Source organism: Arvicanthis niloticus, chromosome 4, assembly GCF_011762505.2.
Source record: "Arvicanthis niloticus isolate mArvNil1 chromosome 4, mArvNil1.pat.X, whole genome shotgun sequence".
In the NCBI taxonomy this organism is placed as follows: domain Eukaryota; kingdom Metazoa; phylum Chordata; class Mammalia; order Rodentia; family Muridae; genus Arvicanthis; species Arvicanthis niloticus.
The window spans coordinates 30,565,691-30,709,869 of NC_047661.1; the positions used below are offsets into that span (position 1 = coordinate 30,565,691).

Here is a 144,179-nt window from a genome sequence, read left to right on the forward strand (position 1 = left end):
TGACAGGGAAGCTACAGGTTACAACAGATTTGTGAACTAAGCCAAGCACAGTGGTGGCAGGGCCTAGCTCCTACAAAGAAGACATGTTTTAGACCATACTCATGTGTGTGGGCAAAAACTGCAGGACTGTATTTATGACTAATTGTATAACAGGTTATTTTAGTTTCTGTTCTGTGGAAAGTGTAAAGCATTCCGACAAAAGGTTTTACTGTAGACCTTTTTCACCCATGCTGTTGATTGCTAAATGTAATAGTCTGATCATGACGCTGAATAAATGTGTCTTTTTTTAAAAAATGTGCTGTGTAAAGTTAGTCTACTCTTGAAGCCATCTTGGTAAACTTCCCCAACAGTGTGAAGTTAGGATTCCTTCAGGGTGGTGCCAAGTTCCACTTGGAATTTATTTACAGTTGCTTGGGTGGAGAAGCCATTGTCTTCAAAAACCTTGGTGTTGTTAAACTGCCAGTTACTGTTGTAACTTTTAATGAGTTTTACCATTGAAAGGGTCATCCAAGCAAGGTCACAATTTGGTTATAAAATGGTTGTTGGCACACCCTATGCAATATCAAAATTGAATAATGGTATCAGATAAAATAACAGATGGGAATGAAGCTTGTATATCATCCATTATCATGTGTACTCAATAAACGAATTTAATTCTCTTGAAAAAAAAAGAAATTATAACTTCATCTTAATAACAATTATACTTATTTCTACCAATAGGTTATGGCTATGCAATAAATCCTAACTAATCCTTCCTGTTCTTACAAAACCACAACTTTTCCCTAGAAGACAGCCCAATATTAACCACCTCAGTCCCTAAGCCAAGGAAATAGGGGCGCTGACTCTTTATTAACTTCTTCAAGCTGATTATGGGCATTGAGATATTAGAAGAGGGACTGGGGGAAGAGTAAACTGATAAGCCTCTGATGCTTTGTCTTCACTGTATCGAGCTGAAATAGCAGGACATCAGAGGTTCAAGCAGGTCTGCTCAGCTTGCTTGATGAGTAGATACACCAAGGCTGTGTATTCTGCAATATACAATTCTCAAAACAAATTTTAGTATTAAGATAATTTTTTGTTTGAATTCTGGAATGTAGTCTGGTGGCCTGCCTCTGTCATGTCTAATCCATATAATTCTCGGAGTTTCTATGAGGCTGTGCTCCCACCATCCTCCCATTCCCACCTCCATGCTCTCAAATTCCCCAAAACTAGGGAATCCAAACTTTCAGGCACCAAGTCCATCTACTTCCACTGATGCTTAACCCCTTACCCAATCCCCTCTCTTCCAATTAATATGAAGGTGTGCTCCCACCATCCTCCCATTCCTGCCTCCCTGCTCTTGATATTCCCCAACACCAGGGAATCCAAACTTTTAGGCACCAAGGTCCTCCACTTCCACTGATGCCTGGCAAGACCACCCTCAACTTCCTATACAGGTGGACCCTGAGTCCCTCCCTTTGTGTTCTCAGGCTGGAGAGTTTAGAATGGCTACTCCATCTTGTTTCTTAGGACCATTTGCTTGAAAAATTGTTTTCCAGCCTTTAACTCTCAGGTAAAATCTGTCTTTGTCACTGAGGTGGGTTTCCTGTATGCAGCAAAATGCTGGGTCCTGTTTACATATCCAGTCAATTAGTCTATGTCTTTTAATTGAGGAATTGAGTTCATTAATGTTAAGAGATATTAAGGAACAGTGATTGTTGCTTCCTGTTATTTTTGTTATTAGAGGTGGAATTGTCTTTGTGTGGCTATCTTCTTTTGGATTTCTTGGAAGAGAATTACTTTCTTGCTCTTTCTAGAGTATAATTTCCCTCCTTGTATTGGAGCTTTCCAGCTATTATCCTTTGTAATGCAGGGTTTGTGGAAAGGTATTGTGAATATTTGGTTTTGTCGTGGAATATCTTGGTTTCTCCATCTATGGCAATTGAGAGTTTTGCTGGGTATAGTAGCCTGGGCTGGCATTTGTGATCTCTTAGGGTCTGTACGATATCTGCCCATATCTGGTGAGAAGTCTGGTGTAATTCTGATAGGTCTGCCTTTATATGTTACTTGGCCTTTTTCCCTTACTGCATTTAATATAATTTCTTTGTTTTGTTCATTTGGTGTTTTGATTATTATGTGACAGGAGGTATTTCTTTTTTGGTCTAGTCTATTTGGCGTTCTATAGGCTTCGTGTATGTTTATGGGCATCTCGTTGTTTAGATTAGCGAAGTTTTCTTCTATAATTTTGTTGAAGATATTTATTGGCCCTTTAATTTGGGAATCTTCACTCTCATCTATACCTATTATCCTTAGGTTTGGTTTTCTCATTGTGTCCTTGATTTTCTGGATGTTTTGTGTTAAGAACTTTTTGCATTTTACATTTTCATTGACAGTTGTGTCAATATTTTCTATGGTATCTTCTGCACCTGAGATTCTCTCTTCTATCTCTTGTATTCTGTTGGTGGTACGTGCATCTATGACTCCTGATTTATTTCCTAGGTTTTCTATCTCCAGGGTAGTCTCCCTTTGTGGTTTCCTTATTGTTTCTACTTCCATTTTTATGTCCTGGATGGTTTTGTTCAATTTTTTCCCCTGTTTGGTTGTGTTCTCTTGTAATTCTTTAAGGGAGTTTTGTGTTTCCTCTTTAAGGGCTTCTACCTGTTTACCTGTGTTCTTCTCAATTTCTTTGAGAGTGTTATCTATATCCTTCTTAAAGTCCTCTATCATCATCATCAGAAGTGATTTTAAATCTGAATCTCACTTTCCTAGTGAAATGGGGATTTCAGGACTTTCTTGTGTGGGAGAACTAGGTTCTAATGATGCCAAGTACCCTGGGTTGCTGATGCTTATGATCTTGTGCTTGCCTTTTGCCATCTGGATCTCCTTAGTGCTACCTGCCCTGTCTCTGACTGGAGCCTGTCTATCCTATTACTTTGGTTGTATCAGAACTGTGTGGGGTGGGTGTTGCTAATATGGTTAGAGCTGGGGCCCAAGATCTGCTCAGTTCTTGGGCCCAGATGGGAAGGAGCCAGTGCTCCAGGCCAGGAGTGACTTCCTGGGTCCTAGTGGGTCTCAGCTACTTCCTGTTTTGGGCTGGTGTTGCTTTCTCCTTACCTAAGATACTACCCGGGTTAGAGTTCCCGATTCCTCTGAGTTCTATGAAATTGGTGGCAGAGCTGCAGCTTGGGATCTGCTCAGTGCTCGGGCCCAGACCTCAATTCATGGTAAGTGGGGGCATAGGCTTACATATGGTTTCTCGTGACAGCCAACAGGGCAAGCATAGGCCCTGGCAACAGATGGACCACTGACTCCCATGATATCCTCAGTGGTAGCCTGGACCACACATATGAACATGGTCTCAGGTAGAAGCACAGTCTCCTTACAATAGTATGGCCCCCAGTGACAGCAAGGCACATGGACATCAAAAAGAAATTGTAGAAGAGAACTCTGCAAGTTTGATGAGTATGCTGAAATGTACCTCTTCATAATTGATGATTTGGTACAGGGATGTGGGAAGAGAAAGACTCTTCAATTTTATTTCAGGAGCAGGACAGTGAGAGTTTGATCTTACCCCATCGAGTATATAGATTACTCAAATTGGATTTTTTTTTTTTTTTTTTTTTTTTTTGGGATGGGAAGAGGTCACAATTTCAAGTATGCGGGGGAATGAAAGGAGTCATGATTGGAGTGTATCATGTGAAATTTCCAAAGAGTCAATAAAAATATTGTGTTGAAACAAACAAAAAAGCATTGCTTAATAGAAAAAGATCATAGAAAAACAAAACAAACAAACAACAAAAATCCCCAATCAAATAAACAAATAAAGCCTTTCAAAAAGATATTTGAAAGTGTTTTTAAAATATGATAGCTTTATGTTCAGAAAGAAAGAGACAAAGGGATTTTAAGACTTACATTATTGGTGTTATGGTTGCTGATAATGTTTTCAGTGGTACATTTAGGTCTACACTTTTGTAACTGAAACAGAAATAACAGAAAATTATTGACAAATTAAGCTATGTTTACATAAGATTTAAAATGAACATAAATCTGTTTTTCTAAGCAACTAGGGTATATAGAGAAGGAAATGGCCTTATGTTTCTGAAGAATTGTGAAAATTTAAAGATTCTTTATTGAATTACATATTCATATAATATTTTCAGAGAAATGTCACGAACATTTTATTATGGTTAATGCATTTTGGTATCAGTATTTCTATCTTTCAAATGCCATGTAGAATCATATTACAGACTTACTGCTTATTCCATTTTCTACTCAAGAATATTTCACTTTTTGGAAAAGGGAATTAAAGTCAATATATCTCTAACAGATCAGTCTACATGTTTTTTTTTCCTACATGTTCTTAATACATTTTCCTGGTTTAGGATTAGGTATTAGTTTGGGAGGTGCTATCTCCATTTGGCGGGCCTGGAGTATATAGGAGAGGTAGATGAGACTTTCAGAAAAAGCAAGCCTGTAAATGATGCTTCTCTTTCATTTTTGTCTCAAGTTTCTGCTTTGAATTTCTTTTGCTTTGGTAGATGATGGGCTATGAAATAAACCTTTCCTCCCAAGTTTATTTTAGTCAAATGGTTTATATCATGACGAAAAATAAATTAAAACATGTGTAAAGAAATATTCTAATAGAGAGGTCATTATTTCTCAGAAAATTATTCAGAACTTCTGTCTCTCATATTCTCTCTCTCTCTCTCTCTCTCTCTCTCTCTCTCTCTCGTTCTTTTGTTCTTTCCTTTTCTGTTTGTTTTTGATACAGGTTTTCTCTGTATAACAGGTTTCCCTGGATGTATTGGAACTCACTTTGTAGACCAGGCTGGCCTCGAATTCACCTCCTGAGAGTTAGGATTAAAGACATGTGACATCATACCCAACAAAGATATATTTCTTAAGGTAGAACTAATACATGTTTGTCTTCATAAGAAACTGGTGAAGCTTTATAATGATTCTCCCATTTGTATATTGCAATAATAGCATTGCAGTTGTACATAATAGCTTTTCTTTCCATACTCAGAGACATACTGTTTCCACAAGTTTACTATAGCCCAGAAGCTGACAGCAACATCTTATAATGCCATATCAAGATTCACATTCACTTGGGAGTTTGCTCACTCAGGGACTCCTCCTTACAAGAGAGAATGGGAAATAAGTTCTCCCCTACCTCTTGGGGTAGAAAATAAATGCTATAGAACACAGAAAGTTATTAAGATCCTTTCAAGAAGCTGTGTGATTCCTCCTGAGATTAATGAGGATTATTACTGTATGTCTTCTGATACTTTTCTAAAATATGTAATTTTTAAATCTTTTTTAACTTCACACATTAGATAAATACAGAAATTATTCTTCAGATGCAAAGTTAATATAAGATATATTCAGACTTGAGAGACTTTTGATTACTACCATGGAAGAGAATAAACACATACTGTTTAAATAGATTGTGGACTTTGAGCAGGATGTGGTAGATACATAGAATGGACTTCTCTAATTTGTAAGGATGATATCTAATGACTGGTAGGGGCTAAACTGGAATATTTGGTGCTGTGCAGAAAGCATTTAAGATGTTCCTTCAATATTTGTAACATTCTTATTCCTTTATAGGTTTGCTCTTTGGTTTGTTATGTGGGTTAGACACCTGTGAAACCCATGAGTTATGAAATGAAGTGACTTGAGTCACATCTGTGCTGTCCTTTCTTAACTAGTAACAATATTGCTGAAGGCCACTACTCCATTCACTTGTGCTCCTGAGTGGATGTATGTGCAGAGAGCTCTACTGAACCATAATGTGCACATAAGATGAGAAGAAAATAATCTCCAGCTATTTTAAGATATTAAGGCTGACAGCTACTTTGTCTTTTACCCTGTTCTAGCAGACATTCTGACATCTAGTCGGATATTTATTTCTGTGTTTGCAGTAATGAATATTTTATAAAGCAGGATTGCTTTGATTACAAATTATTAAAATCTTTTTTCTTGGTCTCTATTTTTATTATCTTCTGATTTTTTAAAAACCCATGTGATCAGCAGTTGCCCACTGGGCTTTCTGGAGTCAGTCTGTTAACACAGACCTTCAGATCTTCACAACTCCATAGACATCTTTAATGTTGTAATCCAAACATAGCATTCAGGCCTTTCTAAATAAGGGGGTGTTGGCATTACTCAAAATGTAAGTGGTTTCCATCTTACTGTTTTTATTGAAACAGCATTGAACCTATTAGTTGCCAAAGAGGCTACACAGTGTGGTAACATCGAGAGAAATACATGTGTTCCAAAAAATAGTTGAACAGCAAGGGATCATTTCATTTATATTTCTGAGATAGGCTCAAGCAGTATTATTGTGAACCAAAGACAAAGCCCAACAAACACCTTACAAACTAACATTTACCTTAAAAATAGTAACTTGAATAATTGAGATAAAAGTATCACTATCAGGACAACATCAAATTCTACTAAAGATTTCCTTAAAGAACTTATTCCTCTTCCAGTCCACAGCCATAACAAGCACTATGCACTTCTTTGCCACTAGGAAAGGATGTAGTTACTTCAGGCAAGACTAGTTTCTCACCAACTCTCTTCATAATATCTCCTGTCTTTTCACTTTCGTATACACTATTTCTCCTATGTAATGTGTACACCTCTTACTTAATTTTAAGTCCTTTCGGTTTTTCTATTTGAAATCTTCACACTTGACTATTTTGAACTTCTAGTAAGACACAGAGTTGTTTGTTATTTAACACACATTGCATATTTGAACAGAATTGTTACAACTTTCAACTTTTTAGTTTCTTGTGCTAGAGCATTTAAAGGAATAATCATTATGACCATCCCTAAGATAAAAGTAATTCTAAGACTCACATGGTATAAGAGAATTCAATTCTTCTAGTAAGTTATAGCCACAGAGAGATTTTTATTAGCACAAACCACCTTGATTAGTGCTACTTTTCAGTAGTGCCTTTTCTAATTCTGTTTAACTGTTTCCTTGATTTTCTCATTTGGTTAGCTGTATAATCACATTTGGCTGGGGAAATTCTATTTACTTCTTTCTCTAGAACCATTGCCCATGAGATGATCACTCTACCTGTTTTTATTATTAAATCATGAGTTTAATAGTAGCTCCTAGAAAATCTGCCTGAATCTCTAATGCTGTTTGCAGTCACCTCTAGTTTATCTCATCTTTCTCAAATGCTTTTGTCTGTGCACACTGCCTTATGGCCCAATGCATCTGCCATGATGATTACAAAACTTTGATTTGTAGTAATACATTTTATAAAACATATAACTGTCATTTTTTGAAAAAAAAATCCTTGCTAGAAAAGATGATAGCATTGATGCATTTTCCAAAGTCTACATTATTTAAACTAGATTGATGTTATATAGAAAATACAGTATAAAAGTCCAAAAAAAAACCAATTTGACATTGGAAGTTTGGTCAACTCCGCTCTGCCCAAATAATATGACTTCAAAATGTATTTCATTTCCTATGTGTCTGCTCCTACTCTACCAGAGAGAACACAATTGCACCTAATAACAATTTACACAGGAGCAAAGTACAAATCCATATGGAAAGGAAAATCTATGGAAGGCAATCACATTAAAAAAAAAATGTTACCCATTGCCAGGCACACAATAAAGAAGTCTTTTTGTATTCTGATGTAGAGCAGTCAGCATCTATTGAACACTCCTGAATAGGACCTTGATTTTCACTTTGAACAGAGGAAGACCATTGAAATATTTGATTCAACAAGGAATACTTTACTCTAAAGGTGAATCAAAAAAGTATAGGAAAGATGATGCTTTTCCCACACTTTCTCTTTTCTTTTTTGAAGAAATCTTTTTCTTTAAAACAATTTCTAAAGGTAGAAAGATTTCAAATCTCTAAGCTCCTCTAGCTGTACTACCTTTGATTATGAACTAAACTTGTACCTTTCTCAATAAATACACAGTCTTTCATTCAAAACAAAAGTTGATGGATGTTTCAGAACCTAATCAATATCCAAATATGAAAAAAAAAACCTCAATGAAGAACTGTAAGTTCTAATTTACAAGTTTATTCCCCCAAAGTCATTTGCATAAAAATAAATAACCTCAACAAGCCATTCAGAAGCATAGAAAGCTTTGAGTACACATAGACCTTAAAGTTCATATCTGGAATGTTTAAGTTGGGTTAAATATCTGTGAAATATAATACAGAGTGAATATATATCTAAACTTAAGCAATTGACAACTTCAATAAACACTAAATGCCTGATGGCATTAAGTTTCAAATTGTTACATTCTAATTCTTTTGAATTCACAAAGTTGGTGGTCTTCATTCATTCAGTGTAGTAGTAAAAATTGCGGGATCAAAAGGTTCAATGTAAAAGATGTGTTAATTTTCCAGGAGCAGTCAGGACACCAAACTAATACAGACAGTCATCAGTCAAAAGAGTCAGAGGCTGTTTTTCCATAAAATCCAGGATGCAAAACACTAACACCTCATCCATCTTCTCTTCATGGCTGATACTGTCTTCTTATTTTAGGAACATTCAGAAAAGGCAAATATATTCTTTCACTAATCACTAAGATTATCTTGTTTCTGTTTAAACCACAGTGGTTTTTGCATGTATCTGTAGATGTCACTAATCTTGTGATAGATATTTTTTTTTTATAAATTCTCTACTTGTTCTTCAATTTTTCAGACACAAGATTTCCCAAAATGCATTTTCAAGGTAAGTTTCATTGGGAATGGTGTGCAAAGGTCTGTGTTTATTCTCATGAAAACACTATATGTTTGTGCTTCGAAAACATATATATTCTTTATTTATATAATGATTCCATTTATTTACTGGATTATACTTAATTATTTATTGGGAGGTGGTATATATGTACAACATTCTGGATTTGAAGATCAGAAGACAATTTGCAAAGCGAGTTAGCCATCTCTTTCCACAGTGTTTAAGGGATCAAATGTAGGCCTTTAAGCTTGAAAGCAAGAGCCTTTACCTTCTAAGTCAGTGGTTCTCAACCTTCCTTATGCTTTGACTCGTTAATAGAGTTCCTCATGTTGTGGCGTCCTCAACCATAAAACTATTTTTGTTGCTGCATCATGACTTTGATTTTGCTACTTTTATGAATTATAATGCAAGCATCTGTGCTTCTGACTGTATTAGGCAACCATTGTGAAAGGGTTGTACCACCCACCCAACGGGTTGCAACCCACAAGATGAGAACTGAAAATCACATGTATTCTTAAGCCAGAGATCTTTGATTAAATTTTAAAGAAAACTAGAACAATAAATTGTAAATTACTGGTTTTTTTTTATGTATTTTTTCCAAGATTATAGATACAGGCTGTCTGTTCATTTTTTGGCACAGGCCTGTTTAGGAAGGAACTTCAACGATTACATTTTACTTCATTTATTGTGTGTGCATCTCTGACCTATAGCATTTTTAAAATTTTTTCTTTCCTCTACTCATAGCTACCACCTCTCAAAGATGATCCATATTTATCTAAAAAATCAAATTTGTAAACTTATCCATCATATCCATATTACTTACCTGAAAACGTGGCCATGTTATACTTTGTGAAAACAGTCAGCAGTTTTTCTAGTTGCATCAATTGGAACAGTGGCCTTGTTTTGTATGACCACTTAACACTGGTCACTGCTGTTGCTTGGACAGTGCATTGACCTTACAGTAGATAAAACTAGTCCCTTTATTCAAAGTGTTTTAGTAATATAACCTTTCTAAAATCATTAATTTCCACTTTAGTGACCACTGATTATTTTCCATCAAAGTTTACATTATGAGAATGAATATTGTGTGTAAAAGTTCACATATGCATCATAGAAGTACAGTGACCATGGAGGCCAGAAGTAAATGTTGATTCATGTGAAATTAGAGTAGCAAATTGTTGTGATTCACCACTAGGTTCTATCTTCTCAAACAGATCCTCTGAAAAATTAGTAAGTGCTTTTAATTGCTGAGCCATCTCTGTTTGCCTAGTGACTATTAGGTAATCAAATTTTGTTGAAAATGTGCATTTTTACCTAGATTTTTCCAATCCAAAACTCTGTGACTTGGGCTTCCATACTATTTAGGTTCCATCTGCCATTCACTTAAGATAGAAATCTGTTACCTCCCAGAGCTGTCCAGTGACAGGTACTTTTAACCTTTACTCCTTCAACATAATAATTTCAGTAATTGTCACAATTCAGCTGATAGAATTTTTCTTACTTGACAATATAATCATACAACAAATCTGAGGGTTGCAGGTTAATGTGTACAATCAGCTTGACAAATTCTGTTGTCAGTAAGCAATAATGCATGGAAGAGAAATATACTTTGGGAATAAGAAGGCAAGTTACTATTTTTCTCATTGACTCAATGCATTCATCTTGTAAAAGTGTCTCTATTATAAATGCCTTAAATATATTATTAAAATGAACATGAATTTTCATTATAGATGTATGTATATACTTGAAGCAAGTATACTTAACTATTACTTCTCAAATAGACTAGAATATCAAGTTGTGCACCCAGATCAGCCAGCAAATCAAACTTTATCATATCTTCAAACATGATTTTAAGCCTTTTAGCATGAGACTGTGAAAACATAGCAACTCTTTATGAGATAGCACAGAAGCCTTTTCTGATAGTTGGGTTTATGCATTTCAAGCTGGTACAGAAAAAGTTGGCACAGTCATCAATGAAACCACTTTCTTTTAAAGACATTGCAGTTAGCTAATATAAAAACATTCTAAAAAAAAAAAAAAACCCTCATCTTAATAGCAGTTACTGAAGGAATTAACTAAGAAATTTATACTTATTTAAAAAGGGGGGAAACAAATTTTTAACATCAAATGTCATCCAATATTTAAAAGATCAAACAATTATGACATAATCAATTTCAGGAAAGACAAAGATATATTTACATCAATATAAAACAAAATACATGCAAAGTGCTTAGTAGAATTTTTAAAATTTAAACTATAATCAGTAAACAACTTACCATAGTTGTAAGTGTAGTTACTATCAAACTACAGAGAAAATGAATATATTAGAAGTTCTAGTGTACATACACTATTTCATCTTACACTTCCTGTTCACAGTTCATCAATAAAAAAAATTGCAATGGGCTCAAGAGAAAAAAATTGAAATGTCTTGGAGTTACCCTGCTTATTTGATTGATCTCCTAGATTTTTGGTTAAAACTATTTTGCTTAAGGAGTCATGGCCCATTTGCTAGGTATATATAGCTAGTCCATTGTTCTATATAAATTTGCAATTAAAAAGCTGTTCACAGGTTTGTCTGCAAGTCAGTTTGATGTGGGCAAGTCCTCAGTTGAGAATTTTTCTTTCCAGGTGACACTAGTTTGTGTCAAGTTGACAATGAAAATTGATAATCAAGATAATGGACAATTAGCTCAAAGAGCTAGATTGTAACAGAAAACAGTAGAGGGAGATTATGAACATAAATATCCATAGTAGAACTATGAAATCAATCCAAGGTGTACATAATCTGAGTTTCAGATGCATAAAAGCTAGAGATGTGAAAGCAATACAGTATGAAGCTGTGTTGATTGTTGAGATAAAGTTGTTATCATAAAATTCTATGAAAATAAACATATAGCTTGATAAGTAAAGGAAAATATTGGTCCCTGGCTAGATGTTTCAAAGGAATCCTGATAGAAAACTAAAGATGCCTGAAAGAAGTGAAGATTAAAGGACATAATGCAGATAAATCATGGTTTTATAAACTTACAGTTCAAAATAATATTTTGTGTGTTGTAATAAAAAAAAGTCAGATAGGTAAGTCAGTAGCTTGTTCAGGATAATCATTTCTGAATGTATAAGTGTATCAAACATAAACCCAGCAAAGGCATTGCAATATACATATATATTTCTATTGTTTAAGATTTATTGATTTTATTTAAATGTATGAGTGTTTTTCTGGCAAATGTTCATGTATATAACACGTATGCCTGCTTCCTAAAGGGATTGAAAAGGTGTATTTTATTCCTTAGAACTGGAGTTCAAGACTATTGTAAGACTTGATGTGGATGCTAGGAGCTGAAATTCAATCTCCTGCAGATATAACAGATATTCCTAAGTGTTAAACCATTCTAGACCCTGAAAAATATGTATATATACATATACTTGAAAACTATATTGCTTTCTTTAGAAGATAATTCAGTATAACTGGGTCATACCAGTGAGTTAAAAAGACCATTTCAGAAAAACAAACTCTTCTTGTGACCCAAAACTCTACTGAAATTAGGATCTGCACTCTACTACCCTAGGAAACAGCTCATCCAGCTTCCCTGGAGGAGTGCTGACACCCCAAACAACCAGAGCACTGTTGCTATTAGGATCTACCAGTTTAACCTGAAGTACCCGAAGTCTGCTACCTCCCAGGACTACCAGGCCAGTGAACACCAGAGACAATCAGATGGTTAAAGACCAGTACAATATCATCATCAACAAAAGGCAGGACAACGTTGCACTATTAGAACCCAGCTTTCCTACTACAGTAAACACTGGATATCCTAACATACCTGAAAACCAAGACATTGACCTTGGACCACATCTTATGAAGATTATGGAGGCCATTGAAAGAGGAAAATTAAATTTCTTAAAGAAATACAGAAAATACAAACAAGTGAAGGAAATGAATAAAATTGTTCATGACATGAAAAATGAAAAAGAAACAATAAAGAAAGCATAAATGAAAAGAACCCTAGAGTTGGAAAATCTAGGAAAGAGAACAGGAAATACAGACATAAGCATCACCAACAGAATATGAGATGAATGTGAGACTCTCAGGCATAGATAATACGATAGAAGAAATTGATACATCAATCAAAGAAAATGAAAAATCTAAAACATTTCTAACAAAAAACATACATGAAATTGGGGACATTATGAAAAAAATTCTAAGAATAACAGAAATAGAAGAAGAAGATTTTCAGATTAAAGGCCCAGATATTCAATAATATCATAGGAGGAAGTTTTCCTAACCTAAAGAAAGAGATGGGTATAAACATACATGAAGCATACAGAACATCAAATCGATTGGACCAGAAAATAAAGTACTCCCGCCACATAATATTCAAAATATTAAATGTACAAAACTAATAAATAATATTAAAAACTGCAAGGGAAAGAGGCCAAGTAGCATATAAAGGGAGATCTTTTGAAATTACACAGGGCTTTTCAACAGAGAATCTAAAAACCAGGACTGGCCTAGAGGAACTGCTCTCAAGAGTGCCGGCTCTGACCCAGCTTGACCCCCATGGGTCAGGTCTTTTCCACAGCTTTTCATCCCTTCTGGCTCTGACTGTCTTATCAAGCCTCTATGCTTTTTCCTTTAAGCTTTTAAGAGTTGTGGGGTGGTGGGTTATGAGAGGCAGCTAGGTACCTGGTAGAGCACAGGCCTCAAACCCTGGATAATACCCTAATGGGACGGTAGGTATTTGGCCTTGTGCCTGGGCCCTGATTTCTTTCACTTATCCACAGCCCCTCCCAAAGAAAGGTTTGTGGCCTTAGGTCACATAGCACAGGTAGCACAGGTAGAGGGCATGACTACAGGCCACAGAACCTCAAAAGATCTCCATAGTAATGAGATACCTAAAGGCCAGAGGGAGTAGCCAATTAAGCAACCTTCCCAGACCCTTCTCCTTGCACAAGGTATTTAATCTCAGGCCTACACTGAGGACACAGGGTACAGCTTCATCCACTTTCCACCATGACAATAAACATGTTAAAATCATGGACTTCCTCTCTGGACCTGCAGTGGAGAGCCATAGAGGAGGCCCTCAACCAATGAGCTGCCGCCTATTCTCCCACCTGGGACCTCTCTGCATTCCAGCCACAGAGCCTGATCAACCCAAGCAAGCTAGCCTAGCCAGCCTGACCCAGACAAGCAAGTCACCTCGACCAAGAGTCTCATCCACCCTACTGGGCACCACCAGAGCTTCTCTCTCTAGCCCCTTTCAACTGCAGGCCAGTCCAGCCCATATGACCCCCATCTCAGTCCCTCTGCGGCCTCCCAACAGTACCTGGGAGCCCAAGGGTTGAGAACAGCCAGTCTCTGGTCAGCCGTGTAGGTTCAGAGACCCCCCAACCCAGGAGTTCTTCCCCTGGAGGACATCAGACTGGGATCTCCCTATGCCTGGCATGAAACTCCGTCGCTTTCCCTAGCCCAGTATCTGCCTAGTGGAGTGAACTCTGTCAAATTCTGTGCCTCTGTCCCCTGAGCTGTGGTTTCAGCTGCCTGGGGTGACAGACATGCTACAACTCAGCCCAATAGAACCCACACCCACACACAAGCTACAGCCCCACAGTACAGTACTTTAAGTTCCAGTTAAAGCAATGAAACTACTAAAGGATATCAAAAAATACAAATTGTAAAGGAAGAAATTGAAGTATAGCTATTTGCAGATGATATGACAATATACATAATTTACCCCCAAAACCTCTACCAACACAATCCTATAAACAACTTCAGTATAGTAGCTGGATAGAAAATTAACTCAAAAAATAAAATGAAATCCCCATCCAAATCTAACTCAATTCCTCACAGAGATAGACAGAACATTTTCAAATTCATCTGGAATAACAAAAAACCCAGGATAGGAAAAACTTTTCCCAACAATAAGAGAACTTGTGGAGGAATCACCATCTCTGACCGGACTTTTCCTTTCTGCATGACTACATGCTATGTTAGGAAGTTAAAATACATTTTGAATTCATATAAACATTTCCATTTTCTCATTGATACCTGTAAGTGAAGCCAGAGGCTTTTTTTGTGGATTATAGATACTGTGATTTTTTTTTTGTTGTTCTTATCTTCTTCTATTTTATACTATACCTTTAACTTAAATAGCCAGGCTTATAATGTATATTTTGAAAATCTGTATTATTGTATACTTAAATCCACACTATTAAGTAAATTAATACCTTTTCTTTGCTTTGGATGGAGATTTGCAGACTATCAATTAAACATTTTGCTATCTTGAGAGCCTCAATATGTGGATTGGACTTGGTAGTTCAGGATATTCTAAAGGCTAAGTTTAACACTGGTTGTTGTATAGTGAATCTCAATCCAGCTCAGACTACTGAATGAGCCATTATCTCAATGGGAGAAAAAAACCCAACAAACAAATGCAAAAGAAATAAAAGAAAACCCATGTGTTTGTAAGATATGCAACCAGTAGCTTTTTCACTGAAAAATATTACAACCTGTTCATATTCCATTATCCTTTTCTAAGAAGATACTCCTGGAACTTTTTCTTGTATATATGCTTTTAAGGTGACATTAATTATTTTTCCTTTTTAAGCTTCAAACATATGTCATTAATTCTAATTGAAGTTAGGTTTTAAGTGTCTCATATTAATGTATTGATTTTAGATGTTATCCTATTATCTTGCCAGATGGCATGCCAGAGTGAAATCTCATCTTGGGAGTTTACAAAACGAAATAACCTATTTTCCAAAAATAGAAGATGGTTGCATAAATGTTTAATTGCTAACGATGTGAAAAACAGATAGCAAAATAAATTTATAACATTGAAAATAAAGTACGACAGACATAGTCCCGTGGAAGTTACATGATGGTGTTAGATGAAATTACAACTATTCTTAGCAGGAGTCTTAAAACATAACTAGCTTTCCTTTAACATGAAGAAAGAAATCAATCACTGTGTAAGATTAAAGTGGGCTTTGGCTTGCTACTTTTTCTGTGATATATGTAGTTTCATAACTTTTTCATAAGTACACAAAAATAAATACACAAATAATACCTAGTCTAGAAAAAAATTGAAACTAGAAACTGGTAATGAATTTTTTTTTTTACTGGAAGATAAATATCATTCAAATAAAAAAAAGAGAAGTGAACAGACATATCAGAAGAAGGGGATTCAAAAGAGCAAAATTCCTTAGATATTTGTAGTCACACTATCTAAAAGCAGATATTGTGTATTATTGTTTAAATCAAGTAGGAGAGGACATGACAATACACCCTAGCTAGAATACAACAGAAACTAGCAGCTTTGGTTAAATTAACACCATCATTCCTCACAGAGATTATGTGATTTACACAAAATCTCATTACTCCTATGCGTTCTTGGCTAATATTATGATTAAATGTTTGCACATAGATCTAATTGCTCTTGTGCTACAAAGCTATTGCACAAGTATAGCCAGTCTCAAAGTGGCAGAAAAAAAAATGCAGTTACAGTGAATCTCTATGAAATAAGTATTTGTAAAATTACAAATGTGAAATAGAAAGGGGCAATGATGAGAATGTTTTCATTATAAATATTTTACAGCAAAAACTGTATCTAGAAATGTAGACAACAGAGGATACTTCTCTAACTTCATAGCATTTAAACTGAGGCCTCTGAAAAATATACAGATGATCATGTGAAAAATCAAAAAGTTAAAAGCAATAAGTGTTTGACAAAGATATAAATCAACTTTATAACGCTATTTATATTGATATTATAATCAACTGGAGTGTTTAAATGCTTTCTAAAATGCAATTATAAGAATTCCACTTCTGAACTTCCCACAGTCTTGCATTTATAATAATTGCTTTGCTTATGGTTGAGACAAAATTCTTGACAAAGAAAATTAAGACAGAAAGTGTTTATTTGAGCTCATGTTTAAAAGGACACAGGCTACTGTGGAGGGAAAGACATGATGGCTATACCTGTGATGTCAGGAATATAAGGCAGTTAATCTCATTGTATTCAGTGTCAGGAGTCAAAAAGAGATGAATGCTGAGTTCAGAGTACCTGATCATTATTTTTTATCCAGTCCTGAACGTTGGACTATGGGATTGTGATAACAGCTTAGGTGGGTCTTACTTTCACAGCTAAACCTCTATGGAAACACCCAAACAGTCAAGAATAGGCATTTCTCTCTCTCTCTCTCTCTCTCTCTCTCTCTCTCTCTCTCTCTCTCTCTCTCTCTCTCTCTCTTTTTTGTCCAGTCAAGTAGACAATGAAAATTAACTATTATGCTATCATTCAGAATATTAGTCTCTTGAGAATTTTCTTCTTTGTAAAAAATATACATTTTCTTATAAAGAATTCTTGTTTTACTTGAGAGTTTTATACATGAGGAAACAGCATTTTCATTGACATCCTTTCAACTCCTTGCCTCTCCAATGTGCATCTCAAAATCATAATATCCTTTCTTAATAACTATTATTGTTATATGTACAAACAGATACCAGAAAGACTCCATTTCTCTTGATGTCATTTCAGATTTTATCCTGTACCCAAATGGATTATGCTGGTGGCCAAGGATTAAAAAAACTTGGATGTGTTTCTCATGTGTATGAGCTAGATATTCTGCTTTTTTCTTTCTTATCTTTTTTTTTTTTTGCCTGTTCTTCTAAATTCAAAATTTATGGAGTTTTGAACCAGAATGGGCCCCTTAGGCTCAAATATTTGAATGACTGGTCCACAGATAGGAGACGTGGCTTTGTTGGAGTGGGTGTTATCTTGAAGGAGGAGGTGACTTTCTGGTGTTGGGTTTTAAGGTATCAAATGCATAATATGTCAGGCCCAGACTCTCTTTCACTTTCTGCTTTTGGATTGGGTTGTAGCTCTTAGATAATGCATTAGCACCACACTCTCCGTCATGTTGTTTACTAAATAACCCTATAAAATTTCCTTTTTAAAGTTACTTATTCCTTTTGCTTTTTTTTCTCTCAGCAATAAAGCAGTAACAAAAACACACATTTTCTGAAGATTTAAAATGACTCTCACCCAACCCCTCAATACAGTCTCTTAGGAGCTATGCTGTTTTCTGTAACTTCAGGCTTTCTGAAAAATGACCTGCATGTGGTCTATGTCTACCAGTGTATACAGATGCTACATTCTTAAACTTTACACTATAGTTATCCACTGAAATGATGTTCACAAACCAAACAATAGGAGACCACTCATGGTAGGTGAGTTTGGAGGTGTAGCTTCTTGTTATCTTGCCCCAGCCTACTGTGGTTGTTGAATATTATAGCATTCAACCACACTTACAGAGAAATCCAAAAGGTTACACAAAAGACATTTCTCATCTCTAAAATATGACTACTATTTGCAATCACTGGTTTCCAATAGCTATCAAACAATTCTGTGGAAATATTTGCCTTTTGCCAGTTAGTTTTCTGTTTCTATATTTAAAAAAAAAAATAACCAGAAAACAAAACTGTGACTGATGGTGAATGATACATTGATGATGAGGCTTTAGGAGATCACAGCCCATGGTCACTTATCTTTACTGCTGTATGTACTATGATAAATATATTATGACAAGACATATTGGAAGAATCTTCTCAGATTGTTGTCTTTGAAGCAAAAGAAGCAGTTAAAATAAGGGTGATTTCCAGGAGCCCTTTCCAAATCATTTCTCCATCAACACAACTTTTTCATGCTAGTCTTCACATAGTAAAATCTTAATGCTTTCCACTGTCCAATGACCAGTTAATTGGCAAAAACAAGCCTTTGGCCAACATGAAAACCATCACATTAGTACTGCAGGGGAGTTACATTGATTCTCTCTCTCTCTCTCTCTCTCTCTCTCTCTCTCTCTCTCTCTCTCTCTCTCTCCAATTGGGAATACTTCAGAAGATTTGTGGATTCTTCAGAGTACTGCAGCCAAAAGGAATTTTATTTCGAGAAAAATCAGTCTTCCCACAGGATTTCATTGCTCTTTATAAAATCTTCTTACTCAAGATAAGAACTGTCAAATGTACCCAACTCCTATATTAAAGCAATATGTGAATAAAATAGGTTTAATAATTCATGCAAGTTAATATTTACACTAAGTCAGAATTCAAGGGAACAAACCGTAATGGTTTAACAGTATTTGTTGTCATATTTTTAAATCTCAGTCACAGGGTTCTACCCTATGTTTCATCATTCAGTTCCCAGAAAATAGACACAAAACTTTTATATTTATAATCAACCTTAATCAGGAATAGAGCTGGGCAGATATTATTTACCCTCTATGCTAATTCCCTGGCAATTACCCATAGATATAACTTGCCATATTTCATTCAGGCTGCTCTTACTCAGTCTGGCCAGCCCTCATGGCCAATTCTCACAATCATTTACCTCATTGCATCTACTCTTCTCTCCACCTTTGCTTTTTTCCTTCATGGTCCTGCTCAGATTCCAAGCCTGAGAATTGAAACCCTACCAACCTCTCTTCTGTCCAGCTATAGGCTGTTAGCATCTTGGTTCAACAAATAGTTTCAAGGAGCTAGGTCATAAAGAATTACTTGTATGCGAGGATTCTCTGTGCATGATGGCAACCAGACCTTGGGGGACAATATTTAGCATTACAATACATAGGAATAGGCCAAATCCCAACAAGTGTTTTCTCATGCTAGTATATGTATGGTATGTCTTTATACTTGTTTCATATACATGGATTCACATATGTGTATTTATCTGGAGACTGGATTTGATGCAAAGGATCTGCTCAACTTCTGCTCTCTGTAGTCATTCAGGCATAGCTTGTAGATATGGATAGTCTTGGTAGCTATCTTGCACAAGGATCTCCTGCCTCCACTTATACAATGCTGACATTACAGGCACCTTCCCAAACATGTATATCAGACAGATGAAGACACGTAGGAGATTTGATCTCAAGTGCTTCTGTATTGACAGCAAGTGCTTTAACTGCTGAGTAATCTCATTCCAGAATTATTACTGCTTACATGACAACTAATATGAAATCTCCTTTAACGCTTAAAAACTACAAAGGGTTAGTCTGTTTTTGTTTTTGTTTTGTTTTTTTTTTTTTAGTTTGTTTGTTTTGCACAAGGAAAATTGTAGCTTTGAATGGGTAAGGAATTAAGGCTCATATTCCAGCACACTGATGTTAGATTTTTTTTTTTTAATCTGACAGTGTCCTTTATCTGGAGTGTATGCCTTTATTTTTTTCATAATTGGTTAACTGAGAATTTTACTAAGAAAAAAGGTAAATCTGCAAAAAGTGTTTGTATATATAAAACACAATTTCCTTTTGTGTTATTAAAGAAGAAATTATTTTAAATAGAATGTAGAACACAAAAAGTCACAGAATAAATTATAAAGCAAGGTGGGTTCTGGATTCAGCAGAGAATGAAAGACTAATTCAAACACACACACACACACACACACACACACACACATACACACACACAGAGAGAAACAGAGAGAGAGAAAGAGAGAGACAGAGAGAGAATCTTCATTTAATTTATTTGAACTAGCATCCTCCCTAAACTCCCTCTTGAAAATGAATGAGAGATAATAGTGCAATCGTGTAATGTGGTAAAGTGGTGCCTTGTTTCACACAAATCATTGAAAAAGATAAACAGTTTACTCTTTCAGCATTCCCCCTCTTTTATAACTCATTCAAGAAGCTAATTCTCTCTCACTAGTATGCATAATAGACAGTTCTTCTTCCCAAGTCAGATTCTCTGGTAGGTGATTCAATTGCATGGTAATGTTTTCTTTTATGTATTAACAAGAAGTGTAACAGAATAATAATTTAATTTAAAAAATCTTAATGTAGCCACATATTTCAGAAATTCTCTCTATAGATTACACTTGGAAGAGATTGGAAGAGATAACAGGATAACTATATGTTTCTTGAGACAAAACATACAACGTCAAATATTTGATTTTATCTCAGTGGGTACAGATGTAAATAAATAAGTATATATTTATTTTATTTTATTTATTTTATGGATTTTTTTACCCCAATGCCTGACATGTTTTACAATCAAAAACATTCTTTTTTTCCTTTGAGACAGGGTGTCTCTGTATAGTCTTGGCTGTCCTGGAACTCACTCTGTAGACCAGGCTGGCCTTGAACTCAGAAATCTTCCTGCCTTTGCCTATCAAGTGCTGGGATTAAATGCAAATGCTACCACTGCCTGGCGAAAATTCTTTAGTAAGTAAAGGTAATATAGCACACAGTCAGAATAAATTCAATCTAAGTATAAAACTGAACATAATCAAGTGAAACATGAAAAATATTAATCAGGAATATTTCCTTCAGTTTATGATGCAAAGAGTTAGATGTGCTCATTACATTGAAAGCACCCTATGCTGAAAAACACATTTAATACACATTAATATAGATTATTGAGTTTAAAAAAAACTTCCTTAAATATTCTTAGAACATTTACAGTATCTGCACTAAAAAACTGAAATATCTATATAGCTGATTGAGAATTATAAACTCATGCCCATTCCCAATTCTGAGAATATCATTTTAAATATCACTGTATGTGAAAACACAGTATCTAAAACATGATTTATGATTATTATATGACTTTATCAGCATTGTAAAATTTAAAAACAATCCTAAACTATTGGAAGTCATTTTTATATATTTATATATACATATTTGTAAGTTATCAGAGACCCAAAGATTTTGAGTCACAAACTTTGATGATCTTTGTAAGCTATCAGAGACCCTGACCTGAGTTTACAGTGTGTTGTTTAGCTCAACATTTGGAAATCTGTTTTCCACACACGCTTTTATTAAAATAATATTTTTATTCTTTAAAAATTGAATACTAACATATCTTCATGTCAGTTGGGATGAGTGTAGATTGACTGTGTCCAGATTAACTTCTGAGTTTCAAGCTTCATTTTCCTGCTCAGACTCACAATCCTAGTGTCTTTCACTCACTTCATGCTTTCACAGAGGCTCTAGTGACTAACACTCAGACAACAATGAAACTCCTCCAACATTCAAGGCATGATTACGTGAGTGGATGGAAGTCCCTTTTCAGCATCAGTTTTATTAGTTTCTCCTTACCTGTAGTCATTTAACACCCAGTGAAATTTTTTTTTCCTCATTCTTACCGTGGCTTTGTCAGAAGCCCTATTCATTCTCACCTTGGCTTTCTCACCTGTCCTGTTTAGGAGTTATCACCAGAGTGCTTCCTGTTCTGTCTTCTCAGCTCTCTCCTTCACTACACATTCTTCTTCAGTTACATAATCAAAAGAACCACACAATGAACACTCCTGGAATTCTTGTACCTGGGATACATTAAGTCCATGCTGGGTAATATTTACATAGGCTATCTGAGGTTAATTCAGCAAAAGAGAGACTAATTCAGCAACCAGACATCATAAAGAAAGAGGTTAGGTATTCTGCCTTGATTGATCTTCACCTATCACCAAAGAAGTTGGCTGATTAAGTACTTCTCTGCTGCATCCATTAGGAAGAAACATTTAATGACTAAGGAGGACCTGAACTCAGACCTCTAATACTTAGGCATTAACTTTTGTTTTATATTTAATCTTTCACAAAATATGGGATGTATTAGGAATTAATTTGAACTATAATGCATTGTTTTAGTGTAAATATTTAAAATAGTTTCTAAGATGCTCAGAAAGCCAAGTCTACCCACCACCTTGCTTTAACCTGAGAGTTTTCTACAGAACGACAAGGTTGCAATGGGAGTTTATCTCTGATGTAAAATAAAAAAAAAAGCATCCCATAATCAATTGATTATGTTTATATATACATATGTGTGTATTTATGAAATTTGTTACATTTAAGAAATGCTATAGTTTTTTTCATTCACAACCTAGTCTCAGTAAAAGTATACAATCAGAAAATAATATATGAACATTAATCTACTTTTTACCAAAAGAGAAAGTAGCCAAGTGACTCTAATAATAAGAGATTGTCTCAAAAGCCTGGAGCTATCACCCCCAAAAGAGGGTGCTGCAGGTTTAGTGAATTAAGTGGATCAAAGAAGGTCTGATCTAGGCCTGTCTCCAATTTCTGAAGTTGTTTCAGCCTTGTTTTGTTTTCTTGTTAAGTTCATTGGTTCCATCTCTGTGTTATTTCTCCTGTACTCATTGTGTCTGTTGCTTTATGATATTGATTTTAACAGAAATGGAACATACTAGAATATGACTTCATGCCAGCTTAAATAATTGCATTCAAAAATACCTTGTAAAATTTATACAGTTATCTTAGGTACTTGGAAATGAGAAGATAACATAAAATTTGAAGAGCACAAAATCTATCCCATATCATCATCTTTTCAAGAAACAGTTTTTTTTTTCTCATCATTGAATCAGTAATAGAACCTCACTTCTCAATCTGTGGGAAGTAATCAATCATCTTCTGCAAGAAATATTTGAAATATGGTTACTAATAAAATAATAGAAAAACTTACTAATACCTTATCATTTACTAAATTTGCTGCTTATGTAGGATAGTTAATTTTTTTAAAAAATCTTTCATATTATTAGTTAAAAGTTTCTTTGTAAATATACTATTGCAATAATTTTTGATATACCAGCTACATATATAGAATGTTTTTCATGCATTTTTAAATGAAATAAAACATACATTACATAACATATTACTATATGTGTATATGTGTGTTAGTGTATCTAAAGTATAAGAAAATAGAGAATGATTATATTTTTTCAAAATTTTTGGACAACTTCAGAAATAGTATGTTTTTCTATATTGGAATTTTTATAACTACTTATTGTTATTAAAAAATAGAGCTCATGGTTATTTTTTTATTCAATGTTAAATAAACGAATTAAAAAAACATTTACAAATTGTAACCAATTTGAACTTCAAATACATTCATATATTGTGACATAAAGTATTGTGAAGACATTTATGAAAATTTTTTAGAGATTCTAAAATTGTGTGGCCAATTCTTTTGTGATTTTATAAGTTACTTAAGTTTAATTTTGATTAGGACTTAAAAGCTGATGCTATTTAAGTCCACCCCTCTGTGCAATCTTTGAATGAACAACATGTGCTCTCATAATAAGCAGCATATTGCAATATAAATGTGTAAGAGAACAGGTCAGTATTACACAGAAAACCGTCTCAAAGTAAACGGGGATAGGTAATTTAATTTCCAAGGTGACAAATTATCTTATCATGAGTGAACAGACAATTTCTTCCCTGAAATAAACTAAGTAGGCCAGGACAGCTTTAACTAGATGAAATCATTATCCTTTTAAAAGACACAAGTGTTGAATAAAGTTAATTTTCTTGACTTTCCTGGCCTGGTGAAAAGTGGCATACAAAAATGCTGCTGCCTTAAGTTAATATTAAATTGTCAAATTTTCAGTAGGGAGTAAAACTAGTATTGCTTTAGGAAAAATATCAGTATTCATGTACATAAATAGGAGGCTGTATTTTTAATGGATCAGACTGTGAACTATTAAGGCAAATAGCAGGATGTGCAGATGGCCCTGTATCTCAATTGCCTGCTATATGAGTGTCTGAGCTCAGATCTATACCAGACCTGTAAAGTCCAAGTATGTCAGCAATAGGCAACAACCCCAGCCATGGGCAGTTAAAGACCTGGGGATTCCAGGTACTGGATAAAAAGTCAATCTAGACAAAAGAGAGTTCAGGGCTTAGTTGACAACTGACAAAAGTAAAATAATAATAATAATAACATGGAAACTAGGAGAGAAAGACATCCAATTGTGACTTCTCAATTCCATAGGCTTATGCCTCTACTTGTGCACCAATACACACACACACACACACACACACACACACACCTATAGACTTATGGCTCAGTGTTTGAAATTTTGTCTAAGTTGTTTAAGGCCCAAGGTAGGTCAGCACAGCTACATAAGTGAAGGAACACAGATCCTGAAGGATAGATATCGTTGTTTCTTAATCTTTCTAAATAGGATCTGTGAAAGGGTATCCTTGTACACCTTTCTTCTAGTTTTATACCATAATTTATTTAAAATCTGTAGACTAATCAATTTCTAATCAATGCCTCTTATATACACTATAAAGATGTTCTAGAAGTATCAGAAACTTTCCTCCTTGTCCTTTTCTTATTTGTCTTATCCTTATCCTTATCCTTATCCTTATCCTTATCCTTATCCTTATCCTTATCCTTATCCTTATCCTTATCCTTATCCTTATCCTTATTCTTCTCTTCTTCTTCTTCCTTCTTCTCTTCCTCCTCCATTGACTACTTCTGAAAGAATGGGACTTGCAGGATGTTGTTCTTGAGAATGAGTTTAGCATAGCTATTCCTGATGATTGTGATTCTACAATATTATCTGAGAGAAGAAATCACAGATCAAGAATTGCTTCTTTTCTGAGCTTTGTTTTGGCTTCTTTGAATATTTAAGAATCTTGTGCTGATTCTGTGAAGGGTATCATTAGGTAATTGCAAAGTTACAGTAACCTTGGAGATAGCTTTTGGTTTGTAGGTACTTTCTATTTACTTTCTGACAATCTATATACATAGAAGATTCTGTGGGGTTTTTGTTTGTTTGTTTGTTTGTTTTGTTTTGTTTTTCCTGAAGAAGGGTTATTTGGGAGCAGTGAAAGAATGACTGGAGGTTAATTGTGGATAAAAACAAACAGCTCTGTTACCACACAGCTCTCTGCTAGAGACAGCTCTTTGCATGCCTCCCCCCACCCAAAAAAAAATTCTAAAAGCTCTCTAGATAGCTCATGTGTTTTTCTGACTAATGTGTGAAAAGCTGCTACACAGAGTTCTTGGGTTTTCTAACCGAAGACAGAAAGCCCTCCAGAGAAATTCTAAAAAAAGAATTGCAATAGCTCTAGATGGCTCACCTCTTGTAGACAAAAAGCCAAGTCTTTTATTTACATGTCATTCAATCATTTGCCCTGGTTACCTTTTGACTATTCCATGAGTCAATATGTTATGATCTTAGCCCCTTGATTCTTAGAAGAAGAGAGCAAGTACATTTTTCTTAACATGGCAAATTAATTGAGAGATCTGCCTGCTTTTTGTTCCTGCAGACAATAAGCTAGGTATGTGGGATGTCAATCTGAGATCACCATTACCACCATACCTGGGCCTAAACTTGATCTATCCCAGGCTAACCTTAAAATTAGAAATCAGCCTGCCTTCCTATGCACAAACAATATATTTTGTTGGGTTGGGATCTTGATCTTCGATCACCACTCTCTAGATCTCTTTATCTCCCTACTTTACTGCTTTTCTGACAAACTGGCTCATAGTGCAGCTGTTTCTTTTCTTTTAGGTCCATGAAGCCCCCCATATAATTCATAGTGCATCTTTATATTTTGCACAGCTAAGAAATCCTGTTTATATATTTTTGAACTCATGTTTTCACAGTTGTTTCCCACAGCCTTAAGAACTGTCCTAAAGTTCTCAGCATCACAAAGACACATTCTAATTTCTGGAGTCATGCTCTTTCTACTTATCATGGAGTCATTAGCCTTCACAGAGAGAGCATTCTCTGGAGGATAAACATGAAAATATGTACATTATTGTACAAACAAACTTTATGTCTAGCAACAGTCAACATTTATGGAGGTCCATGCTTTCTTAGCTCTAGTCCCTTCCACATGGTCATACAGCAATAGCCACTCTGTGATGGCATGTGTGCATGTGAATTCTATGTGTGCCTCTTTGTTGATGTGATTCAATTATATTTCCTAAAAGCTAGAAATCTTTTTAGTTTTATTTTATTTTTTATTTTTTCTGTTCATATGCATATGTTATTTGTATGAAATTCATAACTATGTGTAGCTGCCTGTACATAATCTTGGAAATAGGCTCTTTGTGGGGAGTTCAAAGAAGGCGGCTATCATCCTTGCAGCCATCTTGAGCCATATACCCTGACCAGAGACTTGATTGCATTAGACTACAACAGCTGAGCACACTCTGATAACATCTTTCTTTAGATACCCAGGATTTTCCCTTGGGTGTGTGAGACTTAAATGTGTGTGACTTAAGGGCATGACTTAGAGATCAGATTTAGAGACAAGACCTAAGGGCATGATTAAAGGCGTGACTTCGAGGTATGGCTTAGAAGTGAGACATATAAAAGGCAAGAGGCAGACAGAAGAGAGATAAGAGAATCAGACAATTCAGAGAGTACAACTTGGAGTAGGAATTAGGCATTAAGACAGAACAACTTAGAATACAACTTGGGAGTAGTTATTAGACATTAGAGAGAACAATTTGGAGTAGGAACAGAGAATCAGACACTTCAGAGTGTACAACTTGGAGTACAACTTGGAACTAGGAATTAGGTTAGAGAGTACAACTTGGAGTAGGAATTAGGCATTGAGGAAGAAGACACTTGAACTAGAGAACTCAGAAGAAATGATTATTAAGTATTAGGCACTTGGAAGGGAGCTTGGAAAGAAGCATGGAACTTGGAGGCACTAGGGACTAGGAACTAGGGACTAGGAACTCAAGACTTGGGACTTGGAGAAAAGAAGACTGAAGAATAAATGGGATTGAATCACACTCTGTCTGGTCTCCATTCTTCACATCCATCCTCACTCTCTCTTGCTGAACCCTGACCCACAGACCGGAGCTGCTTGGGGCAGTGCAGGCTAACAGTTTATCCCCCAAGGCTTTTGGCAGTGTGGGTTCCAACATTGACAGAATGGTCTGAGACATTTTGTCCCCCAAATGTGGGGTAGTGCAGTTCTCAACATTTCTGGCCCCAAAGTGTGGGGCAGCTTGGGCTGCAACAGCTCTTCTGAACTTGGAATGCACTGTCTTGTGTAAAATGACTTGACAGCAATAAACAGGCCCTCCTGTTCCCAACTTCTTATCTTGTCATTTTTCCCCCATGAGTACTAAAGGTTGAACACAGGTCCTTACACTGCCTGACCTTCACTAACTGAGTCAAGTCTCTGCAGCCCCAATAAATATTTATTTTAACTAAATAAAATCTGTATACATAAATGAACCCTGTGTATCATTTATCTGACATGCCTAGGACCACAAATTTCTCTTATTTTAGATACTTGTTAGATTATAGGGTACTTTCAAACACATTATTAGATATTTTTGGGTAAGGGTTAAAGCCCTATTCATATGTGTTTCATAAATCCTTATGTATGTAAACTGGGGGTTGTATTTGAAGTAATTTTAGTGAATCTACATGAAACCTTGAATCTATCACAACTCAAAATTGTGAAATTTTCCACTTTGGTTGCCTTGGTAATTATGTAGATGAATGAGGCTGAGTGTATGCAGTCACAGATTAAGGATGCTAATCTCCAGTGAGTGAATAGACAGAAATTTGACTCATAGAAATAGTATATTTCGGCTTTAGAACCAGTACCCAGAATTCATATAACAGACATAATAAAAGAATTACTAGAATTATCATCATCCTTGATCTTACAAATTGTACTACAGAACTATAATACAAATAACATAATATGGATAAAAAAATCAAACATGTAAATAAGTACCATCAGACTGAAGATCCAGACAAATGTCAACAAATCTATAGACATCTAAGTGTTGATAAAGAAGCCAGAAACAAACCAGGTGGTGGTGGCGCACGCCTTTAATCCCAGCACTTGGGAGGCAGAGGCAGGTGGATTTCTGAGTTCAAGGCCAGCCTGGTCTACAGAGTGAGTTCCAGGACAGCCAGGACTACACAGAGAAATCCTGTCTTGAAAAAAAAAAAAAAGCCAGAAATACACATCAAATAAAGTATCTTCAGCAAACAACACAGATCAAACTGGATGTTTGAATGCAGAAGAATGCAAACAAGATCCATCTGTTATTATCTTGTAGAATACTCATGTTCAACTGTATCAAAGGGACTCAGGGCTGGACAGTAGTTGAGAGCAACAAATCTTGGGATATTGAATCCAGTGGATTGTCGACATCAAATCCTTTTCAGTGCTCAAGCAATCAAGTGCAAAAGAGAAGATAGAAATATTGTGAAGTCAGACCCAATGTATATGGAAAATACTAGGGAAAGAAGGCCTTTCGAAACTCATCATGGCAGACATTCACAGACACTGTGGCAGCATGGATCATCACTGCATGAATCTATGCCAGATGGGTTACCATCACTGAGAATAGTAGTGGGCATGCATCCCCATCCTTAACCCAGACACTTTCTCCAATTGATAATCATGTACAGTTAAATATTTAATTCTCTACAATTAAACCTCACCTAGGATACTAACCACTCTTAAAGATATTCTCAATGTCCTACAGTAGAAGAGAAACACAAATTGAAATTACAGGCATCTTCCCTTCACAAGGTTTTGTCAGGGCATTTTAATTTTTAATCTTCTAGGTCCTGCGATTATGTCATTATGATGGCTTCTAGTTTTATGTGGCTATAAAATGTCTCTGTGTCTACATGTGATTTTTTTAGCTAGTTTTTTCTTCTCTTTATATGTTTGATTTGCGCTATACTTTTTTGCCTGTTTTTATTTAATGTTCATTTATTTTTTATTTTTATGACTTTTTTTCTACAGTTCTCCTCCATGTATGTCTTCCCAAAGTTCCACATCCCATTCCTCCTCCTCACCTCCAAGAGGATGTCCCCACGCCCCATTCCACCTGCTGCCAAGCCTCCCTACTCCTTGGGTTCTAAAATCTTTACAGGGTTAGGCACATCATTCATTGAGGCCAGACCAGGCAGTCCTCTGTTGTATATATGTCAGGGGCCTTGGAACAACAGCCTGGTTGGTAGCTCAATATCTGAGAGATTGTGGGTGTCCAGATTAGTTGAGACTGTGCTGGTCTTCCTATGAGGTTGCCCTCCACCTCAGTTTCTTCCAGCTTTCCCCTATTGAACCACAGGTGTCCCTGACTTCACTCAGTTGGTTGGATATAAGTATCTGCATCTGTCTCAGTTGGCTGCTCATTGGTCCTCTCAGAGGACAGCCATGCTAGGCTCCTGTCTGTAAGCACACCATAGCATCAGTAATAGTGTCAGGCCTTGGAGCTTCCCCTTGAGATAGATCCCAAATTGGGCAGGTCACTGGACTGTCTTTTCTTCAGTCTCATCTCCATTGTTGTCCCTGCAGTTCTTTTAGAAAGAAACAATACTGGTTTAGAATGTTTTACTGGGTCATCACAACCCTATCCATTCACTTGATTCTGTTTTTCTACTAGAGGTGGACTGTAGAAGTTCCCTCTTCCCCCAACTGGGCATTTTATCTAAGATCCATGCCTTTGAGTCTTGAGAATCTCTCACCTTCCAGTTTTCTGGTATATTCTATAGGGTCTCCCCTCATCCTAGGCCCTGAGGTTACATATTTTCATTCATTCTGCTGGTCCTCATGTCTTCTTTCTTGTTTCCCCCAACACACACACAATATCTAATCATGTTGCCTTTGCCCTCTCCTTCCTCTCTTCCACCCATATCCCTCCCTACCTCCCTCTGCCTCCCACTCTTGATTTCTTCTTCTTCCCAAGTGGGATTTAAGCATCCTCACTTGGGCCCTTCACCTTATTAACCTTCTTGATTTCTATGAATTTTATCCTGGGTATTGTGTAGGTTTTTGTTTGCTAATAACCACTTATAATTGAGTACATACCATGCATTTCCTTTTGGGTCTGAGTTACCCCATCCAGGATGATATTTTCTAGTTCCATCCATTTGCCTGCAAAACTCATGAAGTTCTCAGTTGGTTTTTGTTGTTGTTTATTAATCCTTTGTTTATTAATCATTTTATTCATGTATAGATGCATATTTTCCCCTAAGGAGAAGCAGAAAGAATGTGGATTTAGATGGGATGGGAGTCATTGAGGATTACAAGAAGTTGAGGGATCAGATAATCAGATTATATACTATGAAAAGAAACCTATTTTCATAAAAAAAATTCTTAAAACACATAAAGCCAGTGTCATTGAAAAAAGTGCTGTATATTAATAACAAGCAATAGTTTAAGCAGGTTCTTGTTAGTTTTCAAACCGGTAACCTGCTTCTACACACTGGCCATGATTTGTTTAACAATCCATATAGGGCCTTATTACCCATATCAATTAAGATAAAATTTAATATTTTGTGCTTTCAACTGAAATATTTTTTTAAACTTACAGAAACATTCTGTCATCGAATCACATATTTGTTAGTGAGTCTTCTTTTTTTATTGATCATTACATTCATTTACGTTTCCAATTATATCCCACTACCCTGTTAACATCCCCCCACTAACCCTCTATCCCATAATATCCCACTTCCTGTTTACCCCTCCACTAACCCCCATACCAAATATTCCCTTTCCCCTCCACTTTGCCTGATGAAAATGCTCCCCCACTCACTCAGAGTCTTCCACCCCATCACTCCAGCATCCCCCTACTCTGGGACATCAAACGTCTCATGGAACAAGGGCCTCCCCTCCAGTTGCTATCAGGCAAGAGTATCCTCTGCTTAATATGCATCTGGAACCATGGCTCTCTCCAAATACAATACTTGACTGGTGGTCTAAACTTTGTGAGAATTAGGTGGTCAGGCCAGACTATGTTGTTGTTCAAATGGGGTTAAAATCCTCCTCTGCTCCTCAACTAGCACCCACACAGTAAGGGGCCACTCACCCAACTCAAAATTTTAACCCAGAAAAGTTTCTGTCCAAAGGAAGAACAGGGACAAAAAATGGAACAGAGACAGAAGAAAAGACCAACCAGGGACTGCCCCACCTGAGGATCCATCCTAACTGCAGACACCAAACTCAACACTGTCACCATAGTCAAGAGGCCCTTGTTGACAGGAACCTAGTGTGGCAGTTACTGGGGAGGTCTTGCCAGCAACTGACCAGTGAAAATGTAGATGCTCAGAACCAGCCATCAGATTGTTTGTGATTCTTGATTCTACAACAACCTACTTAGATTTTAGGGAAGGCACTTAACTTTATGTTTCTGGTTTTCTTAGCTAATTTCTAATTTCTAGTTTTGTCACCTCTGATGTTAGTCATCTGTGTAGAAGACATTGAAACAATACATGAGATATAGAAATGCAAAGATGAGTTGAGGCATTAACCTATGCAATATTGTAATTAGTTAAAATCGTGTGTGTGTGTCTATGTGTGTGTGTGTGTGTGTGTGTGTGTGTGTGTGTGTGTGAGCAATGGTGAGAGAAGGTGAAGTTTAGAAGTCTTCAGGGATGGCAAGATAAAGGTGTTTTCTAGTGGAAGGACTATCTAAATTAAGGATTATGGAGAATGTATTGAGATGGTTGTACAGAATGGGAGAATGGAGAATTGTATGTTATTGCTTGTAGGAGGACAATGCTGCTAAATACATACTGTTATTGTTAGGAACGTGAAGTCCTTTTCAGGTGAATGAAGCTAAGAGGGGGCAAAATATATAAACCAAAGCTAGAGAGTTTAGTCTCAGAAAATTCTATAACTGAGCATGCATACCCATCCTTGTGCATATTAAGATAAAAGAAATTAAATTGGCAGGCTAATTGCACACATGTGTATACTTTTATGATTAATAGAAATACAGCTCATAAAATTAACAATTCTTCCAAATGAAATATTTGCATAAATATCTATATTTTCTGATTACTTATGAAAAGCATGTTAGTTTGTGAGAAAATATTATTATAGATAACTGTTATTAAGATTCTATTATCTAATATTAGATAATATCTAATATCTAATCTAATACTAATTATGTTAAATTAGTATTTTGCATTTTAGGTAACTTTTATTTTTCATAGATGGATATATATATATATATATTAGAAAAATTAAAACAAGGTCTTCTAAAACATTATTTAGGAGATATCCAGGTTGCATTATTATATATTTTATTACTTTTCTTATCAAAAACATTGTAGAGTGTTAAAAATCTGTACTTTTTTTCTTCATAATACTTCATAATATCTTTTTGCTGATACTGCTGTATTTAATTTTCAGTTCATTTTCTGACAACTATAAAGAGAAAGTAAACAGTTTTGTCTAAAGAATATTTCTACGGTGTTTAGACACAAAACAAATGTACAATTTCCTATATTAAGTTCAACTTCTAGCTTTGATAAGAAAGAAAAATGTGTTATAGGGATCACAAGAAGATGCAAAACACGTCAAATGACATTGCTACCTACTATTCTGGGCAGAGCATAGTTCAGTAATATTCTAACTTAGGGACATATTACTTCTTTCCCATTAGAATTCTATTTCCTGTGTAAAAAATACTGACTCTGAAGGTCGGAGCTATAGAATTTGTTCTTTCCTTTGGTATTTTTTGCCATTTTTCAACTTTGCTTGCATACTTTGATATGTATGTCACATACATACATATATGTACATATTTATGACAAATTGCTGTGTTGATGAGCTCTGCAGAAAAATAACCTCTAAGTGTTTTACATAAAAATATTGAGCTATGCATTCTCTTTTCTAAGCTGCTAAGCACGGACTCATGGCATTGATTGATGTATCATTTTGAAATCCACAATGGCCTTTATGGTTTTAGTTATGAATATGTATGAAAAATCAGTTTTAGTAACTGTGCTATTAGGGAGATGGTCTGGGACTATAATTCAATAGTAATTTTCTTAAAAGACAAAGGAATTTGAATTACAATAGTATAAGTGTTGATAATGGAATGTCTTCTTGAAAAATAGCTTTTCATATTCAGGCACTCTTTCAAATGGTGGCAGGAGGCATTCTCTGGGCTATGTCAACTGTAGCCAAATACAGAACAAGGGACACATTAACATTTTGTCCAGCTACATAGAGTGTTTGAAAAAAATTAAAACATCAATACTATGAAAGAATTATATTTGATTATTGATCCTAATTTATCTTGGAAATTCTCACATCTAGTTTACATACACATACATATGCAATCTTGTGCAGCCACTAAAGTCTTAGGCTTCATGTCACACTCTGAACTGAAGATTATTTTGAACTGAAGATCAAAATAATCCAAAGAGAAATTCTTCTGACAAGGCTGATAACAGGTTATGTTATAGAAATGTTATAGAAATGCATGTAAATATTGAGAAGGCAACTTGATATCAAAACTATTTACTCAAATCCTATTATCAGATTCTATCCCAAGGTCTATAAACTCTACATTCAATGAACTTTTGATCAGGATTAAAGTACCCCAGAGAATTCCCTCAGTGTATCTGACTTAAAACCAAGCAGGAACTCATTAATTACCTCATACCAATTATGCCACTATTACTCCAGGAAGCATCTCTTGCTTGTCAGGTCAGTAGTACAGCAAGCAGGATCCAGTGTTGGGTAAGAACACTGATTTATCACCCTACAGACTCCATCCAGGGCCCTGTTTTGCATTTTCTTGAACTATAAAGGTTAGGCTAGAAGAAAGACTATTTGTTCTTTAATATGAGATTGATTTCCCTGTGTCCTGAAGCTAGCTGAATGTGTGACATCTTCAGCATAGTTTTTTATTATGCTATCATTTTTGACAACCAAAGACAATGGCAATGGCCTGTGTAAGGAGGTGCCTCATGCCTTATACTGAAACTTTAATATAATCACTCATGACATCTAAAAGTGACACTATAAGCTTATGTATAGAAATTCCATTTAAGCTCATTTTAGTGATGCAGTTTGAAACTATCTTGCTAACTAAGGGTTTCCTTTTCTAAGTTTTATTATCTTTAGTTTCAGCTGGCTCAACTAATGTCTTATTTCCTTCCCTGTTCCCTGGTCCTGTCCCTGTTTATTCCTTTAACTCTTAGAATCTGCTGCTCACCTTTCTTCAAATATGTTCTCCCATTCTTTCTCTTTAAAAAAAATGTTGCATTATGATATAATAAGTTTCCACATAGCTTTCCTCACACAATTCCTGTCAGCTAGCCCAGGAGTTTTCCTCGGAATGATTGGATTTGTAGATACTCTTGCTAGGATGGTTGTTCTGACACCACAAACTCTTTCAATTGATGACTCTTAGATTTCTTTCCATTTGCAGTCTTTCTTAATCTGTTTCTATAGTGTTCTATTCTTAAAATTTATCTCTTTTATATTTGAAATAATATAATTACATTATGTTTTCCTTCTTACCCTTTTATCCCTCCAAACCAAACTCTCCTATAAATCATTCTTCATTTTCTTTCAAATTTGTGACCTCTCTTTTCCACTAATTCTTGTTACATACACACACATACATACACACACATATATAATTGATATATGTATATAATTTTACAAAATACATATTTATTGTCAAAATACATAAATACAACATTCTTATGCTATATAGATTAGGTTATGTAGTATTTCAATTTAATAAATTCTCTGAAATGCTTTTATTGGTTTTTTTTAGTGACTCACTCATCATTTCATAGTGCCTTTGTTTAGTTCCCATGAGTTTATATTTATTCTACATGTTGCTACCTTGCTTTCAATGTTATTAGATAAAATACAAGACTTTCTTTCAATATTTTTTCACTTGTGACTTTCTGTGGTCTTCCTTGTCTCTTTTTCTAATTTTTTAAATTCTATTTTGTTTAATAGTCATACAGGCTTGTTTCTAGAAATATGTTGTAGCCTTCACCCTATAATAGTGTATATTATTAATGTTACAGTATATTTTTTTGAAGCAGGAAGGTGAATTCTGTCTTAACCATTCTGAGAGTTTATGTCTTATTATTTTGGAATTAACACCATTAATATTCAGAGTTATTAGTGAGAGATGCTTCTTGCCATTGCCATTTCCCCATGGTTTCTTAATATTTTACATCACCATAGTAACAATGATAGATATTCTGTTGTCAAATCTGTCTTACATTTAGGACTAATTCAGGAAAACAGACTTTAAGTTGAGGAACAAAAAGACATTGTGTTTAGCTGTCTGTATATGGTACTTTTCATTGTATTACTCTTAAACTAAAGTTATTTACCTCTTAATGTATTTTCCATTTTATTCTGTTTTTCTTTTTATTTATTTTTGTTTGGTCTAGATAAATTAAAAAGGTTTCCAGTATAGACAGTTACACATTATATGACTTTCTCAACTTAATCCATGCATAGTGTTGAATTAAAATTTCTGAAGTGAATCCTTTTATCTACAGTTAATCTATAGAAAGAAAAGAATATTATCTATGCTTTAAAAATAACTGGTGTTTATTGCTTATGTTTTTTATGTTAATGCCTTGTTTTCTAAAATTGACTCTGCAAAATTGTCATATCTGATATGTCAACATAGTACTTATGCACTGATAATATGAGAAAATAAGAACTTTCCAATCTTTGAAATTGGAATACTCCTCTAAGTACATGGTCAAAGGGGAAAAGTGAAGAAAACAAAGAAAACAAAAGGTCCTTCCTCAGGGTAGCCCAGGTGAAGAACATTGTTACACAGCCACTGGGAGCCAAGCAGTATTTTCAACATGTCTGGGCTGGCTGTAGTGCATCTATTATTTAGGAAACAACATAAAATGTTAGAGCTACATAATGGAAAACTGTAAATGAGTCAACCTTCTTGACTCTCAGACTCTCAGGCACCAGGTTAATGTCACAGAGGCAAACTGGTCAGCATCCAGGGCAGCATGCCAGATGTAGTATCTAAAATACACTCTGTGAAAGAGCATAACTTAAAGAGAAATTGAAGCACTTTCGGGAGGCCCAGAGAATGTTATCTGTAGTGAAATGACTGTGCTGCAGTCGGGGAAAGAAACAAGTTATAGAGAATTTATTTCTCACCAATGCAACTGACAATTAAATTATAGAATATATCTTCTGTGAGTTAATAACAATTATTATTTTTCTGCTAAAGCAATTCTCATTAATTACTCAATGCTGCTATTTTGTGTCTTATGCCCATATGTCACTTGTATCCCATTCTTCAGAGACATATAACCTTTCTTTTTTAAGTAAAGTGCTAACATATGTTGTAATTTTCTTATACCTGAACAGTTTAAATTATTAATTTAGGAGGCATTTACAGACAATCTGATGAAAAATTATAACTTCTTTTAAAAGTGTTAACTACAGTCAGTTTAGTTTAATAAAGTTAAATATAAAAGTATTTGCTTTCTGTTATAAACACTAAAGAGACAAAACAAAATTAAGGCAAAATTACTGTAAAAATTCTATAGTCAATCCAGACTCCATGGAACTCTATTGATAATGACATATTAACTTAATACATAAAACAATCTATTTGCCTGCCTCTAAGAAACTTAAAATATGTGTGTTCTAATTTTTTTCAAAGATTATGACCACATAATTACTTATGCTCTATTGTCTAATGACATTATTTTGTAATTAATATTGAGAATTAATTTATTTAAATTAATGTGAAAATTTTTTAGGTAGTATATAAACCTTAAGAGAAAATTTGACTATTAGGGAAAAAAAGGTGCTGTTGTTTTCATTAGGGGCAATATAAATGAAGGATTCATTAATTAAGCTTTTATCTCAACACCAAGATATAACTTATGTAATTGAAACCATTTTAATTCATTAATAGCACCTTTTAATTTCAATATTCTCAAAATTAGATTTATATTTAAAATTAAAAGATAATTGGGCATGCTGTCTTATTATGGCCTTCCTGCTCCTTAACTTTCTTTACCCTAAATTTCTTTGAAATATATATACAAAATATACAGAAGTGTTAATAATTATTAATATCAATGTTTCCTTTTCATGTTAGTGCATATATCCACTAAAACATATATAATTTTCTAGCCATTCATATAAATGAACTTCCTATTAATGTCCCATGATTTATAGAATAAATATGACTCATATTTCAATTTAAAATATCAATACATTAGACACATGCAAAGCAGTACATTTTAACTGAAACTCAGAAACTATTGTATTATTTCACCACATTTCTAAAGTCACTACATTAGGAGAAGCTAAAAAATCCCGCATTTTTCACAAAACTTAGAGAATTCTGTGTTTTTAATAATAAAAGGTGTCCTTTCAACTTTTATTTTTTTAATGTATATAATACTGTGTTAATAAGATTTAGGAAGTAATTTTCAGTTTTAGCTATCTTCAAATCTCATATATATTTTCAACCATAAATTTAATTAAAGCATTTTTTCTTAAGTTCCTTGACATAAAACATGCTACCTATATTTAACAGATGCTATGTGGGTTCCAGGCAAAGCTGATATCTCTAATAGAATTTCTAGAAGAGCATAGCCCATCTGATCAGCTGTCCATGCTTTGCTGTAATTCCTTCTTTGGTTTATTTTGTTTTATCTTTATTTCATTGTGCTGGGAACAAACACCTTTTTCTTATTTTAATTTTCCCCATAATCTTTTAAAATACACAGTGCTTGACTCATGTCTTGTTTCTGATTCTAATATTTAGGTCTGAGTGTGGATAATCTTCCCTCCCCATATTCTATATTCTCCCATTTACCCACCAGTTCCATTTCACCCTCCATTTGATACATTTATTCTAATTCCCTTTAGTAGAGCGTATTCTACTTCACCTTCCATGGTAAATCCCCTTCTGCTAACTGCCTCCTTACTAGCTACCTAAACTCTGTGGTTATTCTAATTGATAGATAGATAGATGATAAATAGAAATATATCTCAATATAAAGTTTACCGTTAATATTAGCAAAATAGGGAGCATCCAATGCTTGTCTTTTCAGGTGTAACCTTACTCAAGATGATTGCTCCATCCATTTAGATACCAAATTCACTTTTTAAGTCGGCTAAATATTAGTCCATTGTGTAAATGTTTCATACGATTCGATTGTGTAAATCTTTCATATCTTCATTGCCCATTCATCAGTAAATGGACATTTAGATGTTTCTAATTTCTGGCTATTTTTAATAGAGCAACAATGAACATGGATGAGTTAGTGTCTCTAGTGTCCTTGGTATTTAAACAACAGTAGTGTAGGTGGATCTTGAGGTACTCCGATTCTTAGGTTCCTAAGGAACCACCACCTGAACTTACATATTAACTATATCAGGTTTTCATCATGCACACAATGAATAACTATCCCCATTTTACCATAGTGTCACAAGACCCTACTGTCTTTGTTTTATTAATCCTGGGCATTGTTCACTTTCTGGATGTAATTTTTTTAAGCTGATGGATCCATCTTAATGTTTATTAGTAATAGTTGTATTTATTAATGAAAGTATTGTGATATTATTCAATATGTATTATGTTTATGAGCAGCCATCCAGATAATACCATAGTAGTGAAAAGCTTTGAAGACAACTTTTTTCTGCAATGTGAAAATGTATGTGACATTGTGATTTATACTCTACAGCTACAATTGCTGTGCTTATCTGTGCAGCTGTATAATCTGTTCTTCCTAAGAATTTAACTAAAGTTTGTTTTTCTTTGACTAACTTAACTCTTCACCTCTTGAGTTTATCCCAGCCAGCCTCTGGTGATCATCACTCCACTCCTGAATTATGGCACTGGACTTTGTCTCTATTTCACATAACAGGAGATTGTATCATATTGGTCCTTCAATGCCTAAATTATATCCTTTAACTAATTGTTCACTACATTCAATTATGTTTTCATTTTAATTTGTCATACAGGTGACTAACAGTTTTAAATTTAGGCTATAAGAAAGAAAGCACTATGATTGAATAACTTTTGCTGGTCTTTACAACTCATATACTTAGTATTAATTTGTAATAAAATAAATTCAATTATGTGTTTATAATTTCAATGTTGGTGAAGACATAGATCTTGGAGGACAACTTACAACCACTTATATAGTAAATTAGCATAATACAGAAAAATGTCTAAACACAGACCGAGTGATGCAGAATTATTAAGGGCTGATTACTCTGTCTTGGCAGATATAATCAGTCAACTATTCCACAAGGGTGTCCTTCTCTGGACAGTAATTTGTCTGTAGATGAAAAGAGGCAATTCTTGCCTAGTGGCTGTCTCACCACAACTGAAGTAACTCCAAAGATGCTCAATTTCTTCTTAGAATCCAAGACAGGAAGCTGTCAAGAGCAGACAGACCTCTAATCAAAATGGACATTAATACAGAAATGTTTGTAACGCCAATTCTGTGGACTTCTGATTTTTTGAAAACCAACTATCCATGTACGAATGTAAGGCAATCTAGACTATTGTTTGTTAACTCTTCTCAGCTAAATAAAATATAGAAAACACCCTAATAATAAACTCAGAGCCATGAATTTGCTATAGGCCCTTAACTCACAGGCTAACCATCTCAAATCAGTTAGAAAAGTTAAAGAAGGACTGGGTCGAAGCCTTGTATTTCTAAATGTGTTATATAGGCATAATGCCTATGAGAGATGATCCTGGGCCAGAAGGCTGAAGATCAAAAGCTCCAACTTATTGTAGTATAGGGACTGTCCAGGTGCTCAGCGGTCTCTATAATTTGGCTAAGAATTAGAAGCTATGCTTTGTGCTTCCCATAATTTCAGTTAACTCAGTCATTCTGGATTTCTGACAGGGCTGAAGACTTATAGTCTCATAGCCAAACCCAGCTATTTACTTTGAGAGAAAAGGTTTGAGAGGATGGTTTTCAGCTGGCATTCATTCTAAAGCCAAGAAAAAAGCCAGGTTCAGAATTAAGTCTTTTAGTTAGGAGGGATGACAGAGGTTCCGTTTAGTCAACAATATGATGGACTGGGTATTAGGTCTATCTTGTATCTTACTGACACAAATTGGTATACTTAATGCTTTAATTGTATTCTAAGAGAAAAGTTTTATTTTAACAGGAAGGGTGATATGTAGGAGGAGCTAAAAAGAGTAAGGAGATAAAGATAAGGAGTAAGGAGAGGAAAAGAAGGAGAGGAGGAGCTAGGTGACAAGAAGGGGGGGCATGGAGGTGGATGTTTGTGTGTCCCCACCAGTCAAAGATAGTTGATATATATATATATATATATATATATGTTGGATATTGGGTTACACTTTTGATTTATATTGAGCATTACCAAACTTATAAAGCCTTTGATTAACCTTAAAAAATAGTATAAAAGCAAAAAGGAGAAATGGGGATGGGTTAGGGGTTTTCTAGTGAGGGTAAGTAGGGAAAGGGGATGGCAACTGTAATGTAAATAAAATATCCAATAAATATTTTCACATAAAAAAATCTAAACACTTGTCCTTAGAGCCACAATCTTCGCTTTTGTACCTATCAAGAAAATGTACATAAATGGAACACTTTTATTTTTCAGGGCAACTTTATAAATATAGATTAAGTCATTCAAACATAGTTGACCATGAAAAGAGATAATTTCATACATGTTTTCTGCTACACATTTCTGATATGTCCAAGATAATGAACATAGTCTCTCCATTTAATTGCTATTTTATTGTAGCACAGTTTACTAATCCATTTTCTCACTAAAAACTTATTTCATTTTCTGATTTGTCATACATATACATGCTTATAACCATAGTCATTTTTTTGAACCAGTATTTAGTATGGCATCTAAAAATATTGTCAATATTTGCTGTTATAAAACATTTTTCTTTCTACTTATCTCCAATTTTTTTTTAAAGTACAAGTAAGTTTGATCCAATATTTAATGCACTCTTGTTGAACTTTGGTTTTGATTTTCTCTTTAGAACTTCGAACATATATTTGTTTTTATTGTTGAGTAGCATGGCCATTATAGTTTATGGTGATAGCTGTATCAATCATCATAGAGACTCATATTTATATCAACCTAGACTATAACAAATGTTGTAAAGGTTTCCTTTCCATCAGATATTTGTCCTTTAACATTTCAAGCTATGTCTTCATTTTAAATAACGTTTGATGAAGTTTTTAATATTGAAGCAATGAAATTCAAAAACAATTTTCTTGATCTTCTCTGCTCATACTGCAACAGGATTTTTCTCTGAGTAGATTTTAAAATACTCTTTAATACTTTCTGTAATAAGTTTAAAGTTTACTTTAAGTATGCATATTTCAACCATCTGGAATGATTTTGCCAGGATGTTTTGGAACTGAAATTTTATGTTCGCACCATTATTTTAGAACAAGCCTTTCTTTGCTGTCCCTCTTTTTACATTTCCACATCTGTCAAATCTAAATAGCCACATGGTCTTGAGGTTCTTTCTTGATGCTGATCTCTCTCATTTTTTGCGCTTCTAAATCACACCGTTTAAATTACTATATATTTTAACATGTCTCGATATTTAGTATGATAATTTTCCACCCATGCTTCTATTTTCCATTTCTAGAACTACACATTAAAATTATATATATATATATATATATATATATATATATATATATATATATAGTGTGGGTTTTTTTTCATGAATAATCACTCTGAGTTTCTGATTGGGCTGGTGTAGAATGTCTATATTCAGTTTTAGAAAGATGTGAAATATTTGCAAAATAATGAAGATCTTGTGCCGCCTCGAAATTAATGGCCTTTATAAAGTTTTCAGGGCTAAGGCACAGCTTGATATGTGTCAGTTTCTCTTTTAGATACAAGCAATGTACAGCATTAAGGTAGAAAAATCAAGAAGAAACTAATAAACACAAGAGAAGCATCTCAACTGTTATTACTAATTCTAACAGTAACACAAAAGCAAGAAAGAAACAACCAGGTAAATATATTATATGTGATAATTTTAAGAAGTCTGAAAAAGACCGAGTCACCAACCAGGAGCATACAAGGACCACTTAGAGGCCTCTGGCACAAATATGGCAGAGGTCTGCCTGTTCAGGCCTCAGTGGGAGAATATGCACTTAATCTTGGATAGACTTGAGGCCTCAGGGAAGGGGGAGGTCCAGTGGAGGAAGCAACCTCTCAGAGTCAAGGGGTAGGAAAAATAAGATGAGAAATTGTGGGAGGGGGAGACCGAGAGGAGGCTAATGACTGGAATGTAAATAAAAGAATAATAATAATTTTAAAAATGCGAAAAAGATGTCTGGGAGAAATATGGAACACAGCGAATGTAAGGTGCAGGCTTGGGATTGCAATTGCATTAGGGCAGCAATAGAGATCTATAATAATGTGTGAGTAGGGACCAAAAAAAAATGCAAGCACATTATACAGGTGGCATAGGGACAGTATTTATAGCAAAAAGGAAAGACCATGTACAGCCTCTGAGGAGGAACATAGTGCTTGATGAAAGCAGCATGGAACTCTTGTGAGTATAGGGTTCAGAGAAAGAGGAAAGATACATGAGTCTGAGGAGAATGACTTCTTCAAATTCTTTAGAAAGTTCTAGAAAGTTTTATAGATTTTAAGCATTTTGAATGAAACAGGTAATCCAGCTTTATCTCAGTGAGAAACACTGTACAGAATAAAATAAAAGGGTGGAAAGTTCCTGGAATTAAAGCTTAAGGATATTGTGACAGGAGAGTTGCATGCTGTGAGACATCTTGGGCATCATAAAACAAGTAAACAAATCTATTATTGATAGACAGGTAGATAATACTCATGAAGGCTGTAGAAGAAATGCTTTATAATGCTTTCTAACATCGGAATGATGTGAAGGTAGTGAAGAGTTAACATCTCATTGTTTAATTATTAAAGGACTGAGGTAAAAAAAAGAAGCTTCAGGTACAGTGGATTAAGACTAGTATGGTGATATCAGTGGGAAATTAACAGAAAGATTAAGCTAGTGATGCACTGATATAAGCTGGTATATTTGTTCCTTAGAAATTAAGAAAATATTATAATATATATATATATATAAATTTATATATATGTGATAAATTTATTTAATTTAGAATTTATAAATTCTAAAATAACTCCCTACATTATTCCCAAGTTTTAGGAGTTCTCAGGTTGTTCTGATGACATATGAATTCCCAAGAAACACAAAAGCATTCATAAAATTACTAATGTTTTTTTTCATTTGAGACGGAATCCTATTTCATGTAAACATTTATTTTCTTCCTCTTCAAAAATGAGCTTTCCACAAGAGTTGTATTTATTTGTATGCTTATTGCCAAGTATATGATTGTCTTAGGATGTCACCTGATTTCAGTCTTACTATCCATACATAGTACACAGTTATTCAAGGTTGACTTTTTAACATGAACACTTCTGTTATAGAAAAACAGAGCAATCACTAAGGATTTTAAAATTTGAGCTGCAAACAGCATAAACCTCTTACATGTTTTTTTAATTTCTTTTCTTTCCTTTTCTTTTCTGTTCTTTCTTTATTGACTTATATATTTTTTCTTTCATTCTCAGATTTCTCTTTTTGAAAAATAAAGAAGCTCTTTTTATCTGGGCTCAGGAAATTAGTAAAGCGTCATGCTATATTTGATATGCAAAGATTCTGCACTAACCCAACTCACTGCTTGATGGTGACCGCCCTGTCTTCCCAGGGGCTGATGGTCACCAGCCAGAGAGGACAAAGGGAGCAGATATGGGGGAGACAGGACAGGGTTCCAAAGGCTTGAGTACCACTGGATTGACCTCAAGTATCAGCTTCAGCAAGACACCTCAAATTTATTGGAGAGTGGGTATGGATCTCTAAGATGGATATTGCCTAGGGTGGGAACACTTTATTTACATGAAGAAGTTCTGACCAGGAGAGAGGAAGTTAAACCGGCTATGACTTTTCTTAGAGGTTTTTGATGTTACAATATTACAGGTGGGAAGGGCTGATTGGTCATATTGTAGTACCTAATTATCATACTTTAGAGGCATATGCTAAGCAGGACTTATGAGCTGAACCTTGCAGTGCTTGCAGGAAGCTTTCTGTAGGGTCATGCTCTAGATAAGGTCATGCACCTGTCCTTAGTGCATAAAGACATTCTCAGGACAAAATCAGGCAGAAAAGAGAAAGGGAATCCCCTATTTTGCACCAAGCTTGAAGAGTTTATCTGAATATGGCTGTTGACTGAGACCTTAATAGAAGTCTCTTCCCACACAGGACTGGCTATATGTGCTTTATATAAAGCTAATCATATATATATCCTGAAAAAAAAAACAGACACATAAATCTTCAATAAAGTGTTTAATACTTTCTTCCATTTTTCCCTGAATCTGTAAATGGTGGTTTATGTACATTATATCAATTTTGGCCCTTGCTGGAGCCTGACTTTTCTGTCTGTTAATAATAAACAACTTTGTTTTTTTCCATGCCAGAGAGAAAAGAGACAGTGAGAACAAAACAGAGAGAGAGAGAGAGAGAGAGAGAGAGAGAGAGAGAGAGAGAGAGAGAGAGAGAAAGAAGAAGAAGAAGAAGAAGAAGAAGAAGAAGAAGAAGAAGAAGAAGAAGAAGAAGAAGAAGAAGAAGAAGAGGAGAGGAGAGGAGAGGAGAGGAGAGGAGAGGAGAGGAGAGGAGAGGAGAGGAGAGGAGAGGAGAGGAGAGGAGAGGAGAGGAGAGGAGAGGAGAAGACAGGAAAGGAGAAATTGTTCCTCTGTGTTTTACCTGTCCCACATACTTAGAATGTCTCTCTCACAGTGGATCAACATTTAGATATTGGGTAAAACAGTGCAGTCACTATAACAACAAAACCTCTATAACCCATTCAGAGCTGTGTATAGGGCTCTACAAACTAAAACTTCAGAAAAATAAAAACACAGAAAAAGAAATAGACATTTTATGACCAGGGATCTTGGCTAACAATAAACTGCTTATAGTTCTGCCCCTATATTACAAGTTTAACAAAATTGACAACTGGCTGGGCAGGACTGTTTAAGAACTAGTCTAAATCATGGGCATGTAGTATGAATATATGATTGTGACATTAGATAAGCGTCCCAAAGGGGAAGCTACAGCTGCTTAAGTATTAATGTAAATTACATACTCATTTTAAAATATAAAAAAATAAAACATAAATAATATTTAGATTTGAGATCATGTTAATTTGGCAGAAATAATAGAAAGCATAAACAATGTATACAAGACAGTTATAGATCCAGTCTAGTGTGATACTATTAGTAAGGGGCATATTAATTAGTAACTTTTATGATCATAAGGCACAAATTATAATATAATAGTTTGTTTTTCCAATTTCATATAAGAGGAGATATAGGTAAAATATATTTTTTGAATAGTGTTGCTACAATGGACACCTAATTAGACTTCACATTATTTAAAGCTAACCTCCTCAGTTCATTATTAGTAACAGACATGTCCTCTTAGAAGATTTGTAAGATGACTCTGTCAATCAGAATTAGTCTTAACATATGCTGTAGTGGCAGGTAAGTAGCCAATTGGAAAGCTGCTTATATCCCACACTTTCTTCACTGCTTCATTTTGTTTCTGGCCTTAACTTTTAATTACTGAAGTTTAAGTTTTCTCGATTTCTTCTATTTCTCCCAATCATATTACTTGGCATGACTGTACATTTATTCAGTGTTTCTGGAAGTATACATTTCTGCAGTTTTCATTATATGCTACAATTAGATGGACCATAGCACATTGATTTAATAATACCCAGGGGATTATTGAATTACATATTATCTGAAAAATAAGATGCTATCTGTATCACAACTTATTAGGTAAAGCTTATGATGGAAAAAAATCTCTAATTATGTAGAGTTATTTAAAATAAATATAGTTCATTTAAATATTTTTGAAAGTACTATAAAACTAACAATTAACCTCCCAAATTCTCAATTAATTTATAGACAAAATTAACATTTTAATAAAAACAACATATACTGCTAAAAAGTAAAAGTCATGATAAATAAAAACTAAAATAAGTTTGTAATTTATATTAAGTATCAGAACAGTTGCTTTTTAAAAAATTCAAATAAACATTAATATTCAATCATAACTAGAGAAATCATATATAGTTCTATATACTTTTATGAACTAATGGTGTATAGTAACTATAAACATAGTTTGCTTTCTTCCAGCCTTCCTCAATCTTCTTGGGACTCACTCTCACCTAGTGTCCCCCTTGTTTTTTCCCATTGTTCTTTTCAAGCATTCATTCTAGCCTGCCTAAATTTCTTACTGACTCTACTCAGCTATCACAGAGTATGCCTCATCAAGGATCTGCAGTTGCTACATTCGTTTGGCAGGTAAGCTGCATGGGTCTCCTTCTCCTCCTCATATCTGATCACTTAGATTACTCTTAGATCTACCACTCCCTTCTACCCTGAGCCCTTCCCATCCCACTTCCATCACCTTGGAACTTAGCTTCAGGTATAGCTCATAGAACCCCTATTTCTTTCCCCCTACCTTTCCTTTTAACTCATCTCTGTCCTTTGTGACTCCTCAACAAAATCTCAGAAGCTCTCTCTAATGGGGCTCCACAGCCACTTGGCAATCACACATACTGGGATAAAGACCATCAAAGAATGTGGCACCTACCTACCAAAGGTGAAAGAAAGAATGAAGACACTATGTCTTCAGCAGACATCAGTACTACTGTAATAGGTTCTGTGACAAATAATTGAGCTGAATCAAATGATAAGAACATCAGAAGTGGATATGAAATAAAGACATTCTAAAGGCCAAGAAAACAGAAACAACAGTTGAATGAAATAATGAAAACAATTGAAGATATGAAGGTAAAATTTTCCAAAAAAAATGGCAAACTGCAGTAAAACTTGATATAAAAAGCTCAGTTCATAAAACAAAAACTTAAAGGTAAGTTTCAAAAACAATGGAAAAAAATAAAAATCTCAGGTTTTATAAACTAATTTCAAAACATGGATAACTCAATCAAAAATTGTCTTTAAAAAAATCTAGAGATAAAACAGCATGGAAATGTAGGATACTATTAAAAGATCAAATCTAGGAATAAATTGTCTATAACAAGAAAATAAACTCACGTCAAAGGTAGAGAAAGTATTGGTAAAAAAAATCATAAAAGAAATATTCTCCAATATAAAGAAAGAGATGCTGTATAAAGAAGGAACAAAAGTAATGTAGTTAGACAAGACTAGAAAAGAAACTCTTCAGAAACATGATACACAAAGCATTAAATGCTAAATGCACAGAACAAATATACTGAAATCTCCAATGAAACTGCTAAGATACATATAAAAGCAAGCCCACTAATAGGATATCAGACTGTTCAGTGGAGGCTCTTAAAGCTGGAATAGCCTACTGATATTCTACTAACTCTGAAAGATCAGAAATGTCAACCCAAACTACTATATCTAATAATACTAGCAATCATATTTGATGGGAAAAATCAATAAAAAACAAATTTAAACAGTTTATTGTTGACCAACACAATATTGCAGAAGTTAATAGAATGAAAGGTTCATTCTGAACAGAAGATTAGCTACATCAAAGAGGACACAAAGGAGTAAGTAATCCAAAAAGAGTCAATGAAAAAGGAGAAAAAATACTACATCACAAAAACTAAAAGAAATTATTAAATATTGCTAAAAAACTAACTTCTACTATTTAAACTCTTAAAGTCCCAATAAAAAGACATAGATTAATAGACTGGATAAAAACAGGATCCATCTTTCAGCTGCATACAAGAAACACAGCAGCATAAGTGTTGGACACCACATCAGCTTAAGAATACAGAAAGTAAACAGATAAATTCTGGACATAAATGATGTCATAAACCAGAGTGACCTAACAGATATTTACAGAACAATTCATCCAACACAAAATAAATACCTTCTTCTCAGCATCTGAATCAACCTTTTTCATAATTGACCATGTACTTTGACACAAAGCAATTATCAACAGATGCAATAAAATTAAAATAATGATCTGAATCCTATGTTTTCCCTATGGTTTAAAGCTGGGTATCAACAAATATAAAAATGGCAGAACTTATACAAACTCATGGAAGCTGAAAAACACCTGGATAAAAATTTGTCAAAAAGAAATGTGAACTTTTAAGAATTTAATAAAAATAAAAGTACAACAACATAGTTAAACCTATGGTAGAGCTGACACAATAAAGTCAGCTCCAAGAGACAAGTTCATAGGATTAAATGTCTATATTATAAAATTGGAGTGATCACATATTAATAACTTGTTGTCTCACCTGAAAGTTCTAGAAAAAATATATAAAACTTGAAAGATATCGACTGTAAGTTAAATACACAGCGCTGAAATCAATGAAATAAAAACAGTACAAAGAGAATAAATAAAATAATAAGGTCTTTTTTTTGTTGTTGTTTTTGTTCATAGAGAATCAAGTTTTAAAAACCTTAGCCAAATTAACCAAAAGAAACACAGGTTTCAAACTAGTGATGTTTGAGATTAAAATGAACATATTACCACAGATAATGAGGAAATTCAGAGGATCATAAATACCTATGTAAAAAAAATCTGTACTGCACTTACTTGAAATCCAAAACCAATGGATAATTGTTGCAAGTGGGTCACCATACAACCACATATTCTGAGTCTGATAAAAGATAAAAAATAGGAAATTCCCTTGAACTCATAGACGCAGGAAAGACTTTCTGAGCAGAACTCCAGCAGCACAGGAATTAAGATCAATGAAGAATAAATAGGACCTCAGGAAGCTAAAAAACTTCTTTCTGTATTATGATTTGAGCAAACAACCAGCCCACAAAATGGGAACAAAGCTTTAGCAATTATATATCTAACAGAGGTTTACTGTCTAGGATATACAAAGAACTAAAGAGAAACACAACATCAAGGAAATAAATAACCCAATTAAAAATGATAGATCGAACTAAACTGAGTTCTCAAAAGATATATAATAAAACTTCAAGAGTTCTCAAAAGATTAATAAAACTTCACTTAATAAAGCTTCAGCACCATTAAATATCAAAGAAATGCAAATTAATACTTCTTTAAAATTTCCTCTTACCCCAGTCAGATTGGCCAAAATTAATAAAACAGAAGACAACAAATGTTGGAAGAGAATGTGAATAAAATCGAACATTTATTTTTCACTGGTGTGAGTACAAAACGACACATGTATGTGCAGATTCCTCAAATAGCCTGGAATTTATCTACCTCAAGATCTAATGTACAACTCTTAGGTATATACTCAGAGTACAGAACATTTTATTATAGTGATAGTATGTCTCCCACTATGCTTTTGTCATGATATCCAGAAAATGGAAACCTAGTAGTGTAATAATGAAATACTAATTAATTCTAGCCACATAGTTTGCTACCTGCCCCAGTGGTTTATGTTTCCAAATAAGAGACATACACACACACACACACATACACACATACACACATACACACACACACACACACACACACACACTCACACTCACATCATAGCTTTCATATTCTAATATGCCTTAAACAGTACAATAGCTGGGCCATTGACTAACCTCCACTGTTGATAGAATCTACCCCTCATAGGTTAATCCCAAGTTATTACTTAATAATTCTATGTTCTGTCTTGGCTGGACAGGACCCATTTGGGCAGCACTCTTGGCGGTGCTCTCTCAGCTCCTTCACATGGCAGCCATGCCTTTCTGTCTGCACTCTTCTCAGGCATGGTGTCTCTCATCCATAAAATAAATTGTACATGTTAACTTGGAACAACTAGATTTCCTGGTTAAACTTTTAGAATTTTGTTTTCTGGCACACTGAATTACACCTCGGACCTGGGCCTGGCTAGGTAGTGCTACGTTACTGAGCTAAATCCCCATCCCACTTTTTACTCTTTGAGACATGAGATTCATGCTTATCTCATTGCCCAGACTGGCCCTCTTATATGTAGCTGTTTCCTCCAAGATAGAAACATTCCATCCTGCCTGCAGACTGACCAGTGTGCTCCAGGTCACCAACTTTGTGAGCTGTCACCCATCATTGGGTAGCCTTTGGCAATGCAGTTGTCTTTGAGTCATTTCTGCTCAGTGAGTAACCTCTCACCTATATTCCTGTGAGTTATGCCAAAAAACACAGTAGTTCAACAGGATGGACGTTTGTGGTATTTGTAGTTTATTCTGTCCTGGGATCCCTATCTGGATGAGTAGAAGTGTGTGTCCCAGGGTAAGTCTTGTCCCATATGCTTTCAGTCCGTGTTATAATACAGAAAAGCTTCAGGTTTGTAGTCTTTCCTGCTTCTACCTCCTAAGCAGCGTAGTGGACAGGATTTTACTACTAGACCCAATATATTTTTTAGAAACTTAAATTCAATGTAAATTTAGTTTTCTAGGTAAAGTTTTATGTAAATTTAATGTTCATTCAAAGAACCTTTTATTTAAACTGCTTAGAGTAAAAAAAATGTAGTATGATTGAATTATTCCTTTTGTATGCTAGAACACTCCCTCATTTATACGGAATATAGATCGTGCAATAGTGATGTGCAAAAGGGAATTTTACACAATATGTCATCACTATATATAGTGTAACAGAACCCTCACCCTTGAAATTAGTTGCAGATGATTATTCTGTACAGGATGGAGAATGATCTATAAAAGTCATGTTTCCTATTTTGCCTGAACGTTCTAAGTATATAACCAGTAAAATTAAAAGAATAAATAGTGAACGGCCAAAGTCAATGATGTTTTGCTATTAGTTTTATGACATGACTAGAGATGTCCAAGTAAGAGCAGCAAGGCAGAGGGTCCTTTGTGTTGATCTGTCTACCGGAGACTATCTGTGCAGAGACTGGGTTCTCCGTGACCTTAAACAGCACATTACATTTTACCCATGTAATGTAACTTAGTGATTGTATAATGTAAATATTTACATGATTACTGATCATGAGGTTTTGAAATAGAGCATCAGTCTTTGTGTGCAAAGTAGTAAAGCTGTATTCTTAGCCCTCATTTACTGGCTTTTTAATTTACTCAGCTTGCAATTTCTTCATTGCTCTGAAAAAGGTTAAATTAGCTCTTTCTTCTGGTCCAGTTCACAAACTGGAGGTAAGATCCTGAAAGTTTGTTCTGAGTCCTCAGCTAAAGTATGAAACAAATATAAAAGTCTTTCCTCATTAAAAAAAAAAAAAAAAGACAGAAAATTTACACACATTGCTAATAACATTGACATTCTAATATGATTATCTTCTAACAAAATGTGTATCTATTTACAGCTTACATCAATCATAGGGTTTAGGCTGAGGAGGAACACTATTTCTTCCTGAAAAATCTAAAAGTATATTGTTAACTCTTTCACAAAAGGGTTATATACTCAATCATGTCAGATGTTGTGTTGAGGATACAGCAAAAAAATACTGTCATGGTTTCTTACATATAGAGCTTGCAGTCAAGTATAAAAGAAGCCTGTGCTTTGTGGGCCATTACTATAATCCTGTGATTGGAAAGCAACTATGTGTTGAAGCTATGTAGTAATTTCTATGATGGCCTGAGCTACACGGGGAGTCAGGGCCATTGTGGCAATTTGATGAGGCTGTGTCAAAAGAAACAAACAAAATACACCGTGCCACAGTACAAAAAAGAAAGACCAGTGAAACATGATTCCACTCTTAGACTGAAGTTCAACAAAAACCAGCCGTGGTCTTCAGTGTTGACTATTCCTGGGAAGCACTCTGAATCTACACTAACACAAACACACACACACACACACACACACACACACACACAAACAAACACGGGTTTTTCCTAGCTTTAATGTTATTCGAATTCCATAGGCAGGTCCTATATGCATATGGGCTGCTGTAATTATTAGACTGACCTATTTCCTATCATATCTTCATGAAAAGTATTCTATTTGTTAGCAGAGAACATTTGATAGTCCACAGTAAAGGAGAACGTTTGTCTGTCCCTAACCTACATAGAGGCCTTAAAATATTTCAGCATGAAAGCAATAAAGCCAGAAGGCAGTATGACTCCCAGGGCTGGGTAAAAAGACTATAACAGCTAAATATGGTGCAACCAAAGCAGGGGAGCTACTAAGAACCATTGTGGAGATAGAGGCCCTGCCAGTGGGGGAGAGTAAGGGTGCTGGAAAGTAAGCACTTACACGTTCATACCGCTTTCAAAATTAGAAAACTATTCTTTCCAAAGTTCATTTAATACTCTGCCCCACAGAATCTCTTACATCAAGATAAAGGTATTACATGTAGCCTTTTCATTTTGATCTTATTTCAGTACTTCGCTTGATATTAACCTGTAATTATTTTGAGTTAAAATTTTTCATGTAATTTTACTAAAGGATTCTACATTTTTAAAAACTTTAAGAAACTTGACTTTCTTTGATCAATATATTATTTTTCTAAAACTGAGAGGAAGAAGTAGATGAGTGATTGGGGATAAAAGTGTGAAGGAGAAATGTCAGTAAAATTGTACAATACTTTAAAAAGTAAACACTGTTTTGCTACTTAAAAATATAGGTAAAAGGGAAAATTATTAAATGCATGAAAGAATAAATTTAAAATTATTTTGAATAATCTATATTTTACAATTCAATTCATACTTTAATGATATATTTTTAAAGCAATTTTACCATTATAAAGAAATAATTTAGAGTTATTTCCCTGCTACATCACTGTCACCAATCACATAACTTCTTCCTAAAATTATCAAGTATAACTCTACTGGCAGGTTTTGTGTGTCAACTTGACACAGCTGGAGTTATCACAGAGAAAGGAGTCTCCCTTGAGGAAATGACTTCAAGAGGGGAGGGCCTAGCCCATTGTGGGTGGTGCCATCCCCGAGCTGGTAGTCCTGGGTTCTATAAGAAAGAAAGCTAAACAAACCATGGGAAACAATCCAGTAAGCAGCACTCTTCCAAGGACTGCCCTGTGTGAATTTCTATCCTGACTTCCTTTGGTAATGAACAGCAATGTGGAAGTGTAAGTTGAATAAACCCTTTTTTTCCCAACTTGCTTGTTGGGACGATGTTTTGTGCAGGAATACAAACCCTGACTAAGAGTATAAGTATATACTCATATATTATGGCCTGCTGAGTCAGTATGATTTTCTTGTATGTCTATTTTCAGACCATTTGATTTTGAATAACTACTAGCTCTACTCTTCCTCAGAAAGACTATTCCCCCATGCACAGCATTCCTTAGTTGCCTGTACCTCTTTGTGTAGGACTGAACATTATTTTCTTTATACCAGTGATTCATTTCCCCCAAAATACATGTGGTTAACTATTGTGGTGTTTTCCACTTTCCTATTAAAAAATATACCCAACTTTTCCTCAGATCTTGTTAATAATGAGTAAAATACTATAATGATCTGAGTGTTGGCTTCTGTGGACATAAACACAGCAATGTATTTGAAAAAAAGTCTAAATACTCTGATCATTGCATTATAAGCTTTTTATAATCGCTGTAAAAGCCTAATAAACTGTTCGTTAAGCTATTTTGCTTTTCTACTAGCAAGGAATGTGAGTTCTCATTACTAAATATCACCAGAAATGTTTGATAATGCCAGTATTTTAAATTTGTAAGCACTCTAAGGAAGCTTGGTTTTAACAAATCACTATCATTTGCAATTTCTGATTGTCAAAAGGTACCCTTTTTTCCACGCATGTGGTTATTTACCATCTGTATATTGTCATTTGTAGAGTGTCTTTTCAGAATGTTTGCTCAGTTTCAATTGTGCATTTCCTGGCATTGTTTAGATCTAAGAGATTTTTGTATATTTTAGATTCTACAGCCTTGCCAACCTCAAATGCTGTAAAGACTGCCCCATCTGCTGCTCAGCTTGCCACTTCCTTTCAGTACCTCTAACGTGTACTAGTTTTTAATTTCTGAGATTTTTCTGTTATTTCTTTTTTTTTTTTTTTTAACTTCATGGTTTCTGATCTCGGTTTTTGTATCCACAAAGTAATTAGGCAATTAAAAAAAACCCAGCTAATGTCTCCAAATAATATTTTACTGCTGGAAAAGTGACTGAAGCGCTGAAGCAGACTCAATTATGACAATCATGGGCCAGAGCACTGCAAACCTGGACCCAACAAGTTTTGCCTTTGCTTTTCTCCCTAATTCTTTCTATCTTGCTAAACCTTTAGGTTACTTGCTTAAAGCTAGCCTCGAAGGTTGATTTCCTGTATTTGGTTACTTCCTCCTACCAAAGGTCATTAACATGGTTTAGTTACCAAAGCTTTCAAATCCAGCCATCAAAATTCTCCCTTGGCTCTCCTTTAATTAACAAGCCCAACTAAAATTCAACAGTTCATCCTAACATGGGGTGTTTCTCCCCCAATCCTTTACAAACTTTCATTTACCTATGGGCCTTCTCTGTCTCTTCCCTATTCCCAGATGCAATCCTTTGTCCCTCAGAGACAAATATCTTTTTTCTCTCTCCTTTGTGTTTTCCACTTCCCTCTCTCCTTTGCCCCTTTTTTGTTATCCCTTTTCCTCTGTCTTCTGTCTTTGTCTCTTACTGCTTGCCTTGTACTCCTTTGGGAGTTTACATATACAGGGAGTTATGTGTTCATTTAAACTTGACAATTAGTGCTTAGTGCTCTAGAGAGCCAATTGTGAGCTAATTAGACAATTGTTTCTTTATTGTTTAAACTTCACTTCTGTAATTAACACCTTTGACCTAAGTCAAATTATGGAAGGTTTCTTTTGGATTATTTTTCCAGAAGGCTAGATAGCCATCCATCAGTGTGGCATAGTAGCAGGAACAGGAGGCTGAGTGATCATTGAGAGAGAGAGAGAGTGAGAGAGAGAGAGAGAGAGAGAGAGAGAGAGAGAGAGAGAGAGACAGAGACAGAGAGAGACAGAGAGAAAGAGAGACAGAGAGACAGAGACAGAGACAGAGAGAGAGAACATGAAAATAGATGAAGATTATGAATACTTAACGTCTCCTGCAAGTTATGCACTTCCTGCAGTAATGCACATCTCCAATAGGATTCCAAACTTCCACTGACTAAAATAGATATTTATTAATTATTTTTCAAAATTAAACTTTGTTGCATTAAAACATGTTATATATTTTGAAATGTATAACCAATAGAAACCATAAAATTGATTATTGCTTTATGGAAAGACATCAAATAACAGTTATTCAGTTCTAATTCACCAGGAAAGTGTGGATAAATAGATTGAATTCCACAATTAATAGTCTGGAGAATGATTGAGGTGTATTAGCCCAGGACTTCTTAAAATCTGCATGAAATGGTAACTCTCAGTCAACATCAAGGTCAAATTATTTAGGAAGATTCTACATTTTTAAAACTATAACATAGTCTTGGCATATTTAGGCTTATAACTTTAAGTGATGTGGTGTTGATACCTAGCAAGACCAATGAATGGTATAGAGGAACAAAATTAATAAATCCTGCATTGGGAAAGATGATTTAGCGTGGACAGTATATAAGAGAACTTATCTCAAACTAACTAGGCTTGGTAGCATGTGTTTGTAATACTCGTGCTCTGAGTTCAAGAAATGAGGTAGAGAGAGGATCCATATAAGGCCATGGGCCAGTTATCCTGACATGCTTGTGTGGAAGGCAGTTTCTGTCTCAAGTTGTCTTGAACCAAGCATCTTGAAGCATGAACAAATAACCTATACAAACAAACACAAACATCAAATATATATACACACGCATACACACACACCACAAAATTTTCTAAAAATGTCAAATCAAGCTTAATATTTCTAATTGTTGAATGACTCAATTGTGGCTCTATTCCTTCCTTTTTGGCAAAGCACAGAATATCCTAATTTCAACATCTGAAATCATATTATTTGTAAAAATTAAAAATTGCCAATTCAATGTTGGAAGACATCTGAACTTTTAATTCTACGTTTATAATTGTGCTTTTAGAACTATTTACAATACTCATGTTCAGGCCTTTTGATTCTCTCATTTTGAACTGTGTCACTACAAAGTTTCTCAGTCTGCCGCACACTGAGCTTTCCATATTGATATGACACAGGAAACTGAGAAGCATAGCTACCTCCCTTTTCCAGATCCTGGCATGTCAGTTTCCAATTGGAAACAAGCCCATCTCATTGTCAATAAGCCTTAATCTTTTTATTCAAAGACTTGTCAAACAATCCATTGAGATTCTGCTAACCCATTCTCCTGGACTTTTTTCAAATTCCTATCCTTGTTATCATATCCTATAGAGATAAGCAAATTAATAAAATATTGAATAATATTTTATTAACATTAAAAATTATTGAATAATAATTCATTTTTGGATAGTAATAATAATAATAACAAAATATTGAATAATATTGTTGAATAGCATATATGTAATTTAAATATATAACATTTCTATAATTTTTATGTTTTCAAGAGTATTCTTATTAAAAATGTATGAAATATTACAATAAGGAAACTATTGTTTATTCAATATGTATAATATATTCAATATATTTAACTATCAGCCTAAATACTTTTAAATGATATATTTTCTGGAATTTTATTTTCATTTGTTTATAGAAATCTAATTCAAAGACAGTGACTACTATTTTGAAGTAAATTCTTTTTCAAGAATTTAATTCTAAGTGAGCTAAATATTTCATTGCTTTGAAAACTTTTGTACTGTAAAATATAATTTTTATTTGTTTCCCTTGATTATTTAATCATGAAAATATTTTGTTTGATATTAAAAAATATATTCATTTTCCAAACATCCAGGAATTATTTTAAAATGTGAATGTCATATTTTGTAATTATATGTAAAATCAAAGTGTTTTATCATCATTTTTATTTAATTGTTATTATTGTATATATCTGTATATGCATAATATTGAAACCATTCACAGATTTAGTGGTCAGACAGCAACTTTTGGCAAGTTTGTTTTTATATCCTACTATGTGGGTACTAGCATATTAACCCAGTACTTCAGGTTGATCAGAAGCAACAGAAGTCTATAAACATCTTTCCTAGTCTTAAATTGTTTCAAATATTTTTTTGTAGTACAAAATTACTTTTGAAGAGAAGAGAATGTATGTTTTTATTATAGCATGGAAATCTTGTGAAGACTAGTAATACTAAATTTATATGATTCATTTTGAAACTTCTGTTGCTCCCCATTTTAACATATATAAATATATATTTTATGTATATAAATGAGAAGGATACATGAAAGTACACTGGGTCTGAGTATTTACAGAAGCTATTAACATATTCATCACTTGATTTCTCATTCAGTATCAGGGTTCTCTACACATGTATAGAAACTAGGAAGTACACTGTTTTCTAGAATTGGGTGTCCATCTCTTTCCATTTTTGTCTGAACTGTAGGTTCTGCAGTTTTGGCATTATGCAAATCTCATCAATAATAATATGGACTTTCTGACAGTTACCTTGGACTTCCTTCCTTTCCTTCTTTGATTTTGAGATGTTTGAATCAAACAGAACCACATGACCAGGAACACCATATCACCAGACTGAAAATTGCCTTGGAATGGATTTCTAAACCACCAAAAGCATGCAAGCGAAACTTTCCTTGAAAAGAAAAATCACGTTTTTACATATCTACTATCTATCATTAATCATTGATCTATCTATCTATCTATCTATCTATCTATCTATCTATCTATCCATCTATACATCTATACATCTATCTATCTCTATCATATATTTATTGAAGGGTTCCATTTATTCCATTTTGATCTCACTCAGAAACTAGGTCATAGGTCGTCCACGCCACAAGTAGAACATGAGACTAGGCCATAAGCCATTTGCTCCAGCAGCAGACCTCAAAACTTCAGGAACAAGACAATAAAGTCGCCCTGCCCTCTGAGAAACAGCCTAAAGATAGCCACATGAAAGGGAGATATCTCATTTCAAGATAGGCCATCCTATCTTGAAATAGGGCAGCCCATCCTGTGGTTAATCATTCATGACACAGGAAAACAGTCCATATTGAACATCCTGGCACCCACCAATAAGAGTTTAGATTACCTAATCATAACACAGTAGCCAATCACAATTGTACTAATGTGAGGGCTTTGAACTCAATCACATTAAATATTACCCAATCATCTAAAAAGTTTCTCTGTTTCCCTTTAAGAATGCCTTAGCACTTTTGTCTGAGGTCCTCCCCATTTTGATGCAATGGTGACCCAAACATGCTGGTTGTTTCTGCATGATAAACATGCTTTGTTCTTGCATACTATTTGAATTTGGGGTATTCCTTCAATGATTCTGAAATCCCAACACTATCTATCTATCTATCTATCTATCTATCTATCTATCTATCTATCTATTTCTGTCTATTTATCATCTTTCATGTCAGTCATCTCTCCCCACATCATTAATTACTTGTTTTTCTACCTGAATAACCCAGCCATCTAACTATAATTGTAACTTACCATTTATCTTTAATACTCTCTCATGAATGTAACACTTACTATTTTTATCTATGTATACCTACCATCTATCATCTTTCTACCACCTGCAATTTATCTAAAAGAATTTTTGAAAGAGTATAACAGGATTTAACATTAAAAGAATATGTAAAACAAGACAGAGATTTGAAAAGATCTTCTATTTTAAATGGTTGCAAGAATTGCAGTTTGATTTGAAAAAAATAATGTGTGTGCTTGTGTTTCTATGTGTATGGGAGTGTGTGTATGTGGACATATGTGTGAGAAATTCAAAATAGTCATCTATATACTAGGAAAATTTCACTCTTGTGCTAAATAAACGTATCTTGAGGGCTACTAGATATTAAGTATTTTATCTAATTGATACTACCTTATTTTAGCATGAAGGCTAACAACTATGTTTCCTCTGTGTTTAGATTTGTCATCCTGGCCATTCCGATAGATATTATCACATTCAATTTTAAGATCCTGGCCTCTACTTCCTGATAAAAAAAATCTCAAATTTAAATACTTAACACATGTATGTATGCATGTATATGTATAAATATGTACAAATATGCATCACGGTTTTGTATTTGTGAGATTATTTACTGAGTAAAAAGTGGGTCTTTCCATAAGTAGCAGACTAGATCACCCATGAACTGACTTGAAAACAGTGTTATTCTTATCTGTGAGTAAAATGGAGAAGATGACCGAAGTGTCACATACTAAAAGAAATTGTCAGTCTATCCATTTTTGAATCAAAAGATTTTGGCAGGAACATAATATTCCCTCTAAAAACAGTTTGATCCCTTGCCTTCTTTTATAGACTCCCTTTATCTGATTTTTTTTTTTTTTTTTTTTTTTTGCTTCTACAGTCTTTGGGATCCAGATTGACTAGACCCTAATTCATTTGGCATACTGTCAATGTGTCACACACATAGTAACTGTATAGAATATTTTCTGTTGGTACTCAGTAATTTTATTTAACATTTTATGTTTTCCTTCCCTTCACTGTGATGTTCTCCTGACTTGCTGACAGCTATCTCCTGACAATGTGTTAATACTCTCTTTGTATGAATTGATTTTCTCTCTGCCCAACTAATTTATTTATGACCCTTTCTTTATTTCCTTGTTTTATTCCAACTTTCCCAAATGAAGTAATCATATAAATATACTCTGTTGTTCTAATTTTTCATCTTGGATTCCAAGAATATCAGGAATTTATTAGAAATATAAGATTTTAAATATCTTAATAGTACATTTGCATGATAGAATATGCCTTCTCAATTATATATTCATATTATAATTACTTGACCTCTATTTATAAACAAAAATGATATTTACTTTTTTTTTTACAAAGAAGAAGTAGCACTGGAAGTTGATCCAAGGAGAAACTATTACTTGTAATATACACTTTCAACTTAAATACTTTTGTCTACTGATAGTATCAATTAAAATTGTAAGGTAATCTAATTGTTGAAGATTATGTATTGGATATTTTATGCTTATGTTTATTTATTTTATATTTAAATGAATATACTTAAGAAATTACTTAATGCTGCAATCATAAGAAAGATTCCCTGATATTTTGTTTTTTTAAAATATTTTTCAGGAGCTGAAGAAAGGCTTAATATGGCCCTTACACAGGATCATGGCATTTATACCAGGTGACTTTCAATCACCTGTAGCTCCAGATTTAAGGAATTGCTTTCTGGGTACCTGCATCCCTGTGATACATATAAGCTCATGCATACACACACACAGACACACACACACACACACACACACAGACACACACACAAACACACACACACAGACACAGACACAGAAACACTCATTCACGTTCACGCACCGACACACACACACACACACACACACACACACAGAGAGAGAGAGAGAGAGAGAGAGAGAGAGAGAGAGAGAGAGAGAGAGAGAGAGAGAGAATAGTAAATAAGTACATCTTTAAACAGGTTTTTCAGAAAAAAATGCTATGATCAAAACTCAATAGTATAATTTTTTCACTAATAAACAATTTAAGAGTTTCAGACAAATTAAGGTGAATTAAAAACTACAATTGTCTCACATACTCACCAAATTATCTACTTACAAAACGCGTATTCAAACCTTTTTGCATTTCTGCTTTCAGTACCTTTTCTTGTCTTTTCTTGTTTCCGTTTATATTTAGGGAATGGATTTTACTTTTCTTTCATCGGGAAATTGTCACAAGAAGGGTTAACAGGCAAGTAGTATAATAGATGAAGCTCAGATTAGTATGTAAAGGTGGTAGATCAAAATAATGTCTATTCACTAACTTCAGAAGGAAGAAAAGAGAGGAGAGATTCAATACTGTGAAGAAGACAAAGCCAGGTCATACTCTAATGTCTAAACTAGGATGGCTGTTTAGATGCAGACCACACTACATGCAAAGGCAAGACAACAACCTGGATATCATTGGATAGTCCAGACTAGAAAGAGTGCTATTTAGAGGCATGCCATTTCAGAAACAAGAATTTTACAGAGATGAAATGTTTAAAAGTGAACTATAGCAATATTTTTACAAACTTGCTGGATATATGATTGTTTAAAAAGAAGTGCTCAGAAAAGTATAAAGCAATTCTTTAAAGTGATGAACTTTATATCTTGAACAATATTCCAAAGGCTTTCTGCTCCTATTCCCCTCCCCTCATCCCATCACTTCCTCCATTTCTGCTTCTATATTTCTCTTATCTTTTGTTTCTCCTCCATCGCCTTCTGCTTTTCCTCTGATTTCTCTCCATCTTCCCTTGTTTTATTCTTTGTTTCTGTTTCTTTCTCTACTTGTTCCTTCCCTGTTCTCTTATACTTTCTATAGATTCTCCCTAAAAATATACTGAATAACTTAAATATATTGCAGGTTTAAGAAGTTTTAAAGTAAACAAATATACATCATTTATTGCCTTTACATACATAGTCTCTCTTTTTAAAAAAATTTGCATATATCACATAAAATCAATTTTTGCGCTGCTGCTTTACATGACAAAATTACTTAGTAATTCTATATAAATTCTAGTGCTTTGCTCATTTGTATCCAACTCTACTGTATACCACCTGTTTAGCTCATCTGTGACTGTCCTCTGCTTCTAGTAAGCACTTCTTACTGTATATTTATCTTGCCCCTCATCTTTTTAAAAATTGTCCGACCATCTCTTATTTAGGATAAATCCTAGAGGTCACTCACTTCTTCTACAATTTTTTTTATGTTTTTGTAAATATTCCTTTCAGACAAAAACTATTTAGCATAGAAATTCCAGAAGTACAGTATATAGCCTTCTTGTCATGTCCAGTGTTGAACATTAATAGCAGAACAAAAAAACAACAACAAAAAAAAAAAAACACAGGAGGCTGAGAGACAGAAGATACTGAATTTTTCAAGAGGTTTGAAACCTTAAGAAATTAAGTATGAGATCAAGACCACCTGTTTCTGGAAACAAAGAATCTGTAATCTTCTCTTTCCTGAAGTCTATCATAAATTCTGGGGAAAAAGTATATTTTGTACAAAACTTTCTGTTCTTACTTAAGTGGTAAATTTAATAATTCCTGAAAATCATATTCCATATATTACCACCTTCTTAGTTCTGTTTTCACCATCTTATGGAAAAACATGCTCAATACTTCTGTTTTGTACCATGATTCCTTGTCGTTGTTCAGATTCTATTGCACATATTTTACATTAATCTGTGAGATTCAAAGAGGCAAAAAAACCACATCTCTTTTGCATAAACTATGCTGGCACCTGGTATGATGCTGAGAATATAATAATCAGTAAGTTGGTTGAGTGAATGAACTGATGACACACTGAAATGATATTCCAAGACATATACTGCTTATTTTTAAGCATATTTAAATATGCTTACATATTTATGCTTAAATATGTGCTTTGAACCACAGTGTTTCTATTTCTACTTTTTTCTATCACACATAGTAGATTTTAGCCAATCTCAGAATTATAGGTAACTAGAGTTAGTCCTTCCTGCCTATGGCTTTTGTACTACAGTGTAACCTCCACCACCCTCTGACTACATATCAGTGATTCTTCCTTTAATATAAAAATAAATGACTGCTGATTTTCTATTTGAACAATTATCATATAGTGGTTTTATTTTTCTAGATTAAATTTTTAACAGTTTTGGTTATGCATGTGCTTACATTTGTAGAAATCCAAATAGAAATGGGTGCTCTTGTGTCTGTAGAAGACTAAGGTCAAAGTTGACTATCTTGATCCCAAATTGTATCTTGTGTTCCTAATGATTGATTTTATGCATATGCTTTTTTCGCCTACATGCATATCTGTGCACCGCATGTGTGCCTCTTACACACAGAAGCCAGGTGAGGACATCTGATTCTTGTATATGGAGTTTCAGGAAGTTGTGAGCCTCTATTAGAGCCTGGGTCCTCTGAAACAGCAATCAGTTCTCTTAACCATTGGCTTATTTCTCCAGCACCTTGTCTTATCCCTTTTGTTTTTTTCTTTTTCTTTCCTTTTTCTTTTCTTTTTTTTTCTTTCTTTTATTTTGAAAAAGATTACTACCACCCCAACCTTAGAATTACAAGCACTTTCTGCAGTATCTGACTTTGACATGGGTGCTGGGGATCTGAACTCAAGTCTTTTTTTCTTTTTTTTTCTTTTTTTTTATGTGAAGAGTAAACACTTAAACAATAAGTTATCTCCCTAACCTGTTGAGCCTCTTTTGAGATTACAATGCTGAGAGTGTTTTTGAATTTTTCCTATTGCTAGATTTGGAGGGTGAGCATCTGTTACATTGTTTTTCTCTTTCTGGCTATCCTGTTATTTGAGGAGCTTTCACCATAAGGGTGGGAGGGCGGACGAGGCAGAAATTCTTTCAGCGTATTTCCCACAAATATCATCACCATATGCAGACCCTGTATTAGATAAGACAAGTTAGTCATATGGTGAATATAAGAAGTGTGCTGATAGACATCCTGACACAGAGCAATGATGGAAATAATGCAGTGAGTTAGAAATAAAACACTGACATTTGGCACCTGTTTTAAAAACAATGCAGAAAATTTTAACCCAATAATATATATAATATGTTTTAATTTGCTTGCATGCATGCATGCATGTGTTTGTGTTTGTGTGTGTGTGTGTGTGTGTGTGTTTCTATGTGTCATTTTCCAGAAGAGATGGTCAGGACATTTGGTAATAGGCATGGAAGATACAATGCCAGAAACATAAACAGGGGAGAGACGAGCATCTGTTCCATCCTCACAATGAAGAATCCAAACTTTTCTAAGTTTACAGGGATTCGTGGGAGCTAGAAAAGAAGATCTTTTTTTTTACAAGAGCAGGCTTTTGGAAGTGTATAGTAGTGGCCTTGGTAAGAAAGACAATGTTTTATAGCCCTTAAAGAAGGATGTCAGATGACAATAATTGAGAGCATAAGATCTCAGCAGCAGAGTCAAAGGAGATACTAAAGAGAGAAACACATGCAACAGCATTTTGGTTTTGGTTAGTTAATGAATGCTGGATTGTTAGCTCTCGTGTGAGTGTGGGTGTGGATTTGTTGGGCTGTTGTTGTTTCTGTGGGTCTGCCACCACAGTTGGCTGGAACCATGGCTCTGGGCAGCAGAAGCACAGGATTTTTGATTGAGTTCACTCCATGGGTCACCAGGTGGATGCTGCAGGGTTCCTCTAGCATGGGGAGATCTCAGTCTGAAGTTCTGTGGAGGCTTGGACTCCATTCTTGGGCTCCCAGACGCACCTGGGGGCCATGGAAGGACAGAGATGCTAGGAATGAGGTTAGAGAAGGATGCCCCAACAGCGTCCCCCACCCCCGCAGAAAAGAGACTCTTGGTTACTGCTCCAACATATAACAAGGACACATATTCCACTATGTTCATAGCAGCCTTATTTATAATAGCCAGAACCTGGAAAAAAACCCAGATGTCCTTCAACAGAGGAGTGGATACAGAAAATGTGGTGCATTTACACAATCAAGTATTACTCAGCTATTAAAAACAATGAATTCATGAAATTTTTAGGCAAGTGGATGGAACTAGAAAGTATCATCCAGAGTGAGGTAACCCAATCTCACACACACACACACACACACACACACACACACACACACAAACCCACACATGATATGCACTCACTGATATTTGGATATTAGCCCAAAAGCTCAAAATACCGAAGATACAACTCACATTCTCATAGAAGCAGGAGGAGATGGTATAGGATAGGGGGTTTATCAGTGACGAGGATATTGGGAAAGGGGATAACATCTGTAATGTAAATAAAATATCCAATTAAAAAATAAAGAAAAATAATAAATATAGAGTTAATGGAAGTTAATAGTAAATCAAATTAGGAGTGGATTCTGAAACTCCTTGTTATGTTTTGTGATCACTTTTTCATTCTTAACAGTTTTATATTTCAAATTTGAGGTAATTAAATGTTTGTTCTGAGAGAATATAAGGATACTAGGAGAGCTTTGGAGACATTTTCCAAACAGCATTAAATCTTGTCAATCCTTTATTTGTTTTTTTATTATAATATGTACCAAAAAGGAATCCTGTGATTTGTGAAATGTGAAGTATCTCTAACAACTTCAAAGATTACCATGATATTAAAAGGGTAATTGTGATGAGATAGAAAAATATTGTCAAACTGAGGTGATATGGAAAGCTGAATACATAAATGAGTACATTGTTTTAAAACAGTATGCCTTAACTTAGTGTGTCTGGGCATGAGCATACACATGCACAGGCCACGGCATAACTTCAATGTCACACTCAAGAATAACACTCACTTAGATATTGAGACATGGTTTATCTAGACTCATCTATTAGTCTAGATGTCTGCCCAGCAAGCACCAAGAATCCACTTTCTCTTTATTGAAAAATTTGGTATTGATTAAAGATCTTTAAAAAAGATTATTTTACTTATTTACATTCCAGTCATTCCCCCATTCCCAGTTCCTCCTCCCACAATTCCTCATCAAGTTCCTCTTCCTCCTTGCCTCCAAGAGGGTGCTCCCCCACTCCCTCAATCTTCCCTGGGGCCTCAAGTCTCTGGAGGATTAGGCACATCTTTGCCCCCTGAGATCAAACCAAATACTCTTCTGCTGTATATGTGCCATGGGCCACAGACTAGCTGCTGTACACTGCCTAGTTGGTGACTCAGTCTCTGGGAGCTCCCATGTTGAGACTGCTGGTCTTCTTATTAGGGTTGTCCTCCTCTTCAGCTTCTTCAGCCCTTTCTTTAATTCAACCACAAGGTCCCTGATTTCAGTCCATTGGTTGGGTGTAAGTGCCTGTTTATGTGTCAATCAGCTGTTGGTAGGGCCTCTGAGAGAACAGCAATGTTGGGCTCTTGTCTGTAAACACATCATAGCCTCAGTAATAGTGTCAGCTTCCTTATCCCCATTGGATGGATTCCAAGTTGGGTCAATTACTGGACCACCTTTCCTTCGGTATCATCCATTATTTTCCTATAGTTCTTTTAGACAGGAACAATTCTGAGTCAAAAAAATTTGACTGTGGGTTTGTAACTCCATCCCTCCACTTGAGGGATATCTACAGGAGGTGGAGTCTTTGAGGTCCATTGCCCCATTGTTGGATATTTTGGCTAAGGTAACTCCCATTGATTCCTGAGAGTTTCTCATCTCCTGTATCTCTGGTATTTTCTAAAGAGTCCCTCCACCTCCCACCACAAGAGGCTGCATAGTTCCATTCATTCTCCTGGCCCTCTGGGTTTGCCTTCTGTTCCCTGCACAATACCTGATCCTGTTTCCTTTCTCCCTCCCCATTCCTCTCCTACTCAGTTCCCTCCTTCCCTCTGCATCTTATAATGGTTTACTTCCACCTTTTAAGTGGGATTGAAGCATCTGCACTTGGGCCTTCTTTCTTGTTAAATTTCTTAAGGTCTGTGGGTTGTATCTTAGGTATTCTGTAATTGTTGGCTAATATCCACTTATTAGTGAGAACATAGCATGCAGGTCCTTTGGGGTCTGGGTTACCTCACTCAGGATGTTATTTTCCAGTTCCATCCATTTGCCTGGAAATTTCATGATACCCCGGTTTTTAATAGCTGAATAGTATTCCATTGTGTAAATGAATCACATTTTCTGTATCTATTCATGCCCAATGTTTTAAACCGAGTTCTAAGAGTAGAACTTGAAGCCTCAATATACTAGACAAGTTCTTTCTCAGTTCTGTATCTTTCTGACACCTTGTCTGTGTATGTGGACCAACTGGTTACTGTAAATATAAATGTTGCTTTTATTTCCTCAGATGAAGTGATAATATGAAGTTTTATGAATATATGCTTCAGGTGAGCCCAAAGCATTTTTATATAACTATCCCTAGGCCTAGACCTGGAAGGTTTTATTCTCCATAAAACCTAATCTTCTACAAGCATGGACTTTAAAGGGTTCAGCTGTCAGCAGCTATCTGCTAACCTAGGCCTAGAATGTTTCAGCATCTGAGATTTACTGCTGAAGAAAATCACCATTTTTAGTTCTATCTCAACTCTAGCAGGCTGGTTCAGGTCAGCTGCTCTGGCCCAAACTCCTGTCCAAACTTACTGGTTAAAATTGGTTGGTCTTGCCTTCTGACTGAATTGCTCTGCTTTGAAAGCCAGTCATTGAATACCATGAACTGAACTACTCAAACTCAAATGCTCTGCTCTGAACCATGTTCTACTTCACTCAACGGAAGTACAACATACTGTGAACTGAACTGAACTCTACTGTAGTGAACTGTACTCAACTCCTGCTCTCTCTCTCTCTCACTCATTTTTATTTAAGTAGTTTCTCTTCTCTGTATGTTCTCATGGGAATTGGGCCTTTCTCTGACACATTTTGTTCTCTAATTAGTCACTTTGTCTGCCCTTAAATTAGATGCCACAGATAGAGATCAAAAGTATGTACTAAGGGCATATCTGTATTCAATACAGAGAAATTAAAGGTATGTGGCTAGTCTGCATTCAAGTCAGATTATATTTTAAGATGTGATCTTTTGTCTAAGCAGCCATGTTCCTGGATTATAATTTCTCTTTAGGTTTCAGTGTCTCTGAATCTCTTACCCAGAGCCCAGAATAAAAATTCATGTTTTAACACAAAATCATAGCCAAGGAATATTACATTCAATATTTATTCATGCACATGAAAATATATTTATCAGATTATATAATATGGGCAGGGTAATACATTCTGCTTGAATTTCAGAGTTCATCATTAATTCCCACTCTGCTGAGTGTTTACACTTGTTCAATTTTGCAGAAAGCCTTACTTATAGCTTACTATAGAGACAAATTTTAAGTCGTTCATTTAGTTTTTGACATTTTATTTCAAAGTTTATCACTTTTCTAAGAAATATCTTTCTATTGGTATACACTTAAATTTTTTTTATATATTGTGAAAAAATATTAGTATTTTCAATTGTGAATAAAATCTTTCTCAGAAATAATCATGATAGAGGTAGAGAAAATATTAACATTCATGACAGATATTTTTAATGAAGAGGAGAAAATTTTATATAATTAACAAGAAAATAAAATTCAAAAATAAAAATTAGGATTTTAAATACACACACAGACACACATTTGGTTTCAAATATTATAAAACTTATCATAAAATACAACTTTTACAAAAATTATGTATAATTTTACTTTTCTAAGCATGCATGTTTCATTAGTTTTCTAAATATGTACGTTTTATTGAGAACATCAAAATGCTCATATGTTTGCTTTTTTATAGTGAAAATAGATTTTTTGCATTATCTTGACTGTAATTTTCCTTCCCCCATGACCTTCAAGAACTTCCCTACATCCCTAATCCACATCCTTTTTTCTCATTAAAATATAAACAGGCATCAAATAATAACAATAGTGAGAAACAACATCAAAATAATAATAATAATAATAATAATAATAATAATAAATAAAAATAAATAATAATAATAGATAAGATAGGATAAAATTTAAAAAAATAAACCAGAATAGGTCAAAACAAACATAAGAAAAAGATCCAAAGTAAAAGCACAAGAATACACTTACTGATTCAGAAACTCACATGTTTGTAAACACACAGAAATCACCCCCTCCCCTCAAATCCACTGAACTGGAAAACATAATGTATATATTCAAAGGAATCAGTGCTTATATGTTAACTCTTTGCCATTATATTCAACTAAACACACTGTGAAGAGTGGAGCACTTCTTCGGTTATTTACTCATGATTATTTTTTAATGTATGGCTTTCCTGGGTGGTATTTGCATTCTCTTCGTCTGTTTGCTCATTTGCATTGTTTTTCACTTATCTAGAAAATGGAAATGTTTGATGAAATTAGGAAACATTGTTCACAAAATATAACTGATGACTAAAAGAGCTCATCGCAAATGTGACCAGAAACAGTGCTTTCAGCAGGATTTTTTCCTATCTTTTTTTAAAAATCATCTTATTCATTTACATTTCAAATGATATTCCCTTTCCCAGGTTACCTCTCCACAAACCCCCCATCTCATTCTCTCTTTGTGCCCTCCCCTTTGCCTTTATGAAGGTGCTCCTCCACCCACTCACCCATTCCTGCCTCAGCTTACTAACATCTTTCTAAGCTGGGGCATTGAGCCACAGGACCAAGGGCCTACCCTCCCATTGATGTCAGATAAGGGCATCCTTGGCCACACATGTATTTGGATCCATGGATCCTTCAATGTATGATCTTTGGTTGGTGGCTTAGTCTCTGGGAGCCCTGGGTGGTCCGGTTAGCTGATACTGTTCTTCCTATGGAGTTACAATCCCATTCAGCTCCTTCAGTTCTTCCCCTAACTCTTCCATTGGAGTCCCTGGGATCAGGCAGATGGTTGGCTGTATTATTCAGGTGCTGGTAGAACCTCTCAGGGAACAGCCAAACCAGGCTCCTGTCAGCAAGAGCTTCTTGCCATCAGCAATAATGCCTGGGTTGGGTGTCTGTAGATGGGATGGATCCCTGGGTGGGCAGTTTCTGGATTGTCTTTCCTTCAATCTTTGTTTCATTTTTATCTCTGTCTTTCCTTTAGACAGGAACATTTCTGAGCTAACAACTTCTGCAGGAGTTATAAATATGAATTCTTCCAAAAAAAAAAAAAAAAGAAGCAATGGCTGCTAAGTGAAGATTCTGGAGGTATGCGTAATGTTCTGAATCACCCAGTATAGTACCAGTCCTGATGAAAATCATTAGGTATTATACTTCATGAAACATATATTTTTGCACTGATGATAATGTTTATTCTTATATAAAGATTATTCTTTCTTTAGAATAACTCTAAAAAGGAATTTCTACGATAAAAACATTGGCCCACTTGATCCACTTGATGATACTTCATGAACCAATGTGTGACAATGTGTGGGTTTTTTTTTTTTTTTTTTTTTTTTTTTTGGTTTTCGAGACAGGGTTTCTCTGTGTAGTCCTGGCTGTCCTGATACTCACTCTGTAGACCAGGCTGGCCTCAAACTCAGAGATCCGCCTGCCTCTGCCTCCCAAGTGCTGGGATTAAAGGCGTGTGCCACCACCGCCTGGCATGAACCAATGTGTTACTGAACGCATTGTTAATTTTGAAACTTATTGGGAAGCAAGTGGGATGTCAGCCAATCTAGAAGTGGATGACACCTGAGAGAGTGCACAGGGCCACAGCAATCACGTTTGCAGAAACATCAATTACTCTCTGTGAGAAGACACCCCATTCTTCAACATTATTTCCTTTGGTAGGCTTTATAATAAATATTTCATATTGATCACTTGATATTTTACTGGATTATGAAAGCCGGGCAATATTTGAGCAATATTTTACTCTCCAGCTCTAATAGGACAAAACAAACAAACTGAAGAAAAAACAGCCAAAGTAAAAGTACAAGTCCCCTTAACAAATGAATAGAAGAAACTTGTTTCTAGAGTTTACAACTGGAAACTTAACAAAACATGTGACAATTGTACACATAAAATGTATAGTGATATCATCAGAAATGAAACCAAGTAAATGGACTGGAAGTGACAATATCATTTTTCTATTTTACAGGCAACACAAGCTGTGACATTATGGATGAAAAGTGACTGCCAGGAACCCTCCTGAGGAACAGGATCTTGTTTGGCTTATTCTGACAGAAAGCTGTGGAAAGCACTGTTCAATTTAAATGTTCATACTGACACTGCTTTCTACTTGCAGGGAGTATATCAACACTCTAAAACTTCTCCCTATTCTGACAAAAAGCCTAGATTCTAATTTTTATACTAATATTATTCTTGACTATTACAATTTATCTTGAGGTAAATTTTGCATTAAAACTTCTTAGTGTCTTCAGCTTTCTATTTTAGGCTTCTCTATAAAATTTTTAACAAGTTTTTTGAAAATAAATGCTACTGCCCCATATGAAAAACAGAACTGAAATGTGCCTTATAGTCTCTGAGAATTAAATTAAAGCCTATGAATTAAAAATTAATGTGTGAGTTGGCTTAAGAGAACCAATAAAGTTTAGATTACTTATTTGAAATTAACATTTGTCTCAAAGCTTGTTGATCTTCTGACCTTGTTTGTGCTAAATATTGTCTATTGTTTATGCTAAATAAATGCATAATTTTACCCTTTCTGGGCTTAAATTAATTCCAAATGACTCTAACTGCTAAACATAATTGTAAAAATGAAAGAAGAAATATATCAAAGATTAATTGGTAAAGTTGATATATCCATACATTTAAATTAATTTGAAATGATAAAGTATCCCTTAGTATAACTTTCTTAAAAGGTACAATCTTAAGTAAAAAATATTATAGAAAGCTTAATTTCCTTCATACTAAATACTTTGAGAGCAATATGTAGTCTATAACTTATTATATTTTATTAGAGTTAGGAATAAATTTTTATGAAGTGAAAAGTAAGTGTGAAAATATTGTAATCACTTTTTTTACTTTCAAAATAAAGTAGTTCAGCCAAAGATGAATTCCTGTATATATTTATATCATCTATATCTATATCTATATCTATATCTATATCTATATCTATATCTATATCTATCTATCTATCTATATATATATATATATATATATATATACATATATCTTAACTTCCAAGACTGTGGTTACCTTAAGGAAGCATAAGTTGTACAAAATGAGAACATTAAAAAATGGAGTTATATAATAGATTCAACTCAAACTAGAGAAATATATCTGAAGGAAAAAATTAATGAATAGGAAGACAGGAGCTATAGGTAAAGATGTTAACCTGACTATATTAACAATTAGATAATATGTCCAAAATAATCAAAAATAGAACAGATATTGGCAAGGGCTATTGAGAGCATTGACTGTCCTTCCAGAGGTCCTTAGTTCAATTCCCCACAACCACATGGTAGCTCACAACCATCTGCAATAACATCTGATCCCCTCTACTGGTGTGACTGAAGAGAGCAATCGTGTATTTATATACATAAAATAAATAAATCATTTGAAAGGAAAAATATAAAAATCACACAATTCCTACACAAGCTAAGAAAAACCATGTATGATACTGAAAGTAATAAAAAGGAAGGTTGGTATGGGGGCAGTTAACTGGAAGATCAGTTATCAAAAGGGAGAGGAAATTGTATTTTGAGAGGTAATGAGGGGAGAAACAGCTAGAATTGATGGGCATTTGAGGACAGCAAGGAAACCTAGTTCAGTGGAAACTCCCTATAGTATATGAACGTGATCCTAAGGAAGTTTTCAACTATGGATCCTCTTACTGGCCATTTCTTCTCATCAAACAAAGTTTCCAACACCAGGACTAAATTTTCTTTTTTTTTTTTTTTTTTTTTTTTTTTTTGCCAAAAATTGTGCCTAAACAACCCAGGTGATATATTCCTCTCTACAAAATGACAGAAAGGCCCAATGCTAAAGACAACACCCACATGCCTCACCAAACACTGAGAAGACAAGCTGCTCAACATACATGGAACCTTCACCCCATGTTTAACGTTTATGCCATGGGAATCTTTTGTGCCAGTTAACAAAAGAGAAATATAAACATCAACGCAATGGCAATGGACCTACAATACGCCTCTCTGCCAAATATGCTAGAGCAATGGTGACACAAAGTTTTCAGGAGTAACTAACTAAGTAATTAAGTAAGCAAGCAATTGATATCTAATTTTACTTTAAGCCTATTCCATGAGATGGACCCCATGCTTGACACTGCTTGGATGACCAAGAACCAGAAACTAGATAGCTCAGACACCTATAGTAAAACCAAATTCTACTGGTGTAAGAAACAAAAATGAAAGGAAAAGATAGGGAAGAAAGGGACGGGAAAGAAGAAGGGAGAAGAGGGGAAGAGAGGGGAAGATATGATAGGGGAGGGGAGTGGAGAATGGGGAGGGGAGGAGAGAATAGGAAAGGGGAGGATAGGGCAGAGGAAGATCAGGAGGGGAGGAGAGAGGGGAGGGGTAGAAAGTGGAGGATAGGAGAGGGGAAGTTAGGGGAGGGAAGGGGAGGAAAGGAGAGGGGAAGGGAGTGGAGGGGTCCAGAGGTGAGGAGAGTAGAGGTGAGGACAGTAGAGGGAAGGGGAGGGAAGGAGAGGGGAGGGGAGGGGAGGGGAGAGGAGGGGAGGGGAGGGGAGGGGAGAGGAGAGGAGAGGAGAGGAGAGGAGAGGAGAGGAGAGGAGAGGAGAGGAGAGGAGAGGAGAGGAGAGGAAGAAAGTGGGCAGGAGAGGAGAGGAGAGGAGAGGAGAGGAGAGGAGAGGAAGAAAGTGGGGAGGAGAGGAGAGGAGAGGAGAGGAGAGGAGAGGAGAGGAGAGGAGAGGAGAGGAGAGGAGAGGAGAGGAGAGGAGAGGAAGAAAGTGGGGAGGAGAGGAGAGGAGAGGAGAGGAGAGGAGAGGAGAGGAGAGGAGAGGAGAGGAGAGGAGAGGAGAGGAGAGGAAGAAAGTGGGGAGGAGAGGAGAGGAGAGGAGAGGAGAGGAGAGGAGAGGAGAGGAGAGGAGAGGAGAGGAGAGGAGAGGAGAGGAGAGGAGAGGAGAGGAGAGGAGAGGAGAGGAGAGGAGGAAAGTGGGGCAGAACCTTCCCCTAATGAATAAAGATTTCAAGGACCCAATCACTGAGCCAGGTGTAGGCAGGACTACCCCTCTGTTGCAGAGAGGAAGAGTGGAGGCTGGAGAAGAAAACTTCCTTTTGGATGAGCAAGAGCATGTAATCACAATGTATGGAGCCAGAGGCCCCACCCAGGTTCAGGTGGCAGATCCGCTAAAATCTGCCACCAGAAGATTTATAACTTAAATACCTTACAAAATTAGGATGCTAATTTCTGCCCCAAGTGATTGTGTTACTTGTAGATTCTAAACTAAGATTGTGTGGTGTTTTCTAACAACTCAGCTGAGTTCCAGAGAAAGGTAAGAGTGGCAGGGCACCTTAGCCAGCCACAAGAATTTGGAAGCATGGGCATGCGTGGTAGTGGCGGGCCGTGGGAACTTACTTAGTGACTCAGGGAGAGAGATTTCGGGGCTCTGAGGCAGAGAGCCCTACAGACTGAGGACATGCTGGCTGCAGCATGGCTTATTAATTAGTATTTCAGGCAACTGGAAAGAAACAATAAAATGACACTTAAAGATTTTTTGCTATATTCATTGTTCAGTGCCTTTTTCAGCCACTGTCAGAGAGGCTTCCTTCTGCAACAGATAGGAACATATATATATATATATATATATATATATATATATATATATATATATATATATATCAATGGCCTGATACTCTACAGAGACAGACCTTGGAACACAGAGCTATAAATGAGATGTTTCAATCAAATCCCTTTCTTTAGAGGTTAGGGAACCTGTAGAAGTAGAGATATAATTATTTGGGGAGGTAGAGAGGACAGACAATATCAAGAGAACAAGGCCCTCTAAGTCAACCAAGTGAAACTCATATGAATTCAGAGATTGAAGCAGATGCACAGGACAGACAGGTCTGTACCAGGCCCCTGTCAATATATATTATAGCTGTCTATTTAGTACTTCTATGGGGGTCCTGAAATTGTAAATGTATGGGTCTCTGATCTGATTCTTGTGCCTTTTCCAACTTATCTAATTATAATTGATTCCAACTTTGAAATGATGCTTTTTCTTTTTTGTTTTGTTTTTGTTTTTGTTTTGTTGCTATCTCTTAGATGCTTTTGTTGTTTGTTTTGTTTCTTTGTCTAGTGGCAGGCAGATAGGGAGTTGATCAGGATGAGGGAGGAGTTGAAGATCAGATCGAATTACATTGTATGCAGGGGAAAAATCTGTGATTAAAATCAAAAGAAAAGAGAAAGAAAAGGAAAGAAAGAAAGAAAGAAAGAAAGAAAGAAAGAAAGAAAGAAAGAAAGAAAAGATGCTACCTAAAAGGATACAAGCAATTTCTGTATGAGACAAACACTAAGGACAGCCTGAAACATGTTTCTGCATTATTTTCTCCTGTGCCACTCAGAGCTGAGCTGCAGTGAGGCACTAGGGTATTTTATCAGAAGACTGAAATAATTATGGGTAAATTGCACATAAGACTAGATTTTTTATTTTTGAAAATAGCTAACAGGAATATTAATAATGGAGGTTAGTTAGAAACAGGGATGCAAATAAGAGTAATATAAATTTCTAAAGTCCAGTGTTCCGTGATGGCCAAAAGTGATGGTCCAAGAAGGGCAAATACATGGTGCAAAAAGAATGAGAACAAACCAATAATCATGCATGGCCAGCTAGACCAGAGATTCTTTATCACGTTGCTTACTTCAAGGAAAGGGTTTCTCTCCTTCCTTTTCCTTCCTCCCTCCTTCCATCCCTCTGTTCTTCCCTTCTTCCCTTTCTCCCTCCCTCCTTTCTTCCATTTCTCTCTCCTTTTCTCTCTCCCTCTTTCCTTCCTTCCTTCTCCTTCCTTCCTTCCTTCCTTCCTTCCTTCCTTCCTTCCTTCCTTCCTTCCTTTCTCTCTCTTTTCTAGTAAGCTAGTCTCTACAATTGGTGGCATCACTAGCTGATCTTATTTTGGAGCAGACTAAGCCTACATGTGAAGAGAAGTTTTCTCTGCAGATCACTAGTTGGTTCTGCCTCTCGGTTCCCATGGAAGGGGCTCAGCGACCCTCTTGATAACCTGATGTCGGATGTTCTGGTTTTACTCAGCATTTCTTGCCTCACTGAGTTGGCAGGGGACCTGAGAATGGAAAGGAGGTTTTTTAGGAACATGCTATTAAAGGATCTCCATTTTTAATATTCTTATATCTCCTTCTCTTGATTGTAGATAGGAACTGTAAGCTAAGTGAATAAACTGAACATGAAATGAAAGGAAGCTTGGACTGTGTGCATGGACACTATATATGCAGATGCTGCAGCAATTATAAGGAGATCAAAATTCTTTTTAAAAAACTCAGAATGACATTACTGGTTTGGATCTACAATAATGTGTTATACATTTGTATCACAGACATACATTTTAGATTTTATTATAATCAAGTTGTATTTAGTATAGCTTATTTAAATCAAGACAAAAGTGCAACATATAAGATACTATCTATCAACTAAAAATGTAGTGTATACACTAAATCTTTAAAAAGATGGAGCCTTAGAAAGATTTAAAAAACAACCCATTTATTAAGTGATTTTTGAAACAAGATCTCATAGTATTCTCAGGATGACCTTGAACTTTGTGGCCAAGCATCTTGAACTATCTTCAAAGCCACCATTTTCAGCTCAGAATGTAATATTTTAGTGTGTCTAAAACACCATAGCATGTTTTGTAATTTAAATGCTAAAGTCTACTCAGATGATGTTCTTTTTAAAGAAAAGCCTGTTCTGCACATTTTTAAAAAATCTTTTCCATTTCCAGGTTGTGCATATCTTTGTAAAATGAAAGATACCTCTAGAGAGTATTTAGAATTATGCTTTCAGGTAGGCCCACAGGCTGAGCTGCTGACACAGATGGTTTTCTGCCTTATTCTTACTGATGTTCAGAGGAAAAGATCACATACATTCCCTAGATACTGGAATTTTTTTGTTTGTTTAAACAACCCTTAGTGTCAATAATTTTTTTTCCTAACATTTAACTTGACTCTCCTTTTCTCAAGCAGAAGTTTCACTTGCCTTCATTTTATTCTCAGTGGAAAAGAGAACAGATGGCCACTACCTTCCTTTAAAAAAAAATGTTCATCCACTACAAGACTATAACAAGACCATTTATCTGATCTTAAATGCAATTATTTCAGTTCCTATAAAGAAAAGCAAGTTATCTAAAATATACCTAGTCTAACTCACAAATCTGTGTGCCCCAAACTGTTAGTCTGGAAGATGTTCTATTAATAGATATTTGATTTTAACCACTGTGACTTTGAAAAACCTACATAGATTCATGGTTTTCAAGTTTTATTTCCTATTGGTGGACTATTTAGGAAGTGTAGTCTTGTTGGAGGAGGTGTGTAACTGAGGGCAGCTTCATTGTTTCAAAAGGCCATATCAAGGCCAACCATAGTCTTACTCTTACTTGCCTTGGAATTTCTGGATCAGGATGTAAGGTCTCAGCTCCAGCTCCAGCTCCAGCTCCAGCACCATGTGTTGCCTGCCTGCGGTCTATCTTCCCTATGTGATGATAATGTGATGTACACTGCTTTGCCCATGAATGCAAGCCTCCAGGACACAGTAAGGGCACACATGCTCTCATAGGTGCTGAGGTTTCCTGCACAGCAACTACACAAACACTTGGTCACTCAGTCATAAATTGAGAAGGGGCTGATGTATGCATTGATTTCAAGGAATAATTTAAAACCATCATTAAAATTATTAGAATATAAACAGTAACAAAATTAGCTTTATATTACTAATTTAAACTTTAAAAATATTGGATGAAAAGTCATTTATTACTAAAGAAAACTTAAATGTATTTCAAAGTTCTCTGCATTTTGTTACACTTGTTAGGATGTAAAATACAAACTTCAACAATCATAAATAAGAAATAGATACATTGAAATACTCATCAGAAACTTTACCCTTTCTCAGAAACTAGAAAACTGCAAGAGATTTTCATGATTAAATGAACTACACTAAAAACACAGGGGAAAAAATGAACTGATTTTTTTTTTTGTATGTTTAATTCCAACAGAATGCAGAATACTTTTCTTAACAATTTACTGGGGCATAAAATGAGTATTATACACAAATATTAAGTTAAAACATTTATAGTGTATTGCATATGCCATTGTTTATTAGATTTTAAAATTCAATGAAATTTAGACATTTTTTGAAAGGCAATAATATAGATAACTAATTTATATAAGTAATATGTAAATGGGCAGCAACAAGAGCCCCAGTGAGAAGACATATGATTACACAGTAAAAAGAACGCAAAAAATAGCAACTGACACTTCTCATGGGGATTTTTATTACACCATTTTCACCTCTTCTTTTCTTACGGAATGATATTTCCCAAGGTGATTTTGTTTTTATTCTTCTTTATCCCTTTAATTTTGTTCCTTTTCTTTTTCATCACCTGAACAGAACCTTTTGTGAAGAAAGAGGGCAGTCAAAAGAGAAAGTAGGCACCGAGGGACATAAAAGATGGGCAGAGGAGGTCATTTCCATTAATAGCTGAGCAGTATGTACTTCACTACAGACATACTTGAGGGCTGAAGATAGAGCCAGACCAGAAACAACCTTAGAAATCATAGTGAGAAAATTTCCTTTCCCTTGGCCTGTGAGTGGTGTTCCTGTCCAGTTTTCCTGGTCTCTTTTCATCATTCAATTTCCAGCTATAATCTTTACTACAATAAGAAAGTGTCTTTTCTGATAAGTGACTGGGTAGCACAGGTATTTCCACCTTACCTCATCCCCTCACTCTAATCCATTATCCACAGGTAAAGTAGTATGTATCACATCACTCCCCTGCTAAGAAACTTATAGGGTTTGCAATGCACTACCAATGATACTCAGGTTCCCTATTGTTTCCCAAAACGCCTACTTGCTAACTACTCCCTTTTCTCTTCATTATTAAGTAATCTGCTTTTGTTCCTCCAACATGCCTTCCTCCAATTCTTCTCATATACTTAACCACTTGCCTCTCCTTCCAACATCATGATTTTTTCTTTCTTTTTACCTCATTGATTTATTTATTTAATATTCAAATAAAACCAACCATAGCCCTCCTGTCCTCCAAGGCCACCTGTCATATAGCCCCTATCCCCACCCACCTCCAAATCTTCTCTGAGAAGAGGGAGGTAACCCTGGATACCACGGAACCCTTGCACATCAAGTTACTTTAGGTCTAGGCACATTCTTTCCCACTGAGGCCAGACAGGCAGCCTAGATAAGAGAACAATATCTAAACACAGGCAACAGAGTCAGGGAAAGCCCCAACTCCAGTTGTTGGGGGACCTGCATAAATACCAAGTTTTATATCTAGTATATATGTATGTATTGGTGGTCTAGGTCTAGCTCATGTATGTTCTTTGTTGAAGCCCCAAGATGTCCAGGTTAGTTGACACTATTGTTCTTCTTGTGTAGTCCCTATCCCCTCTGGGTCCTTCAGTTCTTTTCCAACTTATATTTAAAATAAGTTACTAACCACATAATTGGAGTCAACATCATAATATGAACTGAGTGGGTTACATTTATGTATGAAATAAATTTCAAGTGAAGACGACCTAAGTTTGAGAGAGCAAAGGGTACATAGGAGGAATCAGGTGAAAAAGAAAGGGAGGAAATGTATAAATTATGTTATAATTTCAAAAAAATTTAAAAAGTGGAAAATAAATCATCTAAAACTCAGATGCAAAGAGATAGAAAACAAAATCCATGGTGAAGTAAAAAAAAAAAATACCCAAGGTGTAGAGAAGTGATATGAAAATACAGTATACAATAGACAGAGGGCAGTAAGGTTTAAAGTTTCAAACCCCAGTCTACTAATTTAATCTCATCAATGTTTAAAATCCTATCATACCATCTTACATGTGTATTCTACAGTTAGTTAGAAATTTCATGTGAACAGACTTATTTTAAAGAGTAATCTAAACATCTCAAATTGGCACAGTGCAAATGTAAGTTGAACAGGATTCTTTAAAGCAAAGAACTTACGCGATGTCATATTTGCAGGCTTTGCACAGACACACTGATCTGGAGGGATTATCTGTGCATTTCATTATATCTACACAAAAAAATTATAATATGAGGTTATTTCACACACACAGATGATTATGTTATAATTTCAAAAAATGTAAAAAAAAAGTGGAAAATAAATCATCTCAGATGCAGAAAGGATAGAAAACAATATTCACAACAAAGATAACTCTTAAAAAAATAATATATATTTTTTCAATTTGGTGCTTTGTCAACTATTGTGTTCTCCAGGCTACATTTGCCACTGTTGATATTTTTAAATTTTCTAATTTTATTATTCATCACATCATTTACTAAGCTATTTGGTTTTTTTTTTAAATAAATCAAGGTCATTAACTCTTTAAATTTGCATTTGTAAACTTCTATTTCTGAAGAATGAGTGTTTCTAGAACACTTAAGTAAAGATGTAGAAGACATTTACCCAGAAAAAAATTGTAACAGTCCTGAGATGTCCAGTTATTGCAGGTGTTCAGATAGATAGGTAGCTGGGGAAATGAACACCCTACAATTCTCTTTATCTACCTTCAGATTTCTCATTGACAAGTTCAGACCTGTATCTAGCAACCAGAGGTAACTTTGGACACAATGTAAAAGCTTAAATCTCCTTGACTCTATGGGTGATGGATAAACAGAAACAGAGAGAAAGAAAAATGTAAACACAATTTTCTAAACACCTCTTGTTACATATTTTTTACCTCAGTCAAATTTTTAGAGTGTTTGTGTGTACTCAAAGTTTCTTTATCACAAAGACTTCAGATGTTGTGGGTCTTAACATATGCAGCAGAGCCTACTCTTACTATATATATATATATATATATATATATATATATATATATTATAGTAATATATATATATTACTATATATAATTACTATATTATACTTACTATAATATAGTAATTATATATAATATATATATATATATATATTCCTTGTTAAACCAGTAAATACTTGTGGAGTTTTCTTTTGCTTTCCTATTTCATAGGCACTCTTGCTACAATTTTCACTGTGGTAAGAAATGTATCTTATGCTTTCATGTAGTAAATTAAAATTTTATTTTTCATATTTATACTTTAATCCTTCTGGAGTTCTTTCATGGTGTTATGTGAACTAGGAGGTAAGTATGCATATATTCAAAATAAAGTGTCAAATGTTGAAAGCTTCTCTGTGGTGTGTGATATTTGGAAATCAAAATGTCTATTTGGAAAAATGACTATGTCAAATTACACTATAATGACATGCCTAAGTCACTTATTGCAATTTAGTTTATCTCTCTATCAGGACTACATAATTATTTCTATAAAACATTTGTGTCATCAGTATCCTTTATTGCTGCTTATATTTTTATTTTATTTTGTTTAAAATTCTCCAGCTTTTTCATGTGAGATGAAAAATGACTTTTCACTGTTTCTAAATACATCTTTATAAGTTGATAGGAATAGCAACTTTCTATCAAGTGGCTACAAGAAAAGATCACCATTAATATTTAAATTTTAATAGATTTTCTTTCATATTTGACAGAAACTATGAAATTTCTGTATTACTATCTGAAATCATACAGAATATGTTTATTCTAATGTGTATGTCATGTAACATTACATAAGATATCTTAGTCACTGAAATAAGTAGGTACCATATCTATGTGTTATAAAAATGTGAAAGTACATTTAAAACTGTGGTTGTTTTTAGGTAATGTCATTAACTATGGGGTGCTTTCAATGTAGTCTACAAGGTGACAGAAATGATAGAATAATTGAACAATTCTTTATTAAAGATGTACAAACTGAATTAAACCTTTCTGTAGAATGCTGACAGCCAGTTGCAAATATAATTAAAGGTCTCTAGTGGTACTTTGTATTTCAAAGTACAGTACAGTTAAAGGAATAAACCTTTATAAATATATCTTTTCCTATATTACTACTTTTGTTTTATGGATTCACTTTCTCTTTTCAGTCTGGAATTATCTGCTGGTGTTTTTTTTTGGCTTTTATTTATTTATTTATTTATTTATTTATTTTTGCTTATTTGTAAGTAGTTTATCTCGATCAGCTTTCTGTCTATGCTCATATCTCCCACCCTCACACTCTTTACTCTTTAATGTACTCTCTCCTTTATTACTTTATGTGGCACACATTCATGTTACATTTATGTTCTCAGACATCAGTTTATGTTTTTTTTTACCATTATATTAACTAGGATTTGTTGTTTTATTTTGTTTGTATTGTTGTTTTATAAGTGTTGTTTCTGCATGTTATTTGAGTGTACTTTGTACTAGCACAATTATTTAGAGGTGGTTTGAGATAGTGTTGTGAATAATGTTATCCCAATTATAATTCTTTTATGAACATTCACATTAAGTGTCTCAGAATGCATTAGACAACCTTTCCATACATATCATTCCCTTGTACTTATGATCTCAAACTTCTGTCAATATCACTTAAAACTCATTTAACTTTAAAAAATAATGCTAAATAATTGTGAACCATTAAGAATCTTTTAATATAGTTGGACTCATTTTTCTTTAAGAATTCATGAAAAAGATTTTATTTCTTCATGTTTCTTTCTATCAATTTTATTTAAGATTGAGTTATTTTTCTTCTATATATCAACGAAACAGATTTTAAAATTAGAAATCTCTAATTGTGATATAGATGCCCTTTTTTTACCCACATATGCTGTGGGTGAAAATATTTTTAGAAATTCTTAGAAAAGACAGTTTGTTTGCATAACTTTTCATTCAAAACATCTGGTATGACTTTAACTCATGTAAGTTTGCCAATATTGCAACAAATATAATTCTCATTCCTCAAAATCTCTTAATAAATTCCACATTGTGTATGATCTATTAAAAGTGTTCTTCAAAGTCATGCTAGTTTGGCTTTCATTTTTGAATATCAGGATAAATATTACTTTCTACCATAATCTTTGATATATTCTCTTTTGATCTAATTATTTTATGCTAAGATTATTTACTATACCTTGAATGTCTGTTGGGCAAACTGTTTAGAAATTTTATAATTAGAGTTCATAACTGTTTTAAATCAGATGACAAATCTAAGATAATACTAAAAACAATGGAGATGTAAACTAATTCCTGTTAGTGTAATAGATTGAATACACATGTCTTAAAGGGATGATGGGAAATTCTGTCCCACAGTTTGGAAACAAACTCTCAATACAAGCTAAAAACCAAAAGTTGCAAAGCCTGGATCTTTACTTTTCACACTTTAGAACTGGAAGGAATGAATAGTTTTTGTATTAGCAGCTGAAATCCACCTTCCCCCCCCCCCACCTCCCAGAAAAATTTAGTTTTAGGGAATAATTAAATGTACTGAAATGGTCAGCGGGGAACGTCAGGAGACACAATCACAAAAGGGCAGATTCCTGCCCATAGCACGTCAACCAAGTGGTTTGGGATATAACAATGAAATCGAAACATCGCAAGCAATTCAGAGATGTCTTCACAAGCTGCCCTGAGAGCACAGGTGAGCATGGGAGCAAGAAGCATGTGTGGCCTGGCCTCCGTTGCTTCTGGCCCCAAGAACAGAGGGTGACTGACCATACAACTGAACAATTTTGGAGAAAACAGCAACACAGAGGCCATGGTCCTTGAACATCACCAACCAAAGGACAATGTAATCAGGATATATTGCATGAGACAATCTATTTTCAATAAAAGGTGGGGGGGTGACTAAAATATAATTACATCATTTCCTCTTCCCTCTAACCATTCCCTTGTATTCCCATTACTCTCTGTCTCTGTCTCTGTCTCTGTCTCTGTCTCTGTCTCTCTCTCTCAAATTCAAGTTTATGGTCTCATTTCCTTTAATAATTAGGAGAGAGAAATAGAGTACATGTATGTACATCATCTTGCTCAGTTCATATAGTTATATATTTGAATAACTAATTGTTGCATATGGAATCTTCCCTTGAAAATATCATATTTTCTTTCTGTGGCTTGTTTTTAAGTAAAAGTAATTTTAATATTATAATTAGTGAAAAGGCCTTCTACCTGCTATGAGTTGAGTGTATTTTTGTTTTTTTATAAGCACTTTGAAACATTTTACTGATTTTATTTCGTTTACTGAGATGCTGAACAATGGTACACAATGTCTTCTATTTTTATGTTGTATTGTTGTCATTGTATAGGTTTATACAACATTTAAATATTCTCCTAAAGTTAGAGCAAAGTCATAAGCATCAGAGTGATTGTTTGAGTAGATACTTAGACTCCATCACTCTGAATTTCAGCTCTTATATTTAATTTTCAGATCAGGTCCTGGAAATCAGCAGCTGCAATGAATACCCGATCTTCAGCTCACACTGCGTGGAGACTGATAGAAGTGGATAAAGACTGACAGGGAGAAGAGAGGCAAGCGACAGAGACGAATACAAAGAGTAATGTACTTGGATATAAACTATTCATCCTAAAATAATAAGAGTAGGTAGAGGGAATGAAGCTATCTTGCTCTACCTGGATTCAAGTGCTCAATCATACTCAATTATTGTGAGCACATCCCAACTTTAAGGCTGCCTTTCCATCTCCACACCACTTTGTAAATGGTAAAAGGCTACATTTTAAAAATGGATACAATATACTCTACAGCTTTCTAATTCATATATGTTTTAGTTCTTTTGCTTATGAAAGCCTTGGAAGAGTCTACCACATGTGACATATGAATAGATCAACATGCCACTTTAGAGAAAAATTTATGAGTTTTCTTTTCTTTTCTGTGCTTTTACTATAGTGAGATATTGCTCAACAGTTTTTTTTTTTTAAAGAATTTCTTTTATTAATGTTAGAAAAGTCAATAGAAATTGAACTACGTGGACTTTCTATAACATTAGTCTTTGCTCTAGTTTTCTATGAAATGATCTCATGCATCATAGGGTTTGTTGCTGTTTCCCTGAGATTTCGGCTACAGGATAGCTAAACACTGTTTCAGATGGGCTCTTTGGACCACATGGTATAAGCTCTGGCCCAGATAGATCCAGGGGTAAAAATGTTAATATCTGCAGAGACTATAAGCCAGATAAGGGCAAGTGATTTACCATTAGTTCTTATACAAATCTAAAAATTTTTTCTCTTGTCAGTGACTCCATGTTCCATAAGCTCAGGACATGGCACTATTGGAAGCGGTGGCCTTGTTAGAGTGGCATTGGTGGAGGGAAGGGGTGGCCTTGTTAGAGTGGCATTGGTGGAGGGAAGGGGTGGCCTTGTTAGAGTGGCATTGGTGGAGGGAAGGGGTGGCCTTGTTAGAGTGGCATTGGTGGAGGGAAGGGGTGGCCTTGTTAGAGTGGCATTGGTGGAGGGAAGGGGTGGCCTTGTTAGAGTGGCATTGGTGGAGGGAAGGGGTGGCCTTGTTAGAGTGGCATTGGTGGAGGGAAGGGGTGGCCTTGTTAGAGTGGCATTGGTGGAGGGAAGGGGTGGCCTTGTTAGAGTGGCATTGGTGGAGGGAAGGGGTGGCCTTGTTCCTTGTTAGAGTGGCATTGGTGGAGGGAAGGGGTGGCCTTGTTAGAGTGGCATTGGTGGAGGGAAGGGGTGGCCTTGTTAGAGTGGCATTGGTGGAGGGAAGGGGTGGCCTTGTTAGAGTGGCATTGGTGGAGGGAAGGGGTGGCCTTGTTAGAGTGGCATTGGTGGAGGGAGGGTTTATCATCCTCTTCCTGCTGCCTGTACATCAAGGTGTAAAACTCTCTGTTCCTTCTCCAGCACCATGTCTGCCTGCACACTGCTCTGCTTCCCACCATGACAAAAATTGACTGAAATTCTGAAATTGTAAACCAATTCCAATGAAATGTTTTCCTTTGTAATAGTTGCTATGAGCTGGACAGTGATAGTGAATGTCTTTAACCCCAGGACTTCAGAAGCAGGGGCAGGTAAATCTTTGCAATTTCCGGGCCAGACTGACATACAGAGTGAGTCCCAGGACAACCAAGCTACACAAAGAAACCATGTCTCAAAAAACAAAACCAAACAAACAGCTGATCTAAAAGTAAGTATGCACTTGCACACTATTCTCTGGATCTGTGGAGAGGAGAATTCTGTATTTACTTCATTTCCTGGATTCTGACATAAACATCCTTTGCTTTCTTTAGTTGCAATCACATTGATAACAGCAAGCACTGCAAATGAATTAATTGGGTCCTAAAGAAAAATCCAATTGCTATCTTTTAAATACTACACTTCACACTTTGAGTTTGAGTCAGATGTTATGTGATGGCTTATTCAAATATTGTATTTTTCCTGAAACAATTTCATTGACCATAACCCTTGTAAGTGTTTTGACAGTGGAATGTATTAAATTGATATTAAACTATTTTGGAAATTGAACATAATAGTAAACAAACAGAATATATAAATGAAATATGTGATGTTAATTCATAAACAGTAATGTTGTCTTTCAGTAATAAAGGCATCCACTATTTCCACATACATAGCCAAATAGAACTGAAAGAGCAAAAGTGAAATTATGAAAAAGAATAGCATCTGTATTTTCTAAATTATACATGGCAGAAAATTTGAGAGATTCACATCTGTTCTTGGGATTTAATATTCCCTAATCATGCATGAGAACTTCCCTAGGCTATCTGTTATAGTTGCCGTAAAATAAAATATCAAAGAAAGCTAAAAACCTAATGTTATATATTAAAGCCTTTGAGAATAAACTCCAAGTGGCTGTAGGTCTCAAAACAGTAAAGAATATATTCACTTAAATGGATAAAAAATGAGGACAGAAAGTTGATCAAAAGGAAAATAGATCAATTTTGTCAGGCTGTGGCCCAAAATTTAATTTTATAAATCAAAATATATTGAAATTATCATTATTAAATGTCATAATTTACATTACATAACATAGCAGAAAAATGTATTAATGTTTTGCTTTATTTCACTAAATAAATATTTGTATTATATTGAATGTCATAGCATATATTTAGGTTTTATGGATTAAAAAGATAATGAACATAATATATTGGTTGGGGAGCCAAATGAAATTATTTCAGAATTGCCTAATGGGAAAAACTTTTAATTTCATGTCATTCTATGTTAGTGTGAGAAAAATATGCCTTCTTATCTTACTAAACGTGAGTAAAAATATTTTGAAATAACCATATGTTTTCAGGTAGAATTATCAAGGTGTATATTCATCTATAGTTAAGGATAACATATTGTTAATGTATATTACATATGTCAGTTTCAACCAAGGAAATTGTTAATTCTCTAAATACCTTAGCAGAACATGTTTAAGCAGCTTACAAAAATAAAACAGTAGTCAGCAATAGAATTTCAAATATAAAACTAAGGTGCTTTTTCTTTGAAAGATCCATGAGTTTGCTATAAAATTTTCACAAGAAATTCTAATGGAGAGAATAAAATAGAGTAAGTATGTTCGCCACTTTGGCCTGAGTCCTCTGTCCTGACTGGTGTCCCCCTGGGGGTCAGCAGGTGAAAAGCCATGGAATCAATGATACAGATTCTGGGAGCAGGTGAGAACATTGCAGCAAGCCAATGTATTAATTCTTAGGGAGCAATCTTTATACCCTTCCTCCACATGCATCCCATTGGTCCCTAACAAGCTTGTCTTCCGAGTGGTAGTTCCTGCGTGGTTGTCATTGTCTGCATCATCAGTCTCTAGGCACTAAGTCAGGCTTTAGTTTGGCCCTCAAGGGGAAGTTGCCTCTGAGGCTATATGGCCCTACTCACTGTTTTCAAATGATACCACCCTGGGACCAGGGCCTTTCTGACCCAGCATAAGCAATGAAGTTCAATTGCTAATTTAGAATATGTACAGGTTTTTTTTTTTTCTATTTAGAAACAATTGCTAATTGTTTGGAAATACTTGGTAGATAATTAGATTAGTGATATAACACTTATATATATGAACATAATTTTATGAACTTATTTTACAATGTATTTTTATTAAGCTGAGACAACTCATAACCAAAAATAACAAATGCCACAGGCCCACTCTTATCTTCAGACCTAAGTATATATAGCCTGGAGTAATAGCAGTCAGAAAAGTCAAAAGGAAAGTAGGCCTAGAAGGAAGTGTTCCAAAGAGGGAAGTGTTCCAAAGAAGGGGAAAGCAGTGGGGAATAGGGTAGATTAATAAGGGAAAATGGACAATACAGGTGCAATACAGAAGGAGAGGCAAAGGGGGGAGGGGGGTTGAAAAAAACCATAAAGAAGCATATTATTGTATTTTAACCTAAAATTACATATAATGCATATAAATGTTCATGTGTATACACGCTTGGGGTGATAGCCAAATAAAGTGAAAGAGTGATCGCTAGCTAGACATCACTTATCACCAAATGAACCCTTCACCCCACATTAAATGACCCCCACAAGACAAATTCAAAAGCACCTTTGGTGCTTCTCTGTCTCATGTTAAGTGAGGGCACTTTTAGTTTAGTTTAGTTTTGTTTTTCTTTCTTTTTTTCCCTTTTCCTTTCCTTTTTATTTTTCTGGTCTCCTCTCTTTCTCTTCCTTCCTTCCTTCCTTCCTTCCTTCCTTCCTTCCTTCCTTCCTTCCTTCCTTTCTTTACTTCTTTTTTCCTCCCTCCCTCCCTTCCTCCCTCCCTCCGTCCCTTCTCTCTCTCTCTCTCTCTCTCTCTCTCTCTCTCTCTCCTTTCTTTCTTTCTTTTCTTCGATGTCTTTAGGTGTATATTTTTTATTTTATTTAGGGTTTTTTTATGGGATTCCTGAGTGTCGAACATGTGTGTGTCTCTCTCTCTCTAAATGTGTTTCTTATGGTTTTTTTTTTTTTTTTTTTTGACTCTTTTTCTTGTTTGGTTATTAAGTTATATTCTAATTTATTTGTTTTTTATTTATCATGTCTTGTTGTTATTCCTCATATGTCTATTTGTTTTCTAATGAGAGACAGGAAGTGTATCCATCTGGATAGGAGGCAATATGGGTAAAAACTGGGAGAAGTTTGTTTGTGAGTTTAATCAGAATAAATTGTATGAAAAAAAATCAATTTTCAATAAAAGAAAAAATGTCATAGATTAAACATTCCACTACAAAGCCTGAGAACCACCTTTTGAGTTTTTGGCCAGAGGAGTCTAAAAAACCACCCCCAATATAATTGGTATTGACCCTGGTTGTCTACCATTATTTGAAGTTAAGTCCCTATTACTGAAAACACCACTTTATACATAGGACTTAAAGCACTTGAGATGGAGTTGACCTGCAAGGTTCTTCCCTGTGGAATGACTTTCATAGTTAAAAAAGGTATTATGCAAATTACCATGAGAGAAAAGCAATCAAAACTCTTACTCACTGTTTATGCCTGAGAACAACGATCAATCTGGCAATATATCCCTAAAGATGCATGAGTGGCCCATGTGTCTTGGATAGTTACATAATTAGACTAAATGTCAGTTCAATAGGAGAGACATCATATTGAGCAACTAGTCAATAACTGGTGAAGTCAGGATTGATAGTGGAGAACTTACTACTGTCATTCTTAGACAATACAGTTTTAACTATATAATAAATACATTAATTTGTTTGTTTTTGTTTTGTTTTTAAGACAACGTTTCTCTGTGTAGCCCTGGATGTTCTGGAAGTCTCTCTAGACCAGTCTGGTCCAAGCTCAGAACTTAAGAGATTCACATGCCTCTGCCTCCTGAGTGTTGCAATTACAGTGTATGTGACCACTGCCTGGCAATATATTGCCTCTATGCACACACAGGAATGTGTAGCTCTCACCCCTCACCAAAGAAACTTTCTTTTGCAGCAGATACAGACCCATACAGAAATCAATAAATGATCAAAATAGAGAAAGCTTGTCTAAGTAGATACATATACAATAAAATCACTATATCTGAGACTCAGAAAATGTCATGAAAGAGAGTAGAAAGATTGTGAGAGTCAACATGTAAGCACACTCACTGTGAGATCCTGCCTTCTATACAGGAGCAGGAAGCAACAACCACAAAATCTCAACTGCATGGCGACCTAAAGGAGACCATGAACAAAGATGACAAGCCAATGAAGACAGATGGAAATCTCACAAGGTTTAATTTTAGCTAAAGAGCTACAGGCAATTGATGACTGCTGAGAGGAAAAATAGTCTTCTCTGGGAACATTTACCTTATTTGATTATCCAATACCAAGTGATCAGCCCTCAGTATATGTGCATATCAAAGGTAGCAAATGGACTCACTCAGTTAAATATATGTGTGTAATATATGATATATATCACACATATGTCAAAATAATAATTAAAGAAAAAGGAAATTAACAAACAGTACATGATAAGTATATAGAATAAATGTCTGGATAGAATTAAGGAAGGAGATGAAATGACTAAAGTATGTTTTATGTTAGTAAAAACATGTTAAGAATCACTGGAAAGACACCATCTAAACATGATTTATTTTTATACAGTATATGTACATTTCATTATTAAATACACTGAAATGATGCAGCATAATGTTTATAAAATTATATTTAAAGCTTGTAGAGAATTACATTTTGAATTTAAATGCTATACTTGTATCAACCTACAGCTTTTTAAAAAAATTTTATCTTAGTTCCTTCCATGATCCATCATAAATGAGAGTTAATATTTAAACATGGAAGCTTACAACAGGTAAGAAACTTAATTTCACTTCAAGTCCTCATACTAAATGAATATTTTCTGAAATGTCAAACTTGCTTTTTTTTCTTTTGATCTATTTTCACATCTATTCTCTATCTCTTGATTTTTCTTCTTTAAAAAAATTTGATATTTTATTTACATTTCAGATGTCTTTCCCTTTCCCCCTTTTCCCAACCCAGAAACCCACTATTCCATCTCCCCTCCTCCTGCTTCTATGAGGATGTGCTCCAACCCACCTACTCCCTCTCTCCTCCCTAACCTCAAATTCCCTCACAATGGGACATCCAGCCTTCATGGGGCCAAGGATTTCTTTTCCCACCTATGCCCAAGAAGGCCATATGCAGCTGAAGCCATGTCTCCCTCCCTATGTGCTCCCAGGTTGGTGGTTTAGGCCCAGGGAGCTGTTTGGTTAGTATTGTTGCTCTCCCCATGGGGCTACAACCTCCTTCAGCTCCTTCAGATTTCTGTCTAACTTCTCCATTGGGAACCCCATGATCAATTCTATGGTTAGCTGTGAGCATCCCCATCTGTATATGTCAGACTCTGACAGTCCTCTGAGGAGACAGCTGTATCAGGCTCCTGTCAGCATGCACTTCCTGAAATCAACAGCAGTTGATTATAGCTGGGTCCTCAGGTAATGCTATGTCCAATTTTCTGAGGAACCAATCAAGATTGATTTCCAGAGTGGTTGTACCAGCTTGCAATCACATCAACAATGGAAGAGTGCTTCTCTTTCTCCATATCCTTGCCACCATCTGCTTTCACCTTAGTTTTTTATCATAGCCATTCTTACTGGTGTGAAGTGGAACCTCAGGGTTGTTTTGGTTTGCATTTCTCATATGACTAAGAATATTGAAATTTTCTTTAGGTGCTTCTCAGCCATTCGAATTTTGTTAGTTGAGAATTCTTTGTAGCACTGTACCCCATTTTTTAAATCAGGTTATTTGGTTTCCTGGAGTCTAATTTCTTGATTTCTTTGTAAATTTTGGATATTAGCCCTCTGTCTGATGTAGGGTTGGTAAAGATCTTTTCCCAATATGTTGTTTGCAGTTTTGTCCTATTGACAGTGTCCTTTGCTTTACAGAAGGTTTGCAATTTTATGAGGTCCCATTTGTCAATTCTTGGTCTTAGAGCATAAGCCATTGATGTTCTGTTCAGGAACTTTTCCCCTCTTCCCAAGTAATTGAGGCTCTTCCCCACCTTCTCTTCTATTAGTTTCAGTGTATCTGGTTTTATGTGAAGGTCCTTTATCCACTTGAACTTGAGCTTTGTACAAGGAGATAAGAATGGATCATTTTGCATTTTTCTACATCCTGACCTCTAGTTGAAACAACACCATTTGTTGAAAATACTGTCCTTTTTCCACTGGATAGTTTTAGCTCCTTTGTCAAAGATCAAGTGACCATAGGTGTGTGGATTAATTTCTGGGTCTTCAATTTTATGCCATTGATCTTCCTGCCTGTCTCTGTACCAGTACCATGCAGTTTTTATCACTATTGCTTTGTAATACAGCTTGAGGTCAGAGATGGTGTTTCCCCCAGAAGTTCTTTTATTGTTGTGAATAGTTTTCATTATCCTGTTTTTTTTTTTGTTATTCCAAATAAATTTACAAATTGTTCTTTCTATTTCTATGAAGAATTGAGTTGGAATTTTGATGGGGATTGCATTGAATCTGTACATTTCTTCCAGCAAGATGGCCATTTTTACTATATTAATCCTGCCAATCCATGAACATGGAAGATCTTTCCATCTTCTAAGATCTTCTTTGATTTCTTTCTTCAGAGACTTGAAGTTCTTGTTATACAGATCTTTCACTTGCCTGGTTAGATTAATACCAAAGTATTTAATATTATTAGTGACTATTGTGAAGGGTATCATTTTCCTAATTTCTTTCTCAGTCTGTTTATCCTTTGAGTAGAGGAAAGCTACAAATTTGCTTGAATTAATTTTATATTCAGCCACTTTGCTCAAGTTGTTTATCAGGTTTAGGAGTTCTCTGGTTGGTGCTTTGGGGTCACTTAAGTATACTATCATATCATCTGCAAATGTTTTGACTTCTTCCTTTCCTATTTGTATCCCTTTGACTTCCTTTTGTTGTCTAAAATTTCTCTGGCTAGGACTTACAGTACTATATTGAATAGGTAGGGAGAGAGTAGCCATATTAATTACAGTATAACTTGTACAACTTAAGCTATATCACTCAAAGTGCTTTGACAATAGCTTCTGACATCGATTTTACTTTTCCAGCTTTTTTCTATGTGATGACCATTTGATTTCTCTGTTTGTATGTTTGTCACAATCATGTTGCCATATATTTATATAATCATCTTTTAGATGTGATTTATATTGTGTTTTTCTTATGTATATTACTAAAGAATTGTGAAAGAGTTTTGAGTAAAAACAAAAATCCAGGGAATTTAATGACTGAGTGCCCCACATTGTTAGACAAAAATTAACGCCAGGGTTAATTCTCTTTTCTAATTACTATATCTGTTTTTACAGTAGGCCTGAAAATTTTCCATCTAACATATCGTCATGCATAAAAGTCTAGTGAGATTTCACTTTTGAAGGTGTAATACTACACTAAGTCTGCAATGTGGGAGAACTGACAGAATAGTTTGGATGCCCTTAGTATATTGAATAATGCCAATAATGCATACTAAGTGCCCAGAACCACTTACTTTGCAGGGCAATCACTCTTATTCCTCAACTGTAGGACATATATGTGGAGATTATTTTTACATGATTTTATATTAAAATTTTTGCCCTACTCAAAGTTTTAATCATCATCTTGATTATGACCTTTTGAGCATTTTTACTGTCACAACAAAAACAGCAATACACTGTAGACTAAGATTTTCACAGACCACCTACAAATATATGTCATAATTTTTATGCTATCAGTGTGTAAATTCAATAATCTATGTTGAAAATAAATAATAACGTGACTTAGCATACAAGCTTCTTCCTGGATTTAATGGGTATTATCCTTTATTTTCTGTTTTTAAAATGAAACTTAGGTATAGAAGGTAGATAAATAGACAAGATGGCATTTTATGAATTTAGAATTGAACATTTATTAAAGTTCACCATAACAAGTGGTGATGATGTAGAGCAGAATTAAGTGAGAAGCTGTATACTCTGTAATTTTTTTTTTTAATAAGCTGATTCAAATTGGAGGATGGTTAGGTTTGCACAGAGGAATGGAAATCAGTGAGAAAACTTGATTCGCTAATTATTTACCAGACTTGAATGAATTGGTGTCCAAAAGGATTACTGCCCAAAAGACTGCCCTGGGGTTGGAACAGGTGTTGTTCCATTGGAATTCAGTGTCTGTGCTATTTCAGGGAAGAATGCGAAAAGACAACTCTGGGAATGCAGAGCTCATCACTGTGACATGAAAAGCTTGATTTCTCAACTAGATTCTCTACTTCCTCCATCTCTGTCATTTCCTAGGCTTTTCTGTCTCAAATAGATCCCTTACCAATTCCAAAACAGCTGGCCTAAATCATCTATTGAATGCGGCAATGATACTCTGGTAACAAACCTCGGGTGCACAGGTGTTTGAAAGAATCCTAGATGTAGCTAAGCAGGAGCCAAATTCCAGGTGAAATCACCTATAAAGGTTATAACTATGAGACCAAAAATTGCCTACTAATCTTGCTTCTAAAGGTTTATGGCTCAAGGCTACACTTAAGAACCTTCTTTCTCAAAGTGAGTCTCCATTATCCTCCACTGCAACTGTTCCGGAGATAGTTTGGTGGAGCTCAGAAGTATAATGACTGCAGAGATGCAGCCTCTATGAGGAACACCTGAAAGTTTTATGTTCCTTATTATCCTGAACCTGTTTCAGTGACTTTCTACAATTTCCTGAGTGGAAGTAAGAGAAGCAGTCTATTGTCCTCAATGTTATTACCAATTGCCTATCTATCTGACAGCAGATGCTTTTCCTACAAATTTGGGCAAAACGAATACATCTGCTTTGATGAAAATAAACATGGATTCTAAATAATTATCTATTTGCATTGCAGATAAGAGAAATCTGTGTTACATAAAAGTCTATTTTTCTTTAGATAGCTGCATTTCTTCTCATGGTCCTTTTTCTAACTATCTTATTCTTATAGTACATGAATCAGGACCCATGTGCACTGTACCTCAGTGAGTCTAATTTTATTAATGAATGTCTGTGTAAAACTGAATCAAGGGAGACTATTATCATGAATGGAGAATAATAATAATAATAATAATAATAATAATAATAAAATACCAACCTGGAATACAGTCTTCAAATCATCTGGCTAATTCTGAAGTTGTGGTTCTCTTCTCTTCTCTTCTCTTCTCTTCTCTTCTCTTCTCTTCTCTTCTCTTCTCTTCTCTTCTCTTCTCTTCTCTCCTCTTCTTTCTTTCTTTCTTTCTTTCTTTCTTTCTTTCTTTCTTTCTTTTTAAAGAATATTTTAGACTGAAGAGTTTTACTCAGTTTTGTTACTTGTTTTATTTGTCCTTATGCTTTCAAGGATGTAATCATGGTGACATCCTTACACTTAGCAAGGACTTCTCAAAGGTTATTTGATGTTTATCTTAACTCTGAGTAGTAAAGCGAAGTGTACAGGAGATTGCAAGCAGCCTTTTATTCACAGATAAAAAAATTGTTCAACCCTTATTTTTGGATAGAACTGTTTTGTAGAAGTAACCAATCAGTTTATGGAGTAAATTGTGACTCATCCTTGATTTGTAGAGGGCATTGGAAAAGAATTAAAGGAAGCTGTCCATGTTAATATCATCTCCTCTTAGCTATAAAATCTCTATTGCATGAGGTTTCTATTAACTTATCAAATGCACACATATTCAATAATAATGAAAGAATTCCCACTTGCATTTCAGATATCCCTAAAGCACCAAGAATTTGCATGGTAGTTTTGCAGGTCAAGGTAAATCACAGATAAATTTAACCCTTTCTATTAGTGAAAGAATATGTCAAAGAATTGAATTATTGATGTATAAATGGGATTCTAACTCTGCAACATTGATTTATAACTAAACTTTCATGAACACAATAACTTTCAATACAGCAGCTCAGCATCTTTTTTATGCATATGGAAATAAAATTGAATTTAATGAGATTTTTATTTTAGAGATTTCTATGTGGGAAGGTATGTTTTTAAAATCCCTGACTACTCTTTTCATGCAGTGAGAAAAATGTTGATAAAATTCTAAACAAATTATCCAACAAAACATTCACAAATGGTCCCATTATAGTCTGAAATCTTAGCACACTCATTTTTTAACGTTTTAATTTCAAATAATAATATGACAATGTTAAGTAATACATTTTAGTCCCTTCTAATAGTTAAAGTTTCAATAAGTTTTCTTTAAAATAATTTAATTTTTTGTATTTTTGCCCCCTGTAACTCCTCCCACTCACTTATTTTTTAATTTTGTGAAATCTATAGCTTTTGTCCTTTTATTATTGTTTTATATATGAATATATATATACATACACACATATATATAAGTAAAAATTTATATATATATATTGATATATACTGTTTATTATATAATTGTACTTGTATTTCTAAATACATAAGTAAAAGCTGTTTAATCTGTCATTCTGTATGGTGTTGCTTGAAAATATATGACCTGACCTCAGAACTGACCAATTAATAGCTGCATTCCTCCAGAACAGCCTATAATTTCAGCTGGTCTTCATCTGACATTCACAATATTTATCTTGGGCTTTCTTAGAATGAGAGCACTTGACCTCAGGACAGAGAGTTGAAATGAGCAGTTGGTGAGTATTGGGGCCCCTGTTAGCCTTAATTAAAGCAATTTTTGACAAGTAAAAGCTGTTATGTTATGATGGGAGTTTCCTCACTAAAACCCTGCAAGAAAAGCTACAAAGGTAAATTCTCTTTTGTTACTTAAACCCATTCCTGCCTCCAACTCCTCCCAAGTACCTACCCCTGAGATTTTGTCCCTGAAACTCATGGTCTCGGGACATATTTTTCTCTAATTAGTACAAACATAAATGTATTCATTGCATGTAATGTAATACAATACACCAATTAGTGTATTCTTCCCTGGGATGCTCCATTTTCTCCCCTTGTTAGCATTCATTGGAAGTGACTATTTTTTGTCTATGGTCAACAACAAGCTATGAACAAGGACAACACAAATAAACACACTTAAAACTTTTTTCCATTTATTTATTCCTTTACATCATCATTACAGCTTACATCTCCTCCTAGCATCCCCTTCAAATGGACCCTGCCAACATTACCCATTAATTTCATCTCCGAGAAGAGTAAGGTTTGTCCTGGGTACCTGGAAATCTTCTGGAAGAGTTGGAGGAAGGGCTGGGGAATGTGAAAGGCATAGGAACTCTATAAGTAGACCAACAAATTCGACTGACCTGGATACTTGGAGGCTCCCAGAGACGAAACTATCAGCCCAAACTCACATAACTGGTGGACCTAGGTGTCTCACACACGCTCAGCAAACATGCAACTTGGTCTTTGTGCAGATTCCCCAACAACTAGTGCAGGGGCTGTCCTTGACTAAGTTGCTTGCCTGTGAGTTCTGTCTCCCTAACTGGACTTTCTTGGCTGTCCTCAGTGGAAGAGGTTTACCCAGTCCTGCAGTGATTTGAGGTGTCATGTTGGGTTGGTACACATTTGTAACTTTTATGAATAATCCTGATGAAATCGAGCTTCATGAATCACAATAGCCAAAAGTTTTCTCTATGTGCAGTTCTGCCCTGACCTTTAGATACTAATATTGGTTTTAAAAACACAAGGGCATTTTGTTAGAAATGAAAAAGAAACCAAAAGAGCAACAACAGCTTCAAGTCTTTTCAACAGTCAGCAAACTAAAGGATGAAATAAGTTAATAATTAATTTTAGGTGATGTGTTATAATATCCCCATTACATTAATGAGTCCAGAATACATTTATGATGAAAATGAAATTTATAAATGCTGTATTGTTCATATGAATAGTGCACTTATTTGTACAGACCTCTGTCTATTTTCTTTGCTCTTTTGCATTTATTGTAGAATCTATTATTTACCCATAAATTATTTACTTGTAGATAACTGACCTGTATATGTTCCTTTTGCTGGAGAGATGACAAAGCAAGGAAATTGATTTTGGTGATGGCATAAAGAGTGATCTTAGATAACTAAAATCTATGGGAAAGCATGCTGTGGCACCATGCACTCATACCCCATCACTGAGAATGTCAAGAACAGAGAATTTATAAGACTTGCTCACCAGCAAGTATTGACAGATTGAGTGTAGTTAAATAGTATATCATGCCTCCAAAAACAATATAAAAAGTGATTGAGGAGGACACCTGATGTCACTAAGGGAAGTGAAAGATCCTGTCAGCATGGATGTTTTAATAGAACTTCACACATTCATTGTTAATACAACAAATGTCTTTTTTATTAAGTATGCACCTGAAATAACTGATAGCACTTTAGGAAAGTCTATGTACCAACTTCTCCACATCACTTTCTTAAGTAAAATGGTAGTGGATGAGCACCTTGTCCCGAAACTGCTTCATAACAACAATATAAATAATGTGTTTTGAATCATAATCAAGCACAGGCAGGCTCTATTCAACAACACAAGCAAGTAATTTCATGCCACACTAGATAAATCAGTGCAAATGCAATAGGAGCTAGAAACAGCTGGAAAGTTAGTGTATATTATAACCATATTGACTGTCTTCAAATGACCAGGGACTCCTGAAATGGTTTACTTTTGACATACCATGTTAATTTATTCATATATTTTTTATTTTTGATATAGTGACTCACTCTAGCATAAGCTAGCCTGGCATTTGCTATGTAAGAGAACCTGTGATTGAACTTGAATAATCTACATGCTTCAACCCCTAAAGTGCTAGAATTATAGGTGTGTACCACCTACACCACATATTTTCAAGAAAATCAAGTTTTAATTTTTTAAATAATATATTTAATGATGATACAAAAACCACATTCATGATATAATAAATAAGAAAATAAAGGAAATTTTTTGTTTAATTATCATCCTAAAAGACATTTCTAGTGTGAGCAATGCACATCTTATTTTGAGTAGTTCCTATCCCAAAATATTGTATCTTTCACAAACCATCAGAGTTTTAAATGTTATTCTTCTAACCTTCAGTGTTTCACACATAAAAGAAAACAAACCAAGGCCAGTGAGATGACTCAACTAGTTAAAGCACTTACTGCCAAGCTTGATGACATGAATTTCACCTCCATGGTGGAAAGAGAAAATTGACTCCTGCAGTTGGACTCTTAACTTCCACACATGTGCAGTATCACACGCAAGGCTGACCACATGCATCACCCACACTATGGTGAAATACACACAAACACATATACACACATACACATACAACTTTATTCATTGAAAATACAGTTTATAAAATCATTAAATATTGTCTTCACTTTTATAGTCTAGATTTACAGTAAATGAATAATATGAATCATGTGTAGTCAATAATTGGAAATCAAAACCCACCTTAGATCTTTCCTGCTTTTGGACATTCATCAGTTGTACTAATGACCTGGGGTTTGCACTAGATAAGTTTTCCCCTGTGCCAAGCATGGGGATAGAGAAACTCCTAGATGAGATACAGAGGAGGAACAAAAAATAAGTATTTTCAGATATTAACAGGTAAAAATGCTCACATCCTAGATTCTCTTGCACCTGATAAATGAATGTGAAACAAACTTAATGTTATAAAAGAAAGTAGGCTGTGATAAACTAATGTCTGTTGCAAAATACGTGCATGCCAAAGGCAATATGGAAATTGAATCTTATCAATAGTGTTTATTTGGAAAGTAACAAAATATGAACGTAGTGTGTGTCCTTATTACGCAGAGACACACTCACCTGAGTGTGCACACCACACTCACACTGCCATATATTAATCCTAATTTTTCACATATATGCCTATTTATCACTATGTTAAATTTAAATTTATGCCATAGATACTGATGTTACTTCTTCATATTTTTTCATATATTTTAATATTATTATTTCTTTTCCACTTTAACAAATAAAAAGTATTTTTGCCCTGAAATTCTATTTGGTGGTTATTCTGTTTAAATTATTAATATCATTCCCCCTCTGTTTTTGAATGAGGTCTTTCTAAGAAGCTCTGGCTGCTATGTCAATCAGGCTAGTTTTGAAGTAAGAGAAAGCTGCCTGTATCTGTCTCCTGAATATGAGGATTAAAGGCAGGCTCTAATATCCCAGACAGTTTAGCCTCAATTCTATAATTTAATTCATAGCAACTTTTATTTATACTCTAGAAATGCAATTTTATGCCTTTTCAAGTGTAAGTGAAAAAAACCATGTATTTTCTGACTTTTTTCAGTGAAAAAAATCTAAAGGATTTCAGTTACTGGTTATCCTACCTTTCCTGTAGGTAGTTTATTTTAATGTAAAGTTTACTTATTTTAGTAGTAGTACCAGCAAATTCAATTTTAATCCAAGTATATTCTATGGAGTGTATGCTGATCCTTTTTCATGTCATCTCTTTAATAGCCTGATTTGTAGAAGTGACTGGCAAGTCCAGCTCTTCACTTGAAGCTGGAATAATTTTCACTGCAGAATACAGGTAAAACCACATAACTTCTTTATTCAGCTACAGCTTCGTGGCTCAAATTGTCCTTTGATATAAAGTTGACAATCTCTTATTGTCTCATTGTTTCCAACTACCTGCTAAGCATATTCTTACTGCTGTATTTTTATTTAAAATAAGAGTTTAAGACTGTTTTCACAATTCGGCATAAATCTGTATTTGCCTTATGAAGAAATTTAGAGATCTGTGTTTTGTCACTTAATTTAACATACTTGTTAAACCCATATTACAGTTACTGACAGTGATTTGGTTTAGTTTCAAATATGTCATATTATCTTATTTTCTAATTACTATTTTACAGTTACTATTTTCATAATATCTTATGTATATGTATTTCAATAGTTGTTTTAGTATTTAGTTTAGGGAGGTTTGCATTTTTTATTGGCAGTTATCTTGCTGACAGTATTTTCTTTTAAAAAATATTTATCTATTGTCCATGTATATGTGCATACCTGGGTGTGTTATTCTGTGCATGCAGTTGTTGTATAGGCAGGGATTCTATCTTACTCCCTGGAACTCAAGCAATAGGCAATTGTGAACTGCTTGATGTGGGTTTTATTATCCTAACCTTGGAAGACTGCAAGGGCATCAAGTTTTCTTAAACTCTGAGTCAACTCTCCAATTCCTATTGGTTGGCTTGTTAAGGCATTTTCCATACTGAATACTTTGTTATCTCTTGTTACTGCAAAATAGCATCTTTTGACTAGTTTCTATCATATGTTAAGCAATTAATAATAATCTTCTATTATCCTTTATCTCTCAGTTCTCATTGGTCCTTGTCATTTCCACAAAGTATATATACTTGCATTGAGCTCTTTAGCTCATGACCTCAATATTCTGATAGTCTTTTTTTAAATATATAAGCTGACCACCATTAAAGATTTTGTTGTAATTTGTAGGATGAAGTTCTTTGATATTAACGTCTTTCAACATTGTTTTTGTAAGACTTTGAAACTTGAAGGAACTCTCCTCCCTTTCTTCCTAAACTTACATGTTCTACTTTCGTAAGTCAATCTCTCTAATTTCTAAATATTTTCATGCTTAATTTTTCCACTTTTACAACAGTGACAAAATTTTATCCACTTGATTGGGCAATTGGAAATGTGTGACTACTAGTAAATGTATGGACCTGCAAAACACACACACACACACACACACACACACACACACACACACACATGAGAGAGAGAGAGAGAGAGAGAGAGAGGGTGAGAGAGAGAGAGAGAGAGAGAGAGAGAGAGATTGAGAGAGAACATGGATCCCAATGGGAGGGTGGTTAGCAGAAACTGGGAGAAAGAAAGCAATGAAAAGCATAATCAGGATATATTGTATGAAAAAAGAATCTAATTTTATTAAAATAGAACATATATAAAAACAGGCACAGACACACATATACACACACATTCTGTAATTTAACTAATTGGAAAATCCAAAAGAAATAGATATTTTTAACACAAAATACTGAACAACATTTAATCAAGATTAGACAGGACATTGAAAATGACCTATAATAAAGCTGAAGCAGGAATTAAATGGTTTCCAACCAAAGAAAGCCTAGAGCCTGATGGTTGTAACACATAGTTCTACTATATTTTTTAACTAGAATAAATACGAAGGCTCCTCAATTTATTCCACAAAACAGATAAAGTTACATTGCACAATTTATTTTACATACCATGCTTACCCTGATAATCAATGTAAATACTCAAGGAAGATAATCATGAATCAATTTCCCTTATGGATATAGATGCTAATATTCTCAAAAAGAACTTCTTGAAAACTGAACCTAAGAACAAATCAAAAAGAAATGTAGCAATAAAAGTTATTCCTAACAATATTTTGCTACTCACATATCAGAGCCTTGCTCAGCCATCATCAGAGAAGCTTCCTCCTGCAGTAGATGAGAACAAATACTGAGACCCACAGCCAGGGAGGGGAGACCATGAACACTCAGCCCTATGAGAGATATCTCCATCACATCCCTCCTCTCAGGGCTAAGTAAACCTTGTGCAAAAGGAGATAGGAAGCATATAAAAGGAAGAGGAAATGCATACAGTTCACCAAGTAATCAACATGGTCTTTTCAGATACAAAGACTGAGACAGCATGCACAAGGGCTGCACATGTCTGCATCACATGGGATCGTAGAGATGAAAAGAAGGATGAACACATAGCTTCTTTACTAACAGAGGAGCAATTGCCAACTGATAACAACTCATAAATAAAAATTTAGGTTTTTTTTTGAAAAGGAATCTCACTAAGGAAAGAAACTATTCTCAAGGGTAGGCTACATGCCAAGCAGTGGATAGCCAACAGAAAATAAATTCAATTTTATCTTTTGGAGGTTCCTTGTATCATAATGTTCTATCAGAGCTTTTACATTTATTCATTTGTTTCTGTTTAAATTTCATCTAATCACTATATATATATATATATATATATATATATATATATATATATACCTTTTTTAAACATTACAGGTCCTTTGCATGAATATTATGGTTTACAGTTTTGTGTTTTTATGGAATTCTTAATTTTCAAAAACAGGTTTCTGGTTTTTGTACCTTCTGCTGGGCTCTTTTTCTTTTGTCTGCTTGTCTTGTCTAATTCAAATGTGGTGATTTTGTTTAATTTGTTAATATATCATATAATATATATATAATATTATATATATAACACATATATATAATACTATGTTATATTTTATTATTATGCCATTGAAGCCTGTTTGTTTTTAAATGAGAATTAGAAACGAGTAACTCTGGATATGAGTGGAGGTATACAGGAACTGGGAGGAGTAGAGGGAGGGAAAATTATAATCAGGTTATATAATGTGAGAAAATAGTTTTAGTTTCAGAATAAACAGTATTTATCAAAGTGACAATTAACCTTAAGAAAAGATCATATATTAATCAGTGGTGCATTGAAAATTTCATAAATATTATATACTTAGGATTTTCATGGAAATAAACAGAAAGATACTTGCAATTTTTTCTGTTTCTGTGTGCTAAGGTTGGCTAATAGTAAAATAGTCACACTTTAACTGTCTGCCTTATAAATCTGACACACTCCATTGAATATGAATGGCACTGTATTGAAGCAGAAACAAACAAAAAAATACATCTGATAATAATTACAGTCTATAAGGACTGCTAACACCCCCAAATTAAGTAGCTGTGTTTAGTCTGTAATTCTAGGATACAGGCACAGTTAAGATATTAGTCAGCTTTTTTTTTTTTTTAATTTCTAAGAAAGTTTTCACAGTGATTTGGACAACCAAATGGCTAAATCTCTTGAACAAATTATATCTACAGATTTTTTTATCAAAAAAATTAATTTCAGACAATACATTCTAATGCATGAAAAAATAGAAGAATAAAATGGGATGTTATTCCCTTTCCAGAGCTATACCGCTGCCTTTGTGCCTTGGAACAAAAGGTATAAAAGGATGTTATTTTAAGCCCTGATAATTTAATTGCTCCATTACTCCCTTTTCATTTTAACTCTTATGTATTCTGTATGGATTCTTCTATTTTATAAAATAATATTTTATAAATCACAAGTCCTTTACAGTGTAAAGAGTGCTGTCAAACATTATATTTTAAGCATTTTTTACTGCTAGTTTTGCTTTAGTTTTTTTTTTTTTTTCATGGAGACGTTACATTTTCTCTAGATAAGACTAAAAAACCAATCATCATACTTTAATAGAATGGAGGAAATAAATCTAAATCAAAGCTTCTGTGCTCTATAATTACATATATTTCGTTTTACAGAAACTGAATAAAAATCCCCACATCAAGTTGAGGAAAGGATGTAGCTGACCTAGTGCTATGAAGAACAGTGTTTGACATAGCAAGTTCCATTCATTTCTGTCTGATACTATGTTCTGAAAACACAAAGAGACACATTTTTGAGTAGTGCAGCCATGCTAATTTCTTGTTTGAATGACATATAGAAATTGTACACCCTCTCTTTCACAGTAACTATCAAAAGTATCCACACTATTCAACCCTGCCTTTTCTAACTTCTTAGATTCCTCTGTCTTCTTTGTTTCTTTTAAACAACAGCAGTAGCAAACTGTGAATGAACTTTCTATTCTGATAATCAGAGTGTACAATAATGTGAGTCTCGAATATTTTCCCTGTTTACCATAAAAGTATTCAAGTTGTGATTCACCTTAACTTATGTTCATCCGTGTACACAGACTATACTTTGTTTATTCATACAAATGCATTCATATAGGAATCGTTCTTTCCTAAATGAATGACAAATATTTGGGGCAATTTACAATTTCTATCTTGATTTTTAAGTTCTGTGACATTTTTGTTTAATATGATTAATGTTTATCACTAATCACAAATACATGTATATTTCCATAGATACTGTTATGTGCTCAATTCTTTTGAGCCAAAGTTTTCTGTGGTTATAACTTTGTGGATGAGCCATTAAAACAAAACCACTATATTTTTGCATACACACACACACAAACACACACACAAACACACAAAATATGAAAGGAAGAGACATAGACTAGGGACAGTGTTGAAAAAAAAAAAACCAACAAATGGAAGCCCTTGTAGATAACAAGAATAGTTTTACATCCTTTGTTTGATATACAACATATAGTGACATAATAGCATTAACATTAATGACAAAATATTCTTATATATGTTGTAAGAAATAAAAAGGTACAAATAAAATGGTTCAGGGTTTGGAGGTACTTATCACCGAGCCTGTTAACATGAGTTTTGTCCCATTTCCACAACACGAGAGAACTGTGAGGTAAAGAGAGTAAAGGATCTTGTGTGCTTTTGAAACAGTTGAGCCCAATGACATGTCTCTTCGGACAAGGTCATATTTACTAATCCTTCACAATCAGTTACACAAACTGGGGATCAATTATTCAAATAAATGAACCCATTCCAATCTCATTCAATCTACTACATTCCACTCCCTGGCCAACTATAGGAAATATTGTTTGTAGAATAAACTTAATTAAACTTCAGAGGACTCTTGTCTAGTGAAAAGATGGGTATGAGACTGAATAAGCCCTGGTGTTCTTTGGCCAGAGAGCCTAGCTAATAACTGAGTTACAGATTTATTGAAGAGAAATTGAGGAAGTCAAGATTGATTGAAAGCCTCAACATGCTATTAAAACAGATGCACACACACACACACACACCACAGAAATAGTCAACCTCAGAAACAATAAACTTAAAATTACCCCCCAAATAATTCTTAGCATTAAGTTGCTAGTACACTCTTCTTGAAGAAATGTATAACAAAATAGATATCTACAATATGCTATGAGAAAAATTACTTATATCAGATGCAGAAATTATCACTGGTACCCAGGAAAGAATTGGGCTTACTCCACTAACCACTAATCATCATTTTATGAAGAATGATGTTAAAATACTTTAATAGCTGTCTTTTACAGAGGCTATGCCTCTATTTATACATTATTTAGGAATTACAATGAGATGTAAAAATGATAATATTTTAAATAAACAATTAATCTAACTCAACTTGACTTCTTGTGCCTGGCGAAAAAATATAAGAGATGAAATTAAGAAAATCACTTCAGCATTGCAATGAAAGTATTAGTTCTTTCAAACAACAAAAGTTAATTTTAACAATTATTGCTGTTTATGTAACCTACCACTACACATTGTGGTTCCATCATTGACTGGCATTAACTACTCCGTTTTTCACTTTTAGCTTCTCCTTCTACCTTTAAGACGATAAAGGAAATAAATAACACACAAGATATGGTTTTAGAGAAAATATGATAATAGTATTCTCAGTCTAAAACTGTTTAAAGTGTATATATTCTAGAAAGAGAATCAGCAAAATATTTCTGAATGAAGAATAACACTGTCTGTGTGCAAACATAAATAGATTGCTATTGGATTTTACAGAACTAATTTTCTGTAACAATCAAATCAAATTTGGATTTAAAGCTCATGCCAGATTATAGGCATATTCATTCAGTTTTTCATTAAAATAATATTTAATATTATAAAATTATTGAAAACCAAAATAAGACATAGCATGTACTCAAAACATTCCATGAGCCTGGCACTTGTAAAATTCTGCATTTATCTCATTACAACAGATGACAAGAAGTGGGGACGATGACTTAAGAAAGCTGAGGCTTTACATAAAGAATTTTTGGCCTCTGGAGGCAGAGCTGAACTGATTTATAATCTTCTATGGCATAAGCAATTTGGTTACAGCATGCCAAGTGGGTGCTATATTATGCCACTGATACTCAAGTAATAGATGGTGTTCCATTTGTAATATGAAGAAATCAAATAAGCATCCTCTTCAAGGAGAATTTGCTCTGAAAAGTCAATCTTGAGCTTTCCTCCCTGTGCATTCTGAATATTAAAATATCCAGAGCTAGTATATCATCACTCTGACTATAGGTAGCCTGAAACTCCACTTTGTATTGTCAAATATATGCATAAATACAAATTTATTTAATTCTTTAGAAGTTTTAATATTTAACCCTGAGGCATGCAAAAAATTTGTTCCATACTTACCATTTTCTATGCATTTAATCTGTAGTCATAGCATTCACATAATACATTTTATCATTTGCTTCTTTATATAGCATATAAGGAATATGCTTCTTTATATAAGAATATCTCTATCTATATCTATATATGAGTATCTTCCTTTGTGTAGCATATAAATACTTTAGAAACACATTAAATCATTTTATCTTCTACTCTTAATATATGGAATATAAATGAATGTGCATGCATACCTATTTTGAACACACAAATTCTAATGGATGATTTGGAGGTGCAGATTTAAATACTTTATGACAATCGTAATGACATTGCTCCCCATACCGGATTTTCGAAAGATGTGAGTAACTCACTTAAGTAGTACAATATAAAATTTCAGTTCCTCATGTTTGTACAGGCTTTAGCTTCTAGTGTCAAAAGATAAGAGGTGTATAAGGCTGTTTTAGTGTAAAAACCCATTTACAAAGTCAGTACACTTGTATTTTTAAAAAGGAACTCAATTTTCCTTAAAAGTTTATGTAAATAAATGTCATGGAGAAACTGAGTTGTAGTGAGTGATGGGAAATTAAAATCATAAATTTTAAAAAAAAATGAGCTAGAAACCAAAAATCTCAGGTAACAACAAATTTTATTTAGAGTCAATGGGTTTGAATACACTTTACTCTGCAAAATTAAAACAGTTCGTTTTCATATGTGGTACTGAACTATAATATTTGTTTGTATTTTTGTTGTATTAACTATTTTAAATTGTGTTGTGTATTCATATTTGGCTATCCATTTGAGTTCTCAGTACTTTAAAAATTAATAGAAAAATTTGAGGTTACATACTCTGTTTTACACAGGTATATAAACCACAGCTCCAAATACTTGCATAGTTCCATCCATTTTGTTTGGAATTGATTTGAAATAAAATTGAAAGAACAAAAAAGTAAACAAGCCATTATTAGTAGTGGTTACTTCTGCAGAGAAAAAGTGGTCCTGAAGAGGATACTTTTGTTTGTAAATGTCTTGCGCTTTTGTGTCACTGAAGTATTTTTTTATCATAGTTACATCTAAAGACTAAAATTCTGGAGAGGAATAAAAAACCCTACTGACTTTTTAAAAAATTTTAAAAGCATCATTGGAGCTTATTGGAAGCCATATTTCAAAAAATAAGTTGGGCGAAGGATACATTAGGAAAGGATTAAGCTAAATAGGCTTGAGAAAATCATAGATTAAGGTTCATCATGTACACTCATCCTGGCTGAATGTTGAAATACTAATGGAAAGCCAATTTCCTTAAAGTGATTCTAAATACATATTTTAGAGGTGTTTTCAAAATAAAACATGAGGATTTTTTTTTCTCCATTGCCAGCCTGGCAAGGTAGCATTTGCAGACACACTAAAAGCCATTTGCATGAAGCCATGCTTTCTTTCTGTGTAGATGCTAGAAAGTGACCCAAAGCATTTCTCCAACAACAATGAAATGGAAAGAAACCTTTGCCTCAAATAATGACCTTGGGAACAACGGAAGCATGTTGCCATTGTTATTTCTAAATCTATTGAAAACGTGCATGCCCACCTATTGCCACGATTATAGCAGGATCCTAATTTGTTTATTTGTCTGAGTTATAATATCTTTTTATTTATCCATACTGATGTTTATCCTGATTTTTTTGTATGTGTATATATATAACATTTATGTTCAATGGAGTTTGCATAATATATATTCATGGGAGTTTTTATGTGTGTGAGAAACATACTTTGGTGGCCAGCATTTTATTTCTAGTGTCTTCCTGTATTGGATTTTCACATTAGTTTTTGTTTGTTTGTTTGTTTTTGTTTGTGTGTTTGTTTAAGACAAATTCAGTCAGTGAACCTGTGGTTCACTAATTTATATAGAGTGGCTGGCTGAACATTCTAGAGAACTTCCTATCTCTGACCACCGAGGGATGTGATTGCAGATACACTGTATATCTGTCCCTTAACATTGATGCTAGGTATCTTATCTGAAGTCCTCTTTCTTATGTGAAGAACAGCTTCCAGCCCCCTGATATTTATCTAAATGTAACCTTATAAACACACACACACACACACACACACACACACACACAAATGAAATGATTGACTGATACTCCAACTTAAATGCATGTATATAATAATTATTAGACAAATGACTCCAGAAGGAGCATATTTTCATCCCAAAATTTAGTTTCAATCTAAAAAAATCACAGTAGCAAATCAAAGAATGAATTTCAGTATATATGATGAAAGAATATCAGGCCTCCAAGATTTTCTATGAAGTCTATTCTTAATTATAATTTATTTTATAGCATAGCCTCTATTTAGGAGTGATCCCTAATTCTACAATTAACAAATCAGTTGTAAAAATAAATATCATTTAAATCAATGGAGATGCTACTTATACTCAAGAGGTGTAAGAATCTTTTAACTTTCTGCTGCTATTTTTCCTTATAATTATTTTCCCTAGAATTAGTTAACTTAAGCTTAGCTGATAGAGCTGAAGAGTTTAAGCTGAGCGAATGCTGGGATGATCAGGAGGTACAAACTGTATAGGCATGGCTTACACAACAATCTTGCACCTGGGCCCTTTGCACAAGGAATGGTGTTCTTTACAGATCTCCCATCCCAGAGCATGTACATATCTTAAGCAGAAAATATAAAGCAATAGTTTCTGTTGCATATGTTTTATATCTCTATATGTATAAATTATACAAACTACACATGCATGCAACATATTCTTGGTGTTGTTGAAGTACTTGGTACCCATCTGATTTTGAAAATTTAAAATTTTTAATTTGTTTTCTTTTTCCAATTAAAAAAGCTTAAATTCACTCAAGTGTAGCTGGAGGCTATTATACCCACAGGAGTTTATATGACCCACCAGAAACATTTTCCAATCTAAAATATCTAAGCCATCTTCTGCATAGAGTAAAGGAATAATTTAATTTACTTCCCTGGGGCTCATTCCTTTATAAATGATTCATTATCCAGATCAAGGCACCAAGCCCCATGAGTAACAAAATTATTAATTATGTTCATGGATTAAAGCAGTAAAAATTAAAAAGAAAAGTTAATATTACTTTACAATTCATAACCACAATGTTTTCAATTAATAAACTTGAATTCCTTAATAAGATTTCAGTATTTTAAATTTAATTATTGAAGGTAAATAGAAACCTCCAGTATAGAACATGGCTTTATTTATTAACTTTTAAAAATGAAAATAAAATCTCACAGTTTTTTTTTTTTTTTTACTTAAATAATTGTTCATAGTGGCGCAAAAATGGAAAAAAAAATATAAATAGTAAATGGGTCTACTTTTTTCTTGTGTGTTTCTGGCTGACATGAATAAGGCTTATATCTCTTACCAAGGACTCTGATCTGAGTTTCCAGGGAAAAGTGGCTCTCCTGGTGGCTCTTCGCACTAACTTGGGACTTTTCTTCCAAGTAAGATCTTTATCCAAAGGGAAATCTCATGGAACTCTTTCCTAATCAAAAACTGTGAATCGGGTTTTTTCTGTGAGAAGAACAGAGATATGGGAACCTCGAGGGATACACAGGCACCGAATTCTTTTGAAAGTTTTTTTATTTTTTCCTTGCTTCGTCTCTTTATTTTTTTTCCTCTAAGAAATTTCAAATTGGAAGGCTTGTTATTAATAAATAGCATAAGATGCTTCAGTAAAATTACTAACAACGCAGAAACCTTCATCATCAAAAATGTGAAGACATATTTTGAAATTCAAATTACCAAGTACTTCACACCTACAGATGATACAGTTGCATAGTTTACTTTGTTGTGCATGTGTTCATCTTGATAGGTTTATAGTGATTGCCCAAAGAATTATTTCAGCATCCTAAAGTTATTTTGCAGTTAATGTGATTTAGTTTTTTAACAAAATAAAGTATATTAAGATTTTTAAAAAATCATATAGATGTTGTACATGACAAAACAATGTAAGTAAAAGAGGCCCAAGAGAAATCACAAGAACAAGAGACCCTCCTGTTAACACATTTAGAAATTCCATAAAAATACTAAACTAAAAGCTATAATGCATAGGCAGAGGACTTGGTTTAAACCTGAATCAGCCATGTGCTTTCTGCTTCAGTCTCGTTGATATTATGAATTTTGCTCAGTTGATTTGGAGGGCTTTGTTTTCATAGGGCCCCCAATAACTCTAACTCTTATATCTTATTCTGGTTCTTCTTCTACCAGGTTCTCTGAGCTCTAAGGGATTTGTGGGAGACATTCTTTTTATAGCTCTGTGTTACAAGGTCTCACCCTCTGCTTAGGGTCCTGCTGTTCCCCACTGTTGCTAGAAGCTTCTTTGATGCTGACTGATGATGCATTTTTTTCCTATAAGGATAGGTTAATATAATAAAGAGTCATTATTGTTAGTTCTATTTTATTTTATTTGTTTTTTTGGTCTGTTTGTTTAAGACAAGTTATATTTAGTTTTATCCTAAAACTCTGGGCTGTGTAATCTCTGCTTCCTGATCACATAAGCAGGTTCACATATGCATTCCGTCTTCTGGAGTAGCCCATTAGTCAACTCAGATCTGTGTTGGTTACTCCCACAATTTTGGTGCCACCTTTCTCCAGCATATTCTGCAGGAAATACAGATTGTAGATCAAAGGTTTTGTGGCAGGATTGGCGTTTAACTTTCTCTTTGGTTTGCTGCACTCTAATTTCTCATACTACAAAACTAGACTGTAGCAGTTGTATGTGTGAGCCAGGTTACCTTCTCCATGTGCAATGACTCGTGTACATGTTGTCTTCAGCAATGGGGCCTTATGGTGAGTTTGCAGTGAACAATTTATTGCTTTGGGAATAGTCTTGGGCATTTGAGGATATTAATAGAATTCTTTTTACCAAACACTAAATTGATGTAATCTACTCCTGTTGCAAGAAGTTTCACTGGGTGACTAGAGATGGCCAGTTGGGACTTTGTCTCCTCAAATATTTGTAGATTTTATTAGGCTATTCTTCATTTAGTTTAGGAAGTTTCAACTGCAATAGGTTTCAAGACTTCTCAAATGCACCTCAATTCCAGGTGTCTACCCTAGCCAGCATTCCTTCCATTAACCCCATCTCCTCTCCCTTTTCTTATCACCTCGCTCCATGACCATCCATAAAGTCTATTCTATTTCCTCTCAAAGGTAGATCCAGGAGTCCCTCTCCTCTGTATCTTCCTCTATAAATAACCTCTCTAGGTCTACTGATTGTATTTTGGTTATCATGTATATATTTGGCTAATAGCCACAGTCAAGCAAATTAAAACTGTGTTCATGCTTCTAGATTTGACTTACTTCACTCAGGATGTTTGTTGGTTTGTTTTTGTTTTTAGTGGCCTTTGCCTGCAAATTTCATGCTGTCAAAGAACAAAACAAAACAAACAAACATGCTAAATAATACTCCATTTTGTAAATGTACCAGATATTTTTACATATTCTTTGGTTGAGGTACATCTGGGTTGTTCCTAGATTTTGGGTCTTATGAGTAGATCAGCAGTGAACATAGTTGAGCAAGTGTCCTTGTGTTAGGATAAAGTGTACTTTGTTAAAGTTCTCTTAGCTGGATCTGGTGTTAGAATGAATCCCCACTTTCTGAGGAAGGGTCACACCAGTTTCTCCAATGGCTGTACAAGTTTGGAATCCCACCAGCAATGTAGGAGTGTTTCTCTATCTCTACATCCTAGATAGACAGCATGAGCAGTCATTGTTTGTTGAACTTAACCATTCTAATAGGTGTAATATGAAATCTCAAAATAATTTTGATTCACATTTTCCTGATGACTAAGAATCTTGAGCATTCATTAACTTTTTCAGCCATTTCAGTTGCCTCTATTCTGTATTTAAAATGTATCCTATTTGTAAATTGGATACAGGCTGCTCTGTATTTTTTATCTTTTATTAACTTCAGTATCTGGTTTTATGCAGAGGTCTTTGATTATTTTGGACTTGAGCTTTGTGCAGGGTAAAAGTTTGGATATACTTCCATTCTTCTATTTGCATACATCTAGTTAGACCACTTGTTGAAGACACCGTACTTACCCCAGTATGTATTTCTGCCTTTTCATAAACAATTATGTGTTAGTATATGTGGAGATTTTTGTTGGGTCTTCCATTTGGTTCCATTGATCAACACTTCTGGTTTTTTGCCAGTACCCTGCTATTTTTATAGCTATGGCATTGTAATACAACTTGAAATCTGGAATTCAAGATTTCCAGCAGTTCTCTTACTGTTCTGGATTGTAATAGCTACTTTGGCATCTTTATTTTCTCATATAAAGCTGATTATTGTCCCTTCAATATCTTTAGAGAAACCTATTGAAATTTTTGTAGGTATTATCACCAATCTGTAAATTACTTTTGCTAGAATGAAATTTTTATTATGTTAATCCTCCAACCCATGAGCATGGGACATCTTTCCAGTTTCTGATAGCTTCTTCAATTTCATTCTTCAAACACTTGAAGGTTTTTATCTTAAAAAATTCGACTTTCAATTGCTTGGTTAGAGTTATTTCAAGATATTTTATAATTAAAGACTATTGTGAAATGTGTTGTTTTGTGATTGGTTTTATCAGATTATTTGTTACTTGTGTATTGGAGATCTACTGATTTTTTTGTGTGTAATTTTATATCCAGTTATGTGGCTGAAAGTATTTATCAGCTATAGGAATTTTCCTCGGTATTTAAGTTCACTTTTCTATACTGTCATATCATCTACAAATAAAGATGCTTTGATTTCCTTCTTTCCAATTTTTATATTTTTGAACTTCTTCATTTGTGTTATTTCACTAGCTAATATTACAAGTCCTATAGTGAATAAGTATTGAGAGAGTGGACTACTTTTTCTTCTTCTTGATTTTTTTCACTTAACAATCTTCTCACTGCCCGTCTCCTAGTCACCCCCTTCCACAATCCCTCTCCCATTCTTCCACTTCTTGTCCTCTGAGAGGTTAAGCATACACCCTGCCCCCGTGTATCCCCCAACTCTGGCACATCAATCTGCAAGACTAGGTACATCCTTTCTCATTGAGGCCAGACAAGGCAGCCCAGGTAGAAGAACATATCCCACTGACAGGCAACAGCTTTTTATTTTGTTTCTTTTTTGTTTCTTTGTTTTTTTTCCATATGATGTTGAGAATTGCTTCTTTAAGACCTACAAAAATTTTTTGAAATTTTGGTGGGGATTGGATTGAATCTATAGATTGCTTTTGGAAAGATGGCCATTTTCACTATGTTAATGTTACCTATCCATGAGGATGGGAGATCATTCCATCTTCTGAAATTTTCTTTAATTTCTTTCACTGGGATCTTGAATTTCTTGTTATAATGATGTTTTACTTGCTTGGTTAGAGTTATACCAAGATATTTTATATTATCTCTGGCTATTAAAATGATGTTATTTACATAATTTCTTTCTCTTATCATTTATCCTGTGCATAAAGGAGGGTTTCTGATTTTTTTTTAGTTAATTTTGTATTCAACCATTTTGCTGAAGATGTTTATCAGCTATAGGAGTTTTCCGGTAGAATTTTTGTGGTTGCTTATGTATACTATCATGTCATCTGAAAATAGTACTACTTTGATTTTTTCCATTACAATTTGTATCCCCTTGACGTCTTTTTGTTGTCTTAGTGCTCCAGCTAGAACTTCAGTTATTATATTGACTAGATAGGGGAAAATAGGCAGCTATGCATTGTTCCTGAGATTAGTGGGGTTGTTTTGAGTTCTTTTTATTTATTTTGCTATTAACTGTTAGCTTGACATAAATTGTATTTACTATGTTTAGGTATATTCCTATATATCTAATCTCTCCATGACTTTTATCATGACTGGTGATTCCTGTTATTTTGTTGTTGTTGGAGGTGATAGTGGTGGTGATGGTTCATTTGAGCATGTGCCTGTATATTGTGTATGTGTGAGAGAGAATGTGTCTGAGTATGTGTGTGTTTCCACTACTTTGATTTTGCTTGTTTAAAATTATTTATTCCTTGTTTTTATTATTTTAGTTAGTCTCTCTTTGAGTTATATGTTTCCTTCTAGCACCTTCTGTTGGGCTGGATGTGTAGATAGATATTGCTTAAATTTTATTTTATTATAGAATGGTATTTTCTCTATCTATGATGATTGAAAGCTTTGCTGGGTATAATCTCGGTTGCCTTGTGTGATCTCTTAGAGTCTGAAGCACATCCATTTTGGCTTTTAGAATCTCCATCGAAAAGTCAGGTGATATTCTAATAGGTCTGTCTTGCTCTATTACTCACTCTTTTCTCCTTGTAGGTTTCAATTGTTGTTCTTCATGTTGTTGTTCTGTGTACTTAGTGTTTTGGTCATTATGTGCTAAGGTTACTTTCTGTTCTGGACTAATCTATTTGGTGTTTTTTTAAATGCTTCTAGTATATTTAAAAGCATCTTTTTTTATATTAGGAAATTTTTTCTTCTGTGATTTAATTAAAAACTCTTTGCCCTTTCTTCTCTTTCCTTGGTTTCTATTATTCTTATATTTACTCTATGAGGATATCCAAAATTTCTTGGATGCTTTTTATGTCAGGAATCTTTTAGAATGAACATTTTCTATGGCCTAGTTATCTATTTCTTCTGTCTTGTACTCAACACTACAATTTTTCTCTTACAGTTCTTGTTAATGAAGCTTGCTTCTATAGTTCCTAATCTAATTTCTAATTTTTTTTCATTTTAAGAATTTCCTCAGCTGAGTTTTCTTTATTGATTTTATTTATTTTTATGCATTGAATTGTTTTTCCTAACACTGTTTTTTCTCTGAATTTCTTTGAGAAATTCATGCATTTCCTCTCAGTCTTTTTCATCCCCTCTCTCTCTTTCTCTCTCCCAGTATGCATGTGTTTTTTTCCAAGATTTATTGAAGAGCTACATTAATTCTATCTTTATGGGCCTAAACCATCTTCATACAGATGATATGATAAATTTAAATATATTTGTTTTCTTCATAAATTTGCAAAATAGAATTAATCTACTAAATTGCCATTTTTACTATTAATACTTTATGCTATCATTTCATGTAAATCAATTATTTGAAAATTTTAACTGTAAGAATTCATTTCAGTAATATAAGTCTGAAGAGAAAATGGCAAAACCATGAAAGATAAAGAATCCTTCCTGGGAGATGTTCTTCACAGCCATTTCTTCATTTGTTAGAGGGAACTGTTAAATACTTACTGAAATGTTTGCTGTGGTCAGCATGAAACAAAACTTTCTTTTTTCTGTGTGAAAATACTGAATTATACCTTCTGCATTTTCACAGACATTCAGATACATATTATAGCTTAGTGGTAGGTAGTTTTAAACATTTTTAATCAATTTTTTCCTTCAATATCTTACTACTCTGAACTGTGTTAAATTAAAGCACACCATGTTAAACTATTCCATAAAGTGTTTTACATGGTAAAGCATTTGGACTTTTGATTGATTCTTATGTTGTTAGAGAAATTTATAGGAAATTAACTGCATAATAAACTACATTTCCTAAAAGGTCCAGTAGAACCACATATTTCAAAAAGCAAAATTTATATTGTCTGAAAAAATCTTAATATATTTATATCTACTGTTACCAGAGTAAGGTTTGGAATTCAACATAGTTTCTCACTCTTTGTAGTTTTTATTTTTTCATGAATAAAAGGTAACTCTCTGCCTCATTTATCAGAAATTTACCACAAAAACTATTTTATGTAAATTCTCCCGTTGCTTCCATTTTCAGAACCTTACTTCAACAAAGTCTATTGTCATGTCTTCCTCACTAACATTGTAGATCCCTGCCTCTAACTGATCCTTCCTCTAACACATCTGTCCTCTAACCCATCCCTTTCCTAACCCATCTCCTCTCTAACCCAACTCTCCTTTTACTCATCTCTTATCCTAACCCATCTCTCTACTAACTGACCCATATTACCTCAGTTCTTTTCCAGTGCCTCTCACTTGCAATCCTTTACTCTATTTCGAAGATTACCTCCGAATTCATGTTCTTTGAGAAAACAACAAAAACTATTTCCCTTATGTTATTTGTCTATATGGCTTATTGAATCTGCTATAATTTTAACATCATAATAATCTATGAGATCTTTGAACATCATGACTTCTAAAGCATTGACTTTCAGAAGAACTCAATGTAGAAGAATGTGAAGAGCACAAATAACTTCCATATTAGTAAGGATGCAGAAAAAAGTCCATAGATGGAGGAAGAAAAACATCTTTCTTATTATAAAGCCACTCAAGCTTGAATCACCATTCATGGAAGGGTACAGATATAGATTCATGCAACATTAACACTTGTTTTTCATAGATTCACTAGATTCTCAAAGAAGTATAACATATGCTTATGGGAGCAGTAGCTTTTGGAAACTTTTGATTTTACGTACCTGGCTACTGTGATCCTCACTTCAGGCTTGCTTGGGAATTAGGAAAAGTGGTAACATCACATCTATTTTTATCTCCAGCACAAAGAATATTTTTCTCAATAAGTTTACCAGTCACTCAAATAGTGAACATATCATTAATATCTCTTTACCTCTTAATGACAGTTTTTGTGCTTTTAATCTGAAAATATACCACACTGTTTCAAAGCCTTGCTTATGTTTCCACTACCCCAAAATTATCTCCTACTTCTTAATCCAGTAGTAAAAGAGAGTCAACATACATTAGAGATTACAATTATAAATGCAATAAACAAATTCATACCAGGACAGAAAATAGCATGGGAGGAATAGTGTTTCCCAGTGCAGCTTCACTGGATAACTGTATACAGTATCTTTGCTGCCAAAAATTACTGTTCAGAATTTACTTGAGAATTAACGAAAGAACTAAAATTATTCTTCCTCTTCAAGTTAGTGAAACATAGAATTTCAAGTCTTAATAGATTGGGTTTGATTCTACATATTATCAGTGCTGATACACACACACACACACACACACACACACACACACACACACACACACAGGCCTGTATATCTAGATTTTGAACTAATGTTGGTTTTTTTTGGCATTTTTTTTTTTGGTTCCCTACAATACTGCTTAGAACCCAGTAATTATTTGAAGTCTTAAATGTGTGTGAACCTATAATTAATAACTTTTTCACTGAGACAGAATATCAGTATTTTCTAAGAAGAAAATATAACCTATAGAAGTAACCTATAGAAGTTATTTTCTTTAATCGGTGGCCTGAGCAAATGTTACTATGCTTCTTAACATAGGCCAAGGACACAACAGAGTAAGGAGGGGAAAAGTAAAAAATTTCAGGACATAGCATTATAACATTCACTAGACCCTGCAATTTTGCTCAGAATGTGAATGGTTAAAACTAGAAGCCAGAGTTTATTTTTCTGCCTTCTTTGTCCCAAGGCAGTTTAGAGGCTCATATATCCCTCACTGCTGTGATCTCCAAAAACTTGCTAGATATGAGAATTGTTGTATGCCTTTAATTTAAGTCCATATTATTTCCCTTGGGAAATTTTAGAAATGCTGGGTGGGATGTTTGAAAATGGATGGTAAAAAAGTCTACTAGAGAGAAACTTATAAAAGGGGAAAATAGATGAATTCTTATACCTTTGACTGTTTGATCCTTAAAATTCAATAATAATGTCGGTTATAGTCACTTTTCAGAATCAAATTCTAGAGTCATTTGGCCTCATAGTCATTAAAAAGTTTAGATTAAAAAAATCTCAACTTTGAACTTTATTTAGACTTTTTAATATTTTTGGAACTTTTAGTGGTTCCAATTCTTATATAAGAACAATTTCAACACTTCTTTTATTTGTTTTTCACTTATAAATTAGTCTGAATATGTGAGGCACATAATTACATATGAATTAAAAACCTTGTATAAAAAGTATGATTATTCCTCAATATTATGATTCTTTAGTTTTAAATGCTTTAAAGACAATTTGTATTTAACCTCTAATATATAGGGAATTGGCTTTTGCTTTTTAAAGGGTGATTTTCTTTTCTATTCATATATTAAGTAAAAATGTCACAGATAATCTTTACTTTAAATAAATTATTAAGGTTGCTATTGAAGATGATGTTTTAAAAGATTACTTAGGATTAATGTTTTTATGTGCTATTTTTCTCATCTTTCTTTAGGAATTATATTTTATGGTACATATTATATATACCATTATAAGATAACATAATATTATATCTATACAATTTTTATATGTATATATATATTATTTTCAAGATACATTAGAGAAATAACTTTAAAAAGATTCCAACTCCTTTTTTCATGTCACTCAAACTTGCACTATAACCTTCATAACATACATTCAGTGAACCTAATTCTCAACTAGGTTATTGTTTGTCCACAGTGCTGTAAAATTTTCATGTACTAGCTAGATTTTATGTATAATTTACATGAATATCTCAATCGTAAATTTTATACTCTGTGTCAGATATTCAAACACTCTAAGATACATGTCTGTGTACAGTGATATTTTGACTATAAGATTTTTCTGTCTTTTCATGTTTATTTCAGAAAGATAAAAACTGCATGTTACATTATAAATTTTTAGAGTCTTTCCATTTTTCTTAATTCTTGCATTACTTAATTTAACCTGACATCGCCTAAAAACTGCATACTGAGGTAGACTGATTGGTTTAATTGCTAAAGTGGCTTGCTATAAGTCTGAAGAGGTGAGTTCAAACTCACAGGTAAGCTTTTTGCATATAATATTTTTATGTATAAAATTTTGTGGTTCACATTGATCAATTTACTTGTGAGAAACAAATAAACAAACAAACAAAAAAAACCCAAAACACACAAGTCTTGAAATTACTCTTAGATAAGGATCTGAACCTCTAAACGTTTTAATATTAAAAAGGAGATAAGCCGGGCGGTGGTGGCGCACGCCTTTAATCCCAGCACTTGGGAGGCAGAGGCAGGCGGATTTCTGAGTTCAAGGCCAGCCTGGTCTACTGAGTGAGTTCCAGGACAGCCAAGGCTATACAAAGAAACCCTGTCTCGAAAAACCAAAATAAATAAATAAATAAATAAATAAATAAATAAAATAAAATAAAAATAAAAATAAAAAGGAGATAATGAATTCCCACAAGCTGGACTGCAACTTTCACACTCATGTACACATACTCATATCTTCAAAAACATAAAATATAATAAAAGTTAAAGTAAGGTTCATCAATTTTCTTTGGAAAGAACAGTTTCCATTTTATTTCAGATAGCATCACTATCACTACTAAGGTTTTTACTCTGGTACATCACACCAGATTCCTGTAAACATTATCTCTGCGAATTCAAACTTTATATGTAAATGTAACTTTTTAATAGTTTCCATCTCTGAGGCTTACTGCCTCCATCTGCTAATCTAGGCCTAGTCCTGGAAGCTTCTAGACTACTGAAAAACTAGCTAGACCTTTGATGTTTTCAGCCTCTGAGACTTACTGCTCAATAAGCTCACACTTTCTTTTTCATTCTGAACTCTGGTTGGCTAGTTCAACTCAGTTGTTCTAGCTCAAAATCCTTTTTAAACTGACTAATTGAATGTAGCTTCTCAATTGGTCTCTGACTGAATTTTCGGCTTGTCCTCAAAGGAACACTAGACATCTGTTCTAAACTTCTGGCTGCTTTTCATTCTCCAGCTCCTTTTGTCTTCACCTGTGTCTGATTAGTTCACTCCCTCCAACTGAACTCTTTAATAGTCCTGGTAAAAGTTCTTCTATCCTCTCTGTTCCTCCCTCTCTTTGATTGTCTCTAAAGTAGCTTCCCTTTACTCTGCCTTCTCCTGAGAGTTTTCCATTTCTTGTTCTGTCAAATCTTTCTCTGATTTGTCACTTTGTCCACACCTAATTGGACAGCATCTTCAAACATGGGTGTTTTGTTCTACAAAGTAACTTTGCCTTTATTGTTTGGAATTAAAGATCAGTACTGAAGGTGTGTGAGTATTCTAGCCAGAGGAATGAAAGATGTATCTTATGGGTGAGCAATACCACAACTAGAAACAGGCTTTTCCAGAAACAATATAATGTTCATAGTATGATCAAACATCCTGCAACATGCATAAGTATTTTAACTATTTTCACAGGTTTGCTTTTTCACTGGTTTGTTGTTGTTGTTTTTATGGCACACAGAGACACATGAGTTCTGGAGCAGTGTATTCAGGAGAATAGAGTTAAGGCCCATTGAGAAAAGATGATTATCATGTCTTCTGACAAACTGCTTTGGATCTCCAATACATACATGGTAAAAGGAAGGAAATTACTCTATTAAGATATTAAGATGTCATCAAACCTCATAGGTGTATGAGTAGATAGTGTGTATGAACATAAATATGTATTAAATATATCTATATCTATATCTTTATCTATATCTATATATATCACAATTAAATTTTAAAAATTAAGTAGATTCTGTCCTTGAGAGCTCTGGGGGTGTCTGGTTCCTTGATACTTTTTTTTTCTATAAGTTTGCAAATTCTTTCAGTGCCTTCAGTCCTTCCCCTAAGTCCTTTATTGGGGTCCTATGCTCAGTCTGATTGTTGGCTGCAAGCATCTGCATCTGTATTGGTCAGGCACTTGAAGAGCCTCTCAGGAAACAGCTATATCAGGCTCCTGTCAGCAGGTACATTTAGTATTAGCAATAGTGTTTGTGTTTGGTGTCTGCAGATGGAATAGATCTTTAGGTGAGGCAGTCTATGGATGGACTTTCCTTCAGTCTCTGTTCCACTCTTTTTCTCTACAAATGGAGGGACCCATGGTGCCAGTCGCATATGTAGCAGATAACAGCTTTATCTGGTATCAGTGGGAGGGGAGCTCAATGCCCCAGCATTACTGGAATACTAGGGCCCGAGGTGAGAGTGACTGGATGCTTCGGCGAGCACTCTCATAAAAGCAGGGGATACGGATGGGATGGGGGTTTGTGGAGGGGAAACCTGGAAGGGGGATAACATTTGAAATGTAAATAAATAAAATAACCAATAAAAAATAAAAAATAAGTAGGATTCAGTCTATGCATCCTTTATCCTGCTCATCATAAGTAAATATTACAATAGTTTGTTTATCATTCTATTTATATGCTCTCCATGACAGTTTTACCTACTTTGGTAATACAGCCTATTATTTGTAAACAAAAACAACAACAAAATGAACTAGGCTTTTATCATTTTCCTAGATAAAGGCACAGCAGTTGGCATGTAAGAAGTGGTTACTAACTTTAATACATGAAGAATATGTTTGTGAACAATGCAGGGTTGATTGATGAAAAATATTAGTGGATTTGGTAAACTGAAAATTGTTGTACTTTTGTTCTCTGAGAGAACATAATTATCACATGCCTTTAATGAAAGAGCTCATGAATCATTGGAAAATCATTCCAATGTACACAGGAATCTTCTCCTTCTCCTCCTCATTTTCTTCCTTCTTTTTGTTGATTATTTTATTTATTTACATTTCAAATGTCCTCCTTCATGGTCTCCCCTCCACACACACACCCCTCCTCCCCACTCCACTTTGCCTCTAAGAGGCACCCACCCACTCCCTCCTCACCCCTCTTGCATCCCCCTTCACTGGGACTTGCTGTCTCTCCACATGGCCAAGAACCTCCCTTCCTACTGATAGCAGATGAGGAAGTCCTCTTCTAAATATATAGTTGGAGTCATGGACCCATCCATGTTTACACTTTGGTTCATGGTTTAGTCCCTGGGAGCTCTGAGGGGTCCAGCTAGTTGATGCTCTTGTTCTTCCTATAGGGTTGCAATCCTCTTCTGCACCTTCAGTCCTTCTATCTCTTCCACTGGGGTCCTGGGCTCAGTCCAATGGTTGGCTACAAATGTCTGTATCTCTCTTAGTCAGATGCTGGAAGAGCTTCTCAGAGAACAGCCCTACTGGGCTCCTGTCTGCAAGAAGTTCTTGGCATTAACAATAGTGTTAGGATTTGTTGTCTGTGGATGTGATGGATCTCAAAGTGGGATGGTCTCTGGATGGCCTTTCCTTCAGTCACTGCTTCATTTTTGTCCCTGCATTTCCTTAAGAAAGGAACAATTCTGGGTTAGAAAGTTTGAGATCAGTAAGTGTTCTCTTTCCTCAACTGGGGGCCATGCCCATCTACTGGTGGTAGTCTCTTCAGATTCAATCTTCCCACCGTTATTTTGTCTAATGTCATCCCCATTGGGTCCTGAGAGCATCTTGCCTCCAGAGAGTCTGGGACATTCTAGTGATTCCGTGCAGTGCCCCACCCCCAATTGCTACATATTGAGTGACTCCAAGGAAAGAGTGTCTTCCAGATACATCAGGGCAGGTGAACTCATATTGGTTGTAACAGAATGCAAAAGATCTGCGCAATCCCAACCAAGACAAAATCCCATCATGTAAAGAAAATTTGGGCACAAAACCAGTTATTGTTAGCTACTGAGAAAGAAAGGGTCGGTTTTCTCTAAGAGTGTATCTCCTGGTATGTTTACCACACTCTAGTAGAAGACCATGTATCCACGAATATTTTGCATTGCAAAATTTGATCTTGAGGGATGTAAAACAAAGCAAGGGCACACATTTGAGTGGGTAGGCATTTGGGAGGTGGATCACAGGCGTTTGGTTGGTATATATGAGCGAAACATGTATAAAAATGAGTTCAAAGACTTCTCATGTAATAATTGATGCTTTTATATTGCGGGCAAAAATCTTAGGGTTTTTCTTTGTGCTAAGAAAGTGGTCTAACACCGTTCTAACCTCTATCCCACTGCTTTGTACTGCATTAAATTTCACATTCTGTAAAAGGTTTAAAGAAAATAAATTTTGGAAGTGAGAACCTCAGGCAAAGAAAATTTTGAGTCGTACGTTTTTAAATGTAAAAACCAAAAAAATTGGCAGTGCTAAGTGTTTTGAGGGAAGTTTTTATTTTTTTCTTCTTAAGAAATTAGGATGAAATGGCCAGAAGGCATGTATGATTAACTCTGATCCTTGCCTTCTGACTTCATCACACAATGCTTTTATTAACCCTCCACCTTCTTGTCTCTATTTGTTCTATACAATGCTAATTGGCAGCATTAGAGGTCAACCCCCTGAATTTTACTGATACAAATATTTTTTCTCTCTGCACATCTATTTTCATTTGTTATTACTTTAGTGATATAAATTTAGTGAATCTCAGGATCTTATACTACCAGATTTCTGCTCATTTAGTAAGAACTAAATATATCTTGCTTAACAGACAAGTTAGAACTCTATATTTACAGTTATCATCAACTTCATTATCATTATCATCATCATCAACTGGATTCTAAAATTTAGTTCAGGAATATTTAAAATGTTTAATAGAATAATTTATATTTCCTATAACATTTTGTATTATAATTGTAACACATACTTTTTATTGGATATTTTAATTACACTTCAGATGCCATCCCCTTTCTCTATTCCCCTCCTTAGAAAACCCCTATCCTATGCCCCCTTTTCTTTTTTGCATTTATACACTTTTTTAAAAATGTTAATCAAAGGCTACCCAACCTAGATATATCAACTATCATTGACTGGTGGAGATATGTGAACATCTGCCTCCCTGTATCCCCCCTCTTTCTCTCTCTCATCACCTAGCTTCTCCTCTTCTTCTTCTCCTCCTCTCCTTACTCCTTCTCTTCCTCTCAGTACTCTTCCTACTTTAGCTCCTCCTACACATCACCCTTCCTGTTAAAATAAAACTTTTCTCTCAAAATACAGTTAAAGCATAATTATACCAATTTGTACCAGTGAGGTACAAGATAGTCCTAATACCCAGTCCATCATTTTGTTGACTAACCAGAACCTCTGTCATCTATCCTAACTAAAACACTTAGTTCTGAACCTGGCTTTTTCCTTGAATGAATGTCAGCTGAAAACCATCCACTCAAATCTTTTCTCTCAAGGTAAATAGCTAGGATTGGCTATGAGACTATAAGTTTTCAACCCCATCAGAAATCCAGAATGACTGAGTTAACTATAATTGTGGGAAGCACAAAGAATAGCTTCTAAACCTTACCCAATTTATAGAGACCTCTGAACACCTGGACACTCCCTCTACTACAAAATGTTGGAGCATCTGTTCTTCTGCCTTCTGGCCCAGGATCATCTGACAGACCTTAGTGATGCAGAATTATTAAGAGCCGATTACTCTGTCTAGGCAGATATAATCAGTCAACTATTTTGCAAATGTGTCCTTTTCTGGACGCTACATTGTCTGTAACACATATTTTTACACATTTAGCACCATGAGTTTAAGATCAAGTGGGATATAAAATCAAAAATGTCAATAATTATTATACCATGTAACTGCTGAGAAAATAATTATATTCTCTTATTTTTCTCATTTTATTATAAAAATTAGGTAATTTTTTTTACTATTACTCTGGTAAATTTTGAAGAATGTTAGCATTAGTTTTGGCCTAACAAGTAACACTAAGACTGCATTTTACAAATAAAAGCATTATTCATTTATCTATCAAAAATAATCAAAAATCAGTAGATGTTAGGTTATATAACTTGATTTATATTAATGTGGTAAATAATTTATTACATGGAAATAATACTTTTATTAATATTCCATGAAAATCAGATGGTAGATAACACTTTTAAATTAGAAAAAATTCATTTTGCATGTTATATATTTTTCATGTTACACTGCCACCCTCTACAAACTGTTAATACCTATACAAGGTACTACTTTTAAATAGAAGAAAAATTTGTATATTCCTTAATCAGTTTCAAAAAGAATATTGATTCTCCAGTTTGTCATAGACATTTATATTTGAAAGTTTTATAGTTACAGAACTACATTTATTATCATCACACATTGTATAAGGTTATACTACAAATATGTACAAAATTAATAATTTATGTGCAATGTACTTGTATTATTTGGCTATACCTGAAATACCAAACAAAGAAAGGTGAATTAATGTGTTTGTGAGTTCTGACTGGTATGAATCTATCACATTTCCATTTGAACTTTTTTTAACTTTGGTTGTTGGAGATACTGGGCATGCTTTACATTTGCACATATTCCGCAAGGATCAGCAGAACTAGAAATCAGGTGTGAATAGATTTCCTTCTTAGGTTTAAAGTAGTTGATTTTACCTTGCCCTAAACAGGCAAAAAACTGTTAACACATTGAAACAAGAGTTGAAATGGTAGCTAGAAATTCTCTTAGAAATAATAAAATAAAATGCACTAGAAACTATCAGTGTCTGGTAGAGGATATTAAATTTATATCAATAAACAGATTATACTCCACATAGCAAAACTAATTTATAAAAAAAATGTACAAACATGTTGAATTCCATTTAAAAAATATTAAATAGTATTATTTCTACAGATAGAATATAGATATTTCTAAGTTTTTGTCATAATTGCAACCAAATGCCTTCAAATATTCCAGTCATTTTATTATTGGACATCTATGAATTTGCAAATAAAGAAGGGGAATTGTTAATTTGCAAGTTCATAACATCTTAAAAGACATGCAAAACAATCAGATGCATACTATCATGTCAACAGCAAAAAAGCAAGAGCTTTTGTAGAATAGGATTTAAGAATAGTAAAAAGCTGGGAACTTTTCCAAGATTCTATCACCTAGTTAGCTGTTTCCCATTATGGTCATGTTTTAACAAATGTACCTGTCCTCATTCAATGTTAGGAAGTAGACATGTAGACGTGTTAATAGTAACTCTTCTTTGTTAAGTGTTCACTTGAAAACATCCAGAGTGATGACATATATAATATGTTAATTCATCATTGGCTGCCACAGCAAATAAGAACAAGCAACACTAATTTTAGATCATGAAAGCATCACCTTATATTAAAGCATGAAGAGTTTAGAAAGAGTGATTTATATATTCTCCGTTTGAAATGTTATTGCATGTAAAACCATCTTATAGTAGAAATTCTGCTTTGTTTGATAAAATGAGTCCATGTCATTTTAACACTCAACTTCCAAAGAAACTTCCAGTAGAGCACAAAGAAAAATATTTCCATGTTCTATACAATATGTAGGTGGTGTCTTCAGCAATAAGGGCTTAATGTTATATTCCATAGGTTAATTAATAGCATAGGCAATATTCTACAATGTTTGGGGAAAGGACTGTTCTGAGCCCCTCCGTGTACCCTTCGCCCTCGAAAGAGACACGTGAGGCAGTGTTTGGGTGGTTACCACAGCGAGGCTTTATTCTTGTATCAGCAGAAACGGAAAGACCCCAAGCCCAGAAAAGGCACTGCTATATGTACCCTAGAGTGGCGTGTTCACTTCTGATTGGCTGTTCACTCATTACCCATAATACGCCCCGGGATGGGCAGTGACTTTGGCGTGCTTTTGCCTTTTGCACCTGCGCAGTTAGTTGTTTACTTGTGGGAGCACAGGATGCCCGCGCCATCTTGTAATGGCGAATGTTGTCACGCTCACACGGCTCCTAACAAAGGACTATGAAATTTCATTGATCAACAATTTCAAAAAAATGTAACTGATTCCAAGTATCAGAGAATTTTGGTAACATATGATGCCTAGTTGGAGATTGTCCCATGTAGGGTAATTCTAAAATTAAAATCACTTTACACATGTATGTATTTTAGGCAACTTCCCCAGTGTGAGGCTTCCATGTAGCTTTCTAAAATGGCTTGTAGTTTAAATTATCCCTCTGAATATTCTCTCCTTTTTGCTGCCTTGTATTATATACTTTACCTAATCCTTCCTTTGCCAATCTCCTCTTTAAGTGTTTGCAAGTAATCTTCAACGGTATACATCTCTTAACAAAACAAAAACAAAACAAACAAAAACAAATGAATAACTAAACCAAGATCCATGCTATGCCTGCTGCTGAAATGATGATGCAAAGATCATTGGAAGTATCAAAACAGTTTGATTAAATATAAGACCCCATCAAGATAGAGAACCCATATCTAACATGTATTTTTATTTTTTTCCATAGAATACAAGAACATGAGGATACAAAGCTTCTAGGAACTAGAATATAACCCACTATTATTAATTTTTTAATTGAATATTATAATAAAATTACTCATGACAAATTTCCATTTCATTAGTTCAGAAAATAACTCAATATTCAATAGAGAGGTGTCTTCTTCCAATCATTGTGTTTTTATAACCTTCACTTGTTATATAATATGCGATAAAATGTATTTATTTTGTGTTTGATATTTACGTGATTCCTGCTTTATAATGAAACTTAATGATTTAAGAAATTATTTAAGATGTAATTATTTAGATCAAAATGCAGAAACTCACGGCCAATGAATATATACAAAATGAGAGACTTTGGGATTTTCTACACTACGTGATGTGTGAATAGCATGCCCCTCCACAAAATGTACAGAGATTTGAGTGGATGATAAGGAAACACTCCAAGAGCCATACGTGATAGAGGACTTCCAAAAAGTGGTGTTTTCCAGACATGGCATATGCACATAGGAACTTAAAGACTCTGAAAAACATGCACAAGACCTATATAAGCTCAAACAAGGAAAAATGTCTCAGCAGGTGAGAGGGATACCGTAGATACAAAGTTATACCCCTAGCTGAGGAGGCACTGACCTTTGTTGGCTGCTTGCTAAAGAAAAGTCAGAATTCTTAAGTGGAGGAAAACATGTTGTATAGATCTCAAATTATGGTATAGGCCCCATGCCCAGAAACAGTAGACTGACACAACCTACTTTTGTGATTTGTTGTTGTTCTTGCTGTCACTCTTTTATGAGAGCGATTTTTTCTCAAAGATAGAGAGCACAAATTTGAATGCCTATGAGGTGGAGGAGGATCTGGGAGTAACTGGAGAAGAGGAATGAACAGAATAAAAATATATTATATGAAATTCTTAGTATCCTCTAAGATTAAATACAACATTATTAAAAATTGCATTTCCACTAAAATTATCTTTTTACAACCTCGTCTTATTATATAATATACCACAAAATTATGTATTTTGTGCTTGATACTTATTTCATATGATTAGTCTGATATTTATCAGCATTCCAATTGCAGTGAGATTTAAGATCTTGAATAATATTTGAGTGTTTAAATTTTAATTATGTGTATGTGTCTACATCTGACTGTGACTCTGTATACCAATATAGTCCCTGTGGAAGTCAGAAGAGGGGTTAGAGGTTGAGGAGATCATGAAGTACCTGAAATGTGTGCTGAAATTAAAATCTAGTCCACACGAAGAGCAGTACAGGTTCTTAGCCACTGAACATACATGATGGACTTCAAAGAATTCAGTTTTCTATAAAGATGTTTGTTAAAACTATTTCAGCAACAATTCTGATTTTTTCAGAGTTTATACTAACATTTTTATTTATATACATTTGTAGCATACAAGTAGACCACTTACTTCTGAGCTTATATATTTTGAGTACATACTGATGATTTTTGAACACTTTAAAGTGTCTCAAGAAGTCCAGTGTCAATGTAGAAAAAGCAACCCCTAATATACATCTGTAACACTGTGTGTAATTTTCTTGGTACAAAATTTTACATGTGTTTCCTCTCCATTTCCAATTATGGCATTTTTTAAAAGTATTAAATGTTTAACTTTTTAAAATTTATTTATTTATTTATTTATTTATTTATTTATTTAAAACTCCAGATTTTATCCCCCTCTTGGTCCACCATCAGACTATTCCACATCCCATACCTCCTCCCTGCCCCCTGTCACCACAAGGATGTCTCCATCCCCAACACCCCACCACACCAGACCACTAAACTCCCTGGGGCCTCCAATCTCTTGAGGGTTAGGTGCATCTTCTCTGACTAAACCCAGACCCTGCAGTACTCTTTTGTGTATCAGCTGGTGTATGCTGTTTTGTTGGTGTTCTAGGGTCTGAGACATCTCAGGGGTCCAGGTTAGTTGAGACTGCTGGTCCTCCTACAGTCACCTTCCTCCTCAGCTTTTTCCAGCTTTCCTCATATTAACCACAAGGTTCAGCAGCTTCTGTCCATTGGTTGGGTGCAAATATCTTCATTTGACTCGTTGAGCTGCTTGTTGGGTCTTTCAGAGGGCAGTCATGATAGGTTCCGTTTTGTGAGTGCTCCAAAGCCTCAGTAATAGTGTCAGGTCTTGAGACCTCCCCTTGAACTGGATCCCACTATGGGCCTGTTGCTGGACCTTCTTTTCCTCAGGCTTCTCTCCATTTCCAACTCTGAAATCCTTTCAAACAGGAACAATTATAGGTCAGAGTTTTGACTATGGGATAGCAACCCCATCCCTCACTCGATGCCCTGTGTTACTATTGGAGGTGGGCTCTACAAATTCCCTCTCCCCACTGTAGAGCATTTCATCTAAGGTCCCTCTCCTTGACTCCTGAGAGTCTCTGACCTCACACAAGTCTCTGATACATTCTGGGGTCCCCCTACCTCCCACCTCCTGAGGTTGCCTCTTTTCATTCTTTCTGCTGGCCCTCAGGGCTTCAGTCCTTCTACCACACCCAATACCAGATTATGTTCCCCTATACCCTCTACCCCCAACCTGCTTTCCTCGCAAGTCTTTCCCCTTTTAAAAGTAAAACAAAAGTTATACATTAAAATCTTTCGATTTTGTACATCTTCTAAAATTTGATTAGAGTATATGTTATTTTCTTTTAGAACATTTAATTATAAGTGCATAAAAATATCAGCTTTTGCAATTGTTCTGGTAAAATCATACCAAGATCTGTTCATGATAGCACATTACTTCAATATCCACACTCTGGAGGTAGAGGCAAAAAGATCTCTTTAAGTTCACTGCCATCCTGCTCTACATATTAAGTTACAGTTCAGCTAAGAATATGTTCTGAGTTGCCATCTCAATAAACAAACATAAAAAAAATCCAAGAATTAGAATAACTAATATTTTTTAACTTGGTGACTGTCATGGAGATAGCCATATGTTTACTGGCTTGCTAAAAATAGCAAAAAAAAAGTTGCATCCTGTGGTAAAATTGTTAAACATCTGCTCAATGGTTCGCCTTGAGAATTTCTGGGTCCCAGAGTTCGAATGAGGAATGTGCATAGCACAGCTGTGAGTATGAGAACTAGAGAATGTTGTACCATCTAACGCACCTATCATAGGGCTGTCTACACAACTAATCCAAGTAGCCTCATGTGCAATAAAAAATGTATTCCATATTTGATCACGAGGGGCTTCTTCACATATAAATAATGTGATAATCCTTGGTTTGGTCATGTGTGAAATTAAATCATAGTTAAGCCTGATAGAATGTGAAAACCTCCATAGAGACCTGATATCAGTGGTAAAAATTGTTTTACATAATGCAAAAAGTTCACTTTTCTCTGTTAATTTCTTTCTGATCTGAGCTTTTATGATCAATTATTATTCATAGTGATTAATAATTTATTATTGTCACTTTATGTTACATACATTGCTCATTACCAGACAACAAAATGCTTCCCAGGCTTTGTATAGATAAATATTTCAGTTTCCATAGATTGATTTCCTTGGTCATTGTCATTGAAAGCAGGAATGACTTTTTCTACCTGGACTCTCATAAGAATTAGAATGTTTAAACAAATGATTTTTTTAAAAGTCTTATTTGAATGAAAATGTCTTTAAACTTACCATCAATTGCACACATGATACAATGTTTTTTAAATCTTCATTTCTCCAAGTCAAAATTGTTTTCTCATTATTAATAGCCAAATATTAGTGATTTGTGGAGAGCTTTTGGGGGTGCTTAGCTGGAATCTGCCATTTGCCAAGGACAAGGAAATGGGCTTTAAGCAGGAATCTGGACATTGGGCCATGACAAGGAAATAAGTTCAGGCAGGAATCTAATTTTAGGCTGAAACAAGAAGTAATTTCAGGCAGGAATCCAAGTCTTAGGCTAGAACACAGAAGTAGGCCTCAGGCATGAATATGACTGTGGTATAGGACAGGGAAGTAGGCTCAGATATTTTTTTCATCCTGATGAGCCATTAGAAACAGCAATTATGAAAGTGATCACGGGAGTGACCACGGGATGATCATGGGACTGTGTATATTGCCTTGTTTTTTCCTTTACTATTTGTGTCTATTGCATTGTTTGTTCCTCAACCTAGAAGTGACCTAAGTACTTGCACGTAATTAAAAGGGTTTGAAAGAAAAGTGGGAATAAACAAACTTTCCTTCAGCCTCAGAACTGGCTGTGATCATGCTGCAATATTGTCTAATCATCTCTTTTCTTTTAATCCTCACTCCTGCACTGGAAAACCAGTTGACTAGCTGAGTGGACTTAGTCAGTGATTCTATTATTTCTGCTGGCGCTATAATATTGTAACATAGAGAGCAATAATGTTCTTCATGAGGCTTAACTGTAATGTCTAAGAGTTCAGATGGAATTGACTTTAGTTAAGTAAGACATTCTTGACACAATTAAGCAACTTTCATATTTTGAGTGTCTTAATTTGATGAAACATGTTTTATTTTCTTCCAGATTCCTTATGTTTTACTTTTAATTATATTATAGTTTATGAACTACATTGTATTACTTAATCCAGACTGAAATAACCAAAGAAAGAGGAGTTAATTTAGATAATATTGTATGGTATGGCTCATTGAAACACTGAATTAATGTGTAGTTATATGAAAACTAACATTGAATTTATCTATTACATATCTATCATGATTATATATGTGTTATACATATGTATATCATACACATAATAATGTGTGTATGTCTGAATATACACACATATATCAATATCAATTTTCTTATAAAATGAAGGAAGGATTATCCTGTGGTAGGCAGTAGATATCCTTAGTCAACATGCACTGAAGTGCTCATCTTATAGAGGTAACCTGTCGCGCCCTGCTTGTCCAGCAAGGAAGACGCGACAAACCGGATTCTTCTCAACAGCCTTTATTGGAAGCGCTCTTTTAGGTTTCTGGGAGAGACTGACTGGAATGCTCAGAATGGGCTACTTATATACCCCCAGCCCTGGGCGTGGCAAAGCACATGGAGGTGTCCGATTGGTCAATTTGCAATGACTCATTAGCATACTCATTAGCATACCCCGCCCGGGCGGGGTGATTGGCCAGGTTCGTGGTACCCTAGTTGTACCTTATTTGCATGCCCCGTTTGGGAGGGGCTGGAGTCAAGTTCCTAAATGCATGCGCAGTGCACTGATGGTTTTCCCTGAAAGCCTTGAGTCAGCCGCCATCTTGGAGTCACCTCAGCGGCTGACGGGGGAACGTCAGCCCGTCAGCCGCTTTTGAGGTTGCGGTGCTGCTTCTCTCGGCTGGCAGCCACAGCCGCTTTTAGTCTGTGGCGCCGAGAGAAAAAACGGGCAGCCGCCTTGAGTCGGAGGCTGCACCGTAAGAAAAAACAGGTAGCTGCTTTGAAGTGGCGGCAATTCCGCCGCTTTTAGCAGCTTTGAATCGGCCCGCTTTTCAAGCTGACGTGACAGACCTGCGGTGCCTTCCAGCCGTCAGGTCTGTCAGGTCAGCTTCCTACAGTAACCCATTAAATGTATATTAATTAGTAAAGGAAACATGGAAGAAAGAGACAGATATTCATGGGGGATAAATTGAACTTTGGAAAAAAGTTAACGGAGTATGTAAAGTGTTTATACTTGAGGTATTAAAAGATGGATAGTTTATGTAGGCTGCTCGCAGATGGCTTTTGAAAGCACTTCTTGTTGTCACTCAAACATAGTATTCTCTGTGATCTTTTTCAGTCTGTAATATTGCAGTCTGACATAGTTGTAAATAAAGGTTTAATGGCATCGATGAGTCACTATAGTACTGCTTTTGTATCTCATCTGGCCATGCTTCAAGATCTTGTCAACATTACAATCATTTTAGCTTCACTTATCAGGATATCTTAGTCTGGAAATTATAAGATTGGAATCTGAAGGTAACTTTATTTACAAGGAAGAAATTTCATCTATATTCTGATCTTATTCTGATGCAAACAAAGCAGTCAGTACATGGATGTCTATGTATGTGACTTTGAAATCACAATGATATTGGAGTCTCGGGTATATGCTTATAGAAATATTGTTGATAAAGTCTTTGCCCTATGAATATAAACATATTCAGAACTAAGAAACCCAGGCTCCAACAGACTGTAAAATGGGATATTTATTGATCCACACACCATAAATAGCTTATGTCATAGTTAATTAGTTTACCTTTTAAATGGTTTTGATTTGTTGTTTATTCATCAGCCTCTTCTCATGGCCAGAGCAACACTCAAGCAATACGTTGAAATTGATGTATATTTTAGCAAGTGTAAAATACCATAAATGTAAACTTTTTTCTATTGGCATTTTCATCAAACTTACTCTCACATGAGGAGACATTGAATTACTGCAGACAAATGTGTGCAGGTGAAAGTTGATTTGAAGATAGTTTTAGTTACACATTATAATCACATAAACACATGGGCATTTTTGGCCACCCATATTATTAATGACTTCTGGATGTTTTTTTGTAGCCCACTGTTGGCTCACCTTGAGCCATAAAAGTATCACAGAAAAAGATATCATAGCAGGCATGTCTTGATGTCTGATGAAAAGAGTAAGAAGAAAGAAAGGCCATTTAGTCCCCTGCCACTTTCTTTTATACACTGGTGCCCCTTTTGTCTTTAAGGTTGCAATTTCTGTAAAGAAATCACTTCCCCAAAATGCCTGCTTCTTTCTGAGATTAAGGCTGAATCTAACATTGCATGGCCTTAGTAATCTGGAAGATTTCCTCAGAAACCTATAACCTGCTTGGAACCTTTCCAATTGTTTGATTAATCCACTTTTTATATTAAATTTTGAATGACTCTGATTTATACCAACAAAAAGTGTGGAGATTCAAAATTGTAATTTAATGTTTGCCATGCTGGCTTACTTAGGCAGCATCTGTTTCCAAAGACTGCAGTTGAGGCAATTGGTGGATTAAGGGGAGTGCGACAATATCAAATAATCATAGAACTTATCATCTGGAATATCATTCCCACCTCACTGCATTAATATTAATGGATAATTTTAAGCTGTTTTACAGATGAATACATTTATTTTCTGTACCCACCTCTTGTCTTCAGTCATTAGAAACATTAAGAATAACTCAGAATGAGACTATACACATAGTATAGAAAACTGATTTTATATAGAAAAACAACAACTAGAAAACTCAGTTTATGTTGTTAAAAGATTGGGACTTATACAAGGAAATTTATGATTAGCAAACTAAGAAAGATATAATAAAAAACTACTTAATGTACCACTAAAACTGTGAGATACATTCTGAAATATTATAATAAATTAATTATAGAATACAATATTGTAAGTTGTGGAGAAGGCAGTGATTGAAACCATTTGTGTAAGAAGACAGGAACTCAAATCCAGAGAATGCATATAAATGTCAGGCATAAGTCACCTATACTTCTAGCCATAAAAGATAGAGAGATGGGGGTCTCTGCAGAAACAGGGGTAGTCATAAAAGCCATAGAGTAGAGTTTTGGATTTTAAGAAACCTTATCTAAGAGAAAAGAATATTAAAAATATCATTGAAGAAGACTCTCAACATATGCTTACACTGAATATTGTCTAGAAACACACACACACACACATACACAGAGACAGATACAGAGACAGAGAGAGACAGAGAGAAGAAGAAGGAGGAGGAAGCGGAAGAGGAGGAGGAAGATGAGGAGGAAGAGGAGAAGGAGAAGGAGAAGAAGAAGAAAAAAGAGAAGGAGAAGAAATAAGCTGTGGGTTAGTTTACTCATGAAATAGATACTCATGAAAGTGTTTAGATTCATCCATATTGTAGCGTGTATTAATATTGGGCATTTTTAATGTTTATTGAATTCCATCTGAATAAATATATTACCATTTTCAACCACTATTTTGTTTCTCAATATCTAGCATTATTCCTAATTTTAATAACATGAAAATATTCAAAAAGTATTGTCATTTTTGTCAAATGCTGGTATTTGCAAGAATTTCAACAGAAAGTTATGATGAAGCTACTAGAATTTATGAAAATTATTTGACCTCTTTATGCCAACACATTATTTTTATTTATATTGTAAAGGTAATATATAATACATTAAAAGTATTATATGAGAACTACCTAATTTTTTTTTCTGTTTTCTTCTTTCATCTTATCCCAGGGTAAAGACAGATTATAAATCATATAATCTTGTGTTTAGTACCTCTTTCTCCTTGATAGACATGTGTAATAGCACAAAGACAGATACGTTTTTACAATTCTCACAGCTCAGGAAACCAGAGACTGGATTCAAATCTGAGGAAGCATAGTACAAGTTCTCTATTTCAGCCACACTGTTTAACACATAATGATCTACAAATTTTTATTTATCTTTCTATAGTCATTTGGACCTATTTCTAAGTTGATAATTTGAAATTTTTCTATTTGGCAAAAATGATGGTTTTGCCAGCATTTAGAGATAGTAGGGAGAGTTTCGTTTTCCTGTTTGGCATGAAAGAATTTTGCTCTTCATTTTTAGTTTTTTTTTTTTTTTTTTTGAAGCATTTGCAGATTTGTTGTTGTTGATGATTTTTTAATAATAGCATTAACTTATATGTGTTTGTCCAAAATTAGGATGCACCCAGTGTACAGAACTAGTACAATGATACATGAAATCAATAATTTTCAATTTCTTTGACATTTAAAAGTAGCTACCTTTAATAAGTGGTACACACGTAATCAATTTATTACATGAACCAGTCAAGGGAAAAGGAGCTACACAGTTTGTAGCTTTATAACCAAACTTACAATACTTGATTTTGATAAATGTTTTGCTGGTGTTAAACATAGAAATGAAACTAGAGGATTTATTTTCTTCCCACTTGAACATGCACTCAAAAGACACAACAACATGTAACACATAAGACATTTTTTCCTAATTTTTAAACTGAATTAGTGTTCAATGCTTCTGTGCCTCCAATTCTGATGAAACCAACTTTGAAATTAAACATTTTACTGACTAAAATCTGCACAAGGCTAAAAGAAGTTACAAGTGGAGCATGGAAATGTGTTGAAAGAAACACTTTAGAAATAGGTGTTATTGTAAAACACATAGTATGAACTCAGAGTGGCTCTAACATTTAACTATACAGCTGAATCTGCTCATGATAATGACATCATATTTATGGTGAAGATATAGAAGCAATGATCTCATACATGACTTTAGTAGTAAGATATGAATCATTACTAATATATGACCTAGTACATGATAATGTTTCTGCTAGGAGACTAAAGGTACATGAAGAAAGAAAGGAGGGACAAAGGAAAGGAGAGAAGGCAGGAGCATAATTGGTACCCAAACCTAGCCACCTGGCCATGTTGCCGAATTCACAGACCCTCAAGAAGAATGTAGTTCTGCTATTTTTTAAACAAGTGTAATTTCTAATTCTATTTAAAATATTTAAGATAAATATTTTAAATAGAATTAGAAATTACACTTAGATATTAAGATATTAATATCTAATATTAATATTAGATATTAAGATAAATATTTTAGATAGAATTTTAAAATATTTAAGATAAATATTTTAAATATTTCACAAGTGTAGCTCAAATTTTTTGTCATAGACTCTGTCTGTAGTAGATGGAGGCTTCTACAGACATCTAAACATGGTGAAAGTACAGAGAAAAAGTGATTTAGTTAATTAAATTTATTTATTTATTCATGTTACATCTCAATATCAGCCCCCTTCTTCCAGTACTTTGTCATGCAGTTCCTCCCCGCATTCCACTCTCCCCTTCTCCTTTGTGAATGGGGAGATAGGGAGCCCATCTTGGTATTAGCCCTCCACACTAATCCCTTCTTCTCCATATACATCAAGTAGCTGCAGGACTAGACATATCCTCTCCCACTGAGGCCACACAAGTCAGATCATTTAGTTGAAAAGGATTCACAGGCAGTCAGGCAACAAACTCATGGACAACTCTAGCTCCAGTTGTTGGGGATACACATGAAGATCAAGCTGTTCATATGCTACATATATGCAGGGGACCTGGTTCCAGCCCATGCTTGTTCTTTGGTTGGTGATTCAGGCCCCGTAACCCCCAAGGGTCCAAGTTATTTGTCTCTGTTGGTCTTCCTTTGGTGTCTCTGTCCTTTTTGGTTACCTAAGTCCTTCTCCCAATTCTTCCATTAGACTCTTCGAGCCCCATCTAATGTTTGCTATGAGTCTCTGCATCTCTTTCTCTTGGCAACTGGAGGAGCCACTCAGAAGACAGTTATGTTAGTTTCCTGTGTGCAAGCATAACAGACTATCATTAATAGTGTCAGGGATTCGTTCTTGCCCATGGAATGGGTCTAAATTTGGGACAGTCATTGGTTGGCCAAACTTTCCATCTCTGCTTCATTTGTTTTTCTGCACTTCTTTTAGGCAGGACACATTTTGGGTCAATGTTTTGTGGGTGGGCTACTGTCCTTCTACCTGGCCAGAGGAAATGGACACTTCTGGATCCACATCACCCAATTTTTGGGAGGAAAGTTAGAGAGTAGTCCCCATATACCCTCTGGGACATCCACCAATCTCAGGTCTCTGGCACTTTGTAGAGCTTGCCTCCCCCAATTCCAAATTTCCTTCTCTCTCTCCCTTGTTCTCTTAACATCTGATGCCCACCTCTGCCCCTATCCCCATCCCCTTTTCCACTGATCTCCAGTATCTCTTTTGTTTCCTCTTCTGAGAAAGATTCAGCCATCTTCCCTTGAGCCATCTTTGTTATTTAGCATTTTGGGGTCTGCTCATTATAGTGTTGTCATTCTGTACTTTATGGCTAATATCCACTTATAAGTGAATGCACAGGATGCATGTTTTTTGGGGACTGGGTTATATCACCCAGGATGATATTTGCCTGTGAAATTGGTGATATCCTTGGTTTTAATAGCTAAGTAGTATCATATTGTGTAAATGAACCACATTTTCTTTATTCTTCAGTTGAGGGACATCTGGGCTATTTCCAATTCTGGCTATTACTAATACTGTTGCTATGATCATAGTTGAGCAAGTGTCATAGTGGAATTGTGGAGCATCTTTTGGGTATATGCCCAGGAGCAATGCAGCTGGGTCTTGAGGTAGAAGATCTGTTCTCAGTTTTCTGAGAAACTGCCAAAGATGTAAACTTTGCCCTATTTCCTGTGTCATTACTTTAATTATATTTTACATTAAAAAATATGTACCAATTGAAATCTTGTGAGACATGAACCATGAATATTTCTTTGGAACGGTTTGTGTCTGTAATTGGAATGCTCTTAAACATGTTGTGGTGATGGAAGCCTTAGATTGGATCCTCAACATTTTTACACTAATCACTGCTCTTTGACTTAAGAACATTGACAATATTCATAAACTGCAAATAATATAGTTGACGTGAAATTTTCAGAATAAAAATCAACTATAAATACAAATATAGTACATTAAAAACTATTAATTATAAACAACAGTGAAATGTCCTTTGAATTAGAATTTTCAGGCATAAGATTTTATTATTATTTTAGACTATTAGTAATCTAAGCTAATGCGATTTTCAGGAAAGCAAATTGGAATCCATGTCTCAGTTTGAATAAGTTATATCTATTGATACCAGAATATATTTATACCAAGGTGTGTTTCAACATCAAATCATAAATAATTGCAGAGAAACTCCAACAAAAATCTAGATACAAATCATAATAGCTGAATAAATATACTAGCACATACCGAAGAATGCTGGGCTCAGAACCATTTAACATTTAAAATACCTATCCGTATTTTCAAAAATTATACATCAAAGTATCTATGAAAAATTTTTTAACTTATATTTTCTCATTAATTTATTTATTTATTCACTTTACAGCATGCTCCCAGCTCCCTCCCTCTTCTCTTCCCAGTCCCAACTCATACCCCATTCTCTGTTCACCATTTCCATTTCCTCAGAGAAGGGAAGGCCCCTGTCATGGATACTAACCTACCTGGTACATTAAGTCACAGCAGGATTAAGGACATCCTCTCCAACTGCAGCCAGACAAGCCAGCCCATCTACAGAAAAGATATTCAAAGGCAGGCAACAAAGTCATAGATAGCTTCTACTGTGTTAGCGGATCCACATGAAAAACAAGCTGCATATGTGTTAATCTGTGTAGGTTATCTAGGTCCAACCCATCCATGCACTTTGTTTGGTGGTTCAGTCTCTGTCAGTCTCCATGGTTCCAGGCTAGTTTATTCTATAGGTCTTCTTGTATTGTCCTAGATCCCTCTGGATTTCTCATTCCTTCCTCCAACACTTTTATAAGACTCCCCTGAGCTCCATCTAATGTTAGGCTATGGAATTCTGCCTCTGTTTCCATCAGCTGTTGGATGAAGCCTCTCAGAAGACAGTTATGCAAAGTTCCTGTCTACAAGCATAGAAGAGTATGATCAATAGTGTCATGGGTTGGCTCTTGAATGTTCATTGTGTCTAAAGTTGGGCCAGTCATTAGTTGGCCAGTTCCCTGATCTCTCCTCGATCTTTATCCCTAAACTTTAGTAGGCAAGTCGAATTTTGGGCTGAAGGTTTTGTGACTAGATTGTTCCCTCCACTGGAAGTTCTGCCTAGCTCCAGGAGGTTGCCTCGTCAGACTCCATATCCCCAACTTCTATAGGTCTCAGCTGGGGTAACCCCCATAAACACTAAAATTCCTTCCCCATCCCAGAGATTCTAATTCCCCCAGGGATTTCCATTCTCTCTCCCATCCTTCCTTTACACCCTGATCCCTCCCTTATTCCCCTCCTCACCCATCTCCCAGTAAGTTTCTTCCATTCCTCTATATAATATATCTATTATATTTTCTCTTCTGATAGAGAAAATATAATACATTGAAGCATCTTCCCTTGGGCCACCTCTGTCATAGTATTCTTGGGTTTATGGATTGTGGCCAATTTATCCTGTACTTTATGGTTAAAATCCACTTATAAGTGAGTACATACCATGTACTCTGGGTTTGGATTTTCTAATTCAGGAAGATATTTTCTAGCTTCATCCATTTGCCTCCCAATTTTATGGTGTCCTTGTTTTTAAGAGCTGAGGAATAGTTCGTTAGATAATTGTACCACACTTTCTTTATGCATTCTTAATTTGAGGAATATTTAGGATGTTTCTAGTTTCTGGCTCTTATGAATAAAACTGCCATAAACATAGTTGAAGAAATGTCCTTGTATAATAGTGGAACATTTTTTGTGTATATACCCAGGAATAGTATAGCTGGATCTGGAGGAAATCTATTCTCAATTTTTTGAGAAACCAGTGTATTGATTTCCACAGTGGTTTTACAAATTTGGACTACCACCAAGTTTTCACTTGCTCAACCTCCACAACAGCACGTACTCTCCCTTGAGCTTTTGAAAGTAACCATTCTGACTGGTGTAAGATGGAATCCCAGAATCATTTTGATTTGTATTCTCCTGACAACTAAGCATGGTGAACATTTCTGTAACTGCTTCTCAGCAATTAGAAATTTCTCAGTTGTGATGTGTGGTTTTGGTCTTTTTTTGTCAAAAATAAAATGTGCATAGGGAGATGGCTTAATTTATGATCTTTGATTTGATTCCATTAATCAACATATCTGTTCATATACCAATACCATACATGTTTTTAAAATTATTACTCTTGTTTTGTAGTACACCTTGAAATCAGGAATGATCAGGAACAAGGATCGTTCCAGAAGGTTTTTTTTTTTTTTTTTTTTTTTTTTTTTTTTTTTTTTTTTTCAGGATTGTTTTAACTGTCCTGGGTTTTTATTTTTCCACATGAAGTTGAGGATTGCTCTTTCAAGTTTGTGAAAGTTTTTTGATTGGAATTACAATCTGAATCTACTGAATTTGTAGACTGTTTTTGTTAAGATGGCCATTTTTACCATGTCAATCCTATAGTTCCATGAGCATGGGAGTTCTTTCCTTCTTCTGAGATCATCTTCAATTTCTTTCTACAAAGACTTGAAGTTCTTTATGTACAGGGTTTTTACTTGCTGAGAGTTACACCAAGATATTTTATAGTATTTATAGCTATTTTAAAGTTATTTCACTAATTTTTGCTCAGTCTGCTTATGGTTTGTATAAATGAGGGCTACTGATATTTTTTGAGATAATTTTGTATTTAGCCACTTAGATATAGGTGTTTCTAAGGTGTAAAAATTCTCCAGTAGATTTTTGGGTCATTAATGTATACTCTCATATCATCTGTGAGGAGTGATATTTTGACTTCTTTTTCAATTTGTATCCCCTGCATCATCTTCAGTTTCCTTATTTCTGTAGCTAGAACTTCTAGTATTATATTGATTATATACAGGGGGACTTGGCAGCCTTGCTCATCCCTGTTTTTAATGAAATTCTTTTAACTTTTTCTCCATTTAATTTAATATTGGCTATCAGCTTGCTATATATTGTCTTTATTGTGTTTATGTATGCGCCTTGCATCCTTGATCTCTCCAAATCATTTAAAATGATGGGGTGTGGGAACTGGTCAAAGGCTTTTTTTGGCATCTATTAAAATGATCATATAAGATTTTTTTTCTTTCCATTTGTTCATATTGTGGGTTACAAGGTAAATTTTCATATAGTTATATTCCTAAATTCATGGGATGAAGACTACTTGTTCATGGTGGACAATATTTTTCATGTGTTCTTGGATTTGGTTTGTGAGTATTTATTGAGTATTTTTTTTCAATCAATGCTTATAAGGGAGATTGCTCTGAAATACTCTTTGTTGAGTCTTTCTGTGCATTAGGTAACAGAGTGCCTCTGGCCTCACATAATCAGTTTATTAATGTTACTTCTGTTTCTATTTTGTGGAAGGATTTCAGGAGTACTGTCATTAGCTCCTCTTTGAAAGTCCTGTAGAATTCTACGTTAAGGCCATCTAGCCCTGGATTCTTTTGAGGGTGTGTGTTACAACTTTTAATGACTTTTTCTATTACCTTTGGGAATATAGTACTATTTAAGTAGTTTACCTGGTCTTCATTTAACTTCATTTAATAAGTGGAATTTATCCAGGAAAACAGTCATTTCATTTAGATTTTCTAATTTTGTGGAGTATAGACTTTTGAAGTAAGACTTAAACTTTATGATTCTTTGGTTTTTCTCATAGTCGGTTGTAATGTTCGACTTCACATTTCTGATTTTGTTAATTTTCAAATTTTCTTTCTGCCTTTTAGGTACTTTGCTAATGGTTTATCTATCTTGTTGATTTTTCTCAAAAAAAAACAGCTCTTGGATTTGTTGATTGTTTATATTTTTCTCTTTGTTTGTATTTTATTGTGTTCAGCCCTGATTTGATTATTTCCTGTCTTCTACTCCTTTTAGATGTGTTTGTTTCTTTTTGTTCTAGAGCTTTCAGGAGTACTTCTAAATAACATGTATGAGATCTCTCCAATTTCTTTATGAGGGCACTTAGGCCTATATATACTTTCCTCTTAGCACTGCTTATTGTTTGTTTGTTCCAATTTTTATTGTTTTATTTATTTACATTTCCATCATTATCCCACCTCTGGGCCCCGCACTCCATTTCCATTTAATTCTAGAAAGTGTTTAATTTTTTTCTTTATTTCCTCCCTGATGACCCAGTGATCATTGAGTAAAAATTGTTTAGTTTTCATCAGTTTTAGACTTTCTATTGTTGTTGAAGTCCAGCTTTAATACATAGTGGTTTGATAAAATAAAGGGTGTTGTTTCATTTTTCTTCATAGTTCTGCTTTGCCAAGATGTATAAAATGTGAATGTATCTGGGTGGTCATTACTTTCCTTGACCAAGTATACTAAAATTATATGGTCTTAAGAAATAAAATATTCAAGCATGTCATATGCAATTTATATGCATTAATAACTCTCTTTATAACTTAAGGAACTGCAGTTTATGAAAACATATTTACTTCATTTTCCAATTGTATTAAGGCATGTGAAAATAGATATTTTTAGAATATATAAGCTCAGTGATTAACTTCATTTGCTTCTCTTTCAGAGAACGCAGGATTGGTCATATCACATACATGGCAGCTCACATCTGTTTGAAAGTTCAGTTTTGGGAAATTCTACTCCCTTTTCTGGCTTGGCCTCCACAAGTGCCAAGCAAATACTTTGTATACATACAGACATTGTAACAAAAATTTCTATTTAAACCCCAATGATGCCTAAAAAAATCAACAGTATGCATGTTTATGAAGAAGGTTACAAAAGAAAATAGCTACTGAAAAGTATGTATATAAATGGTCTAAGACTCATAAAGCATTTGGATTTATAATTTTTGAACAGTGTTGGTAGCATGCCAGAATATGTTAGCCTCCTCCTGTTAACAAACTTGCTGTGGCTCCATGGTCTGTGTGCCTATTTGTGCTATTTATTATTCACTGAGAACACAAGGAAATGCCTATAGCACTTCTGTACACTACTAACTCAAACATATTCAGGAAGAAAAGAGGGAACATCCCTTTCCCCCTTCTACATCGTTCTTCTAAGATACTTTAATAAGGCAAATTCATCTCTCTTTATATTCTTAAAATGAACTTTATACATTTTATGTAAATAACCACAGTTTT

General features: G+C 34.7%; 1 pseudogene; it reads left to right on the forward strand.

Moving 5' to 3' along the window:
- The window catches only part of LOC117707129 (heterogeneous nuclear ribonucleoprotein A1 pseudogene), a 1,332-nt pseudogene extending 1,050 nt beyond the window's left edge, over nt 1–282 (forward strand).
- The last annotated feature ends 143,897 nt before the right edge of the window (nt 283–144,179 follow it).